The sequence below is a fragment of the Dendrobium catenatum genome, unplaced genomic scaffold (genome assembly GCF_001605985.2).
Source record: "Dendrobium catenatum unplaced genomic scaffold, ASM160598v2 fragScaff_scaffold_1066, whole genome shotgun sequence".
Lineage (NCBI taxonomy): Eukaryota > Viridiplantae > Streptophyta > Magnoliopsida > Asparagales > Orchidaceae > Dendrobium > Dendrobium catenatum.
The window spans coordinates 397258-541436 of record NW_021319528.1 but is presented as its reverse complement, the minus strand read 5'-3'; the positions used below and the strand labels follow the sequence as shown (position 1 = coordinate 541436).

Sequence of the window (144179 nt, the reverse complement as noted above, 5' to 3'; positions counted from 1 at the left end):
ATACAAGCATTATACACTCTATATATAAGTTTATATAAGTATTATATATACAATATGAACTAGCATTATACATGCTATATATAAGTATTATACACACTATGTCCAAGCTCTGCATACACTATATACAAGTTTATATTTTTTTATGTACAAGTTTATACACGCTATATATAAGCATTTTACACACTAAATATAAGTTTATATATGCTATGCATAAGCATTATACACACTTTTTATAAATTTTTCTAAGCTTTATCCATGCTATATACAAGTATTATACATAATATATATAAGTTTATAAATACTATGAACTTGCATTATATATATTGTATACAAGTTTATATATATTGTGTAAAAAAACTATACATGATATATACTTATAGTGTATAATACTATATATAGTGTGAATAATACTTATATTTAGCGTGTATAATATTTGTATATAGTGTGTATAATGCTTGCATATAGCATGTATGAACTTATACGTAGTATGTATAATACTTATATATAGCGTATATAAACTTGTATATAGTATAAATAATACTTTTACATAGCGTGAATAATGCTTGTATGAAATTATATATAATATGTATAATGCTTATACATAACATGTATTTGCTTGTACACAGTGTGTATAAACTTATACAAAACATGTATAATGCTTGTATATAATATGTATAATGCTTATATATAGTGTGCATAAACTTGTATATATTGTGCATAAACTTGTATATAGTGTATATAATGCTTATATATAGCTTGTATAAACTTGTACATAGTATGTATAATGCTTGGATATAGAATATATAAACTTTTACAAAGTTTGTATAATGCTTGTATTTAGCGTGTATAATGCTTTTATAAACTTATTTATAGTGTGTATAATTCTTGTACATAGTGTATAAAATTGTTATATATAATGTGCATAAACTTATACATATTGTGTATAAACTTACACATAGTGTGTGTAAAGTTGTACATAACATATATAAACTTGTTTATAATGTATATAATACTTTTAGAAAATGTGTATAAACTTATACATAATATGTATAATTTTTTTATATAGTATGTATAATATTTGTATATAATACTTATAAATGCTTGCATATTGTGTATAAACTTATATATAGTATGTATAATGCTTATAAATAGTATATATAATACCTATATTTAGCATGTATAAGTATTACACACACTATGTGTAAGCTTTATACATGCTATGTACAAGCATTAGACATACTATGTATTAGTTTATTTATACTGCATACCAGTTTGTGCACACTCTATATAAGCATTATACACACTGTATAAGTTTATACACACTTTATACAAACATTTCATATACTATATACTAGTTTGAACAAGCATTATACACACTATTTATAAGTTTATATAGGCTATGTACAAGTATTATACAAACTATGTAAAAGCATTATATATGCTATGTCGAACCATTATACACACTATATATAAGTTTATACATACTATAAATAAGTATTATACACACTATATATAAGTTTATACACATTATCTATAATAATTATACACACTATGTATAAGTTTATACATGCTATGTACAAACATTATACACACTATATATAAAGTTTATACATGCTATGTATAAGCATTATACATGTTATGTTCAAGCATTATACGAGCTATGTACAAGTTTATACATACAATATATAAGTTTATACACACTATGCATAAGTTTTATACATATTATATATAAGTATTATAATACTATATACATATTTATACACACTATACAAAAGTATTATACACACTATGTATAAGTTTATACACATTATGTATAAATTTATATATACTATGTACAAGCATTATACACATTATATACAAGTTTATTCTCACTATTTATAAGCTTTAAAGACATTATTTACATGCATTATACACACTATATATAAATATTATACACACTATGTATAATTTTATACACGCTATGTATAAGTATTATACATGTTATGATCAAGCATTATACGAGCTATGTATAAGTTTATACACACAATATATAAGTTTATACACACTATGTATAAGTATTATACATATTATATATAAGTATTATAATACTATATAAATATTTATACACACTATACATAAGCATTATACATACTATGTATAAGTTTATACACACTACGTATAAATTTATATATGCTATGTACAAGCATTATACACACTATATACAAGTTTATTCACACTATTTATAAACTTTAAAGACATTATTTACATGCATTATACACATTATGTACATGTTTATACACACTATGTACAAGCATTATATATGCTATGTATAAAGTATTATATACGATTTGTACAAGTTTATACACACTACATACTATGTATAAGTTTATACATTCTTTGCAAATATTATATATGAATTGTATAAGTATTATACATACTATGTACATAGTGTGTATAAACTTATATATATTATGTATAGTGCTTGTATATTTTGTGTATAATACTTGTATATAACATGTATAACACTTATATAATCTTATAAATAGTGTGCATAAACATATATATTATGTGTATAATTCTTTTATATAGCATATACAAACATATACATAGTGTGTATAATTCTTGTACAGAACATGTATGAACATGCACATAATATATATAATGCTTGTATATAGCACGTATAATTCTTGTATATAACTTATACAATACTTGTGTAATGCTTATACATAGCATATATAATGCTTATGCATAACGCATATAATTCTTGTACATAACTTGTACAATGCTTGTATAGAGCATATATAAACTTATACATAGCGTGTATAAAGCTTATATAAACTTATATATTATGTGTATAACACTATATATATTACTTGCACAAGAATTATACATAATATGTATAAATTTATACACTTTATATATAAGCATTAAACATATAATGTACAAGTTTATACAAACTATGTATAAGTATTATACATAAAATATAAAAGCATTATACACACCAGTCTATAAAAGCATTATGTATGCTATATATACATTTATATATGCTATATACAAGCATTATATAAGTTACTTACAAGCAATATACATGCTATATACAAGCATTATACATGTTATATATAAACATTATACATACTATATATAATAAATATACAAACTTATATATAATGGGTATAATACTTGTACATAGCATGCACAAACTTGTATATAGTGTATATACTACTTATAAATAATGAGTATAAATTTGTACACAATGTGTATAATACTTGTACATAGTGTGCATAATGCTTGTACATACTGTGTATACTACTTGTTGTTGCGGATCTGTTTTCATGGTTTATGATTTTGATGATAGCAAATATTCCCATTTCTCTACGACTGTCTTATTTACTAATCTTTCAGGTCCACACGATCAGACTGCAATTTGGAACCAGCTCAAGATTGGGTAGACTAGGTTTGAGTTAGTTTGTATAATTTTTCCTTTCTTGAGTCTATTGTATTTGGTATGGCTCATGATGCTTTATGACTTGGAAACGTTTCTAACTGGACCCTAAAGTTCTCTATTTTTGGTAATATCGTCTGGGACGATATTTATATCGGCTTGGACTATCTGTTCAAAAGCAGAAACCCTAATTAGGGCATCCTCATTAAAGCAGCTGTCATTGTGCAAAACACATCATCCTGGATGATTTTGTATTGGCCAAGATGATAGGCTCAATTCAGCAAGAATCTGCCACCAGATTTATTTAGAAATTACCTATTTTTAGACATCGTCAAGAGGATTATCCAGGACTATAAAATATTATCCAGGACGATCCAGGTCAAATTTTTCAAAATTTCTCTAGTATTTAAGTAAAGAATTTATTACTTGATTTCACGATCAAATTGGCTTGGACGATTGCCAGATCGTCCTGATCGATATGCTGGATGATTGGTCATCGGACAGCTGTTTTTCAGGTCGATGTTCAAGACAATATTACATAATTTGTACTGATCGTCCATGATGATATATTATCATCCTGGATGATATGAATAAAATTCTTATGATCTTCTCAAATCATCCCCGCTGATTGGGCTTGAATTATACTGATCGTACATGATGATATTTATATCATCCTGGACAATAATGTCAGCAACTTGCATTAATGAGCTTGTTTTGAGCTCTTCTATTTAAGCTTGACATGACACTTTATAAAGTATCTTTGGCAGCCATTATAGCTTCGTTCTTATGGGGGAAACTTGAAGAGAGAGCTTGAAAGGGACAATCTCAATGGAATAGGGATGAACGAATCGATGCTCAATTGAATGCAAAATCTTTAAACTATTTTTTCTGCGCTTTAAATTTTGAAGATTTTATGTTAATATCCACGTGCACACCTAGTAAGGAAGTTTGGGATAAACTACACACCATATACGAAGGCACTAGTGAAATCAAGCAATCCAAGTTGAATATGTTAATGCATGATTTTGAACTATTTTCAATGAAACCTTATGAGACAATCATAGAGATGTATACTAGGTTTATTCAAATTTTGACATCATTACATGCATTAGGAAAAGAATTTTTAAATTTTGAAAAAGTTCATAAAATTCTTCGTTGTCTACTAGATAAGTTTGATGCTAAAATAGTTGTTATTTGTGAATCAAAAGATTTGAATGAATATTTTATTGATAATTTGATTGGCTCACTCATTGCCTACGAGCAAAGTTTAGGTCAAATACTTTAGGATGCAGGTGAAATAATTGTGCTGAAAGCTGAAGATATAAAAAAGGTAGCTTAGTTGGAGATGAATGCAATGACTTATCAAACAAATCACAAAGCTCGCCAAATCATAAGCAAAAGTGGAAAAAGGTAAAAATAGTAAGGATGTTCATATTTCTTCTGACATTATTTGCTTTCGATGTAGGAAGCCTAGATATATGAAAAATCAGTGTCCAAATTTAAGAATTCTTCCAACAAAAGAAAAGAATAAAGCGAAATAAATTTTAAACTAGGAAAATAATGAAGAACAAAAAATCTCATGAGCAGATCTGGTTTCAGAAGCATCGGACTTGGACAAGGATAATGGTTAAAAGCCTTGTTTATATGTTTGTATTGTGTTTTATTTTTTTGTTTTGTTTTTTGTGATTTTATTTTTTTCTTGTATTTCTTTTAGTTTATTTTATTTCGGTTTGATTTTATGTCTTTTTTAATTTGAATTTCTTGTTTTGTAAAGTGTTTTTTCTTCCTCTGATCAACACACACATTCCTTTTTCTAAAAATGAAAAATCTACTTCCTATTTTTTCTTGACATCTTTGTTAAGTTGTGATTGACTTCACTAAAAATAGTCAAAGGAAGGAAACTCATGTTTTTGACTCTCACTCTCTGTTTCCTAAAAGAGGTTATTCTACTTTTGATTTAAAATCTTTTTCATCTTTTAAATTAGTTTTTAAAACTAAAATTTTTATCTCCCTACATTTTATTTATCGCATAGGAATCTTTTGCAAGTTATTGAATTTAACTCATAATGTTTTTAAAAAAAAAGTTCGCTTTATCAGTAGGATGGGTTTACTTTTGTTTTTTAAGATTTAAGAAATGTAGCATATTAAAAAAAAAAATGGTCAATGATGCCAAAAATAAAAGGTGCACAAAGACGTCAAATTGAGAAAAATAGAATACGCAAAGTGTATCAAAAGATGCGGAGTGCGCCAACTAATTGTCAAGAGGCATAAAATGAGCCCACAAAGTTTAATGCTTACCATTCTTGTACTTCTTAAAAGCTTAAGAAATCTGTTGATACTTTCAATACTTGAGTTTGAAAATCGTGATTCCTGATTCAACAATTCGTGCATTGATCTTCTATTAGATATATTTTATGATAGGAGTTTTTGAAAAATGACTGTTTCTTTCTCTAATTTATTCCATGATTTAGATGTTGAATTAAAACGTTTTTGAGCCTTTTTAAAAAACTTGAGTTTGGATTATCAAATTCTAAATTTCTAACTTTTTCTGGGCTATGCGCTGCCAATCCAATTCTACTAAGTTTTTTGATTAAAACCAAGAGGTAACTTTCTCATTTTAAGAATATTTATTTTTTTATTAGATCAGGGAACATTTTTATCTTTTGTTCATTTTGTTTTTTGTTTGTGCCTCATCTCTTTTTGATAATGTCAAAGGGGAAGAACGTTCTGTTGAATTTGTATTTTTTTTCTTTTAAAAAAATTTAAAACAACAAAAATATTTTTATCTCCCCTATTTTTAAGATTTTATTCTAGTGAGGGGGAGATTATGAGAAAATATTCCTTTTTTAAAATTCAAGTTGAAATGTTTGCCATCATAAAAAATGGGGAGATTATTGCGAATCTGTTTTCATGGTTTATGATTTTGATGATAGCAAACACTCCTATTTCTCTACGACAGCCTTATTTACTAATATTTTAGGTCCACACGATCAGATTGTAATTTGGAACCAGCTCAAGATTGGGTAGACTAGGTTTGAGTTAGTTTGTATATTTTTTTCTCTCTTGAGTCTATTATATTTGGTGTGGATCTTGATGCTTTGTAACTTGAAAGAGTTCCTAACTAGACCCTAAAGTTCTCTGTTTTTGGTAATATCGTCCGGGATTATATTTATATCGGTCTGGACAATCTGTTTAAAAGAAGAAACCCTAATTAGGGCATCCTCATTAAAGTAGTCTTCATTGTGCAAAACACATCGTCCTGGATGATTTTGTATCGGCCAGGATGATAGGCTCAATTCAGCAAGAATCTGCCGCCAGATTTATTTAGAAATTACCTATTTTTAGACATCGTCAAGAGGATCGTCCAGGACTATAAAATATCACCAGGATGATCTAGGTAAAATTTTCTAAAATTTCTCTGGAATTGAAGGATAGCAATTATAACTTGATTTCACGATCAAATCGGCCTGGACGATCGCCAGATTGTCCTGGCCGATATGTTAGACAATTGGTCATCAGACCGCTATTTTTCAGGGTGATGTTCAGGATGATATTTCACAATTTGTACTGATCATCCAGGATGATATATTATCGTCTTGTACGATATAAAAAAAATTCTTATGATCATCTCAAATCATCCCGACTGATTGGGCTTGAATTGTACTGATGGTATAGGATGATATTTTTATCATCATGGATGATAATATTGGCAACTTGTATTAATGAGCTTGTTTTGAGATCTTCTATTTAAGATTAATATGACACTTTGTATAGTGTTTTTGAAAGCCATTGTAGCTTCATTCTTATGGGGGAAACTTGAAGAAAGAGCTTGAAAGGGAGTAAGCAACGGGTGAAGTCTGAGAAAGGGAGAAGATCCTGTGAGGAGGACTCAAGGGAGTGTGGAGGGGGATTCCACACAATTGCTCCGGCAGGCTTGCACCTTAATACCGTCGGATTCAAGGCTTGTCTCGAGAGAAGTTCACTAAAGAAGAAGTTATCTTTGGTGTCAAAGGACCCGGCGACTTCGCCGCACCGGGGAAGGTGGAAGTGATTTTGTAAGGGCTTCTCCGCCTAGCTGTGGGGGCTAAAAGAGAGACACTTATTTTAGTGCAATACTTAGAGGGTGCCTCCAAGGAGTAGACGTAGGTCAAGCTTTGACCGAGCCACTATATATTTGGTGTGTTCATTTCTTATTATTTGCTTCCGCATTAATTTCTTCTGCACTTTAATTTCTATGGTGATTTTGAATTGAGTTTTTGTCTTTGGACTTAAAGTTATCTAATTCACCTCTCTCTTTGTTAGCCTTGGGCCAGTTCATAAGGGCTTAACATCCTTAATGAACTTTCACTTGTATATACTTGATATAGTATGTATAATACTTATATAGTGTGTATAATACTTTTACGTAGCGTGTATAATTAGTGTGTATAATTCTTGTACATAATATATATAATACTTTTATATAGCTTGTATAATATTTTTATAAAGCTGTTTATGTATATTATTTGTATATAGCATGTATATAGCTTTTATGAACTTATACATAACATATATAATACTTATATATAGTATGTATAATACTTGTATAAACTTATATATTATGTATATAATTCTTATATATAGTATGTATAATGCTTATACATAGCATGTATAAACTTATACGTAGTGTTTATAAACTTTTATATAGTGTGTATAATACTTATACATAGCATATATATAATGCTTGTATAAATATGTACATAATATGTATAAACTTGTACATAGTTTATATAATGCTTATACATAGGATGTATAATGCATGTATATAGTATGTATAATGCTTATACAAAACATGTATAAACTTATACATTATGTGTATAATACTTGTATATAGCATATACAATGATTGTATATAGTGTGTATAATGCTTGTATATAGCGTGTGTAATACTTGTATAAACTTATACATAGCATATATAATGTTTATGTAAAGTATGTATAAACTTGTACGTAGTGTGTATGATATTTATATATAGCATGTATAAAGTTATACATTGTGCGTATAATATTTATACATAGCATGTATAATGCATGTATATAATATGTATAATACTTGTATATATCATGTATAAACTTGTACATATTATGTATAATATTTTTATATAGCATGTACAAACTTGTATATAGTGTCTATAATGCTTGTACATAGCATATATAATGCTTGTCTAAACTTTTGTTTATAGTATATAATACTTGTACATAACATATAAAATGCTTGTACATAACATGTATAAACTTATACATAGTGTGTATAGTGCTTGTATATAGCATGCATAATACTTGTACATAGTATATAAAATGCTTGTATATATAAAACTAGTACGTAGTGTGTATAATATTTATACATAGCATACATAAACTTATACGTAGTATATATAATATTTATATAAATTTATACATAGTGTGTATAATAAATGATACATAATTTGTATATAACATATATAATACTTGTAAAAACTTGTATGTAGTATATATAATGCTTGTATAAACTTATACATTATGTATATAATACTTGTATAAATATAGTTCATAATTTGAATAAACTTATAAATAATATATATAATGCTTGTACATAACTTATATAAACTTATACATAGTGTGTATAATACATGTATAAACTTGTATATATATGTATAAAGGTTATACATAATATTTATAATACTTACATAAACTTTTTTTATAGTGTATATAATGCTTATATATAGCGTGTATAATCTTTGTATAAACTTATATATAATGTGTATATTGCCTGAACATAGTGTGTATAATAGTTAAACATAACGTGTAAAAACATATACATAGTGTGTATAATGCTTGTAGATAACAAGTACAAACTTGTACTTAATCTCTATATTCCTTGTACATAGTATATATAAACTTGTACATATTATATATAAACTTGTACATAGTGTGTATAATGCTTGTATATAGTTTTTATAAACTTAAACATAGTGTGTATAATACTTGTATATAGCATGTATAAACTTATATATAGTTTGTATAATGCCTATACATGTAGTGTGTAAATCTTGTATAAAATTATACATAATATGCGTAATACATGTACATAGTATATATAATGCTTGTATAATGCAAATACAAACTTGTACATAATATATATAATGCTTGTATATAGTATGTATAACGCTTATATATTATGTGTATAATACTTATACATAACATGTATAATGCTTATACATAGTATGTATAAATTTATAAATATTATGTATAATACTTTTACATTGCATTTATAATATTTGTATAAACTTGTATATAGTGTATATAATGCATGTACATTGCGTGTATAATGCTTAAACATAGTGTGTATAATGCTTTTATAAACTTATACATAGTGTATATATTGCTTATATTTAGTGTGTCTAATACTTATATGTAGCATGTATAAACTTTTATAAAGTGTGTATATTGCTTGTATATAATATGTAAAAACTTATATATAATATATATATTTCTTATAATAGTGTGTATAATACTTATACATAGCATGTATAAACTTATACATGATGTGTATAATGCATGTACATAGCATGTATAATGCTTGTATAAACTTGTACAACACTTATACACAGTATCTATAATATGTAAAAACTTATACATAATGTATATAATACTGGTAGATATCATGTATAATACTTTTATATAACATGTATAAACTATTACATAGTGTGTATAAACTTATACATACTGTGTATAATTCTTATACAAAGTATGTATAATATATATGTATAGCATGTGTAATCCTTGTATAAACTTATACATAGTGTATACAATGCTTATATATAGCATGTATAATGGTTGTACATGACATGTATAAACTTGTACATATTGTGTATGAACTTGTTCATGGTGCATAATACTTATACAAAGTATGTATAATGCATATACATAATGTGTTTAATACTTATATATATCGTGTATAATGCTTGTATATAGTGTGTGTAATACTTGTACATAGCATATATAAACTTATATATAGTGTACATAATGCTTGTATATAACATGTATAAACTTATATATAGTGTGTATAATGCTTGTACATGCAGTGTTTAAATTTTATTTAAATTTGTATATAGTATGTATAATACTTATACATAACATGTATAATGCTTGTATAGTGCTTGTACAAACTTGTATATGGCGTGTATAATGGTTGTATATATTATGTTAAATATATTTGTATAGCATGTATACTATTTGTACATAGCATATATAATGCTTATACATAGCTTGTATAAATTTGTACATAGTATGTATAATGCTTATATAAACTTATAAATAGTGTATATAATGCTTGTACATAATATTTATAATGTTTTTTTAAACTTGTATTTAGTGTGTATAGTACTTGTACATAGATGTATAATTATTTTATATAGCATATATAATGCATGAATAAATATTTACCTAGTGTGTATATTGCTTGTACATAGTATGTATAATATTTATATATAGCATGTACAAGCTTGTACATATTATTTATAATACTTACACATAACATGTATAAACTTGTACATAGTGTGTATAATTTTTATATATAGCATGTATAATACTTGTATAATTTTATACATAATGTGTATAATACTTGTATATAACATGTTTAAACTTGTACATAGTATGTATAATGCTTGTACATAACATGTATAATACTTATTTAAACTTGTATATACATAATAAAAATAATATTCTAATAAACTTATATATAGCATGTATAAACTTATACATAATATGTATAATATTTGTACATTATGTGTATAATGCTTGTATAAATTTATATATAGTGTGTATAATATTTGTACATAGTGTGTGTAAACTTATGCATAGTGTGTATAATATTTATACATAACATATATAAACTTAAACATAGTGCGTATAATACTTATATATATCGTATATAAGCTTATATATAGTATGTATAATGCTTGTACACGAAGTGTATAAATATTATATAAACTTATACATAATGTGTATAATGCTTGAACATAGCATGTATAAAGCTTATATAGTGCATATACAAATTTATTCATAGTGTGTATAATATTTATATATAGTGTGTATAATGCTTATATATGATATGTATAATACTTGTTCATAGCGTGTATAATACTTATACATAACATGTATAAATATGTACATATTATGTATAATACTTATATAAACTTGTATATAGTGTGTATAATACTTTTACATAGCATTTATAATGCTTGTATAAAACACTCTATGTTCAAGTATTATATATAGTCTATATAACATAATACATATTATGTAGAAACTGTGTATAAGTTTGTACATGCTATGTACAAGCATTATACATGCTATATACAAGTTTATTTATGTTATATATATATATTATATGATATTTATAAGTTTGTACATATAATATACAAGCATTATATACACTATATATATGTTTATGCATGCTATATACAAGTATTATATATATTACGTACAAGCTTATACACATAATATAATATCATTATACATTCTTTGTACAAGTTCATATATGCTTTGTAAAAGCATTATACACACTATGTACAAATTTGTAGATACTATGTACAAGTATTCTATACACTATATATAAGTTTATGCAAGTATTATACGCATACTTTATAAATTTGAACACTCTATATACACATTGTGTATAAGTTTAAAAATGCTATGTATAAGCATTGAATATGTTATGTACAAGCATTATACATAATATGTATAAGTATATACATGTATTATATATGCTATGTATGATCATTATACATACTATGTACAAGTATTATACACACTATGTACAAATTTATACGCATTATATATTTAGGGTTATACACACTATGAATAAATTTAGTTTATACATACTATATACAAGCATTTTTCAAATAAAGTCCAAGGATTTATAATTTCATAATCTTCGATATTGAGTTCAATGATTGACTCAACTGCAGGTTTTAAGATAGGTTCAAAGATATCTGATGATGGATTAGATTGAGATGCAGATTGGGGAAGAGGAATTTCTTTCAGAGCACTATAAAGAAAGGTGCGTAATGGTATCATAGGTGATTGAGAGGGGACTGAGCCTTGCCCTCGATTTGGATTGATGTGGCCTCGAGCATTGCCTCGAGGCCAACCCCGTCCTCTAGGAGTAGGAGACTCCTTATGAGGGGTGTGCCACCCATGGTCGTTCATGCGACAAACCCTGCAAATATTCACGAGTTAAAAAATCATGAAGACTATTAGATGATCCTTTAATATATTCGATAGTAAAATCAAATACATATAATTGTGCTTGCCAAGTGGCAAAAATTTGTTTAGATGCTAGGTTTTTAACATCCTTTTGTAAAATGAATTTTGCTGAACTGTAATCAATGCATAATAAAAATGATTGATTGAGAAGATCATCCTGGAATTTAAGAATAGTTTTAACAATTACTAACATTTCTTTTTTAATAGTGGAATATATTTGTTGGGTAGGGTTCCATAAACCAGAAGAAAATAAAACTAGCTATCTTTTATTGGTAAGTGGTTGTATTTGTTTAAGAATACCACCATAACCGAGATTAGAGGCGTCTGTTTTGATAATTTTAAAATATTCTAGATTAGCAAGATTAATACAAGGTAAATTTTTAACCTTTTGTTTAATAATTTGAACTGCCTTAGTACATTCTGGAGTCCAAGGTGAAGGATTTTTTCAGAGCCGTTTATATAAAGGTGCTGCATCAATAGCTAGATTTTTATAGAAGTCAGAGACATAATTAAGAGCTCCAAGAAATCGTTGAAGTTGTTGTTTATCTAATAGTTGGTCAGGGAATTTGTCAGCAAATTCAATACTCCTATTTATGGGAGTAATGGTATGATTACTAATAAAATGCCCAAGAAACCTAATTTCAGTTTGAAAGATTTTTATTTTTGGTTCAGAAATTACTAATCCATTTGTTTGGGCTAACCATTTAAAGGTTTTCAAGTGTTTAATATGTTCGTTGATGGATTTAGAAAATATAAGAACATCATCTATGTAAATGATGATGTATCGACTATATTGATTAAAAATTTCATTCATAATTTTTTGAAATTATGAAGGAGCATTTTTAAGTCCAAATGGCATAACATTCCATTCATATTGTCTGAATGGAACTGTGAATGCTGTTTTATAGCGGTCTGGTTTTGCTATCTGAATTTGCCAATATCCAGATTTAAGATCAAATTTTGAGAAAATATGGGCTTCAATTAAGCGATTTAACAAATATCTTTTATTTGGAATAGGATAGCGTATCCATTGTAAAACTTGATTGAGAGGTTTATAATTAATAACTAAGCTAGGTTTACCTCATTCCTTTTCAGCAGCATTCATTACATAAAATGCTGTGCAACTCCAAGGAGAGCTAGATTTACGAATTAATTTTTTATTTAATAGGTTAGAGATTTCATTTTGACATAATTGAAGATAGTCTTTATTCATTTGAGAAGGTCTTGCTTTAGTAGGAATGTTATTTTCATTAAAATTGTCTATATAAGGAAGAGTAACACAATGTGTTTTTCTATTCCAAAAACTTATAGGATTATCTCCACAGATTTGAGTTTTAATTTCGTGCTCTTATGTTTGAGATTTTTTGTTTAATTAATGGTTGTTGTAATTTAACAGCTATTTCTTGAGATTGGATTTCATTTTTTAAGGAATTAATATGTAATTGTTTTCCTTTAAATTTATTCATTTCTTTCAAAATAATTTCTTTGGGATCTGTTATAAAGGGAAATTCAATTGGGAGATCACAACAATAAGATATAATTCGTTTAGTATTTGTTTGTATTGGCATGATTTTAAATAGAAAAGGGGTTCCTAAGATAATATGATGTGAGAGGTTTTTAACTAGTAAAAATGGGATTTCAATACAATAGTCCTTTTGACATATTGCTACATTGGATAACTTATATTTAATTTGCATACTGTTGCCACTAGCTGATGTTAATCGTTGAGTGGTTTTTTCAAAATACTGTGATGGCATGAGTCCTTCTTGGACACAATTCATATCTGCTCCGCTATCAACAAGAGCAGTTAGATTAATAAGAATTAATGATTTGTGAACTACTAAAGTAATGTTTATAAACCATTTATGAATAATAGCCTTTTGAAGAGAATTTAAGAGAGTATTTATCTCATAATGCTGAGATGTTGAAGGTTCTTCGGGATCAGGTTGATCAAGCAGTTGTTCAAGTTCCAAATTAATAATACGAGTAGATAATTTTTCATGATCTGTCTTTAAAGTTTGAATTTCAAATTTTAAATTTTTTAACTCAATTTTTAATTCAGTTAATGAAGTGATATTTTCAAATTTATCTTGAGATTTAAATCTATCGAGAACTTCTTTCATGGAATAATGGGGAAATTTTTTGATTTTATCTAGAGGCGTTTCCTCAGTATGACCTAATAATTTAATGATCTGCTTTCGAATTTTGGAATCTTGGACTGATCCGAGAAGATGAATAAGCTGACCCTTTTGTTCTTCAGTGAGAACAAATAAACCTGATTTTTCTACAATGGCTTTGTAATAGTCATTACTATTACAAGTAGTACAGCATTTTGATGATTCTGAATCAGAATTATTACTGTCTATGTCAGAACTAGAATTAGATTCAGAGTGGTCAGAATTTAAAAGTATTTTCATAAGAGCTTCTTGAGTCTCTTGATCAAGATTTAATTCACTAATTTTCTTTTTTATAGGATATTTATTTGATTAATGTCCTATTTTGCCACAATTAAAACACTTGATGGTTTTATTAGAGTGTTTTCCGTTTTCGGCCTGATTGCCCTTTTTGGTTTTATAAAATTTTCTTTTAGGAAATTTCCTTTTGTGAGGAGTAAACTTTTCTTTTTGCCGATTATGTCGTTTTTTGACAAGATTTCGTTCTCTATAATTTAGAGGGCCAGGATAGGCAAATTGCTCGCAGAAAGCTCCTAGCTATTTTCTATCAGTTAGTCTTTCGCGTTTTAATTGTTATTGCATTCGAATATCATTGCATAAAGTGATTCCTACTATGATACATTCACTAATTATATGTCCATAAGTATAATTTTCAAAAATTAATTACCCATTGGCATTTCGTAATTTATCTTTGACTATAATTGTGAAGGACATAGGAAGGCCTTCTAAGAATTTTTCTTTCCAATAATTTGAACTAGCATCGGATAAATTCATGATACGAGTTATAAATACATCTTTATACCAACGAAAATGAGATAAAGAAGGACATTTTAATTTTTGTAATAGAGATCTCATTTGTTCTCTATTATCAATCATGTATCCTAGAAAATGTTCTAAGATGTTATGAATGAGCGTATAAACTGCTTCATCATTAGGTTTTTCGGGGTCTAAAAGACTTTTATCACTTTGCAAATCATTTTATCTGCTTGATTTAAATAATTATCCCACCAGCCTTTAAGGATGCCAGTGAAACCATTTATAATAATTTGAACTACTTCCCAAGGTTTATTTCCTTTACTTTGGGCTACAGTAGCATAAATTAACATTCGATGAACAGTTTTATGAATTTGATAGTCTGACAAGCCATCAAAATTCCATTCATATAATTGCCGAGGATCGTAAGAAATTTGTTTATTTAATTCTTCTTCATATAAAAGATCTAAGGTGTTGGTCGATTATAAATATATTTCCCTAAAGATTTTTTAGGATATTTTAATTTATTAATTGATAAGGATATATCAGGTTTTGTATTTATAGAGGAAGATCTAAATTGTTCTTCTAATTGATCAATATTGTGATCATTATCAGAAGATTCAATTGATTGAATTTTAGAATTTATAATTTCTTCTTCTGAAATTTCTTTGTCTAAAATTGTAATCTTTTGAGATTTAATTTCATTTTATAACTTCCGCAATTTGCAAATCTTCATCTAATTTGAGTTTAACAGGAGGTGGAAGTTTAATTGTCGGTTTAGAAATAATTATAGATTTGGCAGAAGTGTTTGGATTTTCGATTGATAATTTTTCTTTTAAATTATCTAGCTTTTTATCTATGTTTTCTAAATAAGTAGTGATTGCTTGCAAGCTATAATTAGTAAAGTTTAATTTCTTTACTATGATGGCTAATTCTTGAATAGCTTGTGGACTTGAAGAAAAGGTCCCAAATGGGATCATAGCAATTTTAGGTTTTGAAGTTTGATTTTTGATCATGCGAATATTGGATGTTATTTGGTTAACAAACCAATATGCAAAGGGAATAGAGGCTTTGCCATTTCGATTTAAATTTTATAAAGTTAGAAAATATTGATCAAAGAAATGAATTCATTTTTCTTCAGAGAACATTTTACGATACCAGTTTCGAAATGATTCAAATTTAGGTAACATGTAATGACGGATGACCGTCTCTCTTAAATCAGTATTAGGACCATACATTTAAAATTGCATTTCAGAGGGAGTCGGGGAATCATAATTTTGATTTTCCCTTATTGGATGAAAGATTCAATTACGATTTAAGATAAATCCTGGATTAGAGGATGTTTCAGATTCATCCGATTTGGAATTCTGACCTTCTTCTAAGGTAGAAGGAATATAAATTCTGGGTAAATGAATAGATCTTCTAGGAATGAATCTTACTTCTACATCTCCATCAGAGGTTTGAACTATTTGTTCAATGTCTTGATTTATAATAGGTTGAGGAGTTATGACTTGAGGTAATGTCCATTGATCTCGGAATGTTACTTCATTCCATTGAATGACCAGATCAGTAGCGATGTTTGAGGCTAAAAGATTTATTTTGATTAAAGTGGTTTGAATGATTGTTGGTTGAACTATCCTTTTAGCCCTTGGGCTTAAAGTGTTCATGATTTTAAAATAAATTCTATAGATTAAAGCTATTGTTTCTGATCCAGGAAGAAAATTGTAACCATGAAGCTGAAGATGTAATTTTAATGCTTCAAATTAATGTATATCTGTTAATGACAAACTAAGATTTGGAAATGTATTGAAATAGACTAGTCCATGACACAAACTAGTTTCCATTACACCCATTAGAGATTGTGCCCAATTAAGGCATCTCCCATCTCTTAAACAAGAGAGAATAGAGGCATTCAGTTCTCTTAAATTTAGAGGCTTGAATGCTATTTGGATTAAGCCGACATGCAAATATTTATATTTGCATATAAGATCTAAGATCATCATATGATAATAGAGAAATAGTTTTTTCTGTTGAATCGATTGTAATAGATTGTTCTACCATTTTTATGGTAGTTTTTCCTTTAAAGTCAAAGGTACCTATCTAATAGATTAAATTTTTGTCTACCTTGGGTAGAGACCATTTATTTAAATCTTCTTTATTAAGAGGGTATTTGATTAGTTCAGCATTTTTAACATCTCTGAACGAGGGTACTTTCCCCTTTTGGAGAATAGATGAAGAAGAAGATGAAGAGGCCATAAATCTAAAAGAGTTGATAAGTTTACATTTTGCTAAAAAATGACAGAGGCAATTAAGAGAATTTTCTGAGATAAAATACTATAGTTGGGCAACACTTACTCAAAGACATGGACTATCCCAGATTTACTACCCAGCCCCTGGGGTTTACTACCAAAGTCCAATACAGTCGAGCAGATGTACAATAACTATAGTAATTTAGGTCGAGAAAATTTGATAAGATTAATCCTTACCTCTATCATTTTAAAGAAATGAAAACTTATCAACAATGAACTTAAGCTAACATGGCTCTGATACCAATTTGCGGAATACATGATAAATGCTTAAAAATAGAAATTAAAAGAAAGAGGAAGAGAGCTTACAGTAATTTGCAGAGATTTTATTACAAACTTAGAGTACAACTTCTTAGGCTGCTCTCTCCTCAAAGAGAGGCTTTCCTTTTATAAGCAAACCTAACTTACATGAGTGGAATAATTTACATACACATAGGAAAAAAAGTATAATAATAGAGCTTTAGTGGAGCACTCAGACTAAAAGTATAATAATAGAGAACTTTAGGAAGTGGAGATAATAATGGAGGTAAGTGGAGCATGCGTGGAGAGCATTAGTTTTCTCCTTTTGGCTGGCCCATCAGGTAATGTTAACAGATTTGTTTGCTTTTGATAAAGTGTCCTTTTGAAAAATTCTTTTTCAGAGGGTAAAATCATCTTTGTCTTCAAGAATGGCTTTTCGTTTACTGGAAGAGGGTCCAATTTCACGTGATGGAGTACTGCGGTGTTCCCAGTGTTCTGGAATGTCTTCAGATTTTTGAGAGGCTTTATCGGAATCTAAAAATATTTCAGCTAATTGATGTTTATAGGCCTTTTGCAGAGAATTTTGATTTGATCAGGAGATTCATGCGGATATTTTTTTTGCAAGTTCCTATGCATCTTTTTTAGTGAAAATTCCTCACGGAGGGGAAAGCTTAGAGCTTTAAGTTTGTTATTATGAATGACTTTATCAAGATGTTTTATTTTGTCAGGGATTAAAATGGCAGACCACCATTTAATTGAAAAATTATGAATGAGGCATTTTATTTGAATAAAAGTATCCTTATTGATTTCAATATTCCATGTCCAGATCCACAGAAGTTGTCCTTGAGTAAAGAAAAAGAATTCGCTCATTCCTTCGGCTAGACAATTAGGATTAAGGTTTTGAAGATGAGGGGACGTTTCGACCCATTCAGAGTATTTACTTTTAAGTTCGGGAGGGAGAATGTTAAAGGTAGCACCTTTCTACTCCCACCATTTGAAAAACAAATTAGGAATTGGATTTTCTAATAGATCAGAGCTAAGAATAAACATCTAGGAATGACTTTTAGTCTGATTGAGGACATAGAAAGCTTTAAACATAGCTTGAATATAGGTCTAATAATTAAATAAATATCGTTTAGGAGGATCACCATGATTTTTAGCATAATCCATAGATTGAGTCTAAAATGGGGTAATTCCCCAAACTTTAGGATGAATAAGTTGAAGAATATTGTCACAACTATAAGTGATTTGATGATTGTCATCATAATTATGTTTTATAGAGAAACATTTTAAATGAAGGAGAATTGCTTCATAGAGCTCACGATCATAGAACGAGTCTTGAACAAAAGAATTATCTGCTAAGTATTTTCAAAATAAAGTCCAAGGATTTATAATTTCTTAATCTTCGATATTGAGTTCAATGATTGACTCAACTGCAGGTTTTAAGATAGGTTCAAAGATATCTAATGATGGATTAGATTGAGATGCAGATTGGGGAAGAGGAATTTCTTCCAAAGCACCAAAAAAAAAGGTGCGTTATCATAGGTGATTGAGAGGGGACTGAGCCTAGCCCTCGATTTGGATTGATGCGGCCTTGAGCATTGACTCGAGGCCAACCCCATCCTCTAGGAGTAGGAGACTCCTTATGAGGGCTGCGCCACCCCTGGTCATTCATGCGGCAAACCCTGCAAATATTCACGAGTTAAAAAATCAGGAAGACTATTAGATGATCCTTTAATAAATTCGATAGTAAAATCAAAAATAGATAATTGTGCTTGCCAAGTGGCAAAAATTTGTTTAGATGCTAGGTTTTTAACATCCTTTTGTAAAATGAATGTTGCTGAACTGAAATCAATGCGTAATAAAAATGATTGATTGAGAAGATCATCCTGGAATTTAAGAATAGTTTTAACAATTGCTAACATTTCTTTTTTAATAGTGGAATATTTTTGTTGGGTAGGGTTCCATAAACCAGAAGAAAATCAAACTAGATGTTCTTTATTGGTAAGTGATTGTCTTTGTTTAAGAATACCACCATAACCAAGATTAGAGGCGTCTGTTTCGATAATTTAAAAATATTCTGGATTAGCAAGATTAATACAAGGTAAATTTTTAACCTTTTGTTTAATAATTTGAACTGCCTTAGTACATTCTGGAGTCCAAGGTGAAGGATTTTTTCAGAGCAGTTTATATAAAGGTGCTGCATCAATAGCTAGATTTTTATAGAAGTCAGAGACATAATTAAGAGCTCCAAGAAATCGTTGAAGTTGTTGTTTATCTAATAGTTGGTCAGGGAATTTGTCAGCAAATTTAATACTCCTATTTATGGGAGTAATGGTATGATTACTATTAAAATTCCCAAGAAACCTAATTTCAGTTTGAAAGATTTTTATTTTTGGTTCAGAAATTACTAATCCATTTGTTTGGGCTAACCATTTAAAGGTTTTCAAGTGTTTAATATGTTCGTCGATGGATTTAGAAAATATAAGAATATCATCTATGTAAACGATGATGTATTGACTATATTGATTAAAAATTTGCGGAATATTTTCGTGAAATTCTGAAAAAGCATTTTTAAGTCCAAATGGCATAACATTCCATTCATATTGTCCGAATGGAACTGTGAATGCTGTTTGATAGCGGTCTGGTTCGAGCACTACATACACTGTATACATTAATTATAAACATCATATTTAAGTTTATACAAGCATTCTACACTATATTCAATGCTACATACAAGTATTATACACACTATGTACATATTTTTACATACTATGTACAAGCATTATACACACTATTCATAAGTATTATTCTCTCTGAATAAGTTTATATACACTTTGTACAAGTTTAAATAAGCTATATATAAGTATTACACATTCTAAATACAAGCTTTATACATGCTATATGAAAGTATTATACACACCATATATAAGTTGATACAAGCATTATTCATATTATGTAGAAGTTTATACACGCAATCTATAATAACATACACACTATGTACAAGTTTATACATGCTATGTACAAGAATAATACCTATTAAGTATAAGTTTTCACGTACTATGTATAAACATTATAAATAATATGTATAAGTTTTACACACACTATGTATAAGTTTTACATGCAATATATAAGTTTTATACGCACTATATATAAGTTTATATACGATATGTACAAGCATTTTACACAGTATAAATAAGAATTATACATAATATATATAAGTTTATACACGCTATATATAAGTATTATACACACTATGTACATGGTATGTACAAGTATTATACACCAAATCATCAAATTTATACATGCTATATACAAGTATTATACATGAATTATATAATTTTATACATACTATGTACAAGTATTTTACACATTGAGTATAAGTTGTATACACACTATGTATATGATTATAAACACTATATATAAGCATTATAAAAACTATGTACAAATTTGTACATACTATCTACAAACATTATACACACTATATATAAGTTTATACAAGTATTATAGATACTATGTACAAGCATTATACACACTATATATAAGTTTATACAAGCATTATATACACTATATACAAGTTTATACGTTATATTTACAAGCATTATACACACTATTTACAAGCATTATAGATACTATGTACATTATACACATGCTATATACAAGAATTATAAAGACTATATACAAGTTTATAAATGCTTTATATAAGAATTATACAAACTATAAACAAGTTTATGCATATTATGTATAAGATTATACATGCTATGTATAAGGATTATACACACAATGTATAAGTTTATACACGCTATATTCATAATTTTTACAAACTATATGCGAGTTTATACATGCTATATATAAGACTTAAACATATTATATATAATTTTATAAATGTCATATACATAATTTTTACACACTTTGTACAAATTTATATACGCTATGTTCAAGTATTATACATGCTATGTACAAGCATTATACACACTGTGTATAAGTTTATACAAACATTATACATGTTATGTACAAGTTTATACATACTATGTGTAAGCGTTATACACATTAAGTATAAGTTTATACATTGTATGTACAAGCATTATACACATTTTGTACACGCTATATATGAGCATTGCACGCACTATATATATGAATTATACATATTATATATAGGTTTATACAAACATTCTACATTACGTTCAATGCTATTTATAAGTATAATACACATATTTATATACGCTATGTACAAATATTATAAACACTATTCATAAGTATTATACACTTTGAATAAGTTAATATACACTATGCACAAGTTTATACAAGCTATATATAAGTATTGTATATATTATATACAAGTATTATACATGCCATATAAAAATATTATACACACTACGTATAAGTTTATGCAAGCATTATACATACTATATAGAAGTTTATACATACTTTCTATAAATAATAGGCACACTATGTATAAGTTTATACATGTTATGTACAAATATTATACATATTATATATAAGTTTGTATATATTATGTATAAGCATTATAAATACTATGTACAAGTTTTAAATTTAATATAAAAGTATTATACACACTATGTATAAGTTTAAACACGATATGTAAAAACATTTTATACACTACAGAAAAGAATTATACACACTATATATAAGTTTATATATACTATATATAAATATTATACACACTATGTACATGGTATGTATAAGTTTATACATGCTATGTACAAGCATTATACATGAATTATACAAGTTTATACATGCTATGTACAAGCATTTCACACACTACATACATGTTTGTACTTGCTATATATAAGTATTATACACATTATATACAAGTTTATACATGTAATGTACAAGTTTATAAACACTATATACAAGTTTATATATGTCATGTATAAGCATTATACACACTATGTATATGTTTATAAACTCAATATATAAGCATTATAAAATTATGTACGTACTATGTACAAGCATTATTCACACTATGTATAAGTTTATATAAGTAGTATAGATGCTATGTATATGTATTATATATACTATGTACAAATTTATACAAGCGGTATATACATTATGTAGAAGTTTATATATTTTATGTACAAGCATTATACATATTACTTATAAGCATTTTACATACTATGTATAAGTTTATTCAGACATTATACGCACGCTATGTATAAGGATTATACAAACTATGAATAAATTTATGCACATTACGTATAAGTTTATACACACTATGTATATGAATTATACACACCATGTATCTATTTATACATGCTATATATACATAATTTTTACACACTAGGCGCAAGTTTATACGTGCTATCTATAAGGCTTAAAAATACTATGTATAAGTTTATAAATATAATATATATAACTTTTGCATACTATGTGCAAGTTTATATATGCTATGTATAAGTATTATACACACTATGTACATATTTATACAAATATTATATATATTATATACAAATTTATACATGCTTTGAATAAGCATTATATACATTATGTATAAGTTTATATATGCTATGTACAAGCATTATACACACTAAGTACACGCTATATACGAGCATTGCACACATTAATTACATGAATTATACGTATTATATATAAGTTTATACAAACATTCTACGATACGTTCAATGCTATATACAAGTATTTTACACACTATATACATATTTATACATGCTATGTACAATAATTATACACACTATTCATAAGTATTATGCACTCTGAATAAGTTTATATCCACTATGTATAAGTTTATATAAGCTATATATAAGTATTGTACATACTATATACAAGTATTATACACTATATATAAAATTATTATACACTATACGTATAAGTTTATTAAATCATTCTTCAAACTATGTAGAAGTTTATACACGCTATCTGTAAATAATATACATATTATGTACAAGTTTATACATGCATGTACAAGTTTTACATATAATATACAAGTATTATACACAATATATACAAATTTTTATATGATATGTACAAGAATTTTACACACTATAATTAAGAATTATACACTTAATGATTAAGTTTATACACGCTATATGTAAGCATTATACACACTATTTATATGGTATGTATAAGTATTGTACACACTATATATAAGTTTTTACATGCTATGTACAAATAATATACAAGAATTATACAAGTTTATATAAGCTATGAACAAGCATTTTACACACTATGTACTAGATTATACATGCTATGTATAAATATTATACACACTATGTATAAGTTTATACACGCAATATATAAGTTTATACACACCATGTATAAATTTATACATGCTATATACAAGCATTATACACACTGTATATATTTGTAAACAAAATATATTAGCATTATAAACACTCTATAGAAGTTTATACATGCAATGTGGAAGCATTATACAAACTATGTACAAGTTTATATAAGTATTATAGATGTAATGTAAAAGCATTATACAAATTATGTACAAGTTTATATAAGTATTATAGATGTTATATATAAGTATTATACACACTATGTACAAGTTTGTACAAGCATTATACACACTATGTCAAGTTTATTCAACTATCTACACAAGCTATGTACAAGCATTATACAAACTATGTGCAAGTTTATACATGCTATATATAAGGATTATATAAACTATGAATAAGTTTATACAAATTATGTACAAGTTTATACACGCTATTTATAATGATTATACACATCATGTATAGATTTATACATGTTATATACATAATTTTTATATACAATGTACAAGTTTATACATGCTATGTATAATGTTTATACATACTATGTGTATGTTTAAAATGCTATATACATAACCTTTACACACTATGTGCAAGTTATACATGTTATGTATAAATATTATACATGTTATGTATAAGTATTATACACATTATATATAAGTTTATATAAATATTATACATATTATGTTCAAGTTTATACATACTATGTATAAGCATTATACATAATATGTATAAGTTTATACACATTATATACAAGCATTATACACATTATATACACACTATATACAAGAATTGTACAATATGTACACATAAATTATACACATTATATATAAGTTTATATAAGTATTCTACACTACGTTCGACGCTATATATAAGTATTATACACACTATGTACATATTTATACACGCTATGTACAAGTATTATACATACTATTTATAAGTATTTTACACTCTGAATAAGTTTATATACTCTATGTACAAGTTTGTACAAGCTATATATAAGCATTGTGCATGCTATATACAAGCATTATACATACTATATAAAAGTATTATACATAAATTTATACAATTATTATGCATATTATGTAAAAGTTTATGCACGATATCTATAACTAATACAAGTACTATGTATAAGTTTATACATGCTATTTACAAGTATTATACATATTATATATAAGTTTGTACACACTATGTATAAGTATTATAAACACTATCTATAAGTTTTATATATAATATATATAAATTTTAAATGCAATATACAAGTATTATACACATTATATATAAGTTTATACATGCTATATATAGGTTTATACATGATATATATACGCATTATACATATTATGTACAAGGTATGTATAAGTATTATACACAGTATATATAAGTTTATACATAACATACTATGTAAAAGTATTATACATGAATTATATAAGTTTATACACGCTATGTACAAGTTTGTACATGCTATGTATAAGTATTATATATACTATGTACTAGTTTATACATGCAATGTATAAGTTTATACACACTATATATAAGTTTATATATACTATATACAAGCATTATACACACTATGTATATGTTTGGAAAAAAAAGTATATAAGCATTATAAAAACTATATACAAGTTTGAACATGCTATATACAAACATTATACACACTATGTATAATTTTATACAAGTACTATGGATGCTATGTACAAGCATTATAAACTCTTTATACATGTTTATACAAGAATTATAAACACTATTTATAAGTTTATACATTCTATTTACAAACATTATATGCACTATTTACAAACATTATACACACTATGTACAACTTTATTCCAATAGTATACACACGCTAGGTACAAATTTTATATAAACAATGTACAAGTTTATACACGCTATGTATATAGATTATAGAAATTATGAAAAAGTTTATGAACATTATGTACAAAATTATACAGCTATAAATAAGGATTATATACAACATATATAAGTTTATTTATACTATATACATAATTTTTACACACTATGTGCAAGTTTATACATGTTATGTATTAGGCTGATACAGACAATGTATAAGTTTATAAATCCTGTATATATAATTTTTATACACTATGTACCCGTTTATACATGCCATATATAAGCATTATACATGTTATATACAAATATTATACACACTATGTACAAGTTTATATACACATTGTACATGTTTTGAACAAGTTTATACATGCAATGAATAAGCATTATATATATTATGTATAAGTTTATACACGTTATATAGAAGCATTTTACACACTATGTATACATTATATACGAGCATTGTACGCACTATATACACGAATTTATACATTATATATAATTTTATACAAGCATTCTACACTATGTTTAATGCTATATAAAAATATTATACACACTATGTATATATTTATACACGTTATGTACAAGTATTATACAAACTATTCATAAATATTATACACTCTGAATAAATTTATATATACTATGTACAAGTTTGTATAAGCTATATATATAAGAATTAAAAATACTATATACAAGCATTATATACGCTCTATAAAAGTATTATACACACTACATATAAATTTAAACAAGCATTTTGCATACTAAGTAGAAGTTTATACATGTTATTTATAAATAATATGCATAAATTATACATGTTTATACACACTATATAAAAGCATTATACATATTAAGTATAAGTTTGTACACACTATGTATAAGCATTATAAACACCATGTTTAAGTTTTATACACATTATGTACAAGTTTTACATGTAATATACAAATATTATACACATTATATATAAGTTTATACACGATTTGTACAAGCATTTCATACAATATAAATAAAAATTATACATACTATGTATAAGTTTATACACGATATATATATACATTTTATATAATATGTATATGGTATGTATAAGTATTATATACACTATGTACAAGTTTATACATGCTATGTACAAATATTATACATGAATTATATAAGTTTATACACGCTATGAACATGTATTTTACACACTCTGTACAAGTTTATATATGATATGTACAGGTATTATACACATTATTTATAAGTTTATACACGTAATATATAAGTTTATACACACTATGTTCAAGTTTATATATGCTATATACAAGCATTATACACACTATGTATATGTTTGTAAACACTATATATAAGCATTATAAAAGCTATGTAGAAGTTTGTACATGCAATATGCAAGCATCATACATATTATGCACAAATTTATATAAATATTATAGATGCTATGTAAAAGCGTTATACACACTATGTACAAGTTTGTACAAGCATTATACATAATATGTTCAAGTTTATTCAAACATTATACATATGCTACGTACAAGTATTATACGGACTATGTGTAAGTTTATACATGCTTTTTTTAAGGATTATACATACCATGTATAAGTTTATACATGATATATATATAACTTTTACACACTATGTGCAAGTTTATAAATGCTATGTATAATGTTTATACATACTATATGTAAGTTTATAACCGCTATATACTTAATTTTTACACACTATTTGATACTTTATACACGCTATGTACAAGCATTATACATGCTTTGTATAAGTATTATACATATATTATAAATACTATGTATAAGTTTTATATACAATATGTATAAGTTTTACATGCAATTTACAAGTATTATACACATTATATACAAGTTTATAAATGTTATATATAAGCATTATAAATACTGTGTACATGGTATCTATAAGTATTATACACACTATATACATATTTATAAAAGTATTATAGATGATATGTATAAGTATTATACACACTATATACAAGTTCATACAAGCATTATACACACTGTGTACAAGTTTATTCAAATATTATACACACGTTATATACAAGCATTATATAGACTACGTACAAGTTTATACACATTATGTATATAAATTATACAAACTATGAATAAGTTTATGCACATTATGTTCAATTTTGTACACACTATGTATAAGGATTATTTACATATTGTATAAGTTTATACACGCTAAATACATAATTTTTACATACTATATGCAAATTTATACCTGCTATGTATAAGGTTCATATATACTATGTATAAGTTTATAAATGCTATATATACAGTTTTTACACACTTTATGCAAGTTTATACATGTTATGTACAAACATTAAATATATTACGTACAAGTATTATACATATTATGTATAAATTTATATAAATAATATACATGTTATGTACAAGTTTATACATGCTATGTATAAATGTTATGCACATTATGTATAAGTTTATTCACATTATGTAAAAGCATTATACACTTTACGTACACGCTATATACGAGCTTTGCACACACTATTTACTTGAATTATACATATTATATATAAGTTTATAAAAGCTTTCTACACTACTTTCAATGCTATATGCAACTATTATATACACTATGTACATATTTATATATGCTATGTACAGGCATTATACACACTATTTATAAGTTTTATATACTCTGACTAAGTTAACATACACTATGTACTAGTTTATATAAACTATATATAAGCAATGTACATGCTATATACAAGTAATATATACGCTATATAAAAGTATTATATAGACTACATATAAGTTTTTATAAGCATTATATATAATATGTAGAAGTTTATACATGCTTTCTATATATAATATACATACTATGTACAAATTTATACATGCTATGTACAAGTATTATACATTATATATATATATATATATATATATATATTTGTACACACTATGTATAAGTATTATAAACACTTTATACAAATTTTATACACACTATGTACAAGTTTTACATACAATATATAAGTATTATACACACTATGTACAAGTATATAAATGCTATATAAAAGTATTATACACACTACATAAAAAATTTAAATATGCATTTTGCATATTATAAAGAAGTTTATACATATTATTTATAAATAATATACACAAATTATATAAGTTTATAAATGCTATATAAAAGCTTTACACATATTAAGTATAAGTTTGTACACACTATGTATAAACATTATAAACACTATGTACTTGTTTTATACATACTATGCACAAGTTTTACATGTAATATACAAGTATTATACACACTATGTATAAGTTTATACACGATATGTACAAGCATTTTACATAATATAAATAAGAATTATACATACTATGTATAAATCTATACACGCTATATATGTGTAAGGATTATTTACACATTCTATAAGTTTATACACGCTACATACATAATTTTTACACACTATATGTAAGTTTATACATGTTATGTATAAGGCTTGTATATACTATGTATAAGTTTATAAATGCTATATATGTAGTTTTTACACATTATGTGTAAGTTTATACACACTATATACAAGCATTAAATATACTATGTACAAGTATTATACATAATATGTATAAATTTATATAAATAAGGTACATGTTATATACAAGTTTATGCATGCTATGTTTAAGCATTATGCACATTATGTATAAGTTTATTCACGTTATGTACAAACATTATACACATTACGTACACGCTATATACAAGCATTGCACACACAATATACATGAATTATACATATTATATATAAGTTTATACAAGTATTCTATACTATGTTCAATGCTATATACAAGTATTATATACACTATGTATAAATTTATATATGTTATGTACAAGCTTTATACACACTATTCATAAGTATTATATACTCTGACTAAGTTAGTATACACTATGTATAAGTTTATATAAGTTAGATATAAGTATTGTACTTGCTATATACAAGCAATATACACGCTATATAAAAATCTTATACATACTACATATAAGTTTATACAAGCATTATGGATACTATGTTGAAGTTTATACACGCTATCTATCTATAATATATACACTATATACAAATTTGTACATGCTATGTATAAGTTTGTACACACTATGTATAAATATTATAAACACTATGTACAAATTTTATACACACTATGTATAAGTTTTATATGCATTAATCAAGTATTATACACACTATATACATGTATATACACAAAATGTATAAGCATTGTATACACTATAAATGAGAATTATACACACTATATATAAGTTTATACACACTATATATAAGTATTATACACACTATGTATATGGTAAGTATAAGTATTATACAAAAACCTTCTACTTGGACAACTCAAATTAAGCTTAGAGCCTTTCTAATTATCCCCTAAACCAAGCCTAAGTAATGGTTCAACCAAAAATGGCAAGATGTGGTCCCCTCCCAATAAAAGCACAAACCCAAGTCATTCTCAAGCATGTAGCCTTTACCTCTACCTCTAACCACCTGGGATAGGTATTAGGCTTTAGAGAGAGAGCTCTAATCAATCCCTACCATCCAAATAAACCGTAGTGCTTGCAATGGTCAAAAAGTCATATAAACTATCATTCTAAGAAACTCATTCTTCAAGCATCCACCAGCCCAAGAGTTATCTTCCTCTACATCTCTAGAGCTCCTTATACACTTCCCAAGCATTTTTACACCATTCCTTAGATCCCAAACTCCCCATTTGATAGGAAAGAGAAAAAAGAGGAAAATGATAATTTTAAGATATCTTTCAAACAATTGCATACCAACTCTTAGAGTGTTTTGTAAAGTTGAAGAGGACTTCTCCAAGAGCAAAATAAGCCCAAGAATGAGAAATTCCATCCATCGATTGGAGCATTATTCTCATTTTAAGTTTAAATTTTATTTTTAATCTACTCTAAATTATCATTTCATGGAGCCTCAAAACACTAGCCATTGAAATATTAGAATTCCTAGAGCTTATGTTTCAAATTTCACCAAATTTGGACAAGTATTTTGAAAGTTATGAGCAATTAGATTTTTTTAGTTCATTTTGAATAAAAATTGACTTGGTTTGACTAAAGCCAACCAATCAAGTGTTTGGTGTGATTGGATGGCCCATAAATTGCCATGCTCCTAATCAAAACTACACGTTTCCCTTGAGATTTGAACCCTGGCCAATTTTAACTGCACATGTTTTTGTGGCCTATCTTGGGCCCACAGATTATCCCTCGAGATTGATGTACTTAATGATATTTTGCTATTAGATAAAAGTTTGGACAAATGGCCAGTGAATGCTGATTGTTTGGGATTGGAAGGTTTAAAGCTCAATCATTTTATTGATCCAAACGGAAGATGGAATGTAAATGAGCTGCAGTGCTATTTAATGAAGATCTAATCTCTGTTATTTTGCAAATTAACATTGATACTGAACAACCTAAGGATTTTCTGGAAGAAATGTGTTCTTTATCAGGTAAATCCATTACTGCTCGTGCGTATGAAGCCCAATACAGCGGAAAACAATGTGAAGAAGTCTCAGGTTTTGCGAGTTGGCTTAAACAGCTGAAGCTCACTGCACGAGCAGAACTTTTTCGGTGGAGGTTGAGCAGAGGAGAAATCCAACCAAATGAAATTTTGAAATACAGGAAAATTAATAATGATGATCAATGTGTTCGTGGTTGTGGGGATATTGGAAATCTATCACATATTATTGTAAACTGCAAGTATCTGCAGGAGGTGCTGAAGAAAATTCAGGAATGGGGTTTCTTTGTTCCTATTTTTAATTCTCTGGATGAATGTTTAAGTGAGTTCAAAAGTCTTTCGAGGATTGCACCTAATATAGTTACTCTATATTGTAATGCTGTATTCATATATTGGAAAAACAGAAATGATATAGCTCACGGGAAAACAGTGAACACTGTCTCTGCAACGGCAACAAATGTGATATCTACGGATTTTTTATCTTCTTGTCCTCTCTTAGCTAGCTGGGGTGCTAATCTCCCTTGGGAGTTTCAAAGTTTTTGGCACCCTCCACCGCAGGGATGGATCAAGATCAATGTAGATGCAGCTCTCTTACTATCTTATAATGTTGGAATTGGTGGCTGTTTTAGAGATGATAAAGGCAGGATTTTAGTGGCTTTTGGGGAAAATAGAACTCATTGGGACATTGCCAATCTAGAACTGGAAGCGGTGATGGCAGTTAAGAAGTACTTACAACCGTGGATGATGGATTACAAAGGACTTATAATTGAAGGGGACAACATCAATGTGATCAAATTCATTCAAAATTCTATGAATAAGGCAAAGTGGCAAAGCTACAATCGGATAGAGGAAAATCTTCTATTCTTAACCGACTTTAATAAGGTAATCTTCAACCATATATATAGAAATTTTAATAGAGTAGCAGACATGTGTGCTACCTTGGCTTTAGATAGTAACTTTTGTTTTGATAGTTATTCTTTTGATAGCATTCCTTCTTCTCTAGGCTCTCTTTTGAAGAAGGAATGTGAACACTTGACTTAGTTGTATCTTGTTTTTTTTTTTTTTTTAATAAAAAAAAAAAAAAAAAAAGATTATCCCTCGAGAAATCAAATGGTTAGATTAACTATTTGATGTGGTTAATTGGTGCATAATGGCATGACACATATCCTACCACATGTTGAACCACCATGGTGATGGCGTAATCATTTTTGTCACGAAATTTCCATTAAATTGAATTAAAAATTCAATTTAATACCCATAACTTCCAAAATTCACAAAAATCCAAATCTTCATGAAATTGAGTGTTTTTGGAATCATTGGAAAGGGCTTGAGATATACTATTTTCTAAAAATATTCGAAGTAATTTGATCATTTTAAAAAAGAACAACCAATATTTCATTAATGAAGTTTATAGTATGGAATTCCTGAATATATGGGGCTAGGTGTCTTAAAGAGGCCTTATTCCTCGTGCCCATTGTGATAATGCAATGAACAATTTTGATGGAATGTAAATCATAAACCATAAGCTTAATAAATCATTAATAAGATAATAACAAATTTAGAAAACTTCATCTAGCCAACTAAATCAAACCTGAACCGAAAGATAACAATTGGTTATCCTGGGCCTATGAGGCTATTAAGTTAGCCCAAAGGTGGGTGAAATAAATCTTACAGCACTGGTGTAAACCATGATAGTTATTATTCAACCTAAATAATTAATAATTAAATATCAATAAATAGGAGCCTTTAAACCTTGTGCTAGACTCCTTCTAGAGAGTGTAAGTTTATTGAATTTTAAGGCTCAATGATTAAATACCTAATTAAAATTTAAGAATTTAAATAAATAATAATTAATCAACTTTAATACTTAAAAATTCATTCAGAACAACAACAACAACAACAAGCCTTCATCCTACTATGTGGGGTCGACTACATGAATCCTTTTTCTCCATTATACTCAATAAATTCTTATTTATATTTAATAAAAAGATCATTTCTAATATTTTCTAACCAAGAATTTTTAGGTCCACCTCTACCTTACTTAATATAAGCCAAATATAATACATCTACTTTCCTAACTGGGTCATTAAAATGCCACCATTTTACATGACTAAACCATCTAGGGCGACTCAATCTTATCTTCCACTAGAGCTACTCAAATATTTTCAGGTATATGCTAATTTTTTATCCTATCTCTAATAATAAAACCACTAATCCACTTAAGAATCCTCATTTCTACAGCATTTAAGTTAATATTATACTTCTTTTTTAATGACCAACATTCTTCACCATAAAGCATTATAGGTGTCACTTCCATCTTATAGAATTTCCCCTTAAATTTGAGAGGGATTTTTCTATCACAAAATAAGCCCGATGCTTTCCTCCACATCAACTATCCAACTTAAATTCTACTAATAATATCCCCATCTATTTCACCATCACTCTAAAAAGTATACCCAAGATATCTAAAATGTGTATGCTTATTAATGACTTCATCACCCAAAGTCACAATCCCCCTACTAGATATATTATTACTAAATTCTACTCAATATATTCAATTTTAGATCTACTGAAATGAAAGCCTTTATACTTTAAATTTGACCATCAAATTCATTCTAAAATGAATAGGAAAATACAAGGACTTATCCTCAAATTAAACTCCCTTAACATACAACAAATCATAATAAAGCATTATAAAACTTCAAATAATAACCAACTTAGGATATATCCAAATCATACAACCTATTGCACACACTATAGAAGGCTTCTTAGGACAACAAAAATTTTAATGGAGGATGTTATTTCTTGTTGAACTATCCTTAGGCATACTGGAAGGGAGTTGGGGTGAATTAGTTGTTTTATAAATTTCTTTAACATAATATATTTTTTTAAAATTTTTTAATAACTTAAAACAAACAATGTTATTACCGAATATAGAAGAAACTTAATGAAATAAAAATATAATAACGGTGATGATGAGTTACTAAATTCAATATATCATCAAATACAAAAATTTTCTTGCATGTAATTATTAAGAAAAATAAATTATATAAAAGTAAAATATAGAAAATAAAAATTAGAATAAATACACCAAATTTTATGGTGGTTCGATCAAGAAATGACCTTCATCCACTCCCTCGAGTACTCCTTTCAAGGTATTGCACTAAAATATTAGTGTCTCTCATTTCTCCCTAATAGCTAGGCAAATAAGCCCTTACAATCTTTTCACAAAACCTTGTCTGCTAGAGAAACTTGCCTCTTTTCACCCTCCTAGTAAAGGTAGAGAACCTTGAACTTCTTTTTCACCCTTCTAGTGAAGCCAGAGAACTTTCCAATCCTATTTCACCCTCCTAGTGAAGGAAGATATCCTTGAAGATCTTCAGGTTGATGTTCTTCTTCTTAGAGCTACCCAAAAAATATAGAATTAAACTTGGAGGAAAAAAGGTAGAATCTTATTTAGATCAATAGTGTTGAATCCCCTCACACTCTTCTCTTACACACAACCTCTCATTTCTTCTACCTAAAGCTCTTCAAGATATCTCTTAAAACTCTCTCTCCAAAAAACCCAATAGCCAAAAGACTTAAAATAAGTCTATAAAGAGAGCTTAAATACAAGGCTTTACATAAACCCTAATAATTCAATTCTATCAACACTAATCATACAGTATGATCACAGATCTTACATCATGATTTATTTAAACATCCCTATTAATACTATATGAAGAATAATATGCTGAATAATTAGTTTAAGTATTTGAGTTGCTCTTCTAATATGATATAAGGAATTATCTAATACGATTAGTTAAATTGAATTGGATTATCATTCCATATAATTGGCAATGATTAATTATCATATTATACAATGATCATGTTATACAATATGATTAGTCCAATCGTACAAGATGATCTAACTAGATTAATTAGTCCCAATTTGATCCCCTAATTAGATAATATTTAATTATACTGTACATCACGATGGGTATCATATGGTAAAATTAGTACAAATTTTGAATTTCAAAATATTATCTAAAATATGATTGGCGGGTGAGAACTTGATTTTTACTGATCGTCATGTATGATATGAATCATATATAGTATACAACAACAACAACAACATCAAGCCTTTGTCCCACTACGTGGGGTTGACTACATGAATCCTTTTTCGCCATTGTGTTCGGTTCAAAGTCAAAATCTCATCTAAATCTAATAAAGAAAGGTCATTTCTAATATTTTCTAACCAAGTATTTTTAGGTCTACCCCTACCTTTCTTAACATAAGCCAAATCTAATACCTCAACTTTTCTAATCGGGTCATCGGAAGGCCTCCGTTTAATGTGACCAAACCATCTAAGGCGACTCTCTCTAATATAATCTTCCACTGTGTGTGTGTGTGTGTGTGTGTGTGTGTGTGTGTGTGTGTGTGTGTGTGTGTGTGTGTGTGTGTGTGTGTGTGTGTGTGTGTGTGTGTGTGTGTGTGTGTGTGTGTGTGTGTGTGTGTGTGTGTGTGTCCATGGTCACAATGTTTAGCATCCACCAAGTGAGAATGCACAAAATATAAGACTTCGAATCAATAAAAGTAGAGTTAAATAAAAGTAAAAATATAAACTCTTAAGGAACCACAAACCTATTATACGAAATCTTGTGTTAATCACTTTGCGCAGTATACGACGGACCTAAAAATTTATTGTATAAGAAAAAATAACTAATAATAATAATAATAATACATATGACATAAAGATAACCCAATTGTTGGTGGAATTTTTGAAAATAGGTTTTGAAAAAGTATTAGTTTTCTTTGGAAATCTCAAAATTAAAGTTTAATTCTAAATCTAAAGTCGAATCAACCCGGTAGAAAAAGTATATCACCCCAAAGGATGAGAATAAAATTTCATAACGGTGTTCAGACTTAGAATTATGGAACTCATCTTGAATATCATGACCAGATTCTAAAGAGAACTTCGTATGGCCCCGAGGGAAAAAAGTGAAGTTCAACTAAATATGTAATTATAATATTCAAGAAGTATGATCGTCGATTTCACATCCAAAGTCTTATCAAAGAAGGATGTATCTCCCCAAAGGGAGATAACACCATTCGATGATAATCCTTCTAATGTAATGACAATGATCATTTTTATTTTTCCCAAGGAAGTCTAATAAAATTTTGGAAAAATCAATTTAAAATCAGGTGCGTGTGTGGTTCCAAATCTCCTACGAGCGCAAGCCCTTGTAGTTAATTATATCGTAGGGAGATAGAGTCCCCTACAGAAACTCTCGATTAAAATAGTGATGGAATTTTGTTAGATTTTGTAAGAGTGATATAAAAAATGAATGGAGTTTAGAAAATCAAAAAGGGAATGTTTCAAGATTGAACATTATTAACAAAGTCAAGGGAAGAGAGGTAGGGGACACTTTGAGATTCCAAAACCATTCAGAAGTGTCCCAACTTAATCTAAGTGTTAGGCTTTATGTTTTAGGATTGAAATGAAGCTTTAATTAGAGTTGAGCATTTTATTAGAAATTTGGATTATATTCCCAAAATTTGGGGTCTTATAATAAAAAATTTGCCCCAAATCCTAGATCTAATTTGGACACTGGACCACCGTCATCCGAACCTAACTAATGTAGTGCAAGATTTGGACTTACCCTGGCCTGGATTGGGGAGCCAGCTAACCACCTAGATGATTTAAAATATATGAGTTTAGTCTTTTATGAACGAGTGGTAGGGATGTTGTATTTAAAGTTTTGGAGAGTTGGGGCCGACATCTAGAGATTTTTCTAATTGGCCCCTTTGACTTATGTTGGGTGCAAAAAAGCTAAGGACTAACACAATTAAAATTTTGACTCTTTAGGTATGTTTCTAATGCAATGCATACTGGTTGACAACTTCAAATCAAATATGCTTGAAAATTTAAAAACAGGCTTAGAAAATAATTTTTTAGAAGACTGGACTTCCCATAGTCCGGTACCTCGTCCTCATAGGTCAGACTATCCAGACTCTACCCACAGGCGGGGAAGGGTCTAAAGCAAGGAAAGAAGAACTGAAGAAATATGCATGCGACCCCGGGGTCGGTCCCCGGCTAATTCCCTAGATTCGTTATCTTTCTATATTATTTAGACTCACTAAAATTTTAAAATTTTAAAGTTATGAGTATAAAACTTTCACACCCTCTCGAGCCTCACGTATCCTAGCGAACAAAAAAGCGGCACACAATCGCCAAAAAACTAAGAAAAGCAAGAAATCCTAAAGGAAATCAATTCATCACATCAAATATAAATTAATTAATCAATAAATGTCCATATGCAAAGTTGCCTTGCTTATTACAAACTAGGGTCTTGTAAAAAGTAAAATGGTCGGGCACCACTAACAACAACCCAGATTCTAAACCTAGTAATGACGCAAGTAGTTTTGAGTGGGATACTCTCATTCTTCAAGTCTTCAGTCTTATTCATCTTTGGGCTCCTTTTCTTCAAGCTCCTTGGATTCTTCGTAGTAGACTACCCAAATGGATAAGAGGGCACTTCCTTTAAGGGGATGGACACTCTTTCCTCTTTGGGTAGTGAATAGACCTATCAATATTGGACCTGACCCAAAAACCCGACCCGAAATTTTTGGGTTTGGGTTGACCCGAACCCGAAGCGGGTTGGGTTCGGGTCCGGAAAACTGACCCGTTTGCAAAAACGGGTCGGGTTCAGGTTGACCCTGACGAGTTGTCGGGTCAACCCGAAAACCCATTTAATTTAAAAATTTTTTATTCCCGCCCTTGCCCCTTGCCCGCTGCCCCAGGCCACCACCCCGAGCTGCCCGCTGCCCCAGGCCCCCAGCCTGAGTTGCCTGCCTGCTCTCCTGAGCGGTGCGACCCGTGTCACGTCGCGGTGCGACCCGCATCACATTGCGGTGCGACCTGCGTCACGTCGCACCGCCTGTGTGGCATCTCCGGCGTCACGTCGCACTACCTCCGATGCTTGAGCCTCAGCCGCAGTTTCGCGGCCTGATGTTGAGGCGACTTAGGTTGAAGTTCATCATTTTTTAGAAATGTTTCTCTTTAGTTTTTCCAGTTTAATCCTAATAATTTAAATAAGAATATATAGATGTTGTAGTTCAATGTTATTCTTTCATTAGTTTTGTTTCAAGTCGAAGCATTAGTTCAAGAAATACATTCGAATTCATGATTTCCATGGGTTGTCATAAACTAGAATATATATATATATATATATATATATATATATATATATAATCTTAATTTCGGATTAACACGCGGCAGTGCGTGACTACGCCAGGTGGAAGGCAGCGGTCATCCAGGTGTCAAATGCGGCAGTATCACGCATTTTCCACTTAAACACTTCAACGCCACACCGCAGCCATTGGATATGGGAAGATTTAATCGAACGATAGGGATTCAATCCCGGCGATTGATCTTGGAAGATAAAGATCGGACGACAGGAAATGAATCCCGCGGTTCTGGATGGAGGGTCCAGATACCGCCAAACTAAAAACCGAATGCCAAAATGGATACACGGTCGGACGTGGGCACCAAAAGGCTCGATCTGGACCGTTGATCGTGTGATCAACGATTTAGAAAATGTACACTCGCCGGAGACTACAAGTGACGCCCTAGGATCCATTTTTTGGCCCGTTCGTTCGATACAGTGGATGAAATGCTTTGAAATTTTAAACTTAAATAAAATGAGTGAACAGAAGTTTTGGAGGATATTTTACTTGGCTTAAAATGAGCTTTACAAAAAACTATTTAGACTAGTCTACTTAGATCTAGGGTTTTAATTTTCACCTTGATTTTCGAACGGTTTGAACTGCTTTTGGATTCTCTGAACTTGTAGACTGTCCATGATTAAGTTCCCAGTTGAATCCAAGCTCCGACGTACCACGGATTGCCTGGAATTTTCCTTGGATGGATTTGGGCTTGAGCTCACCACAATCTTGCCAGAAACAGCTTTGACCATTGGGGTTTGAGTGGGGAAATGAGAGGGAGACTCAAGAGAACTCAAGGGAGCAGAGAGTTCGATTGGAGGAGCTCTGGATGGTGAGAGAGTATTAGGGTTGCAATGAGGCTCATTAGGGAATTTTTTCCTTATTCAAATGTCTCTAAGTAATTTGGACGGCTAGGATCGACTCACCAGCTCCTCAGATAATGCCACATGTCCCTGGAACAGTTGGAAGGCTGCCTCAAAGGCTAGACAAGCCTTGCTTCCATTGGGTGAACATGGGATAAGTGGGGGGGACCATTGCCTAAATTGCCTAAACCAGCCGCTTGGTGCAGCTTAATCAGGGCTTAATCAGAGAAATAAATCTAAAAAGGTGAGTTTAGGCATGTGATATAGGAAGGGAGTGGGATTTTATAGGGCTTTGACCATGAAAAGGGATTTTAAGAATGCTTTGACTCCCTTGACCAGTCAACTGGTCAATGGGTGCTGAGGTGGCATAGGAGGAGCAGACACAACAAATGGGAGAGACCCATAGGTTTGACCAATTCAAAGAAGGATTTAAGGCTTTGTTGACTTGGTTTGACAAGTCAACTAGGTCAAAATTGATGATGTGGCATTTGAGGAGGTAAAGGGTCATTTGGAATAGTTTGCTCAAGGGTCAAAAGTTAAAAGTAAAGGCTAGGAGAAATAGGAGCAAATGCCATTAAGATTTTACCAAGAATTGAGGGTTGACTTGGTCAACTCAAGTTGGGTTGAGTTGACCAAGTGTTAAGTGACACTTGAGTCTTATTCAAGAATTGATTTGAATAGGTAATAGGGGTTGAAGAGCTCAAATGGGTCAATTTTACCCATTTGACCCCTTAAGAGCTAATGGGTTAACCTAGGTTAACTGGGTCAACCAGGTTGACCCAAAGGGTGACTCTGGGCTGGATAGGTTTAAAATGATATTTGGAGATCATTGGAGGTGGTCTCCAGGCTTGGGGAGGTCAATTCAATCAAAATGCCTATTTTGACTCTTAAGGGTCTATTTGGTTAACCTAGGTTGACTTGTTCATCCAAGTTGACCCAGGGTCTGTGTTTGAGTCCAACAGGTTTGGTTTGATATTTGAAACTTGTTGGAAGTGGTTCCAAGCAATTTGGAGTACATTTGGGTTGAAATGGGTATTTGAGTCCCATAGGGGTATTTTGGTCATTTTGACCCCTTGGTCAACTAGGGGTCAAAATGGGTCTAGCACAATGCAGTTTACTACTTAATGGTTTAGGATCAAAGGTTTCAAAATGATTGGAGGCTTTGTATAAAGTCTTAAGATCAAAATCCATTAGGCAAAAGGTCCAGTGGCATAGGTTGTAAATATTTGAAGGTTTTACTGCCTTTGGATTTTAATCAAGTTTCTAGGGTTAGAGACCTCAGAATGGGCTCAAATTTGGATGGTTTCCTCCAGAGACATGTATTATCAGTGTGCAATGGATAGACTCTGAATTAGAGTTCTTTTCACTAGGTTTTGAAATGTTTAAAAAAAATCCTTTGAAAAGGCTTTTAGGACAAAGCCTTGGACCTTAGATTTCTGGGTTTGAAATGGGTTTTGAGCTTGAATGGATAGATTTGAATTATCCATGTCATCTATAACCATTTGAGAGAATTATGAATGATAAGAAAAGATTAAAGTTTGATGGAAGTGCAATCAAGGTTTGAACTGGATTTGGGATCAAGATGGGTTTAAAGTCTTGATATATTTGAAATCTAGATTTGATTTGAACATTGAATTGATTGAAGTCTATATCGGTTTATGATTTGAATTAATCAGAGGTCTGGAATGATTTGAATCTAGACTGTTCCAAGAGTCTGGAGGGATTCTAAGATCTAGAATCTAGAAGGCTTCTAGGATCTGGAAGAATCCTAGGATCTAGAGTAGATCCTAAGGTCTTGATCTAGGAGAATCCTAGAGTTTAGGTTGATTTGGAAGAATCCTAGGGTCTAGAGTAGATCCTAGGGTCTGGATTGATTTGGAGTCTGGAAGGGTCTTAGTGACCTTATACAAAAATGAGTTCAACACCAATAATGATTCTTATCATCAAAATCACAGGACTAGGGTCAAGATTTGCAATAATAACTAACTCTAGTGTTATGCTAGGTTATTATTGTTTTATATATACTTATATCTATAACACGATCTTATGTGAATTTCATTGCATTTTGGTTTCTATGACTTGATTTGACTTATGATGTTTGTGATGTGATGCTTTCATTATAATGTTTATGATATGATATATGATGGGATTTAGATTTTCTTAGTTTAAGAAGGATATGGATGTTAATAAAAATTTTTGTAGGTGACTATTCTTATGTAAGGCCATGAAAAGGGGGGCTAATTAAACTGTGATTAACGAAAATTTCTACAAGTGCTAAAAGTAGTAAGAGCCTCTAAGAAATTAAAAGCAAGGATAAGTGAATATGTTGGCTCAAAATTTATTAAATGATATATATAATTACTTAGGATTTTTGATGATTCATATAAATTACTTAGGCTAACATATAAGGAGTATAGAGTCATTTTAAATTTTAATATATACTTAAATTTAAAAGAGTCACGAAATTCAATTTAAGTTGGATTATTAGTGTCCAACAAAAATATCCCTTAAGAGAGAGTTCATTCTTTTTAGAGATTCAAACTTGGATAAATTAGGATCCAAAGAGAAAACAAAAAAAACTCCTTCAGGGAGGAGATATTTTCATTTGGATGTCCAGGTCTAATGGATCTAAGGATCCTGAAGGAAGTAGTTGAAGAAATGAAGATAAAATATCCCAATTTAAAATTTGCATCATTCTCTAGGATTAGAATATGAAATGTTATCATTGCAGCCTAGCCACTTAAATTTTTATAGGCCCTAATTTATAATTGAGTGGAATTTACCACGTGACCTTTTACATTCATTTTATATAATTTGATGATTGATGATTTCAATTAAATTATATTCCATAGAAATGGTCTATTTTCTAGGATTATTATTTGCATGTGAAATTTGTTTTAGCATAGATTTTATTAGGTTCTTAAGGGCCAAAAAAATTCTTATACTTTTAATTAAATAAAAATTTTAGGCTCACATAGAAAGATAAATATTTATATGAATTAAGCCTAAGCACACTGAGGTTTTCATATACATATACTTATTTCTATCATTGCTAGGCACCTTCCCATTTGCTGGTCATAGTAAATCTCACCTAACCTATTAGGGTGCAGCTCTGTATATGAGATGTTGTTCACATCTAAGAAAAGCCCTTTTTTAGAAAATTTAAAGCATATGATACATTGCATACAAGTGCCAATTAATATGCATTACATTTAAAATAAATAAAAGCTAATTTTAACTTAATTACATTGAGCATAATCACACCATATATAAGTAAAGGAGACACATAGGAAATTCTCTAGATGTCAGCCCCAAATTTTTGAAAAACTTAAATAACAAGTGTTACCCATCTTTTTTAAGATTGGAGTCAATATTTTAAAACTCCTAGGTGGTCTAGCTAGCATTCCAATCAAGGCTGATATAAGTCCAAAATTATATTTCATTAGTTAGTTTCTAGGTGTATAGAATACTTACCTTAGTTGAAAGTTGAAACAATGCTCCTTCCATTGATCCCTTGCCCATTTCTTTCTTAGGTAGTAAGGCCAACATAAAAAAAGAGAAGAAAATAATATGAGAGGTGAGTGAGAAAAGTTTTAAAAAAATGAGGCTTTAGCATCTCATGCAAATTTAATTGGTGAAATGAGAGAGTTAAGCTAATTCATTCAAATTTCCATCATATAAATTTTACCAACCTCAAGTTAGGTGAAAGACCAATATATTGAGCACTAAATTTTAAAGAAAAATTAGTTCGATTCAAAATCCAAAGTTTCTTAAAAAAAAGAACTCATTGCTATATGTCGTGCCAAATTTTCTTGTGGCATAACATATACAATAAGATCCCAAGTTCGAAAAATCATAAATGATTTTGATGTTTTATCACTATATATTTTGTTACAATCTCTATAACTTAACAAATATGGTAAGAAATAAAATTATTAATAATTTCAAATTTACTTTTTTAGGTTAATTGATTCAAATCAATTTTCCTCATAATTATAAAAAAATAAAACTACTAAAAAACTCATCTTATCACTCAACAAATATTTGATAGTAAAAATTCAATCTGATAATTCAATCCAATTTGGGATGGGCTTTCAAACCCTAGAGCTGATAATTGATGGGAAGAAAGTGATATATTTATTTGGTGAAGCAAAGTCAGATACCCCCTTAGTATAGGTTTTCTTAGGGTTGGGGACTGACTCCTCCATCCCCAAAATGGAGGCTATGTTGGCCCAGTGCCCATTACACTTTCTAGTAAGGGAGATGAGAATTTAAAGTCTTTTAGTTATAGTTTAAAAAGCATATTTCAGAATCCGGGTCAACTTCTCTTATCTCATTCATTAGCAAAATTCAAAAGAGGACCTACCTTAGAAGGGTAATGAAGAAAATTATCAAAGTTAGGAAGATTGTTGAATTAAAGCACATGAGAAAAGTCAAACCTGAGGTTGATGAAGAATTATGTATTCCTCCCACCACCCCTCTCCTTAGGGAAGTCATTTCATTCCTCTTTCCACATATGGGGAGAGGAGAACATGAGTGGGATGGCATATTCTCCACCATGCCTTTTTTACTATTATGAAGGAGAAATCAACCAAATAAAAAATGATCAATCACCAGTGATAGAACATATGTACTTGATTGAGGGTTGCGGTCCACCACTTTATTACATGACATTAAATTATTCCTTTATCAATATTTGACTTCATTATTTATAGAGGAGGAGTAGAAACTGCTAGAGGTGTCATGGTCATAATTACTAGGTCACTAGTATTTAGGGACGGAAAACTGAAAGAGAAAGAAGAAAAATAAAAAATTGTGAAATAGATGATGAATCTGAGGTCTTATCAAATAGTGACACCTCACCTAGGGATAGTACAAACCCCATGATAGTTTATTTAGGTGGTAGATTTTTGAGCATTTTACACCTCATGTAATTCCTAAGTTATGGTGTCCTCTAGATTATTATGAATTGAATTTTTAAGATGATAGGTCCATTTTGGACCCATAACTTTAAAAATGCATAACTCTCTAAATAGGCAGGATCTTTTTATTTATTTTTTTATGGCTTGTTTGTGAATGTGTAATAGTTAGTTTGATGAAATTTCAAGCCAATTTAAACACTAGCGACACATAGGGAAAATAATTAAGGATCATGATTAAAAATCAAAACCAATTTTTTTGTCTTTTAAGCAGCTCCCCACCTACAGGTCATGGTAGACCACCTAATCTATTAGGAGGTAGCTCTATCTAGGGGATTTTATGCATCTCTAGAAAAAAATTATTTTGAAGTCTTTTTTTTTATTAAAATCAAAGCATACAATTCATTATATATAAAGGTTCATTACCATGCATTTTATTATAATAAATAAAATTTAATTAAAATTTAATTATATTTAGTATAATCCCACCTTACATTATTAAAGGGGCCACTTATAAATATAGCCCCAACCTCTTAAAAACTTAAATAATGATCCTTACTCATATGTCAAAAGACCATAGTCATGGTTTTAAAGCACTTAGGTGGTTTAGCTCGTTTTTCAATCCATGTCAATGTAAGCCCAGAATTTTATCTCATTAGTTATGTTTGGGTTTTTACTTTATAATAATCCACCTTATATATAGCTTTTAGGATAGACCCAAAATCCTAAGTCCACAACTTCAAGAATTTAATCCAAAATTTCTAATAAAATGTCAACTTAAATTAAATCTCTTTCTCCTCTAAAATTTAAAATAGGCTGGGGCACTTCTAAATAAGTTTTTAGAATCGCAAAGTTCTTCCTACTTTTCACCTTTCAGCCTCCTAAATAAGTGTTTAATGATTTGATCCAATTCTATTTGAAATTATAACATTCCTCCCTTCATATCACTACTTAAAAATCTAAATAAAATTTCTACCATTATTCTAAATTAGAGTATTCGTAGGAAGCTTTAACTCCTGCAATGTAATTAACTTTGAAGGTTTTCCTTTGTAGGAAATTTAAGATCCCAAATAAATTAGTGAACAATCATTATTATCATATTCAAATGATTAATAATAAATGCAATTCTTCATTTTTGGAGAGATATTTCATTTATTGTTACGATTTTGATTATGAAATTAATGATTATACATCTAGATTATCATAGCTAAACATATGATTGTATGATATTTTGAGTCTCCAGGGTCATATTTAGTCCCTTATTGAATTTAACTATAATAATCATTAAGCAATTTGTAATTTAAAGTTGAACCCATTAGAAAAATTATTTTCACCTTCCTAGGTGATATATCATTCATATTGACATGTTTGATTTCAAAATTAAAAAACTAAAAGATTATATTCAAATTTCCCCAAAAGACAATCCATTTATTTGCTTATCCCTCAAATAAGAAAAGCAATAAGAAAAGCAAAAAAAAAAGTATATGATATACATAATTAAATATATGACACATATAATATCACATGATTTGAATAGAACTATCTTATATATATATACATTAAAAAAAGGTTTAAGTATTAAATTTTAAAAAACATGAAAAAATATTATTTTAAAAAAATCAAATTCAATTTTTATTATATTTTTTATGAATGTAAGAATTTACTAACCACCATAATAAAACAAAATATGTATTTTCATTTATGCTTTCATAGACGTATCACAGTGTACTTTAATAAGAATAGTATAGTGTGTTTATTAAAATAATATTTCTTTATATTTAAACAAATTTTATTTACCTAAATATTCTTTATATTTAACTTATTTCATTTGACATAATATGTAATTATATAAAATGTGATTTGCATTTCCCACAGCCTTCTAATAACTCAACTTCCACTTATACCTCCTATGATTAACCACTACTAAGTGAAGGAGACCATCCTAATTTCTCATGTATGTCCACTTCCAATTATGCATTCGTTAAACATCCACAACTATATAAAGCAGATTGGGTCAAAAATAACCTTTCATATTTATAGATGATAAATGGGGAAAATTAAAAATATAACATAATAGTAAGATGGGCCCACATAAAAAAATTTATATAGGTGATTCTAGAGCTATCCCTAAAATTTTCTAACTTCTCAGACATGGTTGATATCTTAGTTTTCAAAATTAATAAAGCATCTGACTCATAAAAACTTACTTCTCTCTTAGGATTCAATCTATTAGAAGGTTATTAAAAATTATTTATTGTCATCTCCTCTATTAAATCATAAACCTCATCAAAACACTTTGACATCAAAGAACCTTGAGCTGTATCATCAATAATAAACTTAAGGGATCCTACAAGCCCATTATACAAGGTCTGAATTACAACCAATCAAACAAAGAATGATGTAGATACTTTCTAAGAATCTTCGTAAATTTTTTCCTATTTCTCACAAATTAACTCTCCTTGAAACTAAGAAAAGATGATACATCATTCTTGTGGGTAAATAAATGCCACACATATTTGGTGTTCTCCTATTTAAAATTGAATACTACATTGAGAATAAAATACTATCTCGTGAGACTGACATTGTATTTTATAATGTATTCAATAATAAATTAGTGTTTAAAAAATTTATTTCTATAATTCAACACAAATATAAGAATAATATATCATCTCGAAAGATGAATATGAACTTCTATAGATGATGTGTTTAAAAAAAGAATAGATTTTGAAATTTATCCATTCCTACAATTAGATGCACCAAAAAGAATATTATATCATCTCAAAAGACAAACATTACTCTATAAGAGTTCTTAAAGTAAGCATGGGCTTTTTTTTTTTATAAAATTAACCATTTCTAAGATCTAATATAATAAGATAAATATCATATCATCTTGATATTCTATAAGGATTTTTGAAAATATAAATGGGTTTAAAAATAAATCTGCATTCCCAGAGATTTCTCTCTTATTTTATAGGAATAAAATTAAGTTTATTTAATCTAGAGTTCTGAATTCCCTATAAGGTTATGCCCTTATAATTACTTACTTCCTTAGGGGGATGCTACTAGAAAAACTCTTGATTAAAGCAATAATTTCATTAATTATAATTACAATATAGAAGACAAGGATATAAATAGAAAATTTTCAGGGAAAAAGCTCAATGTTGAACAATTATTAGTGGGTTAAAGGAGGAAAAGTAGGAGGTACTAGATTTTTAGAAGCTCAATGGTATAAAAGTTTGATGTAGGATGTTAAGCAAAAGTGAATTATCCCTAAGCAAACAAAGAAGTGGGGGAGGGGGTGAATTGGATATTTAAAAAATCTTAGTACAAAATACAAAATGATGTTTTAATTTTGGGATTTTTAATAACTTAAAATAATAAAAATTATTACTGAATGTAGAAGCAAATGTTGAAATGAGATTTTGATTATGATGATGATTGATAGATTTAATCAATATATCATTAACCATATAATCTCTATCATGCAATCTCTAGTAAATTAAAAATGAAAAAAGTATATTGATGAAAATTAAATAGGAAAGAACATATGAAATTCTATTGGGACTCGATCAAATAATGACATACGTCCTCTCCCTAGAGTCCTCTTTATGTATTGAACAAAACTTTAGTGTCTTTTCTTTAGCTCCCGTGGCTATGTGGAGAAGTTCTTACAGACTTTTCACTAACCCAATACGGAAAAGAACCTTGACCTCTTTTTCACCCTCCTGGTAAAGGTAGAGAACCTTTCACTCTTTTTTCACCCTCCTAGTGAAGGCAGAGAACCTCAATGGTCTTCTAGCTGATGACCTTCTTCCTAGAGCCACGAAATAACTAAGAAAGACACTTGAAAGAAATAAGGCAAGACACTTATTTAGAGGAACATTAAGAAACCTTCACACTACTTGTCCCTCACTCACAAGTTCTCCCTTTTTTCTTCTGAAAGCTCTCCAATATCTCTTCTCCCAGCTCCCTCCCATAAAATTTGAAACAAAGACTTAAAAAATGCAAGGCTTAAAAAAATGCTTAAATAGCCAAATAATTGAAACAAGTCAATTAATAGAGATTTAATACAAGGCTTAAAAAATGCCATAAAATTTAGTTTTTTGACACTAATCTTATAGTATGATCCAAGATCATATGATATAATTAGTTTAAATAACCCTGTTAAAACATTACAAAGTGTAAGGCATTGCATGATCAGTTCAAGTGATTAAGCTAATCATTTATTACAATATGAAGCCTCATTTAGTTCAATTAGTTCAAACAACTTAGATTATCATTCCGTATGATTAGCGATGAATAAATATCATCCCATGCAAAGATCAGGTCATGTAGTATAATTGGCACCAATCATTTTGTATGATCTAATTGGATTAATTAATCTAAAATCATTCCTTAATTATAAGATTAACTTAGGCATTATTTAATTATATCATATAATTTGATACTAAATGCACAATATGATTAGTATAAAATTTTAATTCTAAAATATTACCTAAATTATGATTATGGTTGAGATCTTGATTTTAACTGATTATTATATATGACATGGATTGTACTGTATAACTAGTTCAAATGAATTTAATTATGCAATTAGCCATTATAATGATTTTTTGAATGGTTAATTGTATAACACGATATGGATCATATAGTATGATTAGTTCAAAGAATTTCACTTCAAATTGTTGAGTCTAGTGAATAGGTTGTTAGACCTAAGTTAATGTCCCAAGGCAACCAAGAGGGGGGGGGGGGGAATTGGTAGTTTTAAAAACTTAACCCTCTTTGAAATTTTGTTGAACCAAAATGAAAATTTTTAATTAAATTTTTTATTAAAAAGTTTTTCAACCACAGAGTTTTTTAAACAAAAGAAAAATACAGGAAATAAAAAGCAGTAAAGTAAACAACACAAGATTTATAGTGGTTCGGTCTAAACCAGACCTACATCCACTCCCTAGAGGCACCCTCTAAGTATTGCACTAATACCAATAGTGTCTCTCCTTTTGCACCCACAGCAAGTCTGAGAAGCCTTTACAAACACTCTTTTCACCACTACCCGGTGCGGCAGAGAACCGTCGTCCTTTTACACAATCCACAGTGTTGGCAGAGAACCGTCCGTCCTTTCACACTCTCTTATTATGGGCAGAGAACCCTTCGTCCTTTCACACTCTCCTAGTGTGGGCAGAGAACCCTTCGGCTGTTCACACTCTCCAAGTGTGGGTAGAGAATCCTTCATCCTTTCACACTCTCCTAGTATGGAAGAGAACCCTTCGGCTGTTCACACTCTCCAAGTGTGGGCAGAGAACCCTTCGGCTGTTCACACTCTCCAAGTGTCGGCAGCGAACCGGATCTCCTTGACAGATCTTCTCACAAGAAATCTAGAAGGAAGAAAGAAAAGAGTGAAGTAATCCCAATTCACAAGTAGAGATTCTTACCTTTAAACACCAAGTGAAGTCTTCACACTCCAGTGGTAGGAATCCTCCTTTGAATGCTCTCTCACACTCTCTCCTTAACTTTTCTCTCTATAGGCACGAAGATCAAATGGTAAAAAGATTGGGTGGCAGTCTAATTTGGACTTTATATACAAAAGACAAGAAAAACCTCCCAAAAACTGCAAGTTTTCAATTATGTATGTAGTGGATCGTCCCGTACGATCGTGGATCGTCCTGGACGATTTTACTTAAATGGTCGGAAACGAACCTTATGTATATTGGTACGAATTATTTTCATACACGCTAATCATCCCGTATGAACCAAGTTCGTCCGGTACGAAACGGTTATATAAGTCGGTTCACAAAATTTTTCAGGACGTAACCAACTGACGTAAGTCAGTTCAGTTTGTCCTGGGACAAATAGGTTTCGTTTGGATGAATGGAGCGAGCCTCAAGACAGAGACGTTCGTCCTGAGACGAATATTAATTTTTGTCTGGATGAACAGGGCACGGTGAGAATACAGAGACGTTTGTCCTGGGATGAACCATTGATTTTTTCTGGACGAATAGTAGAAAGTGAGATTCCCGAGACGTTCGTCCCAGGATGATTATTAAATTCGTCTTGGACGATTAGGACTTAGAAAAAATTTTCTCTCCACCTATTCGAACTATTGCTCTCCTTAGGGGTAATTGACATGATCGTCCCATACGAACTAAGTTCGTCCTGTACGATCAGTTAAAAAAAAAAGAATTCCCTAAGTGTGTATATTGTGATTTTTCACTCAATTACAATCACTCCCTCTCATAATAAAAAATATGAAAATTTGATGAATTTGATTACAAGTCCTCAATATCTTGGAGTTGATTTTCCTGAAATGTCAGTACACACTAGAGCAAGAAATAAATGTTCCAAATAGTGTTAGGAGATATATGTAAAACAATAATAATTGAAATCATCAAAATAATACAAGTTGTAAGAATGTAAAACATGCAAAATATCAACTCTCTTAACACAAATTTTCTCACTTACTCTCTTGAGTGTGTGTGTGTACGATCACCAAGTTTAACATCCACCAAATACACCATTTGACTCAAGAAAAAAAGTAATTAATGAAAGCAAAAAATATACTCTTTAAGACACTTAACCCTATTCTATCCAATTTTGAGCTCATTATTTTCAGTGTATAGTGGACCAGAAATGTTAGTGCATAAGAAAATAGATATGCAATAACAATAATAACAGGAGATAACATAGTAAAGAATCCATTAATGTATATTATCATTAAAACCATAAGACTTGGGTCTAAATTTACATTAGTTTCCCCCTTTTTTATGAAGATAATTAATGTTGGTAATAATTTTAAATTATTTTTTGCTATATCCTAAGCTCCCCCTTACTAGTTGAATTAAAAAAAAAGGAGAGGTTTTTTTTTTAATCATAAAATGAGGAATAAAAAGAACACAAAAAAGAGCAAGAAATAAAAAGCACACAAAAAGTGAGAAGGAAAATAAAAGCAAAATAATGGACTAATAAAAAAAAGCAGTAAATATAGATTATCAATAATAGGCTACTCCCCATTTTGACATAAAAAAAAGAATGAACAACTAAACAAAATTCCCAAAACAAAATTGACATCCAAAATGAAATTTAAAATAATATAGACATAAAAAAAATAAGCTAAGACACACTAAAAATAAGAGGATCCCTAATCAGATGGAGGTGGTGGTTGGAAATATCTATGAATGGATGAAAATTCCTCTCTAAACTAAGCCATATTATTTTCATGTTTCTACTACTACTCTGCATAATAGTTATCAAAGCAAGTCCCCCTTAGATCAAATCTCTAAACAAGTGTATCATATTAAGAGAGTTGGTGAACATGTGCTTGTGCTGGACCTCCCTCTAACTACTTTAGCTTGTGGTAAACATAGTGAACATTTCAACAATGAGTGTTATGAAGGATGTCAAAGGAGCTATTTGAATAGAAAATTGGATGATGGGATGATGGTGTAGGGAATTAAAAATTTTATTTAGATTCAAGAATAAAAGCAATGATGTGACCTAATTCAAAATTTTGTTTTCATTTATTTCTAGAATCTTTAATGTAAATAAGGTTTTCAAAATATTGATTAATATGATTAACAACATTGACATTAATTTCAGCCATGATAAAATATGTAGTAAGTGATAAAAGAGGTGAATATTTTATTTTATCGCTAGCTTTTAGAATGACTAAATTGTGAAGGATGTGTTAAATGATTCTTGCATCTTGAACTAAGGTGTTAACATAATGAATGTGATAGTTTACTAATGAATTCCTAAGAGTAGTGCTAATAGGAGTCCAATCATAGTCAAAGAGACAGGCAAAAGAGTGAACTTTTTTCCAGTGGTAGAATGATGTAGGCTTAAGGGGTATTGGTAAGTGAATTCAACGAGCCTTTCATTGACATAAGATTGGAGGGTAGTGCCTTCACTGTTGATTCAAATGCTTACAAAGAATTTAAAGAAGAGCTCATATTTAAATGGATAGGAAATAGTAAGAATGAATTGAAGGGTGGTTCGAGCAAAGAAAGTGATTACCTAGAAGTTTAGATCTTCTTGATTTATTATTTTAGAGGGTGTGATCTCAATAGCCTTGTAACTATTATAAGCTTCTTTGTGAGCTATTTCAATGAAGAGGGGATCCACGTAAAGTTGTAAAGAGCTTCCAAAAAGAAGGTTGTAAAGACCCCTTAAGAGCTTTCCACTAGCCATTGCAATGAGTAAGAACTTGGGGAGAAAAAAAGAAGGTTTGAAAGGATTTGAGTGAAGAAAACTTTATTTTTCTTCCCATTAAATAGAAATAGGCCATATTATATAATATGATATTATATCATATAGTAAAATATAGCGCATTTAATTTATCCAGTCCAATCAATCAAAATAGTAGTCTTATTATATAATACAATCAACATCATACTAGATGATCTATGTGAAGATGGTCACCTTGAGGAGTCAGCCTAGACAATCATTAACTGGTGAGATCATCCTATACGAACAGGTGTTCATACAATATGATATGATATTTAATATAATACTAACCAAATTAAATCCGTCCAACACCTAGTTTCATTTGTATTATATAATACAATCTAGGTGTTCATTTATTATGATTTTTAATAATCGATCAATCAAAGTTGTTGGTCAAAGTTCATTAGGGTTGTTAAGCCCTTATGAACTAGCTTGACGCTAACTAAGAGGGGAGGGAGGGGGGATTGGTAGTTTTAAAAAAATTCTTAAAAAAATTAAAATCATTTTAAAACCTTTTTGAATATTTTAAAACAAACACAATTAATCATAGAAATTAAAATGCAAAAAATAAAGTGCATGATTAAAATAGAAGGAACACACTAGATTTTATAGTGGTTCGATTAACTTATCCTATGTTCACTCCCTGGAGCCTCTCCTTTAGGTATTGAACTAAAATATAGTAACTTTCCTTTTGCTCCCATAGCAAGGCAGAGAAGCCTTTACAAACTCCTTTTCATCTACCCTAATGATATAAAGAACCTTGATCTAATACTGAAGAAGACCTCCCTAGAGCCACCAAAGAACCAAGGATGACGAATGGAGAAGATGAATCACATCCTTTCTTGGAACAACCTTTGTGCACACCTCATAAACTCCCCCTCACAAAATTCTCTCTCGCTCTCCCAAGCTCTCCCTCTACTTCTCTAATCTCTCTCAAGCTAGGAGAACAATAAAAGATACTCTCATTAACAATAAGAGATCTTATAAATAAGGTCTTAAAAATTGCTTAAACTTATAACTTTTTTTCAAAGATCATCCTGGACGATCGACAGATCTTCCTATATGATAAGTGTATTTCAGCCCTTCCAACTAGGATGATCTGGATGTGCTGTATGATTAGAAGATATTATTTGTTCTGATCATCCAGGATAATGTCGACATCATCCTGTATGATTAGTTCAAAATCATATATATCATTCAGTAGATATTTCGAGACTTTTAGGAGATGCATGATAGAAGGTGAAGAAACATAACTAATCATCCAGGAAAATGCTTGGATCATCCTGTATGATTAGTTCAAAATTAGTGATTATCATCTAATAGATAGTTTGGGTCATCCAGAAGAAATATCTGGACTACGAAGAATTAAAATTAATCATCCAATAGATAGTTCAGGATGTCCAAATGATTTAGGAGAAGACTAAGATTTTCCTTACATATTATTCAGGATGATCCTGTGATCATTTGGATGATATGATCAATCAATCTAACCTTAATTACTTTTCTTAATCACCTGAATAATTTAAGCATTATTATAATGAATCATCAAGGATGATATAAGATTATACTGTATGATTAGAACAAAAGTCTAACAATAAAATATCTCCTAAATTAGTTTGGCAACTGAGTATCTTTGATTTGAGCATATCGTCTAGGATAATGGCAGTACATTCAGGACTATTTGCTTAAGCAAGTTTACATGACCCAGATGCCCTAATTAGGGTTACTTTTTTTTGACTGATCATCCAGGATGATTGTCAAAACATCCTATACGATATGATCAAAAATAGAAAAAACTCTAACTCACTAATTTTTTACCCCTAAGTTTGTGTGTGCAAGGTTACTTATCTTTAGGATCCACTAATGTACATTTGACTCAAGAAAAGATAAAAGATACATTGAAAAAGAAATTGTAGACTGACTCAATCCTCATTTACTTGATCTTGAGTTGATTGACATTCCAAGCATACTTATTGACCTGAAAGGTTAGTAAGCTGGGCACATAAAATAGATATGCATGAATAACAGTAGTCCAGGAATAATAATATTTATTATCATCAAAATTGGAGTGGTTGGGTCCAGATCTGTAACAATGTCCCCCTTTTTTATGATGGCAAACATTATTGTTAGAACAATTCAAATCAAATATCTTTTTGCTTTTTAATTTATATAAAAAAATGAAACATAAAACAAAAGAGAATAATGTAAGTCGACCAAAGCAAAGTTTACAAAAACAAGCAAATGATACAAACAATACAACTCTAACACTACTCCCCTTTTGACATCAGAAAAAGGAGGAAATATAAAAATAACCACTAAATAGAACAAAGTATAAAAAAGAGTACAAAACATATCAAAAAACATCAAGCAATTTTTTTTAATCAGAACTAGACAATGATAAATTTTCCTTGTGATTGGATTAAAAATTATAAAAAAAATAAATTAACATCGTCAAAATCCATAAAATGTTAGAAAAACTAATCCTATTAACCTCAGCTCGGACTTCTTACAGGGCAAACCATCTTTTGAAAATAAAGTTCTAACTCAAAAAAATTAATAGGATAATAAAAGTGGTTCGTTTAAAACTTTTTTCTAGAAAAATATCTTATGGAATAATATAGAAGTAATTTGTCACAATCATGAATTTCAAAATCAAGTCTTTGAAAGTATCAAGTGACACATAAATTCTTCTAAGATTTAAAGGTTCAAAAGAGAAGGAAACTTGATTTCTTGTGGGCTCATTTTGTGTCACTTGTTAATTGTTTGGCACACATTGCACATCTTTTGATTTTTGATACACTTTGTGTATCTTTCATAATTTTGGTTATCATTACGCATCTTTTAATTTTTCTTTTTGGGCTCATTTTATTCCTCTTATCATTTTGGCAAGCTAGATCTTTTTCAAAACCTTTAAAGACTCTCTATTTTTAAAATATCTTATAGATAATAAAAAAGAAAAAAACCCACTCTCTAATATAATGAAGAGTAAACCATAAAGTAAAATCATATTCATATGATAAATACAACAATATGATCAAGAAAGCTTGAAAGTTATTTAATGACCTTGAACATTATTTATATGAGATTGATTACTGTAAGAGGATAGAAAAGATCTCAATTTCAAAGTCCAATTATAATTTTTTATTTTTGAAGAAAAGCCAAATTAAGCTTTATATTAATAGCAAAAGAAACAAAAGAACTACAAAGTGGATTCCTCCTTCAAAATTTTATAGAATGAGGGAGGAACCTTATTCAAAGAGACATCATCCAAAGAGAAGTTATTAAAAAGAGCTAAGTTAGCACAATAATTAGCTAACTTGTTACTATCTCTACTAATACAATTGAAGATAGCAAAGTTAAACTCATTAAGAAAATCAAAATCTTCATTAGAGCAATTACCTTTTATTCGGATTCTTTGAATAAAAGAAATGATGTTTGAGTTATCACCTTCAATAATGATTCCTTTGTATTTGAACATCCAATCCTTGATTACTTCCTTCAAAGATTTGATTGCTTTTTTTTTTGAACAATGCCAAAAGCAAAATTTTTATTAACCAAAATTTCTTACAATAAGATTCCTCCTTCAACAAGTCTAGAAATGAAGGAGGAACTTTATTCCTAGAGAAATCGTCCCAATAAAAGGAAGAAGAATGAGCATAGTTAGCACAAAAATCAGCTAACTTATTACATTCTCTATTCACAAAAGAAAAAATGACATGCTTGAATTTATAAAGAAAATCTAAATCCTTTGGATTTAGAAATTCTTTATAAAAAAAATGTTTGTTAAAGGAGTTTTGAAAGATCTTGATGACATTTAAATTATCACCTTCAATCACAATACCTTTCACTTCAAGCATCCAATCTTGGATATAATCTCTCAAAGCCAAAATAGCCAATAACTCCATTTTAAAGTAATCCTAATAAAGACATTGAAAACCAAAAGCAAGTAATCCACGTCCTTTAGAATCCCTGAAAATACCACCAATACCGGTTTTGTTGTTGAGAAGGACTGAAGCATCTATATTTATCTTGATCCAACCCGGAGGAGGAGGATGCCAAGAGGATTAAGACAGCTTGACAAGTTGATTAGCATCCCAGTTTTCACGGATTAAACAAGATTCAAAAGAAGATACAGTTTGAATGATGGTTCTTATAGAAATTGTATTGATAGTGTCATCCATTCCATCGTTTACTAATTTATTTCTTCTATTCTAGCAGTAAAACACGATTGAGCATAGCAGATTTCCAAGGAATGGATTAGAAGAAGCCAATTTCTCTAATAGCTGATAGCTTCCAATTAAAGAACCAAAATATGGAATATTAAAATTCCATTCAGCAAGACCTTTGAAGACCATTTTAATCAAATAACATTTAAAGATCACATGTTCTGTATCTTCCATATCCAAGCATCCTCTCGGGCATCCACCAATATCAGCTAACCTTCTGTATAAATGAAAAGCAAAAGTAGGAATGCAATTCTTAATTAATCTCCACAAGAACAAATCAATTTTCTGTTTAAGTTTCAATTTTTTTCTCTAGCAGAAATTTTCATCTACTCCAATGTTTTCGAAATTTTTTTCATAAGCAATAGCAGCTACAGATTTGCCAGATAGATTGTGAATACATTCCAGCTTGTCTTCATTATAATCTGCTTGTATGGGAATAGAGATAATCAATTCAGTAAGCAGTGGGCCAAAACAGATTTTAAGTTTCTCCATATTCCACATTCCTTCAGATATGAAAGCCGAAACCTGTTTAAAATCAGAGTTTAAAACCTGAGACAAAAATAGGTCATTTATCTATAGATTTGTCCGCAATCCATATATCTTTAATGGTATATACTCTCTTTCCATCAGCAATCTTCCATATTAATACAGCAAATAAAGATTCAACACCATTCTTGATGAGTTTTCAAGTATAAGAACAATAATTTCTGTTGGCATCATTCCATAAGTCATTACCGTACTTGTCTCTTAAAATTTGATTGAGTAGAGAATTCAGTTTTGTAATAAAATTAAATGCAAATTTAGCACTCAAAGGACCCAACTTCTCCACTGAGGATTGTAAACCATATCCTCCTTTGATTTTTGGTTTACACAAGGAGCTCCAAGAAACATAATGCATACCATAACTTCCATCTCTTTTGTTCCAAAGAAAATCTCTACACATTCTTTCCATATCATATAATACCCCCAAAGGGATCAAGGAGTGGCTAGAAAGATAAGTAGGCAAAAAAAAAACTGAAGCATTGATCAATGTTATTTTTCCAGCAAGTGAAATGAAATTAGTCCCTCAAAGATTCATCTTAGCAGCAGTTTTGACAACTAACTTGTTGAAATAAGATTTTACCAATCTTCTAAGAGCAATCTTTATTCCCAAATATTCCATTTCTTTCACCATTTTCATATTAACCACTTTGAGAAAAGATCTACATTTAGTTTTTTTAACATTTTTACTAAAAAGAGCAACTGATTTTAGAAAGTTAACCTTTTGACCTGTCCAACTACAATAGTTTTTCAAGATCTTGTCAACTTTCTTCAAACTCTTCTTATTAGCTTTAGAAAATATCAAAATGTCATCAGCATACATTAAATGAGAAATCTTAGGCCCATTTGAATTAACTTTAACACCAATCCTCTTTCCTAAATGTCCAAATTCTTCCGTCAATAATTGAGAACATAAGATAAAAAGGAAAGGAGACAAGGGGCAACCTTGTCTAAATCCAAAATGAGCATCTATCCACTTAGTACTTCCACCATTAATTAAAATTGAAAATTTTGGATTAACAACACATTCCAAAATTAATTTAGAGAAAAATTTAGGGAACCCAAACCACTCCATCAATTTTTCCAATGTAGACCAACACATGCTATAATATGCTTGTTCCATATCAACTTTGATGGCCACCAATCCTTTCTTGGCTTTTGAATGTCTAAACTTGTTGAAAACTTCTTGGGCAATTAAAATTTGATCAGCCATTGACCGTCCTTTAATAAAAGCATTTTGTTCTTCAGAGATGATTTTAGGAAATAAGAAACTTATCCTATTTAAAATCATCTTGGCCACAATTTTATAAATAGCATTACACAAGCTAATTGGACGGTAGTTGATAGGATTCATAGGATTCTCCACTTTAGGAATTAAAACCACATTGGTTTCTTTCCAACCAGGACACATAGAACCCGAAGTAAAAAAATCATTAATAGCAACCCAAACATCATGCTTAATGATTGGCCAATATGATTTAATAAAGGAGTAAGTGATTCCATTGATACCTGGAGAGATATTGGAACCCAACTCTGATATGATAACCTCAGCTCCTTCATAGAAAATTCTTTAGAAAGAGTTTTGCAATCCTCCTCATCTAGCTTTTTTGAAGGTTCCATCCACCCAATTAATTTGCATTTCTTTGCCTTCCATTTGCAGCTGAAGAATTTTGTGAATACCTCTTCAATGCTCTTCTCATTTTCACATATGACACCTTCTCCATCATTCACACAGTTAATTCTATTTGAATTCCTTCTCGTTGTAGCAATTGCATGGAAGAACATGGAATTAGAATATCCTTCTTTTGACCATTGAATCTTTGCCGTTTGTTTCCACCACATGCTGAGTCTTCCCAAAGTATTGTTAAATTTTACAATTTTTGCTCTTAAACAATTCAGTTTAACATCTGATAAGCCACCCGAATTAACTTCTTCTTCTTGTAATTCTAGAATATTTTTTTCAGCTTTTCTTTACCTTCCATCAGCTTACTCCAAAAGAATAATGATCTCAAGGTTCTTCTAAACTTGGAATTTAAAATTTCTGAAGTCGAACCTTTAGTATTTTTACTCCAAGAAGCTAGAACCACCGAATGGGAAGCCTTATAAGATAACTAAGTGTCTTCAAACATCAAATTTCTTCTCTTTTTGATTTTGGAAGCCAAAATATTAATAGCAATTGGACAATGATCCGATGCTATCCTTGCAAGATGCCTCACCACCATGGTTTGAAGAATATTAAGAGCTTCACAATTAAGAATACATCTATCTAATCTTTCTAAAATCCTTCCACCTCCACTTTTATTATTACACCAAGTATATTTTTGGCCCAAAAAACCAACCTCATGAAGGTCTTCTCTACTCATGAAAGAGATCATATCCTGAGATCCTTGAGTATGCACAAATTTCTTACCACCTCTCTTCTCATTTTGGGAGATGATATAATTAAAATCACCACCTATAACCCATGGAAGATTGTTGTCAATAAAATTTTCCAGTTTATTCCGTAATTGCCTTCTTGTATAGTTTTCCCTGCTACCATACACCATAGCTATCATCCAATTTTGTTAATTTTTAATATTAAGCCTTCCCACCACAACTTGATCATTGGATTCCATAACTTCAAAAAATGCTAAATCACTTCTCCAACAAATTAAGAAGCCTCCTGATAACCCAACTGCAGGATATAAGAAATAATCCCACGAATTACCATTAAAGTTTTTAACTTCCAAAGGATCCATAGAAGAAACTTTAGTTACCATAAGACCCACAAACAAAGCTTCATTATCTTTAACAATCTCTTTCAAATACCTGGAGGCCACCACTTTCCTAGCCCCCCTACAATTCCAAAATATTAAGGAACTCATTTCTTCATTGAAGTGGGATTAGACCCACTACAAATATTTTTAGTTTCACCTTTCCTTGTTTTAGATTTTACTGAATTCATTCCCAGAGATTTGAGCTCTTTTTGTAATTTGAATTTAATTTCTCCACTTACCAAGTTCTCCACCAATTATTTTTTGTTATCTACAGATTTTTCAACCAGTTCTAGTTCTTCTGCTCCTCTGTCAACCGGAAGATATTCCTCAGTATTCTCAGCTATATCACTTCCTCTAGCTGCCTGTAGTACTGAAAACTTGTTTTTGCTATGAAAATCTTCCAAATCTTCTTCTTTATTTAAATTCTCTGCTGTATAGTCAGAAGGATTTATTTTCTCTTGGATAAAAAGATCTATATTAACAGAATTTTTATCTGTGACAATTTCAGCAGAATTCTGTTTTATTATTTGCTCTTTAGCATCTTCCTTCATCTTGTCTTCTGAACTATGATAAGGAATACTTGAGCTCGCAGGTAATCCCTTAGGATTTACATGAGTTCGCAAGCAACCCTTCCCCTCTGAATTGTTTAAACCATACTGAACACTCTCTGGATGAATACAAGAAAAGTTTTCAGAATTTTTGAATTTCTTCTCCAATGGACCTGGGATTTGGTTCTTCTGTTTCAAAAGACCTTCTTCATTACTGATTTCACCATCTTCCATTTGTTCAGCATCAAAACTTTTCTTCCCTGGAAGATCCTTGTTCACCTTATTACCAATACTTGTCTTTATAATTATCCGGTCAGCCTCAACATTACCAACTAGAGCCTCAAATTTCTTTAAATTTCTAGAGTAGTTAGGATTAATCCCCTTGTTATTTTGAATTGCAAACCTTTTCTTCTTATTTTTAACCAGGATCCAAGGTCCATAAGCAGGTTCATTAATACTTGATTGTTTACTTTCTATTCTAGAATTTTCAGAGTTTTCATGAACTCCCTTTAATTCCTTATGAACTTCTTTTATTGGAATACATTCCTTCTCCGTATGAATAATCTTCCCACAAATTAAGCAAAAGTTGGAAACCTTTTCATACTCCACTTTTTGTTAAAATCTCACAGCCATGCTATCAACCCATACACCTAAAAGAAGATGTTGATCTAGTTGGATTCTTACACAAACTCTTGCAAATTCTCTTCTCTCCCAATGAAACATGTTTCCATCCAACATCATTGGTTTTCCAATTCTAGAGGCAATACAAGCTACATTCCTCTCATCCCAACATTGCAATGGTAAATAAGACATTATAATCCAAATAGGAGAAGAAAGCCCTTTTGTAGAGGAAGAATTGAACTCTGGAGACCACTTCTCCATTCTAACTATATGTTCATTCCCAAACCATGGTCCTCCAGAGGGAACAGCTTCAACCATTTCTTCCGAAGTAAATGAACATAAGAACCATCCTCTTCCTAAAGTAGTGAAGTGAAAATTTCCGAATTGCCTTCATTGTTTTCTTAACTCCCATGCAACCATATGAGAGGTTAGATCCTTTCCAAAGATCTTAATAACCAGAGATTTAGAAAGTTTTTTTGAATTCAATTCTTCCAAATCCTCATAGAGCTTTACTGCCTTTCCATCCTCTGAAAGTAACACCTCATCATCTTTAAAATCCAACTTAATATATAGTTTCTTACTCCATGGATTCTTAACACCAGAATCTATAAATTTTGGCATTTCAACAGGCACATTAACTCCATTTGTTATGTTTTTCTTCTTCAAACCAGAATGATCATTGTTGTTAACCTTTTTTTTTTGTGAATTTTCATTTATCAAGCTGCGACAAAGTCCAGGGATTGCATTCAAATTCACAAATCGATTAACAAAAATTTTCATCCCGGATGTAGAAGCTGCATTATCAGATGGATTAACAGAAGATTTCATAGAGTTAGGAGTAACCATATCCACCATATCCACAACAGATTTACCTTTTCCTTCCACTTGCTTAACCACCATAGGCAATGGTTCAGCTACATCATTAATCACCAATGCTCCTTGATGTTTCTTCAAAGAGTTTTGAACTATCTGAGTCAAAATTGATGAAGACGATCCAAATCCATTCCCTTAATCAATGGAGATTTAAACAAATTTACTTATGCAAACTTACCTTGACGGAGATAATTTCCCACCTTTGTCAGCATCTTCTCTTCAATCATCGATCCACGATCATCCCTTGGATAATCACCGGCGATCAACCACCTTCATCCGCTTCTTCGACCGTTACCGCAAAATAGAAATTTGAATTTCCATTTCTCTCTATAAACTCTCGGATGTTCTCTCTCTAGCAAACTAACATAATGAAAATTTTGATTTCTAGAAGGTCCAAATTTGCAATATCCCAATGAGTATATTTCCTCCCAAAAGAATAAAGAAATCTGCCTTTGCAGTCTCTAAACACTCCAACCATTCCAGCTATATAGTTCGGTAGAAGAGAAGCATCCAAATTGACTTTAAGCCATTCGGGTAGAGGGGGTTGCCAAGAATTTGACAGTTTACTCAACTGATTGACATCCCAGTTGCCCAAGTTAAAATGGTTGTAGTTATGTTGTGTTGCTGTATAGCATACAACATTTGAGGCGATGAAAGCCAAACTTTCTTCTTTTCCTTCATGAACTTTCTTGTTTCTAGCCTTTCAAGATAAGAAAACAACATTGTTATAAAGGTTTGCTATCCAACCTTTCTTTAATGCTAATGATTCCATCCAAATCAAAAATTCTTCAAAGCTTTGTAAATCAGGAATTGCAAATCCCCACTGATTTAGAAGGTTAATAACATTTTTTAGTTTTATACAAGAAAAGACAATGTGTTCCTATCTTCTATTGAAAAGCACCCTCTTGTACATAAAGCATTCTCCCTTAATCTCCTTTGCTGTAAGAATTCAAATGTTGGTATTGCTCTTTTGAACACTCTCCACCAGAACAGCTCCACTCTAGCATTTAACTTTATTTTTTAAAACCAATTCATTTGTTGGTTTTCACTGTCATGCTGTATCTTTGCATTGTATTCCATTCCAGTTATAGACAAACCAGAGTTTTGTTGAATGAGTTCCATAGCATCTTCTTCGCCATTTTGATAAATCTTCACCTGTAGAATGATTTTAACCAATTACATTCCAAAAATATTTAACAGTTTTAGAATATTCCAGCTTCCATCTTGAATTAGTTCTCTTACAAAAACTCCTACATCATCATGCGAAACTACAAAAGTCGGCCAACGGTTAATGCATTTGTCCAAGATCCATGTATCTTTAAAAACATCAACTTCTTCTCCATCTACCAATTTCCATCTAACAATTGGTTTTAACATTTTACAACCTTCCTTCAATAGTTTCCAAGAAGTAGAGCAATTAACTCTATTGTTACCTGATTCAAGTTTTTCTCCATACTTAGCAGCCAACACTTCATGGAAAAGTGAATTTCTATCTTGGAAGAACTTCCATGCCATTCTTGCTCTTAAAGCAGCAGTTTTTGAAGCACAAGAGATTAATCCTCTTCCTCCCTTGCTCACCGGTTTGCACATATCCTCCCAACTAATAAAATGTAGCCCCATTGATCCATCCGATGAAAGCCATCTTAACGCCATCTTTAATCCCAAATAGTTGAACTCTTTCACAGTTTTTAATCCCATAATCCTTGCAATGGACTTCTTCTTTCTTCTACAAACATGGTTCCCAAACAACATGGCATATTTATTCAAATTCACACGTTGACCAGTCCAATTGCAAAAACTGTATAAGATCTCCTTCACCTTTTTCACTGCATTTTTTTTAGCTTCGGAAAACATTATCACATCATCAGAATACAATAAGTGTGATATTCTTGGGCCATTGGAATTGATCTTAATTCCACAAGAGCTTTGAGCAAAAGTATTAAAGAGAAGTTGGGCACATAGAATGAAAAGAATTGGTGATAATGGACATTCTTGTCTAAATCCACTCTTGGCTTGAATCCAATTTGAATTTCTTCCATTTATAATAAGAGCAAACTTCAAATCCTCTACACAATTCAATACCAGCTTGGATATCAAAGGAGGGAAATTGAAATAACTCAAAACATTTCTTAGAGCTTTCCAAGACATGGAATCATAAGCTTGTTCCATGTCTACTTTGAATGAAACCAAGCCTATTGTTTCTTTGGAGTACCTAAGCTTGTGGAAAACTTCATGAGAAACCATAACTTGTTCTGATAAGCTTCTTCCACGGATGAAGGCTGCTTGCTCTCTAGAGATAAGCTTTGGGATGACTTCAATCAACCTATTTAATAAGACCCTAGCTGCCACTTTGTACACCAAATTACAAAGACTAATAGGTCTATAATTAGAAGGTAAAAGTGGGTTTGATACCTTTGGAATAAATATGATAAGAGTTTCCTTCCATTGTTCATTCAGAACTCCATTGCAAAAGAAATGATTGTGAGAATTCCAGAAATCTTCTTTTATGATATTCCAATATGCTTTTATGAAAGAGTATGTAATACCATCTTGTCCCGGTGAGATATTACCTACCAAATGATTCAGCACTTTCTCTATTTCTCCAATTGAGAACTCTACCTCCAGCAAGCTCCTATATGTATCATTTCATTTTTTTACAGCTGCAGGCCAACCGAGAAGATCACAATGTCTGTCTTCCCACTTTCTTTCAAAATATTTGAAAAAAGTGTCTTCAATCAATGATTGTTCTTCCACCACATTTCCATATTCATTTTTAACTTCAATAATTTTGTTGGCATTTCTCCTTGCACTGACATATGAATGAAAAAATTTAGAATTGGAATCACCATCTACAAGCCACTTCACTTTGGCTCTTTGCTTCCACCAATCACTCAATCTAGCCATAATAGAATTGATCTCGTTGACTTTACTCCTCAAGTTCCAGCAATCAAATTCCGAGAGGGTTCCACATGTAGCTTCCTTATTTTGCTGCTCCAAGATTTCTTCCATGAGTTTTTCTTTTAGTTTATTAAGGTCCTTTTATTTGTCCTTGCTCAAATAGAAAAGAGATTTCAAAGATTTCTGGAATTTTTTGTTCAGCACTTGAGCACTATCTCCTTGATACTTTTTACTCCACTCCTTCAAAATCGTAAATGAAGCTTTGTAAGAAACCCAATTATCTTCAAACTTGATATTATTCTTGATTTTAGGGAAAGAATCAAGTAATTGTAGAAGAATTGGACAATGGTCCGAGGCTATTCTAGCCAAATGCCTTACTAACAACCTTTGAGAAGAGCACAAAGCATTGTAATTGATGAAGCACCTATCCAATCTTTCAAGAATTCTAGCTCCTCCATTTTTATTGTTACACCATGTGAATTTAGGACCAATGAATCCTATTTCATGAAAGTCATTTCTCATCAAACAATCTTTCATAGCCCTTGGACCTTGTGAAAAATTAAATATTCTACCTCGAATTTTGTCTTCTTTGGACAAAATGCAATTGAAAACTCCACCTATAACCATTGGGAAATCCTCTACATAATGCTTATCAAGTATATACCATAATTCCTTTCTCTTCTAAACTTCAGTGTTGCCATATACAGTAGCTATTCTCCACCGGCAATTGTTATATAATTTCAAATATCCAATGACCACTTGAGCTGAGTAGTCAATTACAGAAAAATCAGCAATTTTGAACTTCCATAATATCAGTATTTTGCCAGATAATCCAGAAGAAGGAACATAAACATATTCCCAGTCGTCACCAATCAAAAGATTAACTTCCATTCTATCAATGGAACTTAATTTGGTTTCAACCAAACCCAAAAAAAAAAAAAACACATTATGTAATTTTAAAAATTCCCTAAGATATAGAGAAGTGTTCTTCTTCCTTGCTCCTCTAAAATTCCAAAATGCAATGGAATTCATTAAAAGAGATTAGGGGAATGCCTCCCCATAGTACCTTTCTCTTCAAGCTCCAATCTTCTTAATCTGGTAGTTGAACTAATAGGTCACAAACTCTTCAATTGCTTGGAAATATTTTTCTTTGATGATTGAGAACCACTTTCTTTTCCATCACCTTCTTTGTTTACATGAGATTCATCTACTTGGAATTCTTTTGCTATATTTCTCTTGATAACTGCAGTTGGTCTTTCTTCATTGGCCTTCACTAATTTAAACTCTTTGGCTCCTTCTTCTATGTCATTAATCTTTACAATCTCCCCTTCTTCTTCAAGATCCCAGAGTACATTAAAACTATTCCCATCTTTTAAACTTAGGGAATTTTTTGTTTTCAAAACTTCAGTTGCTGTAGAATTAATTTTGTTTTGCTCAATGTTTATGAATTGCTGCATTTCTATTTCCAGATGAACTTTAATTTCCTTCTCCATGCTGTCAACATTTTTATTTTTGTTCTTCATAGGAACAAAGATCTTTCTGCTGTTTGCCCGTTGAGGAGGCTTTCTCTGGTTATTGTTGAAAAACTTCTTTCGTCCATAACTCACTAACATCCATGGGCCATACTCTTCTTTGTCCACTCCTACACTAGCATCCATATTCTGAGAATTTACAGCATTACAACTATCATTTGCTATTTCCAGATTTCCATTTCCAATCACATCTTTCTTCAACTTGTTCTCCAAGATAGATTTGGCACAATTGCTTTTCACATGCCCAATCTTTCCCTCAATCAAAGCATAAGCTAGGAATCCTCTCATACTCTACCTTTTGATAGAATTTATCATTCTCTTCTCCAACCCATACTCTAGTCGAAAGTTTTGCATCCAGCTCAATACAATCACAAATTCTTCCAAATTCTCTTCTTCACCATTGAAACATATTTCTATCGATCAAGTATGGCTTGCCAACCATGGAGGAAATGCGACAAATGTTGATTTCATCCCAACAATGCAATGAAAGGTGTGGGAGTCTAATCCAAATAGGAGTTGTAAGTCCTTGAGGGAATTAGGATTAAAACATTGCGACAATCTTTCTATCCCCACAATATTATCGTTCACAAACCAAGGACCATTGGTTAAAACAGATTCTACATTATTTGGATCATAAAATGAGCATAATATCCATCCTTTCCGAAGCACTATAAGATGGAATTTCCCATAAACTAACCATTGTTTCCTAAGTTCAAAACTGATATAAGAGAATGGAACTTCTTCCCCAAAAACTTTAACAACAAAGGATTTATGTAGCTTTTTTGAATTCTCTATCACCTTCTCCTCATGGAGCTTAATAGATTTCGCATCTACCAAAAGGAAATTTCCAAAATCCAGGTCTTGTACTCTGATGTCCTATTTTTTTTCCCAAGCGTTAGGTTGATTCCCAGGAACTGTTCTTTCAGGCAATTCCTCATACACATTGTCACAGCTGGCCAAATCTCCATTGCAGCATACAGGAACTTAATTCAAGTCTAAATTTTTAATTCTTTTGGTAAAATATCTCTGTCTTTTCATTACTAACAGATTTGTTAGCTTCATTTGCAGCTTTACGAATAACTTCGTCATTTTTATATATTTCAGCACTCCTATCTGTAACGACTGCACTCTGAATTGCTTCACATTTCAAAATTGTTGATGGGGATTTCACAGCTACTCCATTAAGAATCAAATCCATTCCATTTGAATGGTCCTCTTCAAGATAACCTTCTTGTAAAATACCTTTTCCTTTGCCAATTACAACATTATCCTTCTTGTTCTCCATCATTCCTCCTTCATTAATGACCAATGTCTTGTTTAACCTTACATTAGCTCTGTTGAAAGAAATTTTCCCGTCTCCAAAAGCAGGAGGAGAAAATGAAGCTCCAATTACAACTCCAGTCGATGATCGCCCTATAGACCGTTGTTCCTCAGATGGTTTGCCGGCCATCAGTGGCCGGCGACCATTAGCAGCCATCTTCAACCGCGAATTCTGCGATTAAAAATTCAAAAATTACTCGCCCAAATACCAGACTTTCTCTCACTACTTTATCTCACTACTTTCTCTCTACCAATTATTAATTTGAAAAAGACTTTTGTTTAAAAAAGAAAATTATACCACTAAAAGGTGTTAGAGGAAGGGAAATAATCAACGGAATTTTCCTTTTAACTAATTTAGGAATGCCAATCATTGATTACAAAATTTCAAAAACAAAAGTAAGACAAAACATGTAATTCTAGCAGTGATTAATAAAATAAAAATGAAGTGAAAAAGAACATAATAATAAAACACAAAAAAATAGCAGCACAATTTAAAATAAACGAGCATACTAAAAGCTAAGGAAAGGTAAAAAAACAAAAAAATCATAGTTCAATAAATATCAAGTTCAAACATTTATATCTATGAAACCTAATCTGATTCTTAAGATGCTGAAAGTTTCAAAAGATTGTGGTTTATTAAAAATGTCAGCCAGTTGATTTTTAGTTGTTATATGGTGTTAGGTCAATATCTCCTTTAGTAACATGGTCCCTTATAAAGTGATGCCTTATATCAATGCGTTTGATTCTAGAGTGTTAGACAGAATTTTTAGAAATGTAGATGACACTAGGGTTATCAACTAGAATTAACATTATGTCTATATGTAATTCTAAATCCAGATTATGTTGCTTTAACAAAAGGACTTGGGTCATATAACTTCATAAGGCTATGCATTTAGCTTTAGCAGTCAAAAGTACAACTAATTTTTTTTCTTCTACTGGACTAGGAGACTAAGAACTATCCTATGAATTAACATGTTCTAGAGGTACTTTTCTATTCATCCTATACCCTACAATTTCTAAATTAGAAGATCTTATAATCTCAAAAGAAGTGTTATGTATTGGATACCTGATTCCTAAGTTTTGGGTTCTTAAAAGGTATCTAAGGATTCTCTTAATTATAGTCAGTTGGGACTCCTTTGGATCAGCTTAAAATCTAGCACAAAGATAAATGCTAAACAATATATCAGGCCTGTTAGTTGTTAAGTAAAGAAGCGATCTAATTATTCCTCTATATTTCTTTTGATCAACTAATTTTTTGTTTGAGTCTTTATCTAATTGTACAATGGAGCTCATGGGAGTGTTTATTGGCTTGACTTTATCAATTTTATATTTTATTAAGATGTTCTTAATGTACTTTGATTGATTAAGAAAGTAGGACTAATCTCTCATCATACACATCTCTAATTCTTTACTCATTATTTTAGAAAAGTCTTCACATAAATATTTATTTGAAGATCAAAAAAGTATATCATCAATATAGAACTGGAAAACAAATAATTCATTTCCTACTCTCCTAAAAAAAAGGATGGTGTCTACTCTACCTTTAACAAACTCCCTTTCTAGTAAGAATGTGTTATGCCTCTCAAACCATGCCCTAGGTGTCTATTTTAATCCATACAAAGCCTTTTTTAATTTAAAAATATGATTTGAAAATTAAGAATTCTGAAAACCTAGGGGTTTTTCTATAATCACAACTTCTTTTATTACCCCATTTAAAAAGGCACTCTTGACATACATTTGGAAAAGCTTAATCCCTTATAATAGGGCAAAAGCTAGTAGCACTCTAATTACTTTCAATATAGCTACATGGGTAAAAGTCTCCTCGAAATCAATCCTTTTTATTTGATTATGTCCCTTAGCCACTAATCTTGACTTATTCCTAACCACCATACCAGAATCATTCATTTTATTCTGAAAGACCCATTTGATTCCTACTACATTTTGGCCCTTAGGGTTTTTCTACAAGCTCCCAAACAATATTGCTAATAAATTAGTTTAATTCCTCTTGTCTGGATAAGATCCAGAATTCATCAAAAGGGGCTTGATTGATGTTGGTGGATTTATTCATTATAATGAAGGAAGAGTGGTTAACTTCTTTTCTAAGTCCATGCCTAATTCTAACAACTACAGAAGGGTCTACTAAAATTATTTCTTTAGGATGACTCAAAGAATATCTCCAATCTTTAGGAAAAGTATTTTGAGGTTCTACCCTTTCCTCTAGATTTATAAATTTTACTCCTTGGGTAATCTCACCAACTTCATCAGTGTTTTGGGATTTTACCCTTTGCTCTAGATTTGTATTTTCTACTCCTTGGGTAATCTTACCTACTTCATCTTCTTCCTCAACTCTAGATTTCTCAGAATTAGATTCATTAAACACTATATGAAAAGTCTCCTCCACCACCAAAGTCCTTTTATTAAACACTCTAAAGGATTTCCCTATACTTTAATAGCCTAAAAGCACTCCATCATATTTTGGGTCAAATTTTCCTAAAAGTGATTTCAATTACTTAGAATAAAAACCTTACAAAAAAAGACATGGAGGTGAGAAAGTTTGGGTGTCCCACCCTTAATGATCTTGTAGGGTGTCTTATTCAGTTTTGATCTAACATTCACCATATTCAACACATAACAAGCTTTGTTTATTATTTGAGCCCAAAAGTATTTTGGAAGTGAATGCTCAACAAGCATGGCTCTATCGGCTTCTACTAATGTCTTTTTCTTCCTTTCAACTATCCCATTCTACTGAGGGGTCCTAGGAGCTGAGAAGTTGTGATTAATCTCTTAATCCTTATAGAAGGTTCAAAATCTCTCATTTTCAAACTCTCCACCATGGTCACTATAAATGGTCAAGATCTCTCAACCTAGTTTTTTTCTAAATCCATGTGGAGAAAGATTTAAATTCATCAAAAGACTAACTTTTATGTGATAGAAATCTAATCCAAGTAAACCTAGAGCAGCCATCGACTATTACAAATCTAATGATCTTTCCCCCAAAGTTCATAGTGCTAATGGGTTCAAATAAATTCATGTGAAGGGCTTGTAAAGGTTTAGAGGTGCTAATATCCTTAATGAAATGGAAAGAGGATTTGACTTATTTCCCTAGTTTACAAGCATCATACAGGTGATCCTTCGTGAACTTAAGCTTAGGATTCCTCTTACTAAGTCTTTTTGGATTGCTTTTCTAAGTGTTTTTATGCTATCATAACATAACCTCCTATGCCACAACATAAACTCATTAACAATAATTTTTAAACAGAAAGAAGTAACACATTCAATATTATTTAAATCAAGCATGTAAACATTATTGATCATTTTTTCTTGCAACATAATATTTTTATTCATGCTTATAATACATGTGTTTGACAAAAAATTTATGATAAAGCATTTATCACGGAGTTGACTGATGCTGAGCAAGTTATATTTTAATCCATCAATAAGTATTTTTTTTATTATACATGTGCCCACCACTTTCCTCGTGGTACTTTCTCTAATAGTGACCTTACCTCCAACGCTGGCCTCCAACAAAATGAATTGATTGACATCTCCAGTCATATGGCATGAGTATCTACTATCCAGGTACCACATGCTCTCTTGAGGTCTTATGTGAGAGAACACTTACAAAATTATCAAATGTTAGATTTAGGAACCTAAACAAATTTGGGTGCCTTCTTATGGAAATAAGAATGCAATTAATTTGTGTTATGCTATGAATTATGCATTTTGTGTCTCCACACCAAATATACTCTATGGTAAATACATATATGGGAAATATGTCTTAGCATGCCATATAAAAAATATCTAACACTAGGAAAAGGGTTTACTAATATACTCAGGTTATAGTGCCTCTTCTTAGGTTTTAAACTTTTTTACTTCTAATAAGAATTGAAAAAATATTCATGTGTGGGTGGAGTCCTACTTTCTTCACGTGGTTTTAATTAGCTTTAAAAAATGAGTTAACGCTTTCTAGAATAGCATAATCAACTTTACATAGTGCTCTATAGTTTCAGATTCATCTATAAATATTTAAAAATCATTTCAAGTTCAGTGTAAGATGATTTTAATAGTTTATGTTGTTTGTTCAATTTATCAAACTCATCCAATAGTTTTATGTGATTGCTATCAAGTGTAGAATGATCTTTAATCTAAAATTTATACTCTTTTTGAAAATTTAGAAATTCAAGTTTCAAGTTAACATAAGATTTTTTAAGCATTTTATAAGATGAATGAATTTTCTAAGAATCTTCAAGCAATTGATTGTATGTTAATTTACATATTTCTTCTTGGTCAGAATGACCAAGATGTTCATCCTCTATTAAACATAAATTTGTTTTATCCTCTTTAGCTTTAGTCTCAGAGGAGTTAGATGCATAATCTGCCCAGAAAAACTTTTGGATCGTTTCTTGTCCTTCCTGAACTTCAATTTCTCCTCTACCTTCTATATGCTTGTGTGAGCCTTAAGCGTAGGGCAATTAACTTTTATATATCTTAGCTACTTACATTCAAAATAAATCATATCAAAAGAACCTTTAGAATTCTAATTATTCTTACCTTTGTTTCACATCTAATGGTGCTTTTATTTCTTCTTTAGAAGCTTTTGAATTGCTTGGTAATTAAGGCAATGACATCACTTTTAAAACCAGAAGAGTCAATATTAATATCATTAGCCTTCAAGGCTACAATTTTCTCCTTCTCTTTCTCCCTTGCATCAAGTTATCTTTGGTTCACTCCATGCTCGTAAGCAACGAGTGATCCAAGTAAGTTCTTGATCAAATAAACATTCAAATCCTTAGAATCATTATAGTAATAATCTTAGATCAAAGGAAGAAGGTAAATATTTCAAGATTTTATTCAATTTTTCATAGTTTGTTAGTTCTCTTCCTAAGGCATGTATGGAGGTTACTATTTCTATAAACCTAGCATACATTTTTGATATTGACTCACTAGATTTCCAAAAGTCTTTTTCAAATTCTAGAGAGAACAAGAAGAGAGAGAACATCCGGGTTGAATTCTAGAGAGAGAAAGTTTTGCCGCATGGTTTGACTTGGGTTTCACGGGTTTTTTGCGATCGAAGGTGTCTGCGTCGGTGGATCACCGGTGTCTTCGAGCTGGGTTCTATGATTGCTCCATGATTATCTGGCCCTCTTCGGTCCAATGATAGAGGATCAAATAAAATAGTGATTAGAGAAGGATTTAAGCCTTTGATCCGTCAAGAACAGAGTGAAGGTAAAGGGAAAAATGTGGTGGTGGATGAGTTGGATGCACGGAAGAAGATGAATGTCAAATGAACTCCAGGTTTGATGAATTCTGAATCTTCGGCTTTAGAGAATTTGGTTTTACGGGTGAGAAATTTTTTTGAGGTTCTTGACGCACAAAAAGGGAGTAATATTGAGGATAGCTCTATTTCTTTGGAAGCTCGGAAGGATGATTCTTTGAAAGGCATTGGCAAAGTAGCTAAGGCTTGGTCGAAACCGAAGCCTATCAGGTTTACGTTTGACAGAGACCAGGTGGAATTTTCTGAGGAAGGTGTGGCAGTCAAGTTGAATGCGGAAAGGGAGGCAGAGAATTCTAAAGTATTGAAGAATTCTATAGTACTTAAAGTTTTGGGGAATAGTGTGCCATTTTCAATTTGCATAAGGAGCTGAGAAGACAATGGAGCCATTATAGCAAATTTCATTTAACCTCAATTGGATTGGATTGGATTCTCTGTTCGTTCAATTCGGGTGAGGTGGTCGATGAAATTCTAAACGGAGGGCCCTGGTATGTGAATGGACTTATCGTTGGTATGGATAGGTGGACTCCTGCATTTGATTCGAATTTATTTAAAGGTATCTCAGCCCTGGTGTGGATTAGATTGCCTTGTCTACCGCTGTATTGTTTGGATGAAGATAGCATAGCAATAATTGCTTCTTGCTTTGGATCACCTATGTATGTGGATGGGAATACATTCCGGTGGAGTAAACGTGAATTTTCCCGTGTTTGTGTAAGACTTGATTTGGAGAAAAAACTTTTGAATGGTGCGTGGGTTGAAGGTTCTGCTGGGAGATTTTTCAAATGGGTGGAGTATGAAAAAATTGATCTTCTGTGTTATCAATGTGGAAGAGTAGGCCATGATAAGAAGATATGTCTAGAAAATGTCACTCTGGTGATGAAGGATCAAATGTTGAAGAATATGGATGCAGATAACAGGCAAGACATATTGGCTGGACATGACACTAAACATTCCGTGGTTAGTACTAAGTATGGCCCTTGGATTCATGTCCAATTCAAAAACAGACGATTTAGAAGAAACATTGCCAATAATAAAGGTGTAAAGGATAATGGGAGTAAACCAGAGCATAGAGTTTTTGATAATCAGCAGGTTACTCAGTCAGAAGAAATCCAGGTGAAAGCAAAGGCTGATTGTAATGTTGATAAAACAGGTGGAGTTCCAGGGAAGGATTAAAATTCAGAAAAGGATGCTAAAATTGAGATTTGTGTTCAATCAACAAATCATTGGGACCTGTTGAGAGTGATTATCAAAAAAAGAAGAAGAGGAATGGAAGGTCGAACCCCAGCAGTGGAGCGAGGAAGAAGGAAGCTTCCTTGTATATTAAGGAAATGGTTAGAGATGAAGATGTTTTTTTTATTGGGCTTATGGAGACTAAGCTGTCAAGTATTGATAGAAGGGAGGTTGATTGTCTTATGGGGAATGAATGGGATTATTTTAACCAACCTATTGTTGGGACTTCTGGTGGTATTTTGGTACTTTGGAAGGTAAAGTTGGTGTCATTTGAGGTTTGTGAAGCTTCTTCACAGGTGATTATTGGTAATCTCTCGGTTCCTAGCTTGGGAATTTGGAAGATTCCTACTGTTTATGGTAGTCGTTGTTGCAAGGAGAGGAGTGGTCTTTGGAATCAGTTGAAAAAGTGCATGGAGAATTCTACTCCTTCCATTATAGGGGGGGGGACTTTAATTGCATGTTAAACAAGGATGAGAAGAGAGGAGGTAAGAGGTTCTTATTTTTTAAAGGTCCTAGAGAAATGAAGAGCTTCATGGTGAATTCAGATTTTCATGATATTGGTAGTGTTGGGCAAAGATTCACGTGGTGTAACAACAAAGAGGGCACTTCTCGGATATGGGAAAGGTTGGACAGATGTATACTGAATTCGGTGGCTATGCAAAAACTTCCTTTGGTAGTGAACAGACATATGGAAAGGATGGCATATGACCATTGTCCTATTGTGATTAAGATGGATGAAAGGTTGCGGCTTAAGTCAAAAACCATTAAGTTTGAAGATACATGGAGATCATTTCCTACGGCCAAGAGCATTGTTTATCATTCTTGGAAGAAGAATGATGTTGGTGATGAATACACAATTTTACAAAGGAAGCTTAACCGTACTTTGAAAGCTTTATTTTTTTGGAGTAAAAACAAATGCAAAGACTTGAATGTTTTAAAGGAAAAATTGAAGAAGGAGATCCTTGATTTACAGAATAAGGAAGCTTTGAATAGTAATTGGTCTGCTGAAGACCTTTTTGAGCTTAGAAATAAAGTACATGAACTCAATGTTACTTTGAGAAGACTTTCTATTTGGTGGAACCAAAGGGCTAAGGCTAGGTGGCATGAGGAAGGTGATGCAAACTCCAAGCTTTTTCATAACTTTGCCACGGCTAGAAGGAATGGGAATCGTATCTTTCAAATCAAAGATGAATTAAACAAGTTGCATGAGGAGAAGGATCAAATTGAGAAAGTCTTCACAAACTTCTTTGAGAAGAAATGGAAGTATAGGGAGTGTGAGGTAACGGGCTGGCCTTCAGCTATGGAGAATTAGAAGTTAACTGTTGAAGATATGGAGTTGTTTAATGCTGAATTTACTGAGAATGAACTGCAGATTTCGGTTTTTCAGTAAGGGAACAATAAGTCTCCAGGTTTGGATGGCATCACCTCCTCCTTCTACAAGAGTTATTGGAACATTATATGGGAAACTCTATGGAATGCTGTAAGAAGTTTCTTTAATTCCATCCATATGAATAAGGAATGGAAAGACACCTTGATTGTCTTAATTCCTAAAATTAAGAATCCCTTGACTCCTTCAAATTATAGGCCCATTAGCCTATGCAAACCAATTATATGATAGTGGCTACTATGCTTGTTAACAGATTGAAGAAGGGTATTTCTAAGATGATTTTCAAAGAGCAAGCTACCTTCATCCATGGAAAATCTATTGCTGAACATTATTTGTTAACTCAGAAGATTTTCCACATGCTCAAAATCTCAAAGAACAAGAAGGGGTTGATGGTTGTAAAGCTTGATATGGAGCAAGCTTATGATAGCATGGGATGGATAACTCTTCGGCATATTTTAAGATGGTATGGTTTTCCAACTATTTTCTCTAACCTTCTCTTGGAATGTGTTGTAGATGTGAGATTTTCTGTTATTATCAACGGAAAGAGTTCTGAATGGATTAATGCCCAGAGTGGATTCCGTCCGGGATGTCCACTTTCACCATACTTATTCATCATGTGTTTCCAATTGATTACCAATTCACTAGAGCAAAGGGGAAAGAGTCTTGGCATTCAAATTTCAAGTGGAGGACCGAAGATCACTCATTTGCTTTATGTAGATGATGCACTCATTTTTTCTCATGCATCTGTTGAGCTTGCTAATGCTATGAAGACCATTGTGGAGAAGTTCTGTAAATGGACTGGGCAAAAAATTAATGTTAGTAAATCTCAGTTGTTGTTTGGCAAGGTGGTCAGTTATCATATGAAGAAGAAGATTGGCAGAATTCTTGGCTTCAAGATAGTGAAGGAAATGAAATACTTGGGAGTGAAAATATAACTTGAAAGAATTAAGATGGCTGATTACCAAGAGATTCTTAGCAATTCCATGGAAAGACTTAATGCTTGGAGTAGGAAGTCTTTATCTTTGGGAGGTAAATTGATTCTCTTTGAAAATTCTTTGCTTTCTTTGACAAATTTTTTAATTACTCAGTCTTGGTACCTAAGAGGTTATTACATGAGCTGGAAAAGTTGTGTAGAAACTTTATTTGGAATAATAGAGATGGAACTAAGGGGATGCACTACATTGCTTGGAGTGATATTTGCAAACCAAGGAGTTTGGGAGGATTGGGCTTGCATTCTCCTCTGCATAGAATTGGGTCTTTAAGATCCAAAGTGACATGGGGTTATATTCGAAAGCCTTATTCTTTGCTTCACCGTGTTATGAAGAATAAGTATGGTGATAATGTGATGAATGGAGCTCAAAGGAACATAAATTCAAATGCTTGGAAAATTTTGTTGGATGGTGCGAGTAATCTAAAGATGGCGGTTCGTTGGAAGGTGGGTAGAGGAGATAAAATCAATATTTTAAATGACACATGGCTGCTTGATAGGTGTATTAATCGCTGGCCTACTTTAGCTGATTGCAATTTTCTGGATGGTATGAATGTGCAGCAATTGGTATTATCGAATGGAATGTGGAATTCTAAATTGTTACAAATAGCATTTCATTCACACCTTATTTCTTTAATTACTAAAGTTCCAATTGATCACGGTGAAGAGGACCATATGGAGTTGATGAAGATGTGCTTGGGGAAGACTATGTCTGCCCTGGTGTATGAACAGATGTGGCTTAATAAATACAATTTAGAGGATGTCGAATACTTCAGCTGGGTGAAGAATTTGAAGATGAATAAGAAAATGTTTCTCATGAACCAAAGAATTTCAGATATTTTTCTTTGTGCTAGAGAATGCCAAGTTAATGAAACTTAATAGCACATTATGGTGCATTGTAAGTATCTGATTGAAATCGTTAAGTGACCAAAATAGTTTGTATTTTTACTTTTATTTATTTCTATATTTCTTGAGTTATGTCATGTATTTGGTGGATGCTAAATTTGGTGAACGGCACTAACACACTCAAGGGAGTGAGATAGTGAAAAAAGTAGGAGTATATCTTTTAAAACATACCTTCTACACTATGTATATCATAATATATGATCAACTATTCAAAAAATTTTAAAACAGCTATTTATGATACTTAAAGGCATTTAAATTAATTGTCATTTGTAATTTAGATCGTACATGAAAATCAGTTCATATTAAGTTCTCAAACACCATTCACAATTTAGTAAATATTTTAAAATTCAAAATTTATGCTAATCATATAGTATGATACATATTATACTGGATGATTTAATTAAATCTTATCTAAATTGATCATATATCTAAGGAACCATTTTGGATTAATTGATCCAGTTAGATTATATAAGACGATTAGATCCAATTGCAATGTACACGACTATATCTCTATTGGGATGATATTTAATCATCACCCATCATTCGGGATGATAATACAAGACATTTGAATTAATCATATTGGATAATCACTACAGGAAAACTCGGTATTACCGGCGGATATAATCCATCGGTAACATGTAAAATCAAACGGTAGTCCTGGGTTTCCGGCCCAATTTCGGCGGATTTTCGTGCGCCGGTTTTGTTTGCATTGAAAAAAATGTTCCGACATTTATAAGACACCAGAAAATGTTTCCGCACCATCTCCGGAGCATTACCGGCACAAAAAAAACTAGCCAAGCCGGCGATTTTCAACTGGATATTCCGGCGATAACTACGCCAGAAGTTTACGTCGTAACTATCCGACGGAAATTATTGGCAGATAAACTCCCGTAGAGTCGCCATAAATAAGCTACGGCCTATTTCTGGCGCATAATGGATGGCGAAAAATGCGGGCGGATAGGACACCGTAACATGCGATGGAAATTTCATGCATCCAAAAAAATGACTGCATGATTGTACCGATTCGTTGTATCGTCATTTCCGTTGTATTTCCGACGGATTTTCGTGCGCCGGTTTGGTTCGCATTGACAAAAAAAATTTCCTTCCCAGCCAAAAATTGCATTTCTATAACTACAAACATAAATAAAAGCACTTTTAGAAGACAGCTATACACATAACATATATAAACAACTTCAAGATATACTCAAAAACATAAATATCCATGTAAAGAAATTGTTCAATAGCATCAAACAACTAAAAACATCACATATTGTTCAATAACACATGTTCACAGAAATAAACAAGTTCATATGACTAAACTAAACTACTCTGACTCCGTGGACTCCTCCTCAACTAGAGCTACCTCTTTTTCACTCAACTGCTCCCTCATTTTGTGCATTTCATCCAACAACTGATTATGTTGCTCCTGCATCAGCATTTGAACCTGTGCTTGCAACTGAGCTTGCCAATCAGCTTGTGATTTCCTTCCTGGTTCTAGCTCTGCTTGAAGGGCACTTATTTGTTGAGCATGTAAGGACTCATGTGAATTGGATGCGAAGCTGGATGCAGTAGAGGAGGTCATCCCCTCGTATGCCTGAGCTTGCGAACCTAAACCATAAACTTTGCCATGTTGCATTCCTTCGACGGCCTGTGACCAGATATGGTACTCAAAAAATTCCACATAGCCGCCAGAAGAGCCCTCACCTGATGCGGCATGACTCTCTCGAAGCCGTGTATACTCCTCCTATGAAAGTAGAATAAAAATATATATAAATAAACTAAAATTAAAAATTTCTAAACATATATATATATATATATACTTACATGGGATTTTCTTGCAATCTCATCAATCCATTGTTGATCCTCCTGTCGCTTATGAGTGTGACTATGCAATTCTACAGGAGTTGGTTCTCTACCCAACATCTCTTTCTGTTAGAATTAAGAGAATTCTATTAATATTTGTATTAAAGAAAAATTTAAAAAAACATTTAAAATTCATTATCAAATGTCGCATGTTCTCAGTATGTGGAACGAAGCCAGTAGTATGAAGGGAACTACCCTAGCCCCCAACATCAGAAGCTCTGTTTTGTCAATTTTGATCCCTCCTCCTAATATACTCTGCGCTGCCCCAAGCAATATTCAACTCAGCCCATATAACCTCTCCAATCCATAATGGTCATTTTCCAGACTTTCTAATATCTATGAACATGTCACGCATCCGAGTAGACCCACGCTTCTCAAAATTCTTTCTAATCATGTCATTGTGATGGGGCAGCCAACAAAATTTTTTCTACATTCAAATAAATACAATATATAATATATAAAATTTTTAGCTTAAGCAAAAAAGAATAAATCATTTAACATAAAAAATAAAACCCAAAAATACCTCAAACTCTCTAAACCACATATCCCGAACTTCTTTCGAGACTTTCTTCCAAGAAACATAAGGAGCGTCAAACCTGCTCCGTATGATGTCCCGTATTTTATGTGTCAGTTGTTTTGATGGGTATAACCTACAAAAAATAAAGTTTTTTGAAACAAATATATAATATAAAATAAAAAATTTGTAAGCTTAAATAAAAAAGAATGTACTTACGTGTCTCCCTCAGGTGTTATCAACATTCTACCATCTGTCGCCTGCTCTGGTGCAGCTAGTGTCGAAGGTCCAGTTGGTTGATGGGGTGGTGGGGGATAGTATGGTGGAGCATATAGTGGAAATGGATAAGTAGGAGGGGAACCATCATAAGGTGGGGGTACGTAGTATGGGTAGAAAGGAGTACTCTGCGCGGGATCTGGTGAAGGAAATCAGGGGTCTGCTGAGTAGAACTGCAGGCTACTGGCTCCAGGAGTGGGTAAAGGCTGAGTGGTAGGCAGAGTCTGTATAGCAGGCTGAGACTGTGTAGCAGGCAGAGACTATGTAGCAGGCTGAGATGAGGTGGTCTCCTCAGTACGTACTGGCCTAGCTGGTCAAGCTGTAGTGATATTCTTGGTGCACCTATTAAAAATATTTTTTATCAATCCTCTACCAAACTCTTCACCTGAAGCCATCTGTATATAAATAAATATGAAATATTAGAAACATGAGTTATAACAAAAACTTAATAAAAATTAATGCAGCACTAAAGTAAAATGCAGTGAAGTAAAATGTAGTGAAGTTAAAAAGCAATAAATTAAAAAAAATGCAGTGAAGTAAGTAAAAAAGTAGTGAAGTTAAATACAGTAAAAAAATATTTAATTTATCTTATGTTAACTCATCATTTATTGATTCACTTTTATATGATGATACATTTCCAACACTATCAGATTCATCATTGCTTTCCTCTATGGTTAAATCTACCTCCTCTAGCTGCAACTCGCTCTCATTAATTTTGATTTGGTCATCCACATTGATTGGGAGATTTTTTAGATTTGACATAAACTCTTCTTGATGTGCTGATGGTATTGCACTAGTTTTCTCAATTACTCCCTTTAGTTTTATCTTCATAACTACCAGCCAATCCTGTTTGCCTTGTATTCTGCTTGGATAGTTAGCATAATAGACTTGAGTTACCTGACTAACAATGATGAATGGATCAAACTTTGCATATCTCCTACCCCGCTTTACTTATGTTATACCGTAAATTGGACGTACTCTTGTGCCTCTATTTTTTACTAGATCAAACCATTCACAATTGAAGAGATATACAGTATTCCTGTGACCAGGATATTACACCTCTAATATTTCTTGTAATACCTCGTAGTACTCAAAATCATCTTCTGTATGGGTGTTCCCTCTTACACATACGTCAAAATTTTCTGTCTTCCTACCTTCACACAAATTTTTGTTTGGAATTTATAACCATTAACCATAAATATTTGATAATATTTAACTAATCTATTTGGTCCCCAAGCTAACTCAGATAACCCTGAATATTGTGAATCACTGTCTTCAGTGTGTACCTTTAAATGAACAAGATGTTATTATTAATAAGATTAATTGCAGGCAAAACTAATAAATTAAGACTAATTATTCAAAATATATTGTATTTTTAAACCAAGCAATGAATTCTTTCTCCACTATCTTCCATACTTCTCCTTCTTTTGATGTACTTAAACCATCAATGAATCTCCTACAAATAACCATTTTGAGTTTAGAACAAACTTTAGAAGAATACTGAAAATATGAACAACTTAACTCAAACTTACTCAAGATACGGCTCAAATACATCACAGTTAAGTAAGATATACAATGTGATAACTGTCATCTCCTTATCGGTCAAATAATGCATGGTGCTAGCGCCTACATGTTCACCACTTCCATCGAATACAGATATATTAGAGGATTTACCAAAATTTTGAGGTGCTGTACTTTCACTTGACATTGTTTCAAAATAATACGAGCAAAACTGAGTTGTCTCGCATATTAAATATGCTTCACAGATAGAGCCTTCAGGTCGAGCTTTATTCTTAGCGGTCTTCTTAAGTTTATTTAAATATCTCTCAAAAGGATACATCCACCTATACTGAATAGGTCCACTAACCATAGCCTCATATGGTAAATGAACAGGTAGATGCTCCATAGAGTCAAAAAATCATGGAGGAAATATTTTCTCAAGTTGACACAACATGAAAGAAGTTTGCTGCTCCATAAGAATCAAGTTCTCTATATTTAATTTAGAAGAGCATAAATCTTTAAAGAAACCACTTAGCTCGATCAAGAGCTTTAAAATTTGATCTGGAAGATAACTAAAAGTAGTTGATAAAAGACATTGCATGAAGATGTGACAATCATGACTTTTCAATCCGAATAATATCCCTGATCTTATATCAACACACCTGCATAGATTGGAAGAATATCCATCAGGTACTCGTAGGGTCTTCACCCATTCACAAATTGCTCATTTTCCTCTAAAGTTAATGTGAATGGAGCTTTTGGTTTGAGAAATTTTCCAGCTCCACCATCCTTCAATTTCAAAGCTTTTCTCCTACAAATCTCCTTTAAGTCCATCTTTGCTTTTATATTATCTTTCGATTTCTCTTTGGTGTTTATAATTGTATAGAAAATATTATCAAAAACATTTTTCTCTATATGCATAAATCCAAATTATGTCTAATCAAGTTTGTTCTCTAATATGGCAACGACCAAAAAATACTTTTCTTTGTCCAATTATGGTTGACACCATATCCTGGCAATCTGAACTCAGCTAATGTTGGAGAATCCATTATGGTGGGAAAAAACTTGGAGGTAAAAATATTTGATGGCAATCGAACCAAGTGTTCTTCCTACCATACTTTAAAGTGAATGATTTTGTATGTTCCTTACAATGTGGACAAGCTAACTTGCCTGAAGTGTTCAAAAAATGAGAGCATATCATATGCAGGAAAGTCAACAATTGTCTAAAGTAATGCTGCTCTTAGTATAAAGTTCTGTTTGAAAGAGATATCATATATACTTACTCCCTCTTCCCATAATAAACATAAATCATCAATCAATGGTTGTAAGAATACGTCAATCTTCACTTTTGGATTATGTGGCCCTGGAATGATAGTTGTCAGAAACATATAAGGAGTAGTCATTTACAACTCTGGAGGAAGATTGTAAGGAGTGAGTATCACGGGCCAACATGAGTACAGTATAGCCGATTGACTGAATGGAGTACCATCTGCACTTAAACATAATCTGATATTTCTTGGTTCTGCCATGAATGTGGGATGTGTACGATCAAAGTCTCTCCAAGCCTCTGCTTCTGATGGATATGTGATAACACTTTCTTGTAGAATGTGATCATTATGCCATCTCATATGTGCAGCAGATCTCATGGATGCATATAGCCATTGTAGTCTTGGAATTATTAGAAAGTAGAACATTCTACTGACAGGCACATCCTTCTGCTTTCTTCTATTTCCATATTTTTGTTTAAATCTTGGTGCATTATAATGACGGCATGCTATCTCTGAGATATCTTCTTTAAAGTATAACATGCATCCATTGACACAACAATCTACCTTTGTGTATGTTAAACCAAGTTAGGAAACTAACTTCTTTGTCCGATATAGATCTGTAGGAATTAAATTATAGGTCGGATTGATTTCCTTAAGAAGTCCAATAAATTGATTGAAACATTCACGAGCAACATTATATTCTACCTTGATGCTTAATATTTTCACAGCAATAGATAACTTTGAGTGAGTGGTGCACCCTTTCCAGGTTGGTTGTTGGACAGCATGCAATAAATCATAAAAATTTTTTGCCTCCGTATTCGATAATTCTTCTGTATTTTGTTTAATTTGTATTCCAGTTGAATCATGAATTAATTTCTCAAGATTTGGTTAGATATTTTCAGCGTCAGCTATATTAGTACTTGTAGAAGGACCGCATAGATAATCAAATTGTGGCTCGTACTCACCATGAGAAGTCCAATACCAATATTGTGGCATGAATCCTCTGCGATATAGATCAACAGTTACATCATCTGGTGTTAGGTACACTAGATTTTTTTGTTTAGAATATTGGCATCAAAAATTTCCTTCTAATATAAAGTTGGGTAGTTATTTCGCTTGCTGAATGAAAATGTTCACCCCATTAATGAATTCATCTGTTAATGTCTTTCGTCCTTGAGATAATCGGTTATACATCCAACTTTTTTGATTTCTAATATCCATAACCTACATATAAGAGCAAATAAGTAATGGATTATCACGCTTAAGTTGATCTAAAACTGAATATATAGAGATATTAATATTAGAATTCAAGTGATGGTAAAATAAATGGTGCCGGTACCATAAAGAATTGCAAGTCTCACCAACATCTTATAGAATTTTCACTTATGTTTGAGGGGGAATTTTCTGTCACACAATAAGCCTGATGCATTCCTCCACTTTAATCATCAAACTTGAATTTTGCTGATAATATCCCCTTCAACTTCACCATAACTCTGAACAATAGCTCCAAGATATCTAAAATGTCTACTCTTACTATTGACTTGATCGCAAAAAGTCACAATCTCATCTTTAGGTCAATTTCTACTAAAATTATACTCAGTATATTTAGTTTTAGACTCTAAAGTTGACCTCCCTAATTCAAGTTTACCTTAAACTCCCTCTCTAATCTTATCAACAAGCAAAATATCATTAGCAAAAAGAATACATAAAGGTACATCCTCTTGCAAATGCCTATTCAGAATGTCCATGACTAAAGAAAAAAAGTATTAGCCTTGAAGCCGAACCTTTATGTAATCCAGGCATAATACGAAAATACTTGGTCAAACCACCTTGTGTTTGAAACAAGTAATACCTCATGCATATATATCTATAATGTTTTGAATACAAACATTATTAACTCCTTTTTTTCAAGAAGTCTCTATAGCACATCTCTTGAAACTTTATCATATGTTTTTTCTAAATCAATAAATATCAAATTGAGATCACATATATTCCCTTATATTTCTCCATCAAAACATCTTAATAAATGTATAACTTTCATAGTAGACCTACCCGACATGAATCCAAATTGATTTTAAAAAGTTTTGAAACAAAAAAACATTGAATTTAAGCTTTATTAACAAATTTTTTTGCAAAAACTCTCAATAACACTCCTTTTGAAACTTTATCATATGCTTTATTTAAATCTACAAAAATACATATGTAGATCCTCCTTATTCTCTCTATATTTGTCCATCAAACCTCTCAAAAAATTTATAGCTTCCATAATAGATAAACTCTGCATGAATCCAAACAAATTAAATGAAAAAAAAACTTATAATCAACAGGTAATCGACGGGAGGCAGATGGCAAAAACTTGCAGTCAGAACTGGACCTCTCGTCGATGAGGAATGCTATGACTGTCGGCGACGTCCGGTGACAGTCCAGAGAGCTCGGTGACCTCGATCGAAGGCGAGCGACGGAGGGTGATGAGGGAAATAGTGTCGATATGAGAGAAATGAACGAAAGAAATGACCAGCCAGAGGAGCTTGGGTTCAAAAATAGGGCTTTCACTAGCGGATTTTCCGGCATCCCAGACGCCGAAAATAATTTCGGCACAGAATGCATCAGTTTTAAGTCGTCGAGTTTAAAAACACTGGTGCATTATGCGTCGGTAACTGCGCCAGATATTTTCCATCATAAAGTGTGCCAAAACTAATAAAATGCTGGTATATTTCGACCTATTTACCAGCGTAGTAGACGTAAGAAACTTTCCAGTGCCATATGCGCCGAAAAAAATGCCGTAAACTTTCCTTCGCACGTTCGCCATTACAGGCGCCGTATTTACCGGCTCAAATTTTTTTGCCAGAAAATCTGACGGTAATCGCGTGTTTTCCCATAGTGAATGCTTTATATCGTACTAGACAATCAGTTCAATCTGTTGAATTGATCATGCAATGCCATGTACTTTTTATAGTACTAATAAGATTATTTTAACTAATAATATTGTACGATCTTGTAGTGTACCATATAATCAGTATTGACATAATTGAAATTTAGGGCTTTTTATGTAGCCTTTTATTTATTCTATCTTAATAGACTTAATTCAAGTCTTTAAATGTTGAGTGTTCTAGATAAATAGAAGAAATCTTAGGGAGGTTTGGAAAGAACAAATGGAGAGCTTATGTGTGAGGGAGAAGTAATGTGTGGGGTTCACATGGTTGATCCAAGTAAGTTTCTTGCCTTATTTTCTTTGAGTATCTTGCTAGGTTTCTTGGGTGGCTCAGGAAAGAAGTTGTCAGCTCAAAGACCGCTGAGATTCTCTTCCTTTACTTGGAGGGTGAAAAAGGAGGTCGAGGTTCTCTACATTCACTAGAAGTGTAAAAAAGGAGGAAGGGGTTCTCTTGCTTAATCAGGTTATTAGAAAGATTATAAGGACTTCTCTGCCTAATCGAGAGGGCTAAAGAAAATACATTAAAGTTTAGTGCAATACTCAAAGAGGAGGACTACGGGGAGTGGATGTAGGTCATTATTTGATTAAAAATCTATAAAGTTTTTTGTGTGCGCTTTTTTTATTTTTAACAATTTAATTTCTGCATTGTTATTTTTCAAGAGATTTCATGATAGAAATTATATAGTTAATGATATATTTATTTAATCTATCAATCATCATACTTAAAATCTTGTTGTAAAATTTTTCTTTCGCATTTAGTGATCATTGTTGTTATTTCTATGTTATTAAAAATTATAAGGCTAAAACATAAGTTTGTGTTTTATAGTAATATTTTTAAAACTACCAATTCACACCCCCCCCCCCCCCCCCCCCCCCCCCCCCCACTCCTCTTGCTGAGCCAAGAGCAGTTCTCTAAGGATTTATGTCTAACATCAAACTTTTAATTGGCATCAGAGCAAGTCTTCGAATTCACAATTTTAAAATCCCCAAGTAAAAATCTTATGGCACATTTTGGTAATAAAAATATTATAGAAGATTGTTTTATAACCCATCTACCTCTCTTTGAAAACATTCCTTCTGTTTATTGCAAACTTTATAAGTCTAAATTTATGCAGTCCACTAACTATAGAATTTGGCATATGTTTCAAACTAGTTATTCACTTCCATCCTTAATAGTTAATAGAGTACAAATTAATATTCAGTTTATTGAATATAGTCATGAGGATAGAGAGCTCGCTCAATTGATTGCAAAATATTTGAATTGATTTTTCAATGCTTTAAAATCTAAAAATTATATGAGAGTGTTTACATGTACTATGGGAAAGGAATTATGGGATAGATTGTGCATCACATATGAGGAAACTAGTAAAATCAAATAGTCTAGGTTGAATATTCTACTGCATGACTATAAATTATTTCATATAAAACCTAGTGAGACCATATCTGAAATGTATATTAGGTTCATATGGATAGTAACATCCCTATATTTATTAGGTAGAAAACTTTTAAATGCTAAAAAAGTTAACAAGATTTTACATTTCCTACCTAATACTTATGATGCTAAGGTTACTTCAATTTCAAAATCCAAAGATTTAAATGTCTATTCAATTGATAGCATGCTTGGATCCCTCAATGCCTATGAGCAAGGTATGATTCAAAGGTTACTTGATGTATGTGATAAGAAAAATGAGAAAACTATGGCCTTGAAAGCCAACGTATCAGACAGTGATAGCTCTGCAACTGAGGATGATGAGAACATTGGATTGATGATTCGTCAGTTAAATAATTTCCTAAAGAAAAAGTATATACATCATCAATAACAATGGAGTAAAGGTAAAAATAATAAAAATTTTAAAGCATCATCTAACACGATATGTCTTGAATGTAAGAAACCAAGACACCTACAAATTGATTGCCTCAACCTGAAAACTCACCAAATTAAGGAGAAGGTTGGAGAGAATACATAATTAAGAAAAGGCAAGCAATAGACACAGAAAACATTTTAGGCTGCCTCTACCTTAAAAACATCAAAAATAAAAAAATAGACGAAGAGGTAACAAATCAATGTCTTATAGTCAATAATAATCTTCATAAGTCATATTAAGATAAAGTATGTCAACTATCTTATGATGAACATTTTATTATATCTGAAAAAAAATCATGATTCAAATAGGAAGCACAAAACGATGTATGCTAGGTTAAATATTGACTTTTTGTAATTTAAAAAACGAGTATAATTGTTTGATTGTTGAGTATTCTACTTTAAATATTAATCATGTCTTTACTTGATGAATTTGAAGCATTAAATAATAAGTATACTAATCTAACCAGTGCATATTTATCCTTAAAAATAAAGCATATCGAGATAAAAGATTCATTCAAATAATTAGAAATATATGCATCTAAACTAGATAACAATGATCATGCATTAAAACTAGAAGTTATAAGTCTTGAAAGTTTATCAATTCTTAAGAGAAAAAATGCATACATTTGAACAAAATAGAACATTGTCTATACTAACACAATGGTATAACACCACATCATAGCATTCATCAGATACCCCTAGGAGGAGGCACCACACCCAACTTATATTAATAAATCCTTTCCCTCGTGTTAGGTGTCATTCTTTTGGCATGCTAGGTCATCGAGCAGGGCTCTGACATACAACCTCGGATAGATCTTAAATCCTTGGTAGATTCTTTCGACCTCTTCCACCAGGTTAACGTCATCAAGCAGGTCTTTGACATACAACCTCGGATAGGTCTTACATCCTTGGTGGATTCTCTCGACATCTTCCACACAGGTTAACGCCATCGAGCAAGGCTCTGACATACAATCTCGGATAGGTCTTATATTATAGGTGGATTTTCTTGACCTCTTTCATAAAGGTTAACGCCGTCACCTATCTCTAATAGTGGAATGCCTCTAATATAAGAAGAAAACCAGAGGAAAAAAGAAATAAGAGGAGAAGAAATCTCTAACTTCTGTGTGAGAAGAGGGGCGCTAAATTGAGTAGGGAAAGTCTCCTACTCAAAAACAGCAGAAGCCTCGACTGTCAGAAAGCTAGAGGGGGAAAGAAAGAATAAAAGAAGAGATCTCCAACCTCTACACAAGAAGAGGGGCGTTAAATTGAGTAGGGAAAGCCAGAAGGAAAGAAAAAAAGAAAAGAAGAGAAAGAAAACAGCAGAAGCCTCGACTGTCAGAAAGCCAGAAGGAAAGAAAAAAAGAAAAGAAGAGATCTCCAACCTCTGCGCAGAAAAAAAGAAAGCCTCGACTGTCAGAAACAGCAGAAGCCTCGACTGTCAGAAAGCCAGAAGGAAAGAAAAAAAGAAAAGAAGAGATCTCGACTGAGTAGGAAAGTCTCCTACTCAAAAACAGCAGAAGCCTCGACTGTCAGAAAGCCAGAAGGAAAGAAAAAAAGAAAAGAAAAGATCTCCAACCTCTGCGCAAGAAGAGGGGCGCTAAACTGAGTAGGGAAAGTTTCCCACTCAAAAATAGCGGAAAGCCTCGACTGTCAGAAAGAAAGAGGGGGAAACAAAAAAGAAAAGAAGAGATCTCCAACCTCTGCTCAAGAGGAGGGGTGCTTAATTGAGTAGGGAAAGTTTCTCACAAAAAAATAACGGAAAGCCTCGACTGTTAGAAAGCCATAGGGGGAAAGAAAAAAGAAAAGAAGATATCTCCAACCTCTGCACAAGAAGAGGGGCGCTGAATTGAGTAGGGAAAGTTTTCCACTTAAAAACAACAGAAAGCCTCGACTATCAGAAAGCCAAAGGGGGAAAGAAAGAAGAAAAGAAGAGATCTCCAACTTCTGCGCAAGAAGAGGGGAGCTAGATTGAGAAGCAAAAGTTTCTAACTCAAAAACAACATAAAGCCTCGACTGCAAGAAAGCCAGAGGGGGAAAGAAAGAAGAAAAGAAGAGATCTCCAACTTTTGTGCAAGAAGAGGCGTGCTAGATTGAGTAGGGAAAGTTTCCCACTAAAAAATAGCGGAAAGCCTCAACTGTCAGAGAGCTAGAGGGAGAAGAAGAGAAGAAGCAATTTTTCTAAAGGCCATGGGGGTCTATTTATAGTTTTTTTTTTAAAAGGGGAAGTTTCTAGAGTTTCTAAAATTTTCAAATTTTTCAAAATTTTCTGAATTTTTAATAATTTCTTTGGAACTTTTTAGATTTTTTAAGACTTGACGGGCCCCAAAAAAAATTCAAAAATATTATCTGCCAGCCAAACCGCGCGCCCAAGGGGGGAGCGCTTGTTCGCGCGGCATGCTAGCTGGCGCCGGTGGCAGCAAGCAGCTGTCGCTTGCCGGCCGGTAGGTTCGGCCGCCTACGCATGCCCGGGCCCAATTTTTTGCCTGGACGATCCAAATTTGATGTTTCTGGGGTCCCTGGACATGTGTTTCAACGTTTCGGACTTGATTTCGACACTTTCAGAGCTCAACAGGGCCTCTATGATCAAGTTTGAGCAAGATATTGATTTTTGTAATGCGATTTTTTGTGATTTGACTAGTATGAAATATCTAGGCATATATTTTCAAACTCCTGGAGCTTTAACGTCCAAAAATTGAGGGGAAACTGACACGTCATCATAAAATTATCATGATCGGGCATGAATCTCGAGGCAAAAATCAAGTTGAAACCTTCAAAAATTAAATCTGGGATAATCTGAACTCCAATTTCAGTAAACTTGTAATCAAACTGATCGTCTCAGAAATACGAACCCAATGACACCAAATTCAACTCAATCCAAGCCCAAATGAGTCCAAATCAAGTACCCGAAGCGCTATTAGAAAATTTATACCACAATTTGAGTTACCAAACGTTCTCCGATTTTAACAAGCTTATAATCAAATTGAATGGCTCAACGAGATGAGTCCAACGAGCCCAAGATTGTCAAATTCCATCATCATTAAGTCCTTCAAATGTCTGACGAACGGTGCACGATCAAGGGATTCAATATCAACCGTCCATTCGACCACTCCCTACTTGCCCCTGATCTTACACCTATTTACAAGCTATGCCACTCCAGAAAATCTATAAATAAACCCCTCATTTCTCATGATAGGGGACCGAAGCAAGAAGAATAGATGGGGAAGGAGAACTAGCTCCTCCTCGACCACCGTCAGAGTTCTTCCCGCCGCCCGAATATGCTGGGATTCTATCGGATATTAGGTAGAACTCCAGAATTCTGCCCAACTTCCATGGGATGCTGAAATTCTTTTCAATTAACGACAAAGTTCCATCCTGACACCAAAACTCCATCTAAGTGATGCCAGAGTTCTCCACATCTACCAACAGACGTCCGACTTCTACCCGACATCGGACCTTCACTCTTCGCCAAGTTTCTACCCGACGCGGGACTTCTACAGGTTATCGAGCTTTTGTTGGACATATATCCAATTGTTGAACTTTTACCTGACATCGTCCTTCTGACCTTCATCGTCAGACACAATCCTTCCAACCTCCTTCGACTACGATCCTCCTGACTTACGTCGCCCACCGACTACAGTCTTTCCGACCTCCTTTGCTCGTCAACTACGATCCTCCTAACTTATCTCACCTGCCGAATACAGTCTTTCTGACCTCCATCGCCCGCCGACTACGGTCCTTCTGACTTACGTTGTCTACCGACTACAGTCCTTTCTGACCTCCATCACCAGACTATGGTCCTCCCGACCAAACGAACATGTCAATAGTGATTCTTTGTATTCACATCATGTAATGTACTCTATTAAATGTACATCAAGCTAAGGCCTTCTCCCAAGGAAGGGCCTCATTTGTAATCAGTTGTTATACTAGTGGATTCATTCAAACTGGGTCAGGCCCCGTGGTTTTTCCACCTTTTAGGGGGTTTCCAAGTAAAAATATTAGTGTCTCATAAATATTAGACCCTCTCTCTCTTATCTGATTACGTGCCAGATTTTTGTACAACACTAAGAAATTAAACTTTATATTTCCCTATCGCCGTGAATACTCCTGGATGCAATAGTTCCTAAATTTTTTTGTAATTTTTTTTATTTATCCACAAAATTATCATAGATATAAATTATGTTACCAAAATTTTTGCTTCACATTTTAAACTTTTGATTTAAATATCAGGGAAGAAGTGTGATACTTAAACTCTTAACTATCGAGATATTGTCCACTTTGGCATAAGGGCCTCACGGTTTTTTCATGTTGTTGTAACTTCCCAGGAGGTCACCCATCCCAGGATTTCTCCTAGATAAGCACACTTAACTATGGAGTTTCTTAGTAAAATTCTGACCATTACACCAAAAGTCCTCGAAGTTTAAGAGCTTAGCTTCTTTTATTTAAGGAGTTTCACAAGAAGGTTGGAAATGATAAGGAGAATACTAAACTCTACCTCTAAGATGTTCAAGAAAATCCTATGTCACACATAAAGCATGCTCTCTATAAAAATTTTATCCTAAAAGAAGTGTGATCATATTATGGGCCCTTCTGTTTAGTCATTAAAGAATTATTTACCATAAAAATTTATTTTTTACTTCTTCAAATAATAAAAATCTTGAATAGTTTCAGTGTGAAACATGCCAATTTTTAAAATACATAAAAAACACACATTTGAACCTTGCATATAAATCTTCTCAACATGTTCTCTATCATTCATAATGACATTTAATGACTCACTCCTATGACTAATATCTTTAAGGATATGAGCTTTTATAAATGACTACATTAGAATAACACGGATCTTCTTTAAAAAATATAAAAAATGAAATATATCAGATTGTTAAGAAATTTTATCAATTTATATTAATCCAGTTCCAAACAAGAATCCAGGTCTTAAGGATTGATAATGAGAAATAATATTTTCATTCAATTCTGGGAGAGCGTAAACTTTAATAAGGGATTATAAACAAAAGCTTTTGTAAGTATGTTCTTCACTAGAATGTGATTGCTGAAAGAAACCAAGGCATCCGATGAAAGTTATTAGTACTCTCATGATTACTAGCAATATTCTAAATCAATATTAGAGAGAGTTTATTCTAACACATCTATATACATCATTAGTCGAATGCAATCAAGAGCTTAAAATTCAAAACCCCTTGTTAAGTCCTCAAAATATGCCCCATGAATAAATTTATCTTCATTATTCCTCTTAAAATCTTAGGGGGTTTTGCATTTGTTCATGTCCTTCCTTATAAACACAATAAATTGGACTCAAAAGCAATTAATGTCATCTTTATTAGTCATTCTTCAAACTATTAAGAGTATGAATGTTACAATCCAAACAAAAATGATAACAATAAATGTTATATTATTTTTTTTGTGGAAATAATCTACTTAAAAATAATTATTTCTTTTTTAAAACCAACATTCTTTTTCAAAACTCACATCAAGGAGGAGGATTCAAATACTATTCATTAAATATGAGTTTTTTTATTCATTCCACTGATCTTTAGCCTACATCGATCAGTCCTTAACCCTCTTGATGTTTAAAACCTTGGTCAAACTAAAAATCCTTCAATTATTAAGATACAATTGTATGGTTTATATTAGAAGCCAATAACAACCAATGAGCATTAGTGAATTATGCATTTCTCGACAACTAAAACACATGCCTAAATGACCTAGCTCCAATCATCATTCACAAGGTCAACAAATTTTGATCATGATATCTCAATTGGTCAGAGGACAAGTACAAGAATAACAAAAATATTATGTAAAATATTCATTCATTAAATACATCTCTTACAACGACCCATCTTCTTAGTGTAACACTTTTACAATCAATCTTTATAGTGTGAACATTCCCAATATTATTCAAGAAGCATTAAAATATTTAAATGGATAAAAAACTAAAATAAATAAATAAATTAAAAAAATAAAATAAAATAAAAAATATCTAAATGGATAGTTATTTCTTATGAAGAAATGAATGCACCAAAAAAATATTGCACATGACAACTCACAATATTCTCAAATGAGAGTTATTGTTAGTATTGACTAGGTACGAGTTATCCTCTTTTTAGTCATAAATTTTGTTTGGCTTCTTCATCGACTAGATATAAAAAAATCATTTCTAAATAGAGATATGAAAAAAAAAAAAGAAGAGATGCATGTATTGAATATTTCTCCTGGATTCAAGACTGCTGATAACAAAGGTTTAGCCTCCAAATTTTAGAAATATTTATATGATCTAAAACAATCTCGAAGAGTCTGGTTTGACAGATTTACCACAACAAATAAAAAATGTGAACACTTTCAAGGATAGATAGATCAAATATTATTTATAAAGAAATCAGATTGATGTTGATTAAATCACTATCTTTATTACCTATATATAATTCCATTTTAATTAGTAAATAAATTTAAAAGTAAAGATATGGGAGCTTTCAAATAATTTTTGTGTATGAAAATCATAAAGTAAAAGAGAATGTATACCTGACTCTCAGGGTGGCTGATGCAGGAGCTAGCTCTTGTGTTGCTTGTGTAAATGCATAGCCACTTAAGCTGTGTCGTGTAGCCTTTTCTGATTAAAAATGTTGTGTATCTACATTTGGCTACTTTTGAATAAACGGGGGAGAGAATTAAATTTCAAACTTGTTCTGTTTTTCTTTCCTACCGCATTGGCTTTTGTATCCTGGACATTTTCAGGTGGTGAGGTCCGAAAAGACTGCAGATGCCCGTGGAGAGTTTGCACTGAGAAGTCCGATACCCACCCTTCGAGGAGTCAGAACGGTGTCATCTGGTATTAGAGCTATCAAAATGCCGCCATGGAGGAACCGCCAATGCCCTGTGGGTGAAACGGTGGTTGAAGACCTACAAAGGGAGATTCAAAGGCTGCAACAAGAACTCGCAAGACGGGATCAACAAGAGGTGGGTAGATGACAAGAAGAAGAAGATGTTAATTCGTTCCACCAAGAAACCTCGAGGGATGAAGAAGTTCATCCAAGAAGAATCAGACAAGATCACCCACCATTCTGAGATGACAGTGGAATTAAAATTGATCTTCCTGAATTTGAAGGACGAATGGATCCTGATGAGTTCGTGGACTGGCTGCATACAATTGAGCGAGTTCTTAACTTCAAGGAGATTCCTGCTAAGAGAATTGTTAAATTGGTGGCCATTAAACTGAAGAAGGGCGCTTCTCTTTGGTCAGAGAACCTAAAACGTAATTGAGTAAGAGAAGGCCGGAGTAAAATCACTAGTTGGGAAAAGATGAAAAATGAGTTGCAACGTAAATATCTCACTGATTATTATCGGTGAAACTTGTTCTTGGGGATGCATCGTCTCCAACAACACCATCTCACCGTAGAAGAGTACGTGGCGGAATTTGAGCAGCTTGCTCTGAAATGTGACCTTAATGAACAGGTGGAAAACACAATAGCATGGTTATTGGAGGGTCTACAACCTTCTATTTCACACATTTTTGAGCTACAACCTCATTGGACGCTTCAGGACGTCATCAACCTAGCTCTTCAAGTGGAAAAACAACAGAAGGCATCTAAGGCTGCACCATCCAAATTCAAAGATATAGTGGGAGAAAGATTTACTCAGGCTAATCGAAGTGGAACCTCCACTGTTCAAGAAAAACCTCAGGGGCTACTAGAAAGCCTCTAGAACATCAATGGGCCCTCCTTCAGCTTCCGGTAATACACCGGCTTGGAAATGCTTCAAGTGCCAAGGTTTTGGGCATATTACCTCAACTTGCCCCAGTAGGAGGATCATTACTATTCTAGAAGAAGAAGCCGAATCTGCGGAGGAATTATCCTCTGAGGAAGCCTTGGAGTCCCAGCTAATGGCAAATCCCACCATCATTGGTGCCGATGAGGGAAATCTTCTAGTTCTTAGAAGACTACTTATCAATAAAAAAGAGGAGCCAGAGCAGCGGCATAATCATTTTCGAACTATGTGTACCATCAAAAGTCGAGTATGTCAAGTTATTATTGACAGTGTAACTGCGAGAACATAGCTTCTTGCATGTTGGTAGAGAAGCTGCAACTACCTACCAAAAATCACCCTCAACCATATAAATTGTCCTGAATTCAAAGAGGTAATGAGATAAAAGTGACCAAGCATTATCTTATCCACTTCTCTATTGGAAAATTCAAAGACCAAGCCTGGTGTGACGTCCTACACATGGATGCCTTTCATTTGTTATTGGGGCGACCCTGGCAATTTGATAAAAAAACTGTGCATGATAGAGCTGCTAATACCTACACCTTAGTTCAAGGCAAGAAGACTATTATGCTTATGCCTTTTAAACTCAAGATAGAAGAACCTACAAATGAACAACTGATGGTGAGCAGGCTAAATGCCAGTTGGCCATTCAGCAAGCGGAAGGGGGATATTTAGTGCTTGTCAAAGAATCAGAGGGAAAAGTTTCCACCCTACCACCAGAGATGTGACCTTTGCTAACTGAGTATAAGAAGTTATGGGTAGAAGAGCTCCCTGCGGGTTTACCTCCCTTGCCTTAAATTCAGCACACCATAGAACTTAATCCGGGTGCAAGCTTACTGAATCGGCCACCTTACCTACTTTGACCCGACGAGCATCAAGAATTAGAAAAATAAGTGGAAGAACTACTATCCAAGGGCTACATTCGTCCTAGTGTCAGTCCATGTGTTGTTCCAGCCTTACTGGTGCTAATAAGAAAATTTTTGATCGTCTATTTTGATGACATTTTGGTCTACAGCTCGGACTTGCACTCCCATCTACAACACTTAAAACAAGTTTTGCGAATTTTGAAGGAACATAAATTATATTGCCATCCAAAGAAATGCCAATTTCTGGATTCGATTCTTAGGGTTCATACTATCAGCTGAAGGCATCGAGGTAGACCCAGATAAAATTGGAGCTATTGTAACTTGGCCCGTTCCCTGCTCCTTTACTGATGTGCGAAGATTTCACAGCTTGGCCTCATTCTACCGATGATTATTGCCAATTTCAGCACAATCGCAGCCCCTCTCACTAAATTATTAACATACAGCATGTTTAGCTGGACACCGGAGGCCCAATTTAGCTTTGATGAATTAAAGAGGAAAATGAAAACCACACTAGTCTACGTCTTCATGACTTCAACTAAGTATTTCAAGTTGATTGTGATGTTTCTAATTTGGGAATAGGAGCTGTTTTGAGTCAAGAAGGACAACCCATAGCTTATTTCAGTGAAAAATAGATTGAGGTCTAGCAAAAAATACTCCACCTACGATGATGAATTCTACACAATCATTCGAGCTTTACACCACTGGAGTCATTATCTACTGTGCAAAGAGTTCATACTATTTACAGATCATGCTGCTTTAAGATTCCTAGAAAGCCAAAAAAAATGTGAGGAAGACATGCCACCTGGTCAGAATTCCTAGCCAAGTTTCAATTTCTGCTCAAACATAAATCAGGAAAGGATAATCATGTAGTCGACGCCCTTAGCACATTCTGCTGAAAAACTGTGCAAACAAAAATAATCGGCTTTGAGACCATAATAAATTCATATTCCTCTGACCCAAACTTTAGGGAAGTATGGAAATCTGGCAAAATAATGATTCTTGTAAAAGATGGTTTCCTTTTCCACCGTGATAGTATCTGCATTCCTAAATGTTTCATTAGACTTGCCCTTATTGTTGAATGCCATGCCGGAGGACTGTCCGGCCACTTTGGATGTGACAAAACACTGATTCTTGTAAAAGAAAGATTCTACTAGACCTCCATGAAATGGACGTGTTCCGCTATACTCGAAGCTGTCAAGTCTATAAAAGAGCCAAAACTTTGCTCACTAATGTAGGTTTATATTCTTCGTTACCTATTCCTCTCCGTCCGTGGGAAGATGTTAGCATGGATTTCATTTCAGTTTACGTCGGACCCAACGAAATAAAGATTCTGTCATGGTAGTCGTCGATAGATTCTCCAAGATGACTCATTTTGTTGCTTGCAACAAAACACCGGATGCAACCTATATCAGTGATCTTTCTTTTAAGGAAATAGTTCGACTCCACAGTATTCCGACAACTATCACTTCTGACCAGGATGTCAAGTTCCTTAGCTATTTCTGGCAAACTTTGTGGGGCAAGCTCGGTACGCGGCTTCAATTTTATTCAACTGCTCACCCCTAAACCGACGGACAGACAGAAATCGTCAATCGAAGCTTAGGAAACTTGTTGCGATGCTTTCTAGGGAAGCACATGAAGCAGTGGGACCTCATCCTACCTCAAGTTGAGTTCACATTAAACCGTTCCACTAACCAGACGACAGGTCACAATCCGTTTGAAATTATTTATGGTAACAATCCCCTTACACCCCTTGATTTGATGCCTGCATTATCACTTTCTGCCTGTAGCAAGGACGGAGAACAGCGCAGTGAATAAATAAAAAATCTCCACAAGCAAGTACAGGCCAAAATAGCAAAACAGAATGCTAAATACCAAAACCAAGCCAATATGCATAGAAGGCCAGTTCACTTTCAGATCGGCGATATGGTCTGGATAAAATTAAGGAAGGAACGGTTTCCATCGGGGCCTTTAGGAAACTTAAATCAAGGGCGGATGGTCCCTTTGAAGTTGTTAAAAAGATCAATGACAACGCCTACGAAATAGATCTTCCAGGCGATTACAACATTTCGTCAGGTTTTAATATAGCTGATTTTACTCCCCACTATGATGTTGAGGAGTTCTCCCCCACCCCGGTTGAATGACGTAGGAGCTAGCTCTTGTGTGCTTGTGTAAATGCATTATGTATAGCCACATAAGTTGTGTCGTGTAGCCTTTCCTGATTAAAAATGTTGTGTATATATATTCGACTACTTTTGAATAAACGGGGGAGAGAATTAGATTTCTGACTTGTTCTATCTTTCCTGTTTTTCTTTCCTACCGCATTGGCTTCTGTATCCTGGACATTTTCAGGTGGTGAGGCCCGTAAAAACTGCAGATGCCCGTGGAGATTTTTCTCTGAGAATTCCGACATCCACTCTTCGAGGAGTCAGAGCGGTGTTAGTGGCAATTGATTTATGAATAGTAATCTAGCTAAAAAAATATTTTGATATAGTCTATAGGATACTAGGTACCTAAAAGGATTCTTGGAAAATGTATATTTTTGAAAATAAATAAATATGAGTATAAAATTTTTTATTGATGCTAATTGGGTTGGGTTTATAACTACAAAAATTCTATCTTTGTCTATTGCTACTTTACATGGGGAAATCTGATCACATAGAAAAGTAAAAAATAAATGGTTATTATTAGTGTTAACTGAATTTAGTGCCATGACTCATGGAATTTATGATGGAATATAGCTAAAAAAGTTAGTGGAAGACCTAGACATTCAAATGAATCAAATTAAAAAAACTAATGATGAAGACATATGACAACAAAGTTATAATTAGTATAGCCAAATATTCAATCCACCAAGATAGAATTGATATGTTACCAAAATTTATCTTGATCAGACACGAACCTAAAGGCATACTAAAGTTACATACTTCCAAAATTAAATTTGGGACCATCCAAACTCTTATTTTAGCTAAGTTATAGTCAAATTGAACGTATCAAAGAGAGGAACCCAACAACACCAAAATCGGTCCAATCCGCGCCCAAATGGGTCAAAATTAAGAGTTTGAAGTGTATTCGGAAGATTCAAAACATTAATCGAATGGAAAAATGATATCTAAATATGTCATGCTTATAGTCGAATCAAGTTGTTCAGCCAAACGAATCCAACGAGCCTAAGATCGCTGAATTCCGACATCATTAAGGCACTTAAACACTTAAAATATGCTTTTTGATTGAGGGAATCAATACATGCCATCCGATGGAGAACTTCAAACACACCAATCAAAATTCAATATTCTAACTTTTAAGCTACAAATGATCAACATATATTAACAAAGTAAGAGGGAGTATAAAATACACTTACACTTTTCTCAATGTCTACACACTTAAAATACAAAGAAAGCCAAATAAAACCCCAAGGGATGCAACCCTTAAGAAAAATGAGAAAAAAATCATCCAGTCTGTCTCAGTGTTGCGGCGCAAGTTTAAGTGTACAATGCTTGCACCTCTATTTTGATCCACTACATCTCTGTATTTATGCCGGCCACTGCGGAGTTCTGCTCTCTATCGTTCAACACCGGGGGGTTCAAGAACACAGTGTTGGGACACTCTAGTACATAGCACCAGGGTGCTTAGGTAGAACGCGCCGGTGTGTTGTATGGAAAAAAATTAATAACCCTAGCGGGGAGTAAACCCCCCACACCCCTCAACGAAACTGACAAGCTTTGAGTTACGAGACAACAAAATAACCAGATTGATCAACACAATCAAATTCCACACATAACATAAGAGACTGAAATATTACTTTAAGATGTAAGTGGTGTTCCACAAAGTTATTGTTATACACATGTATATCATTAAAATAAATAACACATAATTTATTCAAGAAAGGTTTAAGTATCTTGTCCATCAATCTCATGAAAGTCAATGGAGCATTACATAGCCCAAATGACATTACTTTTCACTCATAAAGTTCTTGCTTGTTTTAAATACTATCTTGCACTCATCTTCGTGATGGATTCTAATTTGATGATACCCACTACGAATATCCAACTTCAAAAAAAAATGATGGAATCTAAAAATTTGTCCAGCAATTCTTCATCAATTTACACCAAAAATAAAAATTAACTATTATTTTATTAATAGCTCTGTTATCTACACACATCCTCAAACTTTTTTTTTTTTTGGCACGAGTGAAGCCGGAATGATACAAGGACACAAACTAGGCTGAATCAACTTCTTGGTCGATAAATCATCAACAAAATTTTGTAAGATAGCATGCTCCTTAGGGCTCATTTTACAACGTGTGAAATTGAGAAGAGTGGCTCCTGACATTAAATCGATATGCTGCTGTAAGGTAAAAAGAGGTGGCTGTTTGGCATGTAATTCTTTCGGCCATATATCAGGGAATTGTTTAAGTAATGGTTGACATTTTTCAGGTAAAATCTACTTAGAACTTTTGAAATTCTATTCTTTCATAAGCAAGGCTAATAATTATGAGGATTCTTTTCAAGAATGCATTAGAGTTGGGCCTGCCATTATATGCATTACAACCTTATTTCTATGTGTTTGTAGTAGTAGATGGGCACTGAGGTAGAAGTCACAGGCGTACGCCTTTCTAATTGGATGAGTATATGTTTGCTCAACAATCATAAATTTCTTCGACATTGAATTGTCATGGTTTTCCTAATATAAGGTGACAAACATCCATGTCATGAATATCGCATAAAACTTTACAGATGTGATGTTTGGATATTTGCAAATGGAGAATGTAATTCTACACATGCCAAATTATCAAATACAGCTCGGCAAGTGACAAGAGTGTCGAATAAACTAAATTTCATCCTTTGAAGCAAAGTTTATAGCTTGTGAGAGAGACACTAAATTCAACACTAGTTTTTCCTGAATAACATCGTTTGGATCACCAATATACTTTTCATCTAATTGATTATTTATTTCATTGAAGTTATTTTTTGGCACTCAGTCGATATAACTCATCCATGTAATCACTCACTATGTGATTGCCTTGAATGCAATGTTGATATATGAGGTAAAACTTTTGCTCTACTAAGTTAGTGGATAGAAAGTGTCCTCTAAGTAACTGTTTCATCCTGTACTAGCTACAAATTGGTCCTTTACTCTCACACCGGCGTGACTGTAACCGCTAGGAATTGGGGCCCCTTTTTAATGGGAATGCCACATATTTTACCTATTTGTCAGGCTTTATCTCCATATACCTGAAGAAGTTTTCAAAGGCTTGCTCCCAATCAAAATAACCATTAAAAAATGGAATGTTGAGCTTTACTCAAAAACGGAATGGGAAATCTCGATCTTTTAAGGAGGTTTTGGCTGGATCTGTTGGTTCTTTTCCTTCCTTGGAATTTGTTCATTTTTCTTTTAATGGATGTCCTGCATTACTGTTAGATTATTCGGTTGTAGCTCAACTTTCTGCTCCTTTTGCTCTTACTCTTGTGGGCAAGTTTGTTCTAAAGCAACCTAACATTGATGTCATCCATAATTTTTCCTATAATTTAAAGCTTTCTGGTTCCTTTCATGTTGGTTTACTTGATCCTAAATATGTGGCTATCCAATTGAGCAACGATTTGGATTATAGCCAAAAATTTTCTAGGCGTTCTTATTACATTCAATCTTGCGAAATGCGTCTGTTTAAATGGATTCCTGATTTTCATGTTCGCCATGAATCACCGATTGCTCCTATTTGGGTGTCTTTCCCTAATCTTAGGTTGCATCTTTTCAATTCTCAAATCCTTTTTGGCCTGGCTTCCATCCTTGGCCGGCCCCTGCAGATGAATCAAGCCACGGATTTAGTTTCTCGTGCTTCAGTGGCTAGGGTTTTGGTGGAGTTAGATATATCTAAAACGTATCCTACTAAGATTTGGCTTGGGTATGAATTGAATGGTTATTTCCAAAAAGTTGAATTTGAAAAGCTTCTTATCTTTTGTTCTCATTGCAAGATGCATGGTCATAGTTTGAGCGAATGCTTTAAATTGCATCCCCACCTTAAGAAAGATAAAGAAATTGTTAGATCTGCTAAAATGCAAGTGTGCAACACGAATGTAGATGTTAATGAAAACTTGATGGAAGGTAATGGTATTATGAATGTCCCTTCAAAGCCTGTTATTAAAGATGTTCCTTCTTTTATAGGTAATGAACCTAATTTAGATCTTACTTGTGACGTGGGAGAAAGTAAAAAGAGTTCTAATGTTGTGCATACAGTTTCTGATCCTTCTTCATCGTCTATTTCTTATGCTTCTTTACAAAATGTGACTCAACTTATTGTTGTGGATGAGAATAATAATACTGATGCTTTTACAAAAACTTTGGCTGAGAATAATCAAGATTTCTTCCCCCATGGGGAGGTGGTGCCTTTGGTGGAGAATCCTAATATTGCTCTTACAGTTGCTAAAAACAATTTATGCAATGGTAATCATGTTATTTTTAGGGAGGAGGAGGTGATGCCTTCTCAAGGAAATCTTCCCTTGGTTGTTGCTGAGAAAGAGAATGGTTTAATTTAAGGTAATGAGATGTTCTTAACTACTTTAGAAGATGGAGTTTTCTTTGTGGATGGTGAGAGTGATCGGCCTTTTCCTAAGGGGCCTTCTAGTAACTCTAATGATAAAACTATTTTGTTATCTGAGCTTTATCATTGTGATGCTTATACTGATTCTGAAATTGATATTATGGCTAATTGTTAAGCTAAAGAAGATAATTATTTTAGTTTTTCTAAGAGTCATGGTAAATGTGGAAGGAAACCCAAAACTGTACTTTACAATCTCCCAGAAGCACCTGATCGCATACTTCTCATTAATTATGTTTTTTAAATTTAACGTCATTATTTGGAATGTGCGGGGTATTGGTTGCCCCTCTTCTAAGCTTAGGGTTAAAAATTTATGTCATATTCATAACATTGTTATTCTTGTTTTACTTGAACCTCTTATTTCTACAGATAAATTAACTTCTACTGCTAGATTTTGGGTTTTAATAATGTTAAGTCTAATGTTGCCAATAAAATTTGGATTTTCTGTAAATATTTTGTTAGAATTGATGTTATTGGTGATTTCACTCAAGTTTTACACTATAATATTGAAAGTTCTAATGTTCAATGTTGTGCGTCCTTTGTGTATGCCGCCTCTTCTCGGTATATTAGGAGAACTTTATGGGAGCAAATTTTGAGTTTTCATAATGTCTGTAATCTTCCTTGGCTTGTGGGGGGTGATTTTATTACTATTACTAGCCCAGACGAATGTATAGGGGTTTTCTTCCTATATATCAGTCTATGGAGGATTTCATTGAAATGATTTTGGCTTGTAGTCTTATGGATATTGGGTTTTCGGGTAATAAGTACACATGGCATCGTGGGCATTTGTGGCAGAGGTTGGATAGAGTTCTTTTTAATAATTCTTGGTTGAATGCTTTTAGCTTGACTAAGGTTAAACACCTGAGTCGTACTTTATTTGATCATTCTTCCTTACTTATCAACATTAAGAATAATCCTACAAGTTTTACATCTCAGTTTAGATTCCAGAATATGTGGTTACATCACGAGTCTTTTCTTGATCTTCTTCAGAATAATTAGAATGCTCCTCTCTATCCTGGTAATTTTATTTCTAGCATAAAAAGACTTTGGCTTAAAATGAAATGACATAAGATTGTGTTGAATTGGTGGAACCATAGTGTTTTTAAAGATTTATTTACCAACATCTTACTTACTGAAAATAAAATTAACTTCTTTGAGGATCTTTATCAATCGGATTCCTCTAAGGCTAATTTGTGTACTCTCAATGAGGCTAAAGTGGAGCTTGCTAAGCTTCAGGTTTAGGAAGAAACTTTTTGGAAACTAAAAGCTGCTGTCAAACATTTAATGCATGGTGATAAGAACACTAAATATTTTCATGGCTTGGTTAATAGGAAACACACTATTAACAATATTCATAAAATTTATCATGAGGATGGTTCTGCTACTGAAGATAGAGATGAGATTGCTAATTTGGCTGTTAATTATTTTCATAAGCATTTGAATAAGTCATTTAATCCTGTGTCTATTGATAATACTTCTTTTATTCCTAATATCATATCCTAAGAAGAGAACTGTTCGTTATCTAGGGCTCCTCTTCTTGAGGAGATTAAAGGTATCTTATTTGATATGAATGCTGATTCTGTTGTTGGGCTGGATGATTATACTATTAAGTTCTTCCAAAAAACTTGTGCTATTATTTCTAATGATGTTTCTCTATTGTTACGAATTTCTTTAATGGTTCTCATATTCCTAAGTTTTTCACTTCTACTTCTATTATTTTAATTCCTAAGAACACTGATGTTAATTCTTGGAATGATTTTAGACCTATAAGTTTATGCATTGTGTTTTATAGACTCATTTCTAAACTCTTGATGAGTAGGTTAATGATTCTTTTGCCTAAGATTATATCTCCTTATCAAATGGGCTTTGTCAAAGGTCGTGCTATTGTTGACAATATCCTTTTAGCTCAAGAATTGTGTCAGGATTTGGATGTCAAGGTGAGAGGTGGTAATAAGATTATGAAATTGGATATTACTAAGGATTATGATAATATTAACTGGAGTTTTATTTATAATATGTTTAGTCTTTTTGGTTTTGATATCAATTTCATAAATCTCATAAAATCTTGTATTGAAAGTCCTTTCTTCTCTATAATTGTGAATGATAAGAGACATGACTATTTTGAAGCTTCTCATGGCCTGAGGCAAGGGAACCCATTATCTCTGACAATTTTTATTATTGCTAATGATTATCATCCTAGGGGCTTGGCTAATCTTTTTTACAATTTCCCTAGTCTTTACTTCAAAACTTTAGGTGGTGTTCATATCTCTCATTTATGTGTTGCTAATGATTTCATTGTCTTCACTAATGCTACTAAAAATAGGATTAAAAAAATTTTGAGGTTTTTTTTTTGGTCTTTTTGAATCTGTGAGTGGTTTGTCCTTCAATAAACATAAATGTTGTTTTATTGCTTCTAAAAATGTCTTGCATGATTGGATTTTCAATATTACGAATCTTAATGGTTTTACTCAAGGTGTACTTCTATTAAATACTTGGTTATTCTGCTTTTTAAGGGCAGAAAAAGATCTTTTCTATTTAATAATTTAATTTCAATGATTCAAAATAGATTGCTCTCTTGGAATTTTAATTTTCTTAGTTTTGGTGGGCGTCTCACCCTTATTAAAAGTGTGTTGTATTCTCTTTCTATTTATAGTTTTCAAACTATTCTTCCTAGTAAAGGTGTTTGTCTTAGAATTGATAGAATTTTGAATAAATTCTTTTGGAAAGGTTATGGCAATAATTCTAAGATTCATTGGAAAAATTGGGGCATTTGCTGTGGTACTAAGCAAGAAGGTGTGTTAGGGTGTAAAGATATGTTTGATATGGCCTATGCTTTTTCTTTTAAGCTGTGGTTTAACTTTAAATCTAATGAGACTCTTTGGGCAAATTTTATGAGGGCCAAATATTGTGGTGGGAGGCACCCTACCCTGTGCTACTTCTCTAATGGCAATTCTAAAGTTTGGCATCGGATCTGCCCGGTTAAATGGAAAGTGGAGTCTTCTTTAGTGTGGGGCCTTGGTAATGGGAACATTTTCTTTTGGCAAGATATGTGGCTTAATGGTGAGTCAATTGATTATTTACTTAATATTGTTTCTATCTCAAATAAAAAGGTTAACTATTTGTTTTCCTCTAATCGTTGGGATTTGGAGAAACTCTCTACCATTTTACCGGATAGTATTATTTAACTTATTTTATAGGTCTCTATTAATAGCAATGTGAAGGATGTGTTACTTTATTCAGGTTCTAAAGAAGGTTCTTTCAGTATTAAGTAGGCTTGGCACACTGTTAGATGTAAAAAGGATACTTCTAAGTTGTTTAATATGACTTGGCACAATACTATCCCCTATATTGTTTCGGTTTCTATGTGGTGACTTCTTTATAGTTACATTCCCACTGATGATAATTTGAGGAAGAGAGGGTTTATTATTACTTCTAAATGCCAATGTTGTTACCATGTTGATAATATGCATCATGTTTTTATATCTAGTCTTATTGCGGTCAAGGTTTGGATTTTTTTTGAAGATTTATTTCAATTGAAGTTCTATGTTGCTTCCACTGTTATTTCTCAATTGTTGGACCTTTGGTTTGTTAAGTTCAAAGGGCATATTAGAAATGTGATTTCATCTCTTATATGTTGCTATCTTTGGTTTGAAAGAAATGACTCCCGTTTTAATGGGGGTATTATGACTCACCAAAGAATTATTCTTAAAATTAAAGAAAAGGTTTTGGCTCTTTATTCTTCCAATTTGATTTATATAAAGAAATTTAGGAATTATTATTATACCCTTTCCTTTTTTGGTATTAATGGGGAGGGTGATATCAGTCATGTTAGTACTATTTCCTTTAAATGGTGTAAACCTCTTCCTAACTATTTCAAGTTGAATGTGGCTTGGGCTAAAGTTAGTAGTATTTATGGCTATGGTGGTTTCATCAAAAATCATTATGGTAATTATATTTTTATCTTTGCTAGGCCGGCTAATGTTGAGGATAGTTACACAGCTTTTTTTACTGGTGTTCTTCATGGGTTAAATCTTTGCAAGCATTTAAACCTGAAGAACATTGTTCTATAGGCTAATTCTTTTTATGACAACCTTTTCTGCCTTGACAAATATGATAGGATTTGTGCCCCTTCTAAGTTTTATATTCGGAGAAATATCAAAGGTAAGTTGAGCTCCGTTTCTTTTTTCCTTCTCTTATTAAGGTGGAAGGGAACGTTGTTGCGAAGACTTTCACTATTTTGGGTACTATGCTTAAGAAGTCTAATAATCTTACCATATCTCAGTTGCCAATTCATATTCAGGGCCTTGTCAAATTAGATCAAATTGGCTTACCTTATGTTTGTCTTTAATTTTGACTGACTTTGCTATGTTCTGGTTTTCTTATTTTTCTGGAGGGTCTAGTTTCTTCTGCTGTGCCAAATCATAAGTCAAAGGGCCAATTAGGATTTGCTCGAGATGTCGACCCTATTCTTAAAAATCTATCTTATATAACATCCCTAACCATTCTAACATTAAATGACTTGATACATAATTTTAAAGCGCCTAGATGGTTTAGCTGGCTCCCCAATCCAGGCTGGGGTAAGTCCATATTTGCATTGCACTAGCTAGGTTGGGGTTACTTTTTAGTACCCAATTTAGACTTAGGTTCTGAGGCTAGCTCGGGCTATAAGACCTCAACCACCAGGAATTGAATCCCAATTTTCTAATAAAATTGATCACTCAAACTTAAAATCTCTTTCAATGAAATTCAAGCCCAACACTTAGGATAGACTGGGGCACTTCTGAACTATTTCAGAATCCCAGGTGCCTCTTGTTGCAGGATCTATGGTTTATGATTTTGATGATAGCAAATATTTCTTATTTCTCTACGATTGCCTTATATACTAACGTTTCAGGTCCACACGATCAGACTGCAATTTGGAACTAGCTCAAGATTTGGTATGTTTAAGTATGTTGTATTTGTTGTGGCACTTGATGATTTATAACTTGGAATATTTTTTGTTGTGCCCTAAAAGATTTCTAATTTTGCTAACATCATCCGGGACGATATTTATATCGTCTTGGATGATCTATCTAAAAACAGAAACCCTAATCAGGGCATCCTCATTAAGGCAGTCGTCATAAACTGATCGGCCTGGATGATACCTATATCGGCCAGGATGATATTATCAATTTAGAAAGAATCAGCCGCCATAATCAGTTTAAGTATTCTTTATTTTAGGAAATCGGCTAGGATGATATTCTTATCGTCGAAGATGATCTAACTCAATTATACCTAAATTTCTGGTATTATTTAGAAATCATTAATGGCTGATTGATACGATCACATCGTCCAGGATGATCTTAGGATCGGCCAGTACGATGGCCTAGACGATTGACTTCGGCCAGCACCAAATCGAGCGATGATCAGCACGATTGAAATCAGTTTTAAACTAATCTCCTCGGACGATCGTGAGATCGGCCAGGACGATATAACAAATTTTCTTTTGATCGTTCCAAATCATCTCAGGCCGTTGAGCTGAATTTGTACTGATTGTACAGGACGATATTCATATCGTCCTGGACGATAATGTCGGCAACTTGCATTAATGAGCTCGTTTTGATAACTTATATTTAAGCTATGACATGGCAACTTTTGTAAGTGTCTTTGGCAGTCATTATAGCTTCGTTCTTTTGGGGGAGACTTGAAGAGAGAGCTTGAAAGGGAGTGAGGAACGGGTAAAGTCTGAGAGGGAGAAGATCCTGTGAGGGGGGACTCAAGGGAGTGTGGAGGGGATTCCACACGGTTGCTCCGGCAGTCTTGCATCTTAATACCGTTGGATTCAAGGCTTGTCTCGAGGGAAGTTCACCAAAGAAGAAGTTTACTTTGGTGTCAAAGGACCCGGCGACTCCGCCGCACCGAGGAAGGTGGAAGTGATTTTGTAAGGGCTTCTCCGCCAAGCTGTGGGGGCTAAAGGAGAGACACTTAGTTAGTGCAATACTTGGAGGGTGCCTCCAAGGAGTGGACGTAGGTCAAGGTTAGACCGAATCACTATAAATCAGGTGTGTTCTTTCTTATTGTTGCTTCCGCATTTAATTTTCGCATTTGTTTTATTTGTGGTGATTTTGGTTTGTACTTTGCTTAAAGTTTCTTCTTTACCAATTCACCACTCTCTTTTTTAGCCTTGGGCCAGTTCATATAGGGCCTAACATCCTTAACGAACTTTCAAGTGGTATCAGAGCAAGATTCATAAAACTAGTTTTTAAAAGCTTTTGAATTTGATCCATGGCTAATCATAATTTTGCATAAGGTTATTCAATCATTATACTACCATTGTTTGAAAATATTACATTTGATTTTTAAAAAATTTGCATGTCTACTTTCTTGCAATTGATTGATTTTCATATGTGACATATGATTTTAACTGATTATTCATCACCATCACGTATTGTTAATGGAGTTAAAACTGATATTCCTTTTAATCAATGGAATTGGGAAGATCAATTCAATGCTCAATTGAATGCGAAGTCTTTAAATTACTTTTTTTGTGCTTTAAATTCTGATGATTTTATGTTAATATCCATGTGCACTACTGGTAAGGAAGTTTGAGATAAACTGCACACCATATACGAAGGCACTAGTGAAATTAAGAAATCCAAGTTGAATATATTAATGCATGAGTTTGAAATGTTTTCCATGAAACCTTTTGAAACGATTTAGACATGTATACAAAGTTCATTCAAATTGTAATATCATTACATGCCTTAGGAAAAGAATTTTTAAATTTTGAAAAAGTTAACAAAATTCTTCGTTGTCTATTAGATAAATTTGATACTAAATTTATTGCTATTTGTGAATCAAAAGATTTAAATTTATATTATATTGATAATTTGATTGGCTCACTCATTGCCTACAAGCAAGGTTTGGGTCAATGTCTTTTGGATGCAGGTGAAATGATCGTTCTAAAAGCTGAAGATATGAAAAGAGGAAGCTTAGTTGGTGACGATAGCAATGACTTGTCAAGAAAATCACAAAGCTCACCAAAGCATAAGCATAAGTGGAAAAAAGGTAAAAATGATAAGGATGTTAATATTTCTGCTGACGTTATTTGTTTTTGATGTAGGAAACCTGGACATATGAAAAATTGGCCAAAGATGCCAAGAATAAAAGATGCGCAAAGACGCTAAATTGAAAAAATAGAATACACAAAGTATATCAAAAGATGTGCAGTGCGCCAACCAATTGTCAAGAGGCATAAAATGAGCCCACAAAGTTTAATGCTTACCATTCTTGTACTTCTTAATAGCTTAAGAAAACCCTTGATTTTTTCGATACTTGAATTTGAAAATCTTGATTCCTGATTAAACGATTCGTGCATTAATCTTCTATTAGATATATTTTATGAAATGAGTTTTGAAAAATTATTATATTTTTCTCTAATTTATTCCTTGATTTAGATATTGAATTAAAAAGTTTTTTAGCCTTTTTAAAGAACTTGAGTTTGGATTATCGAATTTTGAATTTCTAACCTTTTTTGAGCTATGCGTTGTCAATCCAATTCTACTAAGTTTTTGATTAAAAACTAAGAGGTAACTTTCTCATTTTAAGAATATTTATTTTGTTCACTAGATCAGGGATCATTTCTATTTTTATGTGCCTCTTCTCTTTTTGATAATGTCAAAGGTGGAGAACGTATTGTTGAATTTTTGTATTGTTATCGTATTTGTATCCTTATTTTTTCAAAAAAAAAAATAAAAACAACAAAAATATTTTTATCCCCCCTATTTTTTAAAGTGTTATTCTAGTGAGGGGGAGATTAGGAGAAAATATTATTTTTGAAAATTCAAATTGAAATGTTTTGCCATCATCAAAAAGGGGGAGATTGCTGCGGATCTATGGTTTATGATTTTGATAATAGCAGACATTTCTTATTTCTCTACGATTGCCTTATGTACTAACTTTTTAGGTCCACACGATCAGACTATAATTTGGAACCAGCTCAAGATTGGGTAAAGTAGGTCTGAGTCAATTTGTAATCTTTTTTCCTTGTATTTGGTGTGGCACCTGATGATTTATAACTTGGAATATTTTCTGTTGTGCCCTAAAAGATTTCTAATTTTGGTAACATCGTCCGGGATGATATTTATATCATCCTAGACAATCTGTCCAAAAATAGAAACCATAATTAGGGCATCCTCATTAAGGAAGCCGTCATAAACTAATCGGCCTGGACGATACATGTATCTGCCAGGATGATATTCTCAATTTAGAAAGAATCAGCCGCCATAATCAGTTTAGGTATTCTTTATTTTAGGAAATCGGCCAGGATGATATTCCTATCGTCAAGGACGATCTAACTCAATTATACCTAAATTGATCTAGTATTATTTGGAAATCATTAATGGCTGATTGATACAATTACATCGTCCGGGACTATCTTAGGATCGGCCAGGACAATGGCCTGGACGATTGAAATCGGCCAGCACCAAATCAGGGCGATGATCAGGACGATTGAAATCGGTTTTAAACTAATCGTCCGGGACGATCATGAGATCGGCCAGGACGATATAACCAATTTTCTTCTGATTGTCCCTAATCGTCCCAGACCATTGAGCTGAATTTGTACTGATTGTACAGGATGATATTCTTATCGTCCTGGACGATAATGTCGGCAACTTGCATTATTGATCTCATTTTGAGAGCTTATATTTAAGCTATGGCATGGCAACTTTTGTAAGTGTCTTTGGCAGCCATTGTAGCTTCATTCTTTTAGAGGAGACTTGAAGAGAGAGCTTAAAAGGGGGTGAGGAACGGGTGAAGTCTAAGAGGGAGACGATCCTGTGAGGGGGGACTCAAGGGAGTGTGGAGGGGATTCCACACGGTTGCTCCGGCAGGCTTGCATCTTAACACCATCAAATTCAAGGCTTGTCTCGAGGGAAGGTCACCAAAGAAGAAGTTTACTTTAGTGTCAAAGGACCCGACGACTCCGCCGCACCGGGGAAGGTGGAAGTGATTTTGTAAGGGCTTCTCTGCCTAGCTGTGGGGGCTGAAGGAGAGACACTTAGTTATTGCAATACTTGGAGGGTGACTCCAAGGAGTGGACGTTGGTCAAAGTTTGACCGAACCACTATAAATCTGGTGTGTTCTTTCTTATTGTTGCTTCCGCATTTAATTTCCGTATATATTTTATTTATGGTGATTTTGGTTTGTACTTTGCTTAAAGTTTCTTCTTTACCAATTCATCACTCTCTTTTTTAGCCTTGAGCCAGTTCATATAGGGCGTAACATCCCTAACGAACTTTCACCTCCTACCCTTCTTTCTTTGACTCCAGAAATAAGTGTTCAAATTTGATACAATCCCATTTGAAATTTTAAACCCTTACATCCTTTGACATCCAACTTTAAAATCTTAAATAAAATTCGTACCGCTATTTTAATTGAGAGTATTCGTAGGAAACTCTAGTATCCTATGATGTAATTAACTATGAGGGCTTGCGCTCGTAGGAGATTTAGTCTCCCAGATCTAATTTCAAAACTCAAGTTTTCAAAACCTTTAATTAATTATCTTTGGGAAACTCAAAATTCAACGATCGTTATATTCATTTTCAAGCGATCAATAGTGATTGATAACTTCTTTCCTCGGAGGGATATATCAATTTTTATTATGATTTTGACTATGAAATTAACGATCTCTTATTTGAATTATTATAGTCGAATAATTAATTAAATATCATTTTGATCTTTCGAGATCATATGTTGTCTTTCCTCAGTTTGGCTACGATAATCAGGATGAATTCAAAAATTTGTAATTTGAACCAATTAGGGAATGATACGTTCACCCCCCGAGGTGATATATTATTCATAATGACTCATTCAATTTCAAAATTTTAGAAATTAAACTTTCTCAAAGAAAATTAATATTTTTCAAAATTATAAACTATATATTTTTTTAATCAAACAAAAAATGGCGACTCCACTGGGGATAAATCTCAATCTCCATCTTTAATAGAGATTCAAATTTTATTGCATCGGTAGTTTTGACTACCCTTCCTTCTGTTGGTCCTTCTCCCATTTCTTCCTTGGGTGAGTATGGCCAAATCTATTAAGACATGTCAAAAGAGGGGTGAGCATAGGAAACCTCTATTAAAGTCGGGCTTTAACATTTTGCCTCCAAGTTCTTTGGTAGAGTGAAAGAGTCAAGCCAAAATCCTCCTGTATATGTTGCAAACTAGAGTGCAAATAAATATATGACATGCTAAGTTTCACATTTTACAAAAGATGCTTTAACTTCAAATTCATAGTTTCAATCCTCCAAGAAAATTTGTTCTTTTTCAAACCTTAATTGATCCCTATATTCTATCATAATATATGAAATTTTAACTCTTATGATTTGATACATATGATAGAATATCAACCTCTTGTTCAAATTTGATTCTAGAGTTTGAATTTTTTTGGCAAAGTTAAGCTTTAACATGTCACTCTCGAACAGTTCGTCGGGGTGAAAGATATTAAGAGAGTTGTTATTTGCAAGTTTTACATTCTTGCAACTTGTACAGTTTTGATGATTCCAAATATTATTGTTCTATGTGTAATTATTTCCTAACACTTTTTGGAATATTTGTTTTTGCTCTTGTGTGTACAACATTTCAAGAAAATCGAACTCCAAACTATGAAGACTTCAAATCAAATTCAACATACAATCCTTTGTAAATTGAAGCCTTCAATTGTTCTTTAAATTGAGAGAGAGTGATTCTAATTGAGTGAATAAAAAAACACACACACTTAAGGAGATCTTACAAAATTTGTACTGATCGTACGGGACGATCAGGCCATTTATCACCTTGTAAGAGTAATGGAACAAACAGGATTTGGAGGAAATTTTTCTAAGTCCTGATCATCCAGGATGAAATTATTTTCATCCCAGGACGAGTTGGGCTCTATAAAAATTTCATTCAGACAAAATTTATAATCGTGCCATGATGAGTTGGGCTCTGTATAAATTTTGTCCAGACGAAATCCAAATCGTCCCAAGACGAATTCTTCTCTGTAAAAATTTTGTTCAAATGAAATCTATAATCGTGCCAGGACGAGTTGGGTTCTATAAAAATTTAATCCAAATGAATTCCTGTTCATCCCAGGACGATGTGAACAGACTTACCATAGTTGGTTACGTCGTGCAGTTATCTGGGAACCAACTTATGTTATAACTGATCGTACCAGACGAACCTAGTTTGTACGGGACGATGATCGTGTACGAACATAGTTTGTACCAATATACATTAGGATGGTTTCTAACATTTTAAGTAAAATTGTCCAAGACGAACCACGATCGTATGGGACGATCCATTTCGTGTTGACTTGAATATTTGCAGTTTTGGACAGTTTTTCTTGTCTCTCCTATATATAGTCCAATTTAGACTGCCACCAAATCCTTTTGCCCTTTGATCTTTGTGCCTATTGAAAGAAGAGTCAAGGAGAGAGTGTGAGAGAGTATTCAAAGGAGGATTCTTACTACTTGAGCGTGGAGACTTCACTTGGTTTACAAAGGTAAGAATCTCTACTTATGATTTTAGATTACTTCACTCTTTTCTTTCTTCATTCTAGATTTCTTGTAAAAAGATCTGTCAAAGAGATCGGGTTCTCTGCCCACACTTGGAGAGTGTAAACAGCCGAAGGGTTCTCTGCCCACACTTGGAGAGTGTGAACAGCCGAAGCGTTCTCTGCCCACACTAGGAGAGTGTGAACAGCCAAAGGGTTCTCTTCCCACACTAGGAGAGTGTGAAAGGACAGATGGTTCTCTACTAACACTGGGAATAGTGTAAAAGGATGTCAGTTCTCTGCCAACACTGGGGATAAGTGTAAAAGAATGACAGTTCTCTGCCGCACCGGGTAGTGGTGGAAAGAGTTTTTATAAGGGCTTATCTGCCTTGCTGTGGGTGCTAAAGGAGAGTCACTAGTGGTATTAGTGCAATACTCGTAGGGTGCCTACAAGGAGTGGATGTAGGTCTGATTTTGACCGAACCACTATAAATCTGGTATTCTTTATTTTTTCTTCCTTTTTTATTTTAACACATACAACTTGTCGTTGAAAAACTATTTCGAAAAAAAATTCATTAAAGTTAATTTTAGTTTCCTAATTTCAAATGAGTGTAAATTTTTTTTAACTACCAATTCATAGTGAATGAGTTTCAATAAGTGGTATCAGAGCTTTATTTTAAAATTATAAGTTTAGACTACATTTTAATTAACGTAGATGGCTACATTAATAAATAGAAACACACCTGAGGGTTACTTTATAACTAGACCTCCACTGTTTGATAATATTCCTTTTGATTTTTGGAAAACACGCATGTCTATATTTTTACAGTCACTTGATTATCGAATGTGAATCTTAGTTCAGGAAGGGTATACAAAACCAACTAGACTAGTTGATAGAGTTAGATTTGAAACACCTTTTGCAGTCTGGATAGTAGAAGAACGTGACTTTGCACAACTAAATGCCAAATACTTAAATAGTTTCTTTTGTGCTTTACAATTGAAAGATTACATACGGGTTTCCACTTGCAAAAGTGGAAAGGATATATGGGATAGACTTTATATAACATATGAGGGGACTAATGAGGTTAAACAATCTATACTTAATATCTTGTTGTATGATTATGAATTGTTTAGCATAAAATCTAATGAATCCATTTCTGACATGTACACAAGATTCACACAAATAGTCACCTCTTTGCATGCACTTGGTAGGGAACTAATGAATGCTGAAATGATTAATAAGATTCTTCATTTTTTGCCTACTGCTTATGATGCGAAAATTATTGCAATAATAGAGTCTAAAGATCTAAACATTTATTCAATTGACAATCTTCTTGGTTCCTTCGTGGCACCATCCAAGATTCAAACACCAGATCTAATCTTTTGTGGGAAGCAATTCTTCTTTCTCACAAGATCATCTAGTTTTCTCTTCCTTAATGTTAGATGTGAGTCATCTTACTTTCTCTCCTTAGGATTAGATTTTCTAGTGATGGATCACGCCCTTTTTGGCACCATCCTAGTTTTCAAAATCTAGATTTGATCCCCCGCGGGAAGTAATGCTTCCTTCTCATAGGGTCCTCCAGCTTCCTTCTCCTTAGGGTTATATATTCTCTTTCCCCTAGGATTAGACTCCATATTTTCACTTTCAACTTCAAATTCACAAATTCAATTTTCTTCTCCTTAAGGTTAGGTTCCTCCTTCCCTTAGGATTAGACCCATTAGTGGTAGAGTACTCCCCTCGTGGCACTACCCTAATATCAAATTCAAATTTGATCCTCTATAATTAGGAGTTCTTCCTTCCTATATGATCATTCCAACCTTCTCTTCCTTAGGGTTTAGGTACTCCCTTTCCTTAGGACCAGATCTGCTAGTGGTAGAGTATGCCCTTAGTGGCACTACCCTAGTACCAAATCAAAACTCAATCCCTTAGGGTTAGGTCTTCCCTTACCTTAATAATAAAATCCAAATTCAATCTTCTAAGGTTAGGTCTTCTCTTCCCTTAAAATAAAATCCAAATTCAATCTTCTAAGGTTAAGCTCCCTTTTTTTTAGAATCAAATCTAAATTTGATCCTCTGTAGTTAGGAGATCTTCCTTCCTACATAAGGATTCACTCTTCTTCTCCTTAAGGTTAGGCTATTCTTCCTTCCCTTAGGATTAGATCTACTATTGGTAGAGTACGCCCTTCATGGCACTACCCTAATAGCAATTCAAACTTTGATTCCCTAGGGATAGACTTTTCTTTCCCTTAGAATCAAAACTCCAGACTTGACCTTTCTATTCGATCAATACCAATATGTGCAATAGAACTTCATTCTATTACACATATTGGGGGTCCATTTGTTGACCTCATTTTTTTATGAGGTCACTTGGACCAATCCTAACCTTAGATCAATTTAACTTTCAAACAAATCTAGACTCTAGGATCCTCCTAGAATACAGACCCTAGGATCTACTCTAGACCCTAGGATTCCTTCAGAAAAATCTAGACCTTAGGATTTACTCTAAACCCTAGGACTCTTCTAGACTCTAAATCTTAGAAACTATTCTAGATCCTAGAATTCTTCTTGATTAATCTAAACCTTAAGATTTTTCCAGACTTTAGATTCTAGGATCCTCCTAGACTTCAAACCCTATAATCTTCTTAGGCCTTAGGAGTTACCTAGACCATAGATCAATCCAGACCTTAAGATGAATTTAGATCTTAAATCAATCTAAACTTCAGATCAAACCTGATCTCAAGTCAATCCAGATCTCAATTCATGCCTTAATCAAAATCCAAACTTTAGTCCAGTTCAAAATCTAAACTCTAGTTCAAATCTTAATCCAACTTCAACCCTATCCAATCACTTATGATCATCCTAAATGATCATAAATAATTTGGACAATTCAAATCATATCAACCAGACTAAAAACCCAAATCAAATATAGAGTTTTAAATCAAAGTTCAAGGGTATAAGGTTATGTCCTAAAAGCCTTTTCCAGCAAACTTTTAAACACTTCAAAACCTAGTTAAAAGACCTCTGATTCAAAGTCTATCATTTGCAAAGTGATAAGACATGTCTCTGGAGGCTACCCTTCAAATTTGAGCCCATTCTGAGGTCTCTAACCTCATAAACTAAATCAAAATCCAAAGGCTATAAAACTTTCAAATATTTATAGCCTATGCCACTAGACCTGCCACCTAGTGGATCCTGACATTAGAGCTTTCTCCAAAGCCTCTAATCACTTCCAAACACTTAATCCTAGCCCATTGAACATTGAACTACACTTTGGTGGACCCAATTTGACCACCAGTTGACCAGGGGTCAAAATGACCAAAGTACCCCTATGGGATTCAAATACCCATTTCAAACCAAACGACTGTTGGTGGAATTTTGAAAAAAAAGTTTTGAAAAATATTAGTTTTCTTTGGGAATCTTAAAATTGAAGATTAATTCTAATTTTAAATTCGAATCAACTCGGTAGAAAAAGTATATCACCCCGAAGGATGAAAATAAAATTTCATAATGGTGTTCAGACTTAGAATTATGAAATTCATCTTGAAATATCATGACTGAATTCTAGAAAGAACTTCGTATAGCCCCGAGGAAACAAAGTGAAGTTCAACTCAATATCCATTTATAATATTCAAGAAGTACGATCGTCGGGTTCACATCCAAAGCCATATCAAAGAAGGGTGTATCTCCCCAAAGGGAGATAACACCATTCAATAATAATCCTTCTAATATATTAAAGACGATCATTTTTTAACTCTTTTCCAAGGAAATCTAATAAGATTTTAGAAAAATTAATTTTAAAATCAGGTGCGTGTGTGGTTCCAAATCTCCTACGAGCGCAAGCCCTCGTAGTTAATTATATCGTAGAGAGACAGAGTCTCCTACGAAAACTCTAGATTAAAATAGCAATGGAATTTTGTAAGATCTTCTAGGAGTGATATAAAAAATGAATGAAGTTTGGAAAATCAAAAGGGAATGGATCAAGATTGGACAGTTATTAACAGAGTTAAGAGAAGAGAAGTAGGGGACACTTTGAGAGTCCAAAACCATCCGGAAGTGTCCCTACTTAATCTAAGTGTTCGGCTTTACATTTTAGGATTGAAATGAAGTTTTAATTAGAGTTGAGTATTTTATTAGAAATTTGGGAATATATTCCCAAAATTTGGGGTCTTATAACAAAAAAATATGCCCCAGATCTTATATCTAATTTGGACACTGGACCACAGTCATCCGAACCTAACTAATGCAGTGCAAGGTCTGGACTTACCCCGGCCTGGATTGGGGAGCCAGCTAACCACCTAGTCGATTTAAAAGAGATGAGTCCGGTCTTTTATGAAAGAGTGGTACGGACATTTTATTTAAAGTTTTGGAGAGCAGGGGCCGACATCTAGAGATTTCCTTAATTGGTACCTTTGACTTATGTTGGGTGCAAAATACTAAGGACTAATGCAATTAAAATTTTGACTCTTTTAATTTGTTTCTAATGCAATGCATGCTAGTTGATAGCTTCAAATCAAGTATGCTTGAAATTTAAAAAACAGGCTTAGAAAATAATTTTTTAGAAGACTGGGCTTCCCTAGGTCCGGCACCTCGTCCTCATAGGTCAGACTATCCGGACTCTACCCGCAGGCGAGGAAGGGTTTAAAACAAGGAGAGAGTAGTGCAGAAATATGCATGCGACCCCGAGGTCGATCACCGGCTAATTCCCTAAATTCGTTATCTTTCTATGTTATTTAGACTCACTAAAATTTTAAACTTTTAAGATTACGAGTATAAAAATTTTCACACCCTTACGAGTCTTACGTATCCAGGCGAAAATAAAATCGGCATACAAACGCCAAGAAAACTAAGAAAAGAAGGCAAACCTAAAGGAAATCATCTCAACACATTAAATATAAATGAATTAATTAATAAATGTCCATAGGCAAAGTTGCCTTGCTTATTACAAACCAGAATTTTGTAGAAAGTAAAATGGTCAAGCACCATAGACAACAACCTGGATTCTAAACCTAGTAGAGACGCAAGTGGTTTTGAATGGGATACTCATTGTCTTCAAGTATTCAATCTTGTTCTCCTTCGAGTTCATCTCCTTCAGGCTTCTTGAATTCTTCGTAGTAGGCTACCCAAATGGATAAGAGGACACTTTCCTTGAAGGTAAGGCCACTCTTTCCTCTTTGGGTAGGAGAGAAATAATCCAAATTTGGATCTCCAAATATAAAAGGGTTACTCCCCTAAGGGGTGTCTTTTTTTCTTTGGAGTCCAAGCTTTGGACCTATATATCCCAATTCAAAACTCCACTTTCATAACACTTGACACTTAAACAAATTACATTTATATCAAATCAAAATTCTAGACTCTCCTGCAAGGTTATCCTAAGCAATAAATAAATCAAGATATAATTATTCTCAAGCAGTTATATATATGCAGAAAAGAAACTAAACAAACTGGCCACGCTCTTTTTATTTGGGGGCTTTAGCAGTTAAAGTACCTGTGCAAGCATTTATAATAATTAAATTTTTTTATTGACTTAGCCCCCTTTTTATTGCCCTGCATGAACGTGGTCACCTGCACAAAACTATGTAAACATCCAGATCATACCTATCCTAGGGGTAATCTTGTTTCCAAATGCATCAATCCATCTACAGAGTGCAGAAAAAGTAAACAGACACAGCGAAGCAATTTCATCCATAACATGCAGTAAAAATCATGAAAAATTGGACACACAATAGTAAAGTAAACAACGGCCTAACCTAGATCTAGAGTTGGTTGTCCTAGCAAACCATCTAAAGTGTGTGTAAAAGGTCGTGTGGCTAGGATAGATCCTAAGCTGGGTTGTTAATTAGAGTTGTCTAAAATTCAGGGTTGATTAAGGCTTAAAGGGGGATTTAGATTAAAGTTTGAGTATTAATATATTAAGGATTTTAATCAAATATATTTTAAAAGTTAATTGATTACTACCTTTATTTCACACCGAGGCCACGAAGTTTATTTCACCTTCCTTGGGGCTAAGATAATAGCCTCGTAGGCCTGGGTTACTTAGTAGTAATCAGGGTTGATTAGATTAATTTAAATTGGTTGAAATTAAGAGGAATAAATTGATATTAAGGGGAGTTGTTTACTGATTTTAAAGGATTGGTTAATAATTTTATTAACCTAATCAAAAAATTCTAAAATTTGGGGGAGTTAACAGATTTTAGAGGATTATTTAGATATATCAACTAAGGGGTCAAAATTGATTTTTTAAAATTAGAATTAATCTTAAGGATTTCATATTTTTAATAAATACTAGACCTAATTATGAATTGTTAGACAGGTGGCACACTAAATTTGGAGTTTTTTATCGAAAGTTTTGACCCGTTTTTGACCTAAGGTTGACCAAAATGTTGACTTTTTATTTTGACCAGATTTTGGTGATTTGATATTTTTAGAAATTACTAGATCTTAATCAGAGTCATTAGCCATTATTTTTGACTGATTTGTAATTTTCTACAATTAGTTATGAATTTTCAAAGTTTTCTTAATTATTTGAATTTTAAAATTCCTTAATTAAGAAGGTTTTGATTATTTTGACCCAAACTCAATCCAAACTACATGTAATCATTCGCAAAGATCAGGTATGACCCATGGGAGTGTTTCTAATTATTTGGAAATTATTTGGTATTTTTAATATTTTTTAATTAATTAAATTAATTAATTATTATTTTTTATTAGAAATTCAATTAAAGTTAAATTGAAGGTCCAGTCAAAGAGATTTTATTTCTTTTAGGTAGATAATAATGTTATGAACAATTTAAGGTATTATTTATAATTTTTGGATTAAAATTTGATTTGTTGTAATTTTTTAAATTTTCTGAGTCCTTAAATGGGCTGAATTTTGAGAACGATAATTTTCTAACATAATGAGCTCCAAACTCAGTAAAATTTAAACCTATTGTTCAAAATTTCACTAAGTTTAATGTTTATGAGTTTCACCCCTATTGGGTGTGTTTATAGTTCCCTATAAATTTTCTAAATTTTCTAGTCATTTCCTTAATTATTTTCCTTAAGTGTACCTACTGTTCAAATGGGCATGAAATTTGGTGTGTCTAACCCTGGTACACATACATTCTCATCAAAAATATTTCACAGAAAAATACTAAGTATCTAATGAGTTATGAATTTTCAAAGTTTAGGGTCCAAAATGGACATTTTAATTGAAAATTCACATCACAGAAAATTAAAGAGCATCTGATCCTAGAAAAATCACATAATATTCCTAAGATGCTCAAGAACATTCCACCAAAATTTGGGATTAATTTGATCCTTGGATTGTAAGAAAATTAGGAAAATCTAAATTTAAATAAAATCAATTTTCCTATAATCCAGAACTCAAAACAGATTTAAATTAATTTTATTAAATACTACATTAAAATATCTTTCCAACGAGCCCAAAAAATGTCCAATTTGGTGGAAAATTCAATTTTCTATGAATTTTGGAAGATTTTGAGCTTTTTTTTTTTTGAATTATTTTTTACCAACTTTGGTCAAATTGGCCAATGATTGGCGCGGCGACGTGGCGCCACAGCATAATGCCACGTGTCACCCGTGGTGTTGACCAACCCACATTCAAATCCCAGCTAAGACGCGTGTGGTATGCCCAGATCTGGGCTGTCTGATCTTTGATCCGACGGTCTAGATATTGTCTAGTTCATTTTGACTAGAAAATCAAATGCTCATATCTCCAAAAATACTCAACTAAATTTAACAAAATTTGAAACGTAGCTTTAGGGAATTGTAATCTTCCAACACCTGAAGTTTGGAGGCTTCATGTGTTGTAGATTTGCTACAGTTCCAAATCAAAGTTTTAGAGAAAAGTTGCAATATCTTACAATACTGTGGACGGATTTTGATGTACTTAGGCTCGTTGGAAAGCTCTTGATATCCTCTACAACTTTGCTGAAGGACCCAAGAATGTTTGGCAGCTAGATCAAAAACTACTACAAGATTATCATTTTCTCTCTCTTTTACTCTCTCTCTTCTCAAGTTTGGGTTTCTAGCTTAAGAAACCCCCACTCTAATGGTTGGAGAAGCTTAGTTATAGGGGGGAAGCTTTTTCATGCCTTGGGGAATGTTTTGGATTGTTGGGATTGAAGTTTTTGGAAAGTAGGAGGGTGAGACAAAGTTTTGAGTGAAAAGTGAAGTTCTCTCCACCCCTTCTCATGATTACCATCCTAATCTTGATAAAGGGAAAATATTGGGTGATATCAAATGTCATCTCAAGCCATTATTATGCATAGAACTTGAGTTATCAAGTGGGCTTGGCTTAGCAATGTGATAAAGCCACTCATTAAGTAGGTTTGACCACTTTAACAAGTCAAAATGCCACATAGGTTGATGAGGTGGCATGGAGAGTGTTATGAGCTGCTGGAATGACAGGTTGAAGAGGGTTTGATGCCTAGGAATGAGGCTTGAAGGCTTGGAAGGAAGTTTAAGCTAGTTTGACCAAGTCTAAAGGTGTTGACTTGGTCAAAATGATCATGGATTTACTCATGTCATACCAAGGGATATTTAAGATGTTAAATAATATGAAATCAAAGGTTCTTAAATCATCGAGTGAACATGAGTGAAGTGGATTCAATCTTGAGTCAAATATTAGACCTTATATGAGGCTTATCAATTGAGTGGAAAGGTGTATTAAATAAATGGCTTTGACCATAGGTTTGAGAATGTAAAATCAAGGTGACTTGGCTTCAAATAAGTTTGAATGGATTTGACTCAAGTTTTGAGATGGGTTTGAAAGCTTAAGGGGTTTTGATTTGATCGAATGGGTTAGAATAACCCATTTAAAGCTTTAAGGGGTACTTTTATCAACATAGGTTGACTTGGTCAACAAAGTTGACCAAAGATTTGGAATTGGGTCCAATAAGTCCCAAAATCTATTTGAAAACATTTAGAAAATGTTTCAAAGATTGATAATCAAATCAAGTCAATTCTAGGTCAAAAGTCCAAAAATTCCCTTAAAGGGCATTTTGGTCATTTTGGCCCTGAGTCAATTCTGGGTCAAATTGATTCTAAAAAGATGTGAATTATTTCTTAAAAAGTCAATATCAAGGTCTTGGGAGTGATCAAAAGATTTGGAGGCGGGGCCAAGGTCAAATTCCACTGCGTGAAAGGTCCAGTGGCATGGACTGTAAATATTTCAAGGTTTTGCAATCATTGAAATTGGATTTAGTTTATGGTGTTAAAGTCCTCCAAATGAGTTCAAATTTGGTGGGTTGGCCCTATAGGTATGTCGCATCAATATAGAATTGATAGACTCTGAATTAGATGCCAATTGACAGGATTTCAAGGTGATGGAAAAAATCACCTAAAAGGGGCTTTAGGAACTAAGTCTTTAGCCTAAGGATTCTGGGTTTGGATTGAATTTAAGATTTGGATTGGGCCTAAGGGTTAGGAGCTAGGAAGATCCTAGGATCTAGGACTCAGGAAGGAATCAAGAGTGACCTCATACAAAAATGAGGTCAACAAATGGAACCCCAATGTGTGTAGTAGAAGGAACTTCTGCTGCACACATTGGCGTTGACCGAATGGAAAATTTTGAATAAAATTTTAAGAGTATAAGGGAGGGCATCACCCAACCTTATGTCTATAGGGTGCTAATAAAAGGCTTACACCTAATAGACAAGATAACTGGAAATCCAAGGTAGGGATTACTTAACCTTGGGTCTAAGGAAGGGCATCACCCAACCTTAGGATTATAGGATGCTGATAGAAGACTTATTCCTAAAAGACAGATTAACTGAGAAACCAAGGTAGGGAATACCTAACCTTGGGTCTAAGGAAGGGAATCACCCAACCTTAGGTCCATAGGATGCTGATAGAAGACTTACTCTAAATGGACAATTCAACTGGGAAACCAAGGTAGGGAGTACCTAACCTTGGGTCTAAGGAAGGGCATAACCAAACCTTAGGCCTATAGGATACTGATAGAAGACTTATTCCTAATAGAAAAATTAACTGGGAAACCAAGGTAGGGAATACCTAGCCTTGGGTCTAAGGAAGGGCATCACCCAACCTTAGGTCCATAGGATTCTGATAGAAGACTTATTCCAAATGGACAAATTAACTGGGAAACCAAGGTAGGGAATACCTATCCTTGGGTCTAAGGAAGGGCATCACCCAACCTTAGGTCCATAGGATGTTGATATAAGATTTATTCCAAATGGACAAATTAACTAGGATGATCATGTGGGGAGGAAACTTGCTCCACACAGCGGATCGAAACTGGCAAACTAGGGTGGTGCCACGAAGGGCGTACTCCATCACTAGTTGGTCTAATCCTAAGGGAAGGAAGGATCCAACTTTAAGGAGAAGATAAAATATATTAAGAAGTAGGAGAACGTAAAAAAAATAGCGCAAAGTTGCAAGTCAAAAAGGAAATTTTATTGATTGATAAAATGAGCTACATCAAGCATAGTATTTTTTTAAGGAAACGCCTGTTGACAGGTAACATTTGGTGATTTCCTTTACAATCCACTAGCTGATATGAGCCCCATTCGTAGACAGTCTCTATAATGAAGGGTCCCTCCCAAGTTGGTTCAAATTTGCCACCCAACTTTCGATGGGCTAAGATAGGCCTCCGAAGGACCAATACCAAGTCTCCCACTTGGAAAGTCCTAGGTTGCACTAGCTTATCATGAGCTTGAACCATACGGAATTTATAAATCTCTAGACTTTGTTGAGCTTGGAGACATCGCTCTTCAAGGCCTTCGAGCTCTTCTAATCGCAGTTTTGCATTTTGTTCATTTGTAATTTGATTCCGAATTGCAATTCTGAGTGAAGGGATTTGTATTTCCAAGGGTAGAACAGCCTCGGATCAATACATTAGGGCAAATGGGGTGGATTGGGTCAGAGTTCTATAAATGGTACGATAAGCCCACAAAGCTTCCACCAACCGCTCATCCCACTGCCGTTTGTTGTCATCAAGGGTCTTTTTAATGATTTGCACCAAGGTTTTGTTGAAGGCCTCAGCCAATCCATTTGCCCGGGGGTAATAGATCTTTGAGTATCTCCAGTCAATATTATGGCGTCTTACAAAACTATTAATTTTTATATACTTAAATGCGGACCCATTATCGGATATGATTCTACGAGGTACACCGAATCGATATACGATATGGTCATGAAGGAAGTTTAAAATATGGTGAGATGTTACATTACGTAGGGGAATCGCTTCCGCCCACTTTGAAAAGTAATCAGTCGCAGCTAATATGAAACGATGAAATCTCACAGGAGGGTCAATCGGCCCGATGATATCCGTGCCCCAACTCTCGAAAGGCCACGAAGCTATCGTAGGGTGTAACACATTAGGCAGCTGATGTAAAACCACACCATGGGTCTAGCATTGATAACAGTGCTTTGCAATATTCATGCAATCGTTAATCATTGTAGGCCAATAATACCCAAGTCTTTTGATTTTCAATTTCATTTTTGGACCCGATTGATGTGTACCGCATAGTCCTGAATGAACTTCATTAACAATCTTCAGGGCTTCTCGTTTGTCCAAATAACGCAGCCACATCTGATCGAATGATCAACAGTATAGTAAATTGTTAACTAGTGCATAAGATAGGGCACGTTTCTTAATCTAATTGGAAAGAGATTTATCTTAGGGAAGTTTCCCTTCTTGAAAGTAGTCAATTAAAGGTCGTCTCCAATCACCTTCCTCATTAGTTGTTGAAGAGGCAGAAAGGAATTGGAAGGGCTTGTTATTTATGTGTTCCAAATCTATAGGAGAAAGGGTTTTGCAGCCCTGAATCTCTATAGGGATAGAATCTTCTTCAGGACATGCAAATTCCTTTGCAAGTTTTGCTAAGGCATCCGCCGCAAAATTGCTTCCACGTGGAACCCTATACAGAGTGACAATAGGAATTTGTTCAAGCAAGTGAAGTGTGTACTGGTGGTATTTTAGGAGATTAGGATTTAAGAACTTATAGGTTCCCGCAACTTGGTTGATCACCAATTGGGAATCGCCAAAGATCTTAATCACTTTAATCTCCATCAAAATTACATGTTCCAAACTAGTTATCAGAGCTTCATATTCAGCCTCTTTATTTGTACAAGGCTCAAACAAGTGGTAAGAAAAGTGCATCATCCCCTTCTCCGGCGTTATAAAAATTAAACCAATTCCGGCCTTTTCGAGGATTATAGATTATTGGGTCGCATCCCAATGAGAGGATGCTGCACCATCAAAATATAATTCCCATATGGCTTCTCCAAATTCCCTTAAACTCATGATTTGTTCATCGGGTAGATCATCGTTCAAGGGAGAATCTGCCGGCAGCGGGTGCGCTGCCAGGAAGTCAGCAATGGCCTGCCCTTTTACAGCACGGAGGGTTGTGAAAGTAATCTCAAATTGAGCTAAACATCCTGATAATATAGGTCGGGTCATAAGATACTGCAAAGGATTAACTCTCGGAATCAAACTGATTGAGTGGGAGAGCATGTAATGCCTTAGCTTCTGGGCCGCAAAAACTAAAGCAAGATAATGCTTTTCAATTGAAGGGTATCAAATTTCAGTAGGAAGAAGTCTTCGACTAAGGTAATAGAGGGCATTCTCTTTCCCTTCGTCGTTGACTTGAGCTAGCAAGGAGCCTAAAGACTCGTCTAAAGCCACAGTGTAAAGGATTAATGGCTTCCCAGGAATTGGGGCTGCCAGAATTGGCAGGTTGGAAAGGTATTGTTTAATATCATCAAAAGCATTCTGGCACTTCTCGTCCCATACGAATTTAGTATCTTTCTTCACAAGGACAGAGAAGGGTTGACATCTCCCAAAAAGGTTAGAAATAAACCTCTTTATATATGCCAATCAACCCTGTAGAGACCTTAACTGAGTAAGGCTCTTAGGAGATGGCATATCTAAGATGGCTTCAATTTTAACAGGTTCGATCTCAATTCCTCGGTGCCTCACCATGAATCCTAAGAATTTCCCTGAAGTGACACCGAAGGCGTACTTCAAGGGATTCATTTTCAAATCATAGCGGTGCAATCGTTCAAAACTAATTCTTAAGTCAAATATGTGAGCCTCTTTGACCTTACTCTTGACAAATAAATAATTGATGTAGCACTCGACTTGATTGTGGATTAAGTCGTCAAAGATGTGAGTCATGGCCCACTGGTAGATTGCTCCAGCATTCTTTAAGCCAAATGGCATCACCTTATAACAAAAGATTCCTATATGGGTTCTGAACGCAGTATTTCTCTCATCTTCTAGGGCCATCTTGATTTGGTTATAACCTGATGAGCCATCCATAAAAAAGAAAATAGCATGTGAGGAGGCAATGTCCACCATAAGTTCTGGTATTGGTAGGGGGAACTCATCTTTAGGACATGCCTTATTCAGATCCCTATAGTCGACACAAATCCGAATTTGACCATTTGTTTTCGAACTGGCACGATGCTAGCCACCCAAGAGGGATATTATTCTTCTCGAATGAACCCAGCTTCAGCCAATTTCTTAACTTCGGAAATGACATGTTGCTCAATCTCTAAGCGCATGCGTCGAGGAGCTTGTTTAACAGGAATGGCATCATGCCGAACTCCACGTTTGTGGACCTCTACCTCAGTGGGAAAACCCGACAGTTCATCGTATGTCCAAGCAAAGCAATCCCTGAACTCAGACAATAATTGAATTAAGTCTTGGGTTTCACTCTCGCCCAATAGAGTACTTATGAAAATTGGGCGGGGGTCATCATCAGTTCCCAGGTTAATTTCTCTTAACTCATCGACTGTTGATTTAATTTCCTCTTCGAATTCAGGGGGTGCATCCCAAACTTGAAGGTCATCGGGATCATCTAAAGTCTCCAAACATAGCCCATCTAGAGGACAGAAGGGATCCGTAGGGACATTTGGAGATTCAGGATGGTAAGTTATCATTAGGCAGTATTCATCATCATCAAATGAACTAACAGTTCCAAAGCCGATACCACTTGTAAGATTTTTCTTAATTTTTGTTTGCCAAATGTTCTCGTGGTATCTAGCTTGACCCTTAGTCCATCGGTATGGTACAGAGCCTTTAGAGAAAGTATTTTTTACATAAATAGGGATGTAGCCGAAAGGTAATTCCATTAATTCATTAAAATCTGCCTCCTCAAGGGTTACATCACCTTCATCCCTTATGGAGGAGGAGCCAGGAATGAATTTTTGTACTTTCTTTACTTTACCGTTCAGGTTGGGGGACTCTTTAACTTCTAACCGTACAATCCTGCCAGCCGATAATGGGGTCAGAGAAAGGGCCTCAATCCTCCTACTGAGCTTTTCGTACATTATTAATTCAGGCTCGTCACTTTTAACTTTTGAGATATCTTGCTCAGGGTCACTGTCCTGGTCTAAGGTAAGATCAAATTTTGGAGGAGTATTTGGATTCTTGTAATCGAGAGAGAGGGCAACACCATGATTTTTTAGTTCACTATCGGAATCTAATTCCAAGTCAATATATAGAGGTGTTGCTCTCCTTTCTAATGAAGTACGCCCTCGACCTCGTGCCCTTAAAGCCATCCTCCCACCTCTTTGAGGTAATGTGTTCGGAGGCCTAAGGACAACGATATCAGAATCGTCTTCACTACTCGATTGTATCATTTCTTGATTGATAATTTTATCTTTTTCTTTCTCTTGATTGGATTTTTGTCCAACCACTTTCTCCTCTATTCTGATCTCTAACTTAGAATGGGACAATGACCATTTTGAAATGAAATATGTAGCATCTTCATAGATTCCGATTTCTTAAATCAAGAAAGGTTGCAAATCACCCTTAATCACGTTTTCAATGCCATCTTGTTGGTACTTGACGCATTGGTGTAGGGTAGATGGAACCATTCTATATTCGTGAATCCAGGGTCTACCTAGAAGAGCATTAAAGGATGTTTCCAAATCAATTATATGAAACTTAGCTTTAGTTTTCAATCCTCCTATTTCTAATAGCAAAGTGATTGAACCCAAAGCCCTCTCGCCCTTTTCGTTGAACCCACGAAGCACTAACCTATCGGTTGAGAGCTTGCTAGTATCAACTCTAAGGTAAGCGAGGGTCTCTATGTTCATTACGTTGACCGATGCACCTGGATCAACGAGGACTCTGGAGAACTTTAAGTTTCCCACATCTATAGTGATGTAAAGGGGACGGTTGTGGTCAGCAGTTCCCAAGAGTAAATCTTCATCGGAAAAGGTAACTCCAGGGATCTCTTTGAAGTAAAGTGCCTCATCTTTTGAAGTTGAAGCCAATTGGGTTAAGCAAATCTCAGGGTCGAGAAGTGCTTTAATTAAAGACTCCCTCATCTCTTTGGAAAGTAGGAGGGCGTCATAAATGCTTAATTTGGCTAGCAACTTCCTAAGATGGGCCAAAACATTATAATCAACCTTGGGGACGACGAACTCAAAACCCAGAAGAATTAAAGGAAATTCAGATTGTTGAGGGGAATTTGGATTTAGATCTTTGAAGGGGGATTTCTTGCCTTTGTCCTACGGGGGAAGCCTAGGGGTAAGACTTTACAGCCACGGAGTTGCACCTGCTCGATATCCTCGGGCGGGCAAACTAGAGCGGTGTCTACACTCACTGTAGGCATTGGATCATCATTTCCCGAAAGAGAGTCAGAATCTGAAAGCTCTTTTACGATAGGATTTTCCTGAAAATTGATTTAGGGAAAATCACTTTCTGATAAGGCTTCACATTCGACATCTTCTTGAGTAGTCGACTCGGGAAGGTCAGTTTGTTTGACATTGGGATTTGCTTCACCAGAATTTTGATTTAAAACAAGAGGATCATCAATTTGCATTTCAGACTCATGGCCAATCATCAAGACAAAAGTAGAAGGATGTTTTTTATTCATCTTTTGACTCTTTGCCTTTGATGGGGCAAAGTAAAAGTCAGATAATAAAAGAGGGGAGAGGGTTTTAACACCCCCATCCGCCATTCTAATACATCTCTCATCAACACACTTCCCCTTTACAAAATCATCTCTCTTTTCTTTTACAGTAATTTCTACAACTACTGGACAGGGAAGTGGCTCAACTCTTCCTGCGAAGCATCCAGGTCAACTTCCCACACCGAGCCCTGGGCTATCGTAATCAGTTGTTGAGAAAGATGGAAAGACTTGTTAATTGACTTTATAAATGCCCGGGACAAAGCAATGTCCCAACCATCTTCAACAGAAAAAGAAGAGTTAAGAAGGTTACCTGAGATTGTTTTAATTGAAGCTTTTTCTGGATCGACCAAGTACTCTTTAGGAATTACAATGTTACCTTGAATGTAGTTCCTCTCAAGCCAATCTTTGAACACAACACAGTCTTCAAGGGGGTGACTAAGCATTCGGTGGTATGGGCAATACTTGGGATCCTCTTTCTTACTTTCATCCTCGGGTCTCCTAGACTCTGGCAACTGAAAATCTGGCTTCTTTAATAGACTCTTGAAGATCTTCCTTACTGACTCCCTCTTAAATGGATATGGTTTTGCCAATCTCTCTCTAATAGGGACAAAGTTAGGATCTCTAGCATACTGAGGAGTAATCTGAAACGGCTGCCTCTGAGGTGGCTGTGGTGGTGGTGGAACACTAGGCTGACTAACAACTGGCCTCTTCCCCTTATCAACTACGGAAACCACTGCATTCTTCTCAAAAATTTTTACCAATCTAGGACCCTTCTTATCCTCGGACTGCTCTCGTAAGAAGGGCATCCTAGGAGCCTCTTCCTGCAAATTGCTAGCCTTATTAAGAAGTTTTTTAAAGGTTTTAATAGTGAAACCTTTTAGGAGAAAATCAACATGGCCATGGATATTCTTCAGAAGAATCTCCACGGCATGTTGCTCTTACAACTGAGGTTCACACTTCATCGAGGGGTTAAGCCACCTTAAGATGTACTCAACTAGAGACTCTCTCGGCTTTTATTTTTCAACAACAAGATCGCCCACAGTAGTGCGTTGTTGCGCTTGAAAAAATCTCTTAAAAAAAAGGTTTTCTAGATCGCTAAAGGTTCTTACGGAACCGTTGGGCAGATCGTCGTACCACTCAAAAGAAATGCCGGATAGACTACTTATAAATTGGCGAAAGAGTGGAGCATCTGACCCTCCTACGTTGGAACAGCTTGCTCGGAAGTGGGCCAGATGCTGCCTCGGATTTTCAACTCTAGTGAAAATTTTAAATGTTGGTGGCACAAATCCCTTTGGGTAAGAAACTGAGTCATATTCCTCGGGGTAAGGCCTACCCTTCGGAATAGATACGGTTCCTTACAAAAAGGCTAAAGCCTCCCTTACCTGGTCCTCAATCAATTGCTTAATATCCTTTTGAGGTAATGTTGGAGGAGTGGCAGAAATTGTAGGCTGAATTGGGAGTGCTTCTAGCTGATATGGAAGGACCACTGGCACCAACTCGGGGGATTTAGAACTGGATTCTATCTTTTTAGTTTTTTCTACAAGCTCTTGAGTTGATTGTTGGACTTTAAGGGACACTTCCTGTGATCTATCGAGTCGCTCTTGCATTTCCTTGACTTTTGACATCAAGCTTGCAAGTTGAGTCTCTAAGTTTTTGATGAGTGCTTCATCTTTAACTTTTATGGACTCATCTGAATCTGATTCAACAGCAGGTGAATCATTATTTCTAGGAGGTCGACGCTTGCTTGGCTCAGCTTCTTTGTTAGATCCTTTAGTTTCAACCATGGAGACACTACCAACATAGTCATCCTCATCTCTGAGGAGGTCATCTAAGTCTGGGTCAAAAGTAGCTACTTCTTCTTTATTCAACAAAATGCTTCTTATCTCTTGTACTACCTCATCGATCGGTCTATCCCCAATTGACTTGGGATCGAGGGGTAAGTAACCTTTGTAATCGGCCATGTCAAAGAGTTCTTCCATTTCTAGCTTGTAAATAATCTCAGTAAGCTTTGTATTAGGATCTGGTCGCGGTTCTGAGATCGGCTTGTCTTTCATTTCTATATCTTGGTCAATTTTCTCCTCTTCGACTATCCCTAGGCTGGTAGTCAAAAGAGTGGCATCCTCTACGGGGAGAGGGACATATACCTTGGGGGTGAAGTAGGAGCCTGTAGGGAAATAGCTCATATATCCGGCAAGGTAAAGTCCCATCAAATCAACAGCAGGGATAAGAACTGGATCAGGAACTAGACTGGTCGTAGGAAGATTATCAACTACAATAACTGGAGAACTGGTCTGAGTATCCATCAAATCAACCAAAACTGGGGAAGGTTTGACTGAAACTCTTTGGAGTTGAAGAATGAACTTTGAAGTTCTAGGGGGTGGTGGTAGATTCTCCAACTTGGTTCTTTTTTGCACAAACTCCTTCTCAGGAGATTTGGGGCTCTTGCCCTTAACATCCACATGTTTCTGAGTTTCAACCCCTTTAGGCTTAACAATTACTGATGCCAACTTTAAAGGTTTAGGAGGGGGTACCGGCGGTCTACCAGTAGAATGGTGACAGTCAACACAATGCCCTCCATTTTAGAGGACGGAGGGCGTGGCACCCAGTGGTATCCATCAACTAGTACTGAGGTGGTAGGCTGTCTAACATACTTTTTATTCTTTCTGACTTGTTGTGGAGTCAAGTTCTTCGCCTCAGATACTTTTTCTTTCAACACTTCTTTCTGGAAGCGATGTGAGATCACTCCCTTCAGCTGTTTCACATATTCTTCCTTAGTTTGCCCAGACTGTGCGGCACAGGTATGAATTATATTCCTCAATATCCTTGTCTTCTGGAGGTGTTTTTCTCTTGAGGTCTTCTTAGTCGAGTAGTCGACTGGGCATGGTGGGGAACAGGCTATCCTAGCTTCCCTCTCCTCCCTTCAGCAAAAGCTAAGGGGTAAAAGCGACTCCGTTTAGGAGGGGAGAGGAAGCAGGAATAGGTAGCTCCTCAGCAGCCTCAGGCTCTACTTGAGCTAAGGTCTTAAAAGGTACGACTCTCTTAGCCATAGTGATCTTCTTCCTAAGCCTCCTCAAATAATTCTTCTTCTGATTCTTGGTGGCAAATTTAAGTCCGGAGCTCGACCCTTCTTCAAAAATAGATTTGACTACATTGGGGGTCTCAATAACTTGTTCAGACTATTTCTGTACATCAGTCTCCACTGGTACGGTGGGTGTAGATCCCATAATTAACTCAATTTCGGGGGTAGGATCTTTGCTGGCATCTAAACTGACTATCTCATATCCATCCATAAAGAACTCTAGGGTATTAAATCCCATCCAAAGACCACCGTACTTCCTTGGTCATTAACTGTCGAGGAAAACTCTCGGTCAAAGGAGAAGATTAATTTGCCAGCCATTTGAATTTTTTTCTGAAAATTAAAGAGAGGATTGGAATAAGATTTCTATTAAGAGAGAAAGAAAAGAGTTTTTTTTTTTTTAAATTAAGGCTTGTAAGATAATCTCAACCCGCCAACACATGTTGAGTGGTAGAAAATATTACCCAACACGTATTAGATGGATAGAGAGACTAAGTACATGCCAAAAGGGAGATTTTCTTAAAAGATTTGTCATATGCTAGCCCATAAAGAAATCGTATGGGATAACATACGACGATCTTAAAAAAGGAATTTGAATTTTGAAGGATTTAAGGTGGGTTTTCTTATCAACTCCAAAACACAACGGACAGAGTTTCCCCTTGCCCGAAGGCTTATGAAACTGTGAGAAAACCCAGGCAAAGTGAATAGTCTAACCCTCCTCACCTCTAAAGGTCAAGGAGGAAGTGAGGGGGTTAAGACTAAAGTACTTTGAAATATCCAAAGTCAATAATTCTCAAATTCTTTTCAATCTTAAGAATTTATATATTGAATGAGATGTGTGTTAACTATAAACTCATGGGATTGAAAAAGGACATCCAAGGATCTGATTCGACACTGTCGCCTCACCGGTTGTCCCGGGGGCAGAAGGTGAGAATTAGGACGAAAATTTAACATACAACAAATTTTGGAGGTAAAACATTTCTTTTTTATGTTTATTTTATCTTAGATGTTGGCCACACTCACCCAAGGAAGAAATGGGTAGAGGGACCAACGGAAGAAATGATAGTTAAAACTATCGATGTGGCAAAAATTCGTCACTATTAGAGATGGAGAGAGAGATTTGTACCACCGGGCGTGCCATAATTTTATTGGTGGAATTTTGAAAACAAGTTTTGAAAAATATTAGTTTTCTTTGAGAATCTTAAAATTGAAGATTAATTCTAATTTTAAAGTCGAATCAACTCGGTAGAAAAAGTATATCACCACGAAGGATGAAAATAAAATTTCATAACGGTGTTCAAACTTAGAATTATGAAATTCATCTTGAATATCATGACCGGATTCTAGAAAGAACTTCGTATAGCCCCGAGGGAACAAAGTGAAGTTCAACTCAATATCCAATTATAATATTCAAGAAGTACGGTCGTCGGGTTTAAATCCAAAGCCTTATCAAAGAAGGGTGTATCTCCCCAAAGGGAGATAACACCATTCAATAATAATCCTTCTAATTTACTAAAGACGATCATTTTTTTAACTCTTTTCCAAAGAAATCTAATAAGATTTTTGAAAAATTAATTTTAAAATCAGGTGCGTGTGAGATTCCAAATCTCCTACAAGCGCAAGTCCTCGTAGTTAATTATATCGTAGAGAGACAGAGTCCCCTATAAAAACTCTCGATTAAAATAATGACGGAAGGAGTGATATAAAAAATGAATGAAGTTTGGAAAATCGAAAGGGAATGGATCAAGATTGGACTGTTATTAACAGAGTTAAGAGAAGACAAGTAGGGGACACTTTGAGAGTCCAGAACCATCCGAAAGTGTCCCAACTTAATCTAAGTGATGGGCTTTACATTTTAGGATTGAAATGAAGCTTTAATTAGAGTTGAGTATTTTATTAGAAATTTGGGATTATATTCTCAAAATTTGGGGTCTTATAATAAAAAAATATGCCTCAGATCTTAAATCTAAATTGGACACTGGACCATAGTCGTCCGAACCCTCATCCTCATAGGTCAGACTATTCGGACTCTACCCGCAGGCGGGAAATGGTCTAAAACAAGGAGAGAGTAGTACAAAAATATGCATGCGACCCCAAGGTTGATCCCCAACTAATTTCCTAAATTCGTTATCTTTCTATGTTATTTAGACTCACTAAAATTTTAAACTTTTAAGATTTCGAGTATAAAAATTTTCACACCCTTATGAGTCTTACGTATACAGGCAAAAATAAAATCGGCATACAAATGCCAAGAAAATTAAGAAAAGCAGGTAACCCTAAAGACAATCATCTCAACACATTAAATATAAATGAATTAATTAATAAACGTCCATAGGCAAAGTTGCCTTGCTTATTACAAATCAGAATTTTGTAGAAAGTAAAATGGTCGGGCAACACTGACAACAACCCGGATTCTAAACCTAGTAGAGACGCAAGTGGTTTTGAATGGGATACTCATTGTCATCAAGTCTTCAATCTTGTTCTCCTTCAGGTTCATCTCCTTCAGGCTTATTGAATTCATCGTAGTACGCTACCCAAATGGATAAGATGACACTTTCCTTGAGGGGAAGGCCATTCTTTCCTCTTTGGGTAGGAGAGAAATGATCCAAATTTGGATCTCCAAATAGAAAAGGGCTACTCCCCTAAGGGGTGTCCTTTTTTCTTTGGAGTCCAAGCTTTGGACCTATGTATCCCAATTCAAAACTCCACTTTCACAACACTTGACACTTAAATAAATAACATTTATATCAAATCAAAATTCTAGACTCTCCTGCAAGGTTATCCTAAGCAGTTAATAAATCAAGATATATTTATTCTCAAGCAGTTATATATATACAGAAAAGAAAGTAAACACACTGGCCACGCTCTTTTTATTTCGGGGCTTCAGCAGCTAAAGTACATGTGCAAGCATTTATAATAATTAATTTTTTTATTGACTTAGCCCCCTTTTTATTGCCCTGCATGAACGTGGCCACCTGCAGAAAATTATGAGAACATCCAGATCGTACCTATCCTAGGGGTAATCTAGTCTCCAAATGCATCAATCCATCTACAGAGTGCAGAAAAAGTAAACAGACACAGCGAAGCAATTTCATCCACAACATGCAGTAAAAATCACAAAAAATCCGGCACACAGCAGTAAAGTAAACACTGGCCTAACCTAGATCTAGAGTTGGTTGTCCTAGCAAACCATCTAAAGTGTGTGTAAAAGGTCGTGTGGTTAGGATAGATCCTAAGCTGGTTTGTTAATTAGAGTTGTCTAAAATTCAGGGTTGATTAAGGCTTAAAGGGGGATTTAGATTAAAGATTGAGTATTAATATATTAAGGATTTTAATCAAATATATTTTAAAAGTTAATTGATTACTATCTTTGTTTCACACCGAGGCCGTGAAGTTTATTTCACCTTCATTGGGGCTATGCTAATAGCCTCGTAGGCCTGGGTTACCTAGTAGTAATCAGGGTTGATTAGATTAATTTAAATTGGTTGAATTTAAGAGGAATAAATTGATATTACGGGGAGTTGTTTACTGATTTTAAAGGATTGGTTAATAATTTTATTAACCTAATCAGAAAATGGTAAAATTTGGGGGAGTTAATAGATTTTAGAGGATTATTTAGATATATCAACTAAGGGGTCAAAATTGATTTTTTAAAACTAGAATTAATCTTAAAGATTTTATATTTTTAATAAACACTAGACCTAATTATGAATTGTTAGACAGGTGGCACACTAAATTTGGATTTTTCTATCGAAAGTTATGATTTATTGAAGTTTTGACCCGTTTTTGACCTAAGGTTGACCATAATGTTGACTTTTTGATTTTGACCACATTTTGGTGATTTGATATTTTTAGAAAATACTAGATCTTAATTGGAGTCATTATCCATTATTTTTGACTAATTTGGAATTTTCTACAATTAGTTATGAATTTTCAAAGTTTTCTTAATTATTTGAATTTTAAAATTCCTTAATTAAGAAGGTTTTGATTAGTTTGACCCAAACTCATTCCAAACTGCACGTAATAATTCCTAAAGGCCAGGTATGACCCATGGGAGTGTTTCCAATTATTTGGAAATTATTTGGGATTTTAAATAATTTTTAATTAATTAAATTAATTAATTATTATTTTTCATTAGAAATTCAATTAATGTTAAATTGAAAGTCCAGTCAAAGAGATTTTATTTCTTTTAGGTAGATAATTATGTTATGGACAATTTAAGGTATTATTTGTAATTTTTGGATTAAAATTTGATTTATTATAATTTTTTAAATTTTTTGAGTCCTTAAATGTGCTGAATTTTGAGAACAATAATTTTCTAACATAATGAGCTCCAAACTCAGTAAAATTTAAACCTATGGTTCAAAATGTCACTAAGTTTAATGTCTTTGAGTTTCACCTCTATTGCGTGTGTGTATACCCTAGAAATTTTCTAAATTTTTTAGACATTTTCTTAATTATTTTTCTTAAGTGTCCCTACTATTCAAATGGGTATGAAATTTGGTGTGTCTAACCCTAGTACACTTACATTCACATCAAAAAAATTTCACAAAAAAATACTAAGTATCTAATGAGTTATGAATTTTCAAAGTTTAGGGTCCAAAATGGACCTTTTACCTTGAAAATTCACATCACTAAAAATTAAAGTGCTTCTGATCCTAGAAAAATTACATAATATGCCTAAGATGCTCAAGAACATTCCACCAAAATTTGGGATTAATTTGATCCCTCGATTGTAAGAAAATTAGGAAAATCTAAATTTAAATAAAATCAATTTTCTTATAATCCAAAACTCAAAACAGATTAAAATCAATTTTATTAAATACTACATTAAAATATCTTTCCAACGAGCCTAAAAATGTCCAATTTCGTTGAAAATTCAATTTTCTATGAATTTTGGAAGATTTTGAGCATTTTTTTTGAATTATTTTTGACCAACTTTGGTCAAATTGGCCAATGATTGGCGCGGCAACGTGGCGACACAGCATAATGCCACGTGTCACCCATGGTGTTGAGCGACCCACATTCGAATCCCAGCTAAGACGCGTGTGGTATGCCCAGATCTGGGCCGTCTGATCTTCGATCGAACGGTCCAAATCTTGTCCAGTTCATTTTGACTAGAAAACTTCAAATGCTCATATCTCCAAAAATAGTCAACGAAATTTCAAACGTAGCTTTAGGGCAATGTAACCTTCCAACACCTGAATTTGGAGGCTTCATGTGTTGTAGATTTGCTACAGTTCCAAATCAAAGTTTTAGAGAAAAGTTGCAATATCTTACAATCCTGTGGACAGATTTTGATGTACTTATTCTCGTTGGAAAGCTCTCCATATCCTCTACAACTTTGCTGAAGGACCCAAGAACGTTTGGCTGCTAGATCAAAAACTGCTACAAGAATATCATTTTCTCTCTCTTTCACTATCTCTCTTCTCAATTTTGGGTTTCTAGCTTAAGCAACCCCCACTATAATGGCTGGAGAAGCTTAGTTATAGTGGGGAAGCCTTTTCATGCCTTGGGGAATGTTTTGGACTGCTGGGATTGAAGTTTTTGGAAAGTAGGAGGGTGAGACAAAGTTTTGAGTGAAAAGAGAAGTTCTCTCCACCCCTTCTCATGATTATCATCCTAATCTTGATAAAGGGAAAATATTGGGTGATATCAAATGTCCTCTCTAGCCATCATTATGCATAGAACTTGAGTTATCAAATGGGCTTGGCTTACCAAGGTGATAAAGCCACTCATTAAGTAGGTTTGACCACTTTGACTAGTCAAAATTCTACATAGGTTGATGAGGTGGCATGGAGAGTATTATGAGCTGCTGGAATGACAGGTTGAAGAGGGTTTGATGCCTAGGAATGAGGCTTGAAGGCATGGAAGGAAGTTTAAGCTAGTTTGACCAAGTCTAAAGGTGTTGACTTGGTCAAAATGATCATGGATTTACTCATGTCATACCAAGGGATATTTAAGATGTTAAATGATGTGAAATCAAAGGTTCTTAAATCATCGAGTGAACATGAGTGAAGTGGATTCAATCTTGAGTCAAATATTAGACCTTATATGAGGCTTATAAATTGAGTGGAAAGGGGTATTAAATACATAGCTTTGACAATAGGTTTGACCATATAAAATCAAGGTGACTTGGCTTCAAATAAGTTTGAATGGATTTGACTCAAGTTTTGAGATGGGTTTGAAAGCTTAATTGGTTTTGATTTGATCGAATGGGTTAGAATAACCCATTTAAAGTTTTAAGGGGTGCTTTTGTCAACATAGGTTGGCTTGGTCAACAAAGTTGACCCAAGATTTGGAATTGGGTCTAATAAGTCCCAAAAACTATTTGAAAACATTTAGAATAGGTTTTAATGATTGATAATCAAATCAAGTCAAGTCTAGGTCAAAAGTCCAAAAATTCCCTTAAAGAGCATTTTGGTCATTTTGGCCCTGAGTCAATTCTGGGTCAAATTGATTCTAGAAAGATGTGGATTATTTCTTAAAAAGTCAATATCAAGGTCTTGGGAGTGATCAAAAAATTTGGAGGGGGGTCCAAGGTCAAAATCCACTAGGTGAAAGGTCTAGTGGCATAGATTGTAAATATTAGAAGGTTTTGCAATCATTGAAATTGGATTTAGTTTATGGTGTTAAAGTCCTCCAAATGAGTTCAAATTTGGTGGGTTGGCCCTATAGGTATGTCGCATCAATATAGAATTGACATACTCTGAATTAGATGCCAATTGACAGGATTTCAAGGTGATGGAAAAATCACCTAAAAGGGGCTTTAGAACCTAAGTCTTTAGCCTAAGGATTCTGGGTTTGGATTGAATTTATGATTTGGACTGGGCCTAAGGGCTAGGAGCTAAAAAGATCCTAGGATTTAGGACTCAGGAAGGAATCAAGAGTGACCTCATACAAAATGAGGTCAACAACGACCTCCAAATTGTTTGGAACCACTTCCAACAGTTTCAAATATCAAACCAAACTTGTCGGACCCAAACCCAAATCTTGGGTCAACCTAGTTGACCAAGTCAACCTAAGTTGACCAAATAGGCCCTTAAGGGTCAAAATAGGCATTTCGATCACTTTGATCATTTTAGACCTTGGGACCACCTCCAATGGTCTCCAAATATCATTTCAAACCTATCCAACACAGACCTACCCTTTGGGTCAACCTAGTTGACCCAGTGAACCTTGGTTGACCAAATCAACCCTTAAGCTTTTTCACTTTGAATCAAGCCTCAAATTCATTCAAAACTCCTTCAAACTATTGCGATCATTTAACTTGGTGATTTGCTTCCGATTGGATCTTTGACCCAACCATTAGTTAACTTGATCAACTAAACTCCAGCCTAGTCTATTCAAGTTAGCTTGGATCAATCCTTTGAATCCAATAGAAGGAAACCTTAAAACCCTTCTACCTACTTTAAATGCATACTTCAAAAATCTCTAAACTTCCCATGAGTCACATCATTGGAGTTTTGACTTGGTCAACCCAACAAGACTTAGTCAAATTACTTCAATTTAACTTCAAGCCTTTTTCCAAATCAATCCAACCAGCTCCTCAAGCCTCTTTGGTTGCCATCTCATCACCTATTTGACTGTTTCACCACTCAAACAGTCAATACAAGTCATTATATAGGTCAAAATAACTCTCAAATGACTTAAACCCTTGATTAAATCCCTTAAACCCAAATCGCATTTAATTCCATCTACCAAGACTTTTTCTGGAATATTCTTGAGTTGATTATAAGCCATTGGATCAATATCAAATAGCTTAGATCACTCCATGTGTCCAAATGAGGACCAAGAGGCCTTTCCACCTCATGTGTCCTCTTGTCCTTTGATCCTCTTCTCTCAACCACTCATGGGACACATGGCCGCATCCCAGCAACCCTTCCAGTTGATCTCAACTGTCAATACTCTTTAAGTACACTTGAATAGAGGGAAAATGCCATAATAAAGGATCGTTCTAACCTAGAGCTTCTCACACTTAATCCCTCTCATCAAAAGCCAATCAAGCTCCAAAAAGCTCTGCAAAATCTTCTCCAGATACTCCTCTAGCACTTCCAAGCCTTCCCCTACCGAATCCAAGCCTCCAAACACTCATTGGTGAAGAGAGATAGTCTAGAGAGAGAATCAAGAAATTCAAGAATAACTTCAAAACCTTCTAGATTCAGGTCTTGAGGTCTTCTACAAAGTTGAAGAGGATCCTAGCAGCTTTCCAACAAGAGACGGAAGTCAAAAATCCGATGGTTGGAGTGTAAGTTATGTTCATTTTAGTTTTAAATTTTAATTTGAAATCATAGAAAATCTATAATGCAAGGAGACTCCAAACTCCAGGCATTGTTAGGTCATGTTGCCCTCTATCTACAATTCAAATTTTGTATAATTTTGTTGTGTATTTTGAAAGATATAGGCATTTGAAGTTCTCTAGCTCTAGTTCAACTAGAGTCGTCCGATCGCGCCTTCAGCGCGATTGAACGGCCCCAGAAATGGCCACGTTGCTTCATCCCGCGTCTGGATCAGCTAGCTCATTTAAGTGGAGGGTCCCGCCGTGCCACATGTCATGCTGTAATTCGCCGCCGCCATTTCGGTGGCTGGTTTGACCAAAAGGGATTTAAAAAATTTAGAAAAATGTCCAGATCTTCCAAAATTCACAGAAAATTGAATTTTCCACCAAATTAGATTTTCTTGGACTCATTGGAAAGATAATTTAATTTGGTATTTATTAAAATTAAAATAAAGTTGATTTGATTTCTGTATTGTGAGATATTTGAGTTTATGTGAATTTAAGTTTTTGAAATTTCTCACAATCCACTGATTAACTGGAGTCCAAATTTTAGTGGAAGATTATTGGGTATCTTTGGCATGTTTAGTAATTTTTCTAGGGTTAAACACTCAATAGATCTCCGTGATGTGAATTTTTAAGGAAAAGGGTTCATTTTGGATCCTAAATTTTGAAAATTCATAACTCCCTAAGTTTTTTGTATTTTGTTGTGATATTTCTGTGATATGGTTGAATGCATTCTAGGATTAGATACACCAAGTTTCAAGCCAATTTGAACAGTAGAGAAATCTAGGAAAAATAATTAAGGAAAGTGTCTAGAAAATTTAGAAAATTACTAGGGTATTGTACACACACCCAATAGGGGTTAAACTTGAACAAAGTAAACATAGGGGCATTTTGAACCCTAGGTTTAAATTTTATTAAATTTAGAGCTCATTAAATCAAAAAATTAAACAAGTCAAAATTAACCACTTAATTAAGCATTAAAACTTCCAAAAAATATAATAAATCAAGTTTAAATTCAAAAAATACAAGCAACCCCTCAAACTTACCAGAATATAACCCTTAATCAACAAAAAATAAAATCAATTTATGTTGACAGCAAATCTGGACTTAATTTAATTTCAAGTGAATTTGAATATGTAATTAATTTAATTAATTAAAAATAAATTAAAAATTCTATAAAATTACCAAACACTTGGGAATCTCTCCTAATAATCAACAGTTATATTATCCCAAGCAGTTGATATTTAATCTCAAGAAGTTAATATTTGAAATTTGAAATGCTCAATTACTCACAACACAGAGTATAGAAAAATAAGTAAACAAATACATCAATTCTAAGCTAGTAACTAACATGCAGTGAAAGCTTGAAAATCCGGCACACAACAGAAAAGTAAACACCGGCCTAACCTAAAACTAGAGTTGGTTGTCCTAGCAAACCATCTAAGGTGTGTGAGGCTGTGTGGTTTTGATATGTCCTATAGAGGGCAATTTGTTAAAGTTGCTTAATGTTCTGATTGGTTAAAAGGTTTAAGGGAAATTTAATTAAAGTTTAAGTATTAATGGTTTGAAGACAGTTTTAAGATTGATTTTTAATTGTTTAATGAATACTACCTTTGCTTCACACCGAGGCCGTGAAGTTTATTTCACCTTCCTTGGGCTAATTTAATAGCCTCGTAGGCCTGGGTTACCTAGTGGTACCCAATATAATTAAGTAATTTATTTTGATTAAGATTTGAAATTTACTGAATTTTAGTTAAGGTTGGTTGATTATTGGTTTTAAAGGGTTGGTTAGACATTTTTGGAGTTTTAGAGTGATTTTGAGTTTTTAAGAATTTTTAGAATATTTTAATCATTTAATTAAGGGGTCAAAAGTTGACTTTTTTAT

General features: G+C 33.2%; 1 protein-coding gene across 1 annotated transcript; it reads left to right on the top strand.

Annotated features, from left to right (window-relative positions):
- Positions 1 to 31750: 31750 nt before the first annotated feature.
- LOC110093780 lies at positions 31751 to 32802 on the top strand. The gene is made up of 2 exons (XM_020818765.1): positions 31751 to 32656; positions 32761 to 32802. The coding sequence occupies exons 1-2, from the start codon at positions 31751 to 31753 to the stop codon at positions 32800 to 32802; spliced, it is 948 nt and encodes a 315-aa protein (XP_020674424.1).
- The last annotated feature ends 111377 nt before the right edge of the window (positions 32803 to 144179 follow it).

Bases quoted from the DNA above. Each gene is read 5' to 3' on its own strand.
- LOC110093780 (XM_020818765.1), top strand. From the start codon at position 31,751: ATGTGTTCTTTATCAGGTAAATCCATTACTGCTCGTGCGTATGAAGCC. The intron at 32,657-32,760 runs GTAATCTTCAAC...TTCTTTTGATAG, and splicing joins TCTTAACCGACTTTAATAAG to CATTCCTTCTTCTCTAGGCT.